This window comes from Corvus moneduloides, chromosome 2 (genome assembly GCF_009650955.1).
Source record: "Corvus moneduloides isolate bCorMon1 chromosome 2, bCorMon1.pri, whole genome shotgun sequence".
NCBI lineage: Eukaryota > Metazoa > Chordata > Aves > Passeriformes > Corvidae > Corvus > Corvus moneduloides.
This window is the reverse complement of record NC_045477.1, coordinates 48,237,646-48,381,824: the sequence shown is the minus strand read 5'-3', so window position 1 is coordinate 48,381,824 and position 144,179 is coordinate 48,237,646. Positions and strand designations below refer to the sequence as shown.

Genomic DNA, 144,179 nt, shown 5'->3' with positions numbered 1-144,179 from the left:
ACCAACATGTAAATCGAAGCCAATTCTGAGCCACAAGGCATACACCATGTGATGGATTCTCCAAAGAATGTGCTTACATTGGACAAACACACCCAGGAGCAAGCCTGTGAGATACCTGTGAATCCCTTCAATTAACTTGATCACTGAATGAGTCTCAGTTTAAGTAACCAGAAATAGGTTTTTTTTAAAAATCACTGCCTTATCAGCAAGATTGATTTTTGTAGCTGCTGGACTTTTCTCAGTGATCTCTTGCTCCATTGTACAGGACTAACTGCATGAACAGATACACAAACTATGTTATTTCTGGTTCCTTACTGAATGTTTCCTCATGGGTTTATCTTGTGCATCGACACCACAGGGCCTGCGTGACCATCTGTTTTGGCAGTGTTTATTTCCACAGCATTTCAGAGGAGAGGTGGAGCAAGATCTGTTCTGCTGATGGATCACAAAGGTGAAGTGATGAGGGGCTGGCAACTATTTGGGATCAGCAGATGATGCTTGTGGAGTGTTTGTGTCACTCTATGTTCACACGAAGCTCAGTGTTTGAAAACTGCAGTGTGCATTTGTATGTTTTGTGCACTGACTTTGGTCAAATGCTGGAAGCGTTTGTCACCCTCAAAGCCAGACCTCAGGGAAGGCGAGCAGTCACTGAGAAGAGCACAAGGACTGATTATCTTCAGAAAAACCAAACCGAAACATTTTATCATGATCTCAGTAATTTACTTTGCACTGTCTGTGACGTACCATGAGAAACACGAATAAAAGCCAGTCTGAAAACAGGACACATCACATCAGACCAGAAGCCCATCTATGACCATCTCTGCAGCAGCGTCTGTAGTGGAAATCTTAGGAAGTCTATGGGAAAATGAGAAGTGTAAAGTGAGTCTTCCATGGTTTCCTTCTGGCCTCCAGTGATCCACAATATAAGGAATTCCAGAAACATAAACTATGTGTTTCATTGCTGTTTTTCCAAAGTAAAGTCTAAACCAAAGGGGGTTTTGTTGTGCAAGTTTTCCTTTAGCTCTTGTCTGTTCAATTAACTCCTCTGAAATTTATAATTGTATAAATTTTGTAGCCTATCAGCAATGGTTTTAGAGTGGGCTTAAAAAAAAGGAGAGACTATTTATAAGGACAAATAGTGATAGCACAAAGGGGAATGGGTTAAAACTGCAAGTGGAAAGATTTAGATTATTTGTTAGGGAGAAATTCACAGGGCAGTGAGACAGTGGAACAGGCTGTCCAGAGAAGTTGTGGATGCCCCATCCCTGGAAGTGCTCAAGGCCAGGCTGGATGGGGCCCTGAGAACCTGGTCTGGTGAGTGACATCACTACCCATGGTGAGGGGGGTTTGAATTGGATGATCTTTAAGGTCCCTTTGACCTTAAATCATTCTATATTTCTGTGATCCAGCCCTGCCACATTTCCATGTGGTTCATCCAGTTTCATCTGTTTTCCATCACAAGCTATTAAGACAATAGCTTATCTTGCCAGTAAAACCTGTGCCACAGGAGGACCAAATCAAAGCTGCTTGTTTCTGTGACCTTTATTTTCTTTTCCTTTGACCGTTTTCCGCAGCAGATATCTAGGGTAGAGATTTGTCATTTAGATCTCCAGTCTCATTGGTTCTTAAGAGTGTTGGTTTATAAGGCACTTGTACTCATCTTCTAAGAAGACAATTTGTTGCTCTGCTTCTCCTCCTTCATTTGACCTTTCACTGAGGAGGAGGTTTCAAAGAAGTATCTGGACATAAATAACAAAAAAGTAACAAGAAAAGTAGGACTATGTAAAACCAAAAAATTTAAAATAACCTTTTGCTTTTACAGTGAGACCACATTTCAAATGCTGGTGACCTTGTAGAACAAAAGTACACGAAGGATGGAGAAGTTCTTGAGAGTTATGAAGACAAGGAATTGCAAAAGAGGAGTTGGATATTAGTTCTGTAGATGTTGTTAAAATACCAAATTGTTAGAAATACCATCCTCCAACCTCAGAATCCATGCTATTTCCCAGCCTTTTTTTATTGATGTCTTCTCCTTTCTCCAAACTTCTCACCTTCATGTATTTCAAGTCCTCTAAAAACTGAAAGTTTTAGTGGTTTTCAGACTGCCCTTTGAGAACATCCAAGGGGAAATTCTGTTATCTCGTACGGTAAGAAACTATATCATATCTGTATATTCATATGAAGCATTTGAACAGTTTCCTGTAGCTGATGCACTTCTTTTTGGGCTCTAGTCACATGAAGATGGATGCTATCATCAAACCATATTGATCTGCAGCATGGGTACTTGAGGTTGTGGGTACACTGGTTTCAGTGCTGGCTTCTGGTCCCCTTCCTGGCAGATTTGGAGGGTCTTGCAGTGGTGGTAGTTATTGCTGAATGGACATCTGGTTAATGCGTCTGTGACGGAAGAGAGAGAAATAAAGGTCTATTAAATCACTGATAAAGATCTTTCTTCGACTTCTAAGTCAAGTTCTACAGGAAGCCAACAGAAAAAAAGGAGTTTCCCCCTATCATTTAAAAGAGAATACCAGAGACCTGAAGATATTAGAGCCAATAAAGCCACTGAAGAACAAGCTCCCAGGTGGAGCTCCCCAACACACAGAAGGCATTTCCTACAGCCACATGCAGAAACACATGGCAAGTGTTGCCAAAGGAGGAGCATGTCAAATGGGGCAGGGTGTTCTGCTCTGGATCAAGGGCTGGTAGGTTGCACATGGTGAGTGGCAAGGGTTGTGAGTAAAGAGGGAGGTTTTCTTACCTGCACCAGGGTTTCCTGGCCACTGCTGGTGATATGGTGGCAGAGCCTGAAAGTTGCAGAACTCTGCAGCTTGGTTCCTTCTTTGATGCTGACTAATACATGTTCCTCAAGTGTTTATCACAGATGGATGTGAAACGATTATCTTAAATGCTTATTCAGCTTGTGTAAAGCAGATCTCACCAAGGTGTGCTAATTCCTTTAATTTGCCAGTCCTGGCAGTAGACTGAGAAAAGGAACACTCTGAACTGACAAAATAATTTTCTTATTTTCATTACATTTTTGAGGACTTAAACACCTCTTTTGAACACAGTAGAGTATCCAGAACATATTAGGTTACATGTGCTTGTGTCTGCATGCCTGGACACGAACTGGTATATTTTATATATATTTATAGAGACATATCAAGTCTGTATGATGGGTGTTTACAGCCATACACAACCATATTGTGGCAACTATATAGAAATAATTTCCTGGAAACTGAGCCATTTGTTGACCTCCTTATATTTGCACATAAATCTTCTGGTTTACAGTAGTTCATTTTTTAGAGACAGGAAACAACCACTGGCTAACAAAAACAGCATCAAGGGTATCCAAGGCAGTACATGACAAATATATGTGATGGCACTGCATTTTTTTGTATTTTAAATGCAAGTAAAGCCTGTGAACTTCTTTTTTTCAGCTTGTTTGTTTCAGTAAATATCGTGATCTAACACTCAACAAAGTTTGGATTTGTAGTTGTTATAGGCTGTCCTGGATTAGTAACAGACCTGGGAAGTTTCCTACTCAAAATGTGAACGTCACAAATCTGACTTCACACCCTTTTGCTGTCAGATCTTCATCTTCCACCTTTGGAGAGTGGTGTCAAAGACTCTCCTGTCCTATGCCCCTGTGTACCCGGTGCATAGAATCACAGCTGAGCTACGGCTGGGAATGTGCATGAGCAAAGAGGCTCAAGGTTTCTCTTAAAAGAGCTCAATTTTTGGCTTTACCTTCATGTTCCAGTCCCTCTCATCATGGGCTATGGTGGTTCCTTCCATTGTGCTTCAGCAGTACTGTCCACATCATCCCAAGCAGAGCAGTCTTATATTTTGGGAAGATAGCCCCAAGCTGGGTGCTTTGATATGAAAAAGATGATCCCCAAATAGGGGCCTTAGACCTGTGAAGTTCAATAGGAAGGCAGCATACTCCAAAATACTAGTGAGATTTCCTGGATTTCTGGAATCCCACAGGTTTGTCAGACCCTTGAACTTAACTCTTGCAGTTCGTGAGAAATACTTGATCATGAAAGGATAAATTGATGGCTGTATAAATGCATTTCATCAGCCACTCAAAATATTCTTTCTCCCCTATAAGGAACAAAAGAATCTTAGCCAAATTTTATTCTCAGTGTGGTTGTATACATAAACTCTCCTCAATGTGTTACCTTCCACTGCACCTCTTACACACAATACAGGGAATGCACTGTTTTAAGAGGAGAGTCTACATAAGAGCTGGTCATTGCTGACTCCCTCTGTAGTCAGTGGGAAGAAACATGTACGTGCACAGAGGGATTCATTTGATTTGTTGCAGAAATCCTTAAAGTTAAAAAAATTAAAATATACCACCAGAAATACTTACCCGGTGCTCTAAAGGGTCCCTAAATGCCTAACCCAAGTGCATGTGCCCAGGTGAAGCCCATGGGTGCTCTGTCTCTGTAAGGCTCTGCCTCAGCTCTTGCCTTTTCTCATGGATGTAGGCTGCAACTCTCTGGAGCATGAACTCTCCAGAAGCCATGGAGCTGCACAGCGTGAGCTGTGTGGAGCCCTCTACTCCCACTTTTGAATCACTAAATCTGACAATGAATCATTGTTTTTCTGACACCTCTTGCAGCTTGTATAGATGAGGTCAGAGCCTTTTAACTCTACTTCTGTCCCAGAGTATGGAAACTAATTAGAACCCTCTGTGGGTTTGGTGTCCCTGTCCTGGAAGACCAGATTGATCCATTAGATTTTAGGCAGCCCTTCCCATTTACTCTGTATCTCCAAAAGTTTCCCTCTAGTTTTTCAACTTCACTCCTTCTTTGGATGCTGCCCTTACTTTTCCTCCTCTTCTTCAGTGTCCGTAATTTTTTTCCATCAGCATCTTCCCTTGTCGCCTCTCTTCTCTTCAGCCAGATCACCATCTCAGTATATAGAACAAGTCTTCTTGTTCTAGAGTTCTTCTTGTTCAAGTTCTTCTTGTTCAAGAGTTTCATCCAGAATTGTGAGAGAAAAGGTTTGAGGCTGAAGTCTTCCAATTATCTCCTCCAAAAGATAAAACTAGGACGGTTGATAGAGTCTCCTCCAAATTTTTGACACTGCCCTGATGCAGGGCTAGAAAAAAACAAACAAACAAAACCAAACCAACAAAACTCCCAAACGTATGAGGAGACTCTGCTGTCTTGGTCACTGGCATATAAAAAGAAGCAGTAGGTTAAAGTGGCCACAGAGACAGGCTGGGGGAAAAAGAACTTGGCAATCAAGAAAGAGGAGGAGATAAATTCAGAAATTTCAACCGATGTCAGGAGAATGATTGTTCTCAGTGGTGAATAAACATTTAGATCTAATCTTCAGCACCAACTGAAAAAGCTCAGTAATTCCACAAATTGTCCCTGCTTCTTGAGAGATTTTAACCAAACTTCCACTTGTTCTCTTTTGAGAGATGAGATGTTCTACACCAAGAAAAAACAGACTGAAGTGTGCCTGCCATGATTTTCCACCTCACTTGTCCTGTGGACACTCTCTGTCTTTTATTTTATCAGATCCCTTCCTTTCCAACAGTATAATCAACCTCACATCGGGGAAACTCCTTCTCCCTTCAGAAGGGAAGTTTTTTCCTATCACTGGTGGTCTTGAAAAACACCATCCTTTTTGGAGCTGAGGCAGTGAAGGAAGGCTCATGCTCTTGCTGCATGTATCAGCAAGGCTTCTCTGCTTCTTCATAGAGCAACAAGACTTAGATCAATAGTAAAAATCTCTCTTCGAAGCAAAGAGACCTTCTTGAGGGAATTACTGTAGTGGTTGCATGTGATAGGCAAAAATAGCACGAGAGTAACGTGTGCCTGTCTATTCAGGACCTGTCTGTAGATGAGATGCTCCTTTCAGACATGTGTTTGCAATCTAAATTAGATGCTAAAAATAATTTGTAGACATGACAAAAAATCCCATGTAAAACTTGCCCAGAAGTGAGCTGAACACCTAGCGAAGGGTGCTAATACTTCTCACTTGTCAGAAGTCTTGACAAGTGTTTTCCACTCTGAAAACCAAAGAAATAACAAAGATGCCAGTAAAACTTTAAAAAAAAAATATCCAAACCACAAACACACACAGAGAGATACAAGCCTGAGTCTGAAAATCACCATTGTGGCCTCCATGAGCCTACCAGCATGCAGAATTCAATTCAGCTGGTTGTTAGCTCAGGTTATTTGTCAGGGATCAAAATAACACTCTAATGCTCTTCTGAGACCAGTTCATTCTGACGCCTCTGGTCGCTCCAGAAGCTATTGCCAGGGGGCTCTTTGCCTGGAAAGCATCACAGGTCCTGTCCCATCTCTGCCTCAGCTTGGAAACTTTGTTTGGAAAAGAATATTTTCTTTTATGTTTGGGTTAATTTCAGCTGGTCATATGGGCGTGTTCAACCCAGGCAATGTGGGCAAAGCAATACAAGCTCAACACCACTCACACATGTGCCTTTGGTGGCCCCTTCAGTTATGCTTGGAAGTGAGAAATGGGGGAAGTAATCTCTGCTGCAGCTCCCATGAGACAGGGGAAGGCAGCCAAGATGTGAGTGTGTGGGAGGAGAAGAGCTCTACCACCTCCAGTTTCAACAAATATCATTCTTACTGTTTGAAATGTTATGGTAAAAATGAGGGAATAATCAAGAATTAAATAATAATATTTAAAATTTTGTGGTAAAAATGAGGGAATAATCAAGAGAAATTCTCCTTTAGTCATGGAAAAATGCCCCCAGCAGAGTTTCACAGAATAGCTCAGGAGAGAGTGGCACATATTTCATTAGATTTAAAAACTAACAAAGGACAACAACCAAAAACCAGCCCATTCATTTAACTTTTTTTTTTAATGGCAAATTTAGACAATGGTGCCACTTATGGTGCATATCCCATTTTTTTTTTATTTCTTGGATCAACATACCATACCTGCTCTGTCACTGTTCCCCTCTGTTGCTTCACATCCTCTCCTGGGCAGTTGGGCATGGTGGATGGCTCTGGGCATTCGTCCACCTCTCAGCCTCCAAACAGGACCAGTGCTGAGAGACTGTGGGCCCTTACAAGGGACAAACTACTGCATCTATGCTTCCTTGCCTCAAATTAAACTTTATTTCTTAAATGCTATCACATCTTCAGGTTCCTGGTCAGATGTGTTTTGAAGTCAGTGGAAGAACTGCCATTGCTTCCAATGGCTTTTGAATACCTATTCCTTGCAATACTTTCCAGGGGTTTGTTGTTGTCCCCTCCTCAAGGAATTTGTTTTGTGCTGTTCTTCACATCAACACGAGGAAAAATGTTCAGCAGTCGCCAATCCTCCTTCCACTTCATGGTTTACCTTCACAACCCTCTATTTCCCATTCTGAATCAGGAAGCACAGGCCAGCCACCCTCTTCACATCCCAAAAGTGCTAACAGTGGCAGCAGAAGCTGCTGAGCTGTGCTCAAACTTTAGAGGGCCTTCAAGAGTAGATACATCCTGTGTGATTAAGCCCAACGTAGGAGCTAAAGTCAGGCGATACATCTTGCTTGTTTTCATGTTTATATTCGTGTTTTTGAAGGGAGCAATATTTCAATTACCTTGTAACAACTCCCTGGCCATGTCCTCATATCATACTCAGGCTTGGTCGAGAGAATGGTTTAAGGACGTGTGGGTCGGGTGCCTTCTTGGAAAAACAAAAAGGGAAGCTCTGCCCCAAGAGACACGTGAAGTGGGTACAACCCGTAGATGTGGCCATGAGGACCTGAACCAGCTACTGGGCTCTCAAGAAGCAGCAAAGCAGAAACACAGCAGACACATTGGCTCCAAATCTTGTTCAGAAGATGCCCCCTCATCTGAAAATGAACGTAGGAGACGGTATTGCAGAGGCTTCAGGCTACACACCCACCCCTACTGTGCTGCATTGCTGCTGGGGTGGGTGCAGCCCCAGAAGACAAAGGTCACCCATCCATGGGGACAAGCACATGGTCTCCATAGCCAGGCCTTCCAAATTCACCATGCTGAGCCTGTGACTTTTTTTCTAAATTACTGAGTGGATGGAAAGCTGAGCTGCAACAGAAAAATGATACATCTAAAACCTAAATCCTGTTTATTCTGCTCCTAATAATTGTCCTTGTTTTGACCACTTTGCTGAAAAGAAAACAAGGATCTGGGTCTCTAAGCCCATATTTCTCTGCTAGGGCATCACTAACAGCCATGAATGTGACTTGCACAATGCTCGTATCAGTCCTGGAATAGAGGAAGCCACAATCAAATGTATGGCCTGTCCCCATCTACCCACCCGGTTGTGGTTATCTCCTGGAAGGCCACTTTTGTGAAGATTCACCTCCAAAAGAAGAGTGTAAAGCAAAGTACATGCTCACTGTTACATGTCTTGGCTTCTCCTGGAGGACAATTGCCCTGCAAGCTGTGCACAATGCAGCATTTCTGTCAGCACAGGAGGCTAAATCCCAAAGAGAGGATAATACGATGCCTGAGTCATGTTTGTTAACTCCTCACGCATTAGAGAGCTGCGTACCCAGAAGTAGGAAAGCACTAAAGAACAACAGTGTTAGAGCCCAGAAACAACCAAAGTCCCATTTTCATCTTATGTAGTGCAATACACCCACCTCACAACACAGACTTGATGAAAACAATGGTATTGTTAACCTTTTGAAGGCACTAGGAATAGGACAAGGCTCTGAATTTATAGGTTTTACATTGGCTGATATTTTACAGGCTTTTTTATTAGTATCATTAGAATAAAACTTGTGAGTGATAAGGATATAAGTGCAATGCAAGTGATTAATATAAATAAAAAAAAGATAATTATCTTTCTATGGCAGAAGATAAAACCAGACACAACCATATTCTTGAACTTCTTTTCTGCGTATGTCTCAAAGGTCCCTTTGTCCACTTTCTAGATTGCTCATAGAAATGCCTTTCTCAAGCAGTGATTATTCATGGTTTCACAATGGACATGGAGGTCACTATTGGAATCAAAAAATTAAAACCTCCAAATTTTTCTTTTGCCATTAACTTCTAATATGGAACAAAAAAAGGCTTTATTTCCTTCAATAATAGATAAGGGTCAAAGGCTACACATTAAAATCCCCTCCATTAGGCACAGTCAATTGAATTTTGAAGTTGGAGTTTTTATTCTTGGGAGTCTTGGTTGGGAACTAAATATAAGCAGAAGTCACATTTCCCGGAAAAAAAAAAGCCTGAGGACAAAGGGACCTGCTGATGAGTGTTCACACGACTCTGGGCTATGGCAGCACTGCAGATCAGGTTCTGACTCTCAGCTCTAAGGAGGCAGTGATGGATGATGCCCCAGTGTGAAGGCTAAGCAGTGATAAATGAGGCAGCCACGCTGAGCACACTCAGGGTAGCATGGTAGTTTTACAACACATCATAAAACAACACTGGCTGCTGCTTTGATGGACAAAACTCGTGGAGACTGGAGAGGAAATATCAGCTGTCTGTGACAAGCCACCGGGAAGGCAAGCAAATGCAAACTAGAGCACCTTTGCTGGTGCCTCTGCTGGGAGAGCAAGAACAGCCATTCTGCAGGAAAAGACAGCTCATGCCTTTTCTCTATGGATTGCCATCCACAGAGGGGCTGTAGGTCAAGAACGGTGGGCAACACAGGAGACAAAACCCCTGAGGTATTTTGAGCCTTGGTCTCAGACACATAGGTATGGTGGGACATTTTTCCTGGACTTTGGAAAGAGAGAGATGCCAAAACTTGGTGGTAAAATTTCAAAGAGATTAACTGTGTGAGTTCATGGTTTCACCAGTCCTTTGAGTGGGCTTTCCTCATTGAAGATAGATGGCCTCAATCCTGGGAAAGAAGAGAGTGGCCAGCTGACACATTTACAGTCATAAGGGACCTGTCCCTGTGACCTGCAGCTCTGCAAGAGCTCCAGCCAACCTCATTCCCCTAGGACCCCATCCCAAAACCCAGACACCTGTCAGAGTGGCACTCTGCCCCTGAGCAGTGGCTGTAACCACACTGCAGTTACATTACCCAGGGCTGAACGCTCTCCTGCACGCGCCTGACTTTCCACACGTGAGTACCTGGTGTTAAGAACATGCATCAGTCATTGCTTTATCGAAGACTAAGTTATTCATCCTGATTTATTAGTACAGATCCTACATAAAAGCTATGAAAAGAATTATATTCATGCAGTACTGAGGTCATATGTTCAGCACTATGATGACTTTGACCTGATTAATTTCCATGTTGACACAAATATTTTGTTACTTTTGTTACATGTGACAATTTGCACACATTGAACAATGCAGCAGGTAGGCCATAAAGCATTTTCACTTTGTGATTGAAGGTGGGAATCAGTGAAACCAGCAAAGTGAGCCAAGTTTGGAGGAAGAGAGAAAAATGTTGATTTGTTTTATATTTTTTTGTTGTTTTATTTGATACAGAATTGCCAATCCAGCAGCAGTTCTCAGAGGCAATACCGAAGATAGAGAGCCTTTAAGACAACTTGCAGTTCCTTTTGCCCTCCACAAAGTCAGTGTGTCTTAAAAAGGGTTCATCCTTTATTCAATTGAATGATTCAATTTATATTATTTGATTAAATTTATCCTGTGTAATGGGCTAGATAGATGACCTTGTGTATCCCTAGAATACTGGCCTTTTAAAAAATCCCTAACTTCCTTGATTCTGTAAATGTATATGTTTTGGGGGTCCAGGTCCAGCCTGAAAACAACATACAGCTCAACTGAAAAAAAAAGAAATCTTCACCAGAAGAAAAATGGAGATTGGAAGCAAGGCAGCAGTGGACAGTGATCCAAGAAGAATAAATGGAAGTGTTGACATCAGGAAAGAGAGGCTTGTCCTGCAGGCTCCAGGGTACTGAGTACATCTCCCCTCGCACCGAGCCCAGAACTATTTGAGGATGGTGACCTGGCACAGGAGATAGCCTGGGCACCTCACGAGTCTGGATGAGAGAGCGGGCCTGCGGAGAAGCCTGCGACAGCAACATTGTCACTGGCCTGTGAGGATGGCTGACAAGAGGCTTGAAAAGAGAAAAAAATGGGGAGAAAATGGCTGAGCTAGGAACTGGGGTGCTAAGGCGATAATGGGATGAGGATGTCAGATGAGGGCAGAAGAATATTAACATCATACCACAAAATGGAATTTCTGCTCCTTCATTGTGCCTAGCGATGTGCCTACATGGATGGGTAAAGATGCCATAAGCTTTGAGCTTGGCTTCATACCCTGGGCTCTCATGCACATCCTGCAGAGCACTCTCTGTGCAAAGCAAGGGAGAAAGAAGCACTTCAGACCCATGAGCTGCTAAATTGCAATTCAGTGCAAATGGTGCCCTACGGCTGCCAAAGCTGAATGCAGAGGAATAAGAAACCTGGATTCAGTCCCAGGCAGGGCATGTTTGGTCTGATGCAAACAAACATGTTTGTATTGATGTGGACCTCAAAACACAGCAGGAAACAAAACCAGTCCCCAAGCACAAGGACATTAGCCCGCATGGTTCAGACCAAGACTTAAGAAACGTCAATGGGGCATTTACAGTGAAAGCTTTGCAAGGCAATGGAACTTCAGAGCTGCAGCTGCTGGCCATTGCCTGCACCCTGCTCTGCATCCATCCTGCTGCGGCCTCTTGACCTGCTCCTCTGTTTAACTCTGCAGTGTCCCCCATCAAGCTGGACATTTTTCCCCAGAATCCTCAGAGACTGGCTTTGAGGTTTTCCTTTCTTTTTAAGTTGTATTTGGAGAGGCATTAAGGTCTTTTGTTGTATGACTCCTTTTGGCCTGTGCTACTGCGGTGAAGGCTGTACCTGCAAACTCCTTTCTTTACATTCTGGGGAGTTCAGTTTTCCTAATAAGACAGTGTCTTTGCAGGTTCAGGATCCTCTTCAAGTTCAGAATAAGGGTAGACATCACTTCTGCATCTCATCTCAAAGATAAGCGATAGAGAGAGCTCCAGATCTCAGAGAGTAATATGTTTGTAATAATAAAACTCAACTTGTCTTCTTTGTTTCTGGTGTTTTCTACCCAAAGGCAGCCACCTTTTCAAACTCTCCTCTGCAGTTTGGACAACAGGCAATATGGTGTTATGGCTGTTTCTTAGCCCAAGCTGAAAACTTCATATAACTCAGAACTGTACAACCAGGACTGAGAAAAACTAGAAATCAAGAGGCATTCACTGCATCTGACAAACCTGGTCAATGATAAAGCTCACTGTTTTTTTGCTGCTGTCCCATTTGCTGCGCTGATCTGGCAAAAAGTAACCCAAGTGAGGACTTCCTGTCCCATTACAGACTCCCCACACAGGGCTCTTTTCCTGGCTCTGTGTCCTCAAGTCTTTTCCCTGTCTGCACCTTTTCATGTGGTCCCTCCTTTCTGTTACCTTGGACACGATGTGTGTGCTTGTAGCTGCTCTGTTTTTCATCTCCAGGACAAGTCCAATCTCCAGCTATCATTCAGCCTCTGAATTAAGTTTACGTTTTTCTCCACTCCTCTTTCTTTACTCTACTCTCTTTTCCCTGCTGTGGTCTAAAAAACCAAGTTGTATTTACCTTTTGTTTCATAAACAAATAAATGACGCAGAAAAGAAAAAAGCACAACTATCACTACTTTCACCTTCCCAAGTGAAGCAACCCCCAACTCCTATATTCTATTGAATGGTAATTGAACCTGGATGAAAACCCCTGAAGACAATTTTCTATCATATAGTCATCTCTGTCAAAACCAAGGAAGATATTAAGCATGAAAAATTTTCATTTAGAAGAACTTGCAGTGGTTTATCCTGTCTATATTATTCCTCAGTATGGAATAATGGATATTGTAAAATATTCCATATTGATAAGGTCAAAATATAATGGTTTGACATTTTTATTCCAGTTTTGATGCTACAGTAGCACATATGTTTTATCATTACCTAACATTTTATTATAATGCTTTCTCTTTACTAAAGTTAAATAAATTGTTAATTTAAAAGGTACTGAATTACCAAAGCAAAATCCTTCAAGGATCTTAAGCCATGCTTTCTTATTTTTAATTCAAATGTGTATTTAGAAGGAATTCTAAAGTGTTGGCTCTGCATTTGGATACAGTTCAATATGAAATGCCAGCCAGTATACACAGCATTTCCCTCCCTTCCTCCAGCCTCTTTGGAATGGAACCATCGTCTCCTTGCTGTTCTGAGTGCACTCCCATCTGTCATGGGACTCCTTTTACAGGTAGCAGTCACCATAACTTGCTATTATTTAAAAACCCTCTTCATGAGCTGCCAGAAACATTTTAGGCTGACTTTCAAGTTGATGTGTCCGATAACAAACTTCAAGCACAAACCATGTCATAGCTACTGATGGGAAAGTCACTGGCTTGTGCTCAGGAGATACGAAACCAACAATGAACTGTGTTAGTTCAAATGAAAACACAGAAGCAAATAAAGTTTGCATCAGTGCAGAGTAGATAAAAAGGCAGTTCTCTGCCTCATTTCCAATTATTTTTATTTCTGAATAGCAGAATTTAATGAAACTTCCTTAATAAAACACCAAAATGTTTTAACTCATCTACTTTCACCAAGGCTGCGTGCACTGCTGACACGCTCACTACAGCTTAAGGCTTTGGTTTCAATTTAATGATATTAATTCCTCATTAAATTTTGTTGAAATGGGATGTGCCTTTAAAGCAAACAAGGGTGTTCATGAGGTCTTTTCACTGGTTTGACTAAACGTGTTTAAACTTCTGATTTCAGGCAAGCCTTAGCTGTGTCCTGTCACTGATGAGGCTGAACTGATACGTAGAAAGGAGATGTTTCCAGGATCCTGCAAAGCTGAAACATGAGTGGCTGAAACACATCATTCTCGCACTGCTCTGCCACGTGTTCCTCCTCTTGGCTTTCAAGTAGAAGACTGCATGGTAAAATCCTTGTTTACACGTGCCTAGACAAAGAACCTGCTTGTACAACACATCTGAGTGAGAATACATTTGAGTGTTTTTCAGCTATCCTGCAAACACTTACCTGGACCAACAGGAAAGCCAAGCACTGACATGTTTGTTCAGTTGGTGTCTACCACCTCACCTGTAGTGGTGGAATAGTGGCAACAATTAACTAAGCCAAACTATCAAAGGGTAGAATCAAAACCCTGTGGAAAATAATAGAACATTTCTGACTTCAGTAGGATCGTGAGAAAAGATCCAAAATGTTATTTTGATGGCTCAGTGGGAAGACATCAATGTACTCTGAACTTAAAAAAATTAATTTTCCTACCCAAGCATTGGGCGTTACTTCTCAGATCAAGACAACATTAGTACAGGTCTGACTGCATGAAGCAAAATGAACTCATTAGCTGATGAGATAGAAAGTCTAGGGAGGAGCCATAGGCAAATTATTATTGAATTTCTTCTTCATGGGATAATCAAACAGAGATCACCCTTCAATATTCTCTGCTCCATGTGGCTTTTGAATGGAGTAGAGATGATGTAAGATTTTTCCTTTTTTTTTCCTTACAGCCTGTGATGCCAGTCTGCCTTATACACTGACTTCACCTTTTGGCCCTGAACAGGTATAAATCACTTGATGAGATGCTCGCAGACCTGTAACCTCTTCTTCCGACTTCATCCAAAGTGTTGACCTCTGACTGACTCTCCTACATTTGTTCACCTGTATCTGCCTTACCACAGAGGAAGCAGAAAAAGCTGGTTTTCATAACCAAAAGGAGCATATCCTCTCCTTTCCACACCAATCATAAATTAACTCATGAGAGACTTGGCAGTTGTCTAGTGAAAATTCCACTGTTCACTTTTTCCAGTTCAGCTACTACAAGTAGAAATTTCTCAAACTGAGACTTTGACTCTAGAGGTGCACTGGGGTCAGGGCTGGACCCTCCCCGACTCCTGCTCATACTCTGGGAGCCCAGTAAGAGTGCTTTTAGTCTTTACTGTGCATTCCTGTAGACTCAAATTGTAGGCAGAGCATGAATATTTGGCTATTCCTTTCCAAAAACCTGTAGTAGTTTATATTCTTTTCCATCCCTTTTAGAAACAGTCCATCTATCTTAGTTACAACCTGGCCCTCAAACTTTACAGCAGAGAAGATGCACTGCCCACCAGAGCTGTCCACCCTGGAGCTTTAGCAGCAGTGTCTGGGCTCTGTGCTGTCCTTCAGCAGGGATGCTAGTTATGGCACTAAAGGGAAAGGTGAAAGGATCATAGTCATTACTATGCTCATTTCCACCAGACTTTGGCTCCACTTTCTTTAATGTAGAGTTGTGACAAGACATGAAATACTGGAGAGATGGAAGGTGTATTTCTCTCTGTTGTCCAGCTGTGACTCTCAGAGCACTATAAATTGCTGAAGATGCTGCCTTCATGAATCTTGCATCCTTCTCCTTGCTGATGGATGTGAGGATATGTATAATATCCCATTGTCTGCAGTCCTACATGATACAGGCACTTGCTCTTTACTGTACTTTGGCCGGTTTGTCTCCTCCTGTGTGAGTTTATTATACACACTGTCACCACCAGAATGAGACTTGTCTATACTCTCTACATTTTTAACTACAGAATTGTTAAAATGTTTGGAGCTCCTTTTCTTGTTGTTTTTTTTTTTTTTTATTGGAACTTAAACTTGTGAATCTAACATTTTTGGAGAAAGCTCAGATTGTTAAGGAATCAGCAGGACACATCACCAAGCTACAATAGGTTCACTTTCATGTGGATGCTGTAGCAGGCAAGCCTTCATGGAAAAACTCTGAATGTGAATTTAGCTAGTTTTGGATAAAGACGCCTTTCAGCGTCAATAAACACCATGAATGCAGCCACGGTAGAGTTACAACTTAATGAGATGAGGGGAAGTGCACAGGGTCAGGCCTCATCTCCCGGCCTCTGTCATGCTAATCAGCTGGGCAGCCTGCAGCTGAAAAACTGCTGGAATTTTTATTTGCATTTCATTTAGTTGGAAGGAAATTGACCCAGATGGTCCACAAAGGCAATAGAAGGCTGGCAAGCAGTCTAGTGCTGCACACTTTTCCAAGGGGCTGCACTTGTCCACCCGTCCCTCTTGGAGCCCAAAACATAAAAGATTAAAACAGCGTAAGGGAATTGATTTCATGATTTTTAGATAATTTCCCTAAGATTTCAGAAAAGACCTAAATAACCTAATTTAATCAGCCAGGAGCTCAATAGTAATTAAAGGGAAGAAAAGCTGAGATAATGAAAGAGGTGGTGGGGATTTTTGCTGTTGCTGGTGGGAACCTTTCTTAATTAGAAAAAGTCTAAAATCTAAATGATGTTAATGACGACAGGCATGGACATTTATTCCAAAGACACTGTATTCTTGGTCAGTTTAGATGATTGATTGCCAACTCTGATAAACTTCCTTAGGAAAAGCTAAAATAATTTGCTACGCATTTGTCCAAGCTGACTATTTCCATGTGTTTGCTCAAATGAACCATATTGGTGCCGCTGTTACTCCTTTGGCCAAAGCTTAGATATTTGCACAAGTGTTGTTTGATTCCACGCCATCTGCTCATGGTTTCACCTATTTTGCTTTGAAAACTTAGTTAAAACTCTGATAAGAATAAGGACACTTCAGATTCCACACACTTTTTTCACTGTATTGTTAGAGATTGTAACATTTCAGAGCAAGCGCAGCAATCTCATGGAGGGCCAGCTGAGGGCATATCCACTTAAGCAGAAGATATAAAGCACAACTGTAATCATTTGACATAAAGTATTTCCTAAGGGCAAACTTTCAGACAGAAATTGTCGTGGCACCCCAGGAGTGCATGAAGCTGGAAGAAATGGCTGGGGATCCTTCATCTTCTAGTGAAGGCACCACTGTACCAGTGAAGGTTCTGCCCTTTACCTCCACCTTTCCCTGGAAGGGGGAAACTGACCGGTCTCCCATTTCCACCAGCATTACTCCAGTCCAGGTGAAGCTTCTGTCTTTGTAGGCAGTTAGGCGGCCTCGGTCCGCAGCATGCGACCCCCTCTTGTCTGGATTGTTATTGAACATGAGCAAACAAGTCATCCCAGTGCAAGCCCCGGGGTACACCACCAAGGTGACCCAAACATACCACCTGGGCCCTGCTACAGTCGTGAGAGAGAGTCTTTGTCTTCCAAGGAATTAGCGACTCAACGATGAGTTATCTCAAGGATTGTTCCTTCCCATCTTTATGACAATCACACTTCAGTTTTGATTTTATAAAGCTTACACAGAGAGCTTGTCCTCAGTCCTCTATGCAAAGCAGATTGGGATAATTTCAATTTCAAACACAGTCAGAAATCCCAAACTGCTCCTAATGTCCCTGTTAACATTTCAGTAGCTAAGAAACAATGGAAGAATGATAGGAGGTCATTAGCTCTTTTTCTTGATCTGGTAGTGGTCTCTCTAGTAACCTAGGGCAATTTATAGGACAAATATTTACAAGGCAGACAAGATTTATGTGGTTCTAAAGACCAAATACTCAGGATGGAACACCTTAAAATCATACCTAGGAACTATAAGGCACCATGCACAGCTACTGTCCACATTGAAGGTGGCTGAAAGAGTTTCTGGCACTGCAAAACCTTGAATTATCATCTCTGAAGAGATCAGTACTTTCCATGTGGCTTCCAACATCCCTGCTTGTCCTCCACTGTAGAAGGGAAGGATGCTGACTGTTGGGAATATCTGTCTCTCAGAGACTGAGCACACTGTATAGGGGTGGTCTTGACTTGCTTGGAAGAACAAGCTGGTTAACACTTTTATTTGCACACATCCTCCTATCCACTTAGGAGCTGCGAGGTAATAGGACTTGATAGCAAATGTGGAGGCCTGAAGTATTCAGATGATCCACATTAAACCTTGAAGCTCATAAGAAGCTTCTTAAAAATGTTTAAAACAGCTCTTCCCAGTGAGACTTTACCACAGGATGCTCCCCTAGAAGCACCCTCAGTAATGTCTCAGAGTGAAAGACTTAGAAAGTTCAGGTCAGACATTCAACATCACTTGGACAAACTCATGGATATTGTTGCTTCTGTCTCTTCAGGAGCATTCTCAGTGCAGATACAATCCAACTTTGCAACTGAATGGGGAGTCAGTGCTAGAACTGAATGGGGCAGGTCCTGGTGTGCAAGCTATGTTTTGACTGGTGCCTGAAATCCAGATGTAAGACCAAAATTACCTTCTCTTCATACTGGCAAGGCAGAAGAAGAAACATTCTGAAGCAAAGGCAGAGCTTTTAAATTGTAGCTATACCGCTGCTGACCCAGAGCTGTCTCATCTGCGATGTGTGTGACATGCTCCCCACCAAGCTGCCCATTCCACATTCCAGCGTTGCATGAAATCCACACTCGCTGCCCGGGGTAGCTGTGGTGTGCAGGTGGATTGAGTTCACCGCACCACACATGAGGGCAGCAGCAGGCTGGGCCTCATGAGCCACACTCATAAGCCCTGGAGGATGCCCACAGGGCAGATGATTGACTGAGCTGTTCTCTGGCCCATCTTGCTCATGAAGCTCATGCTGACGGTTTGGATGAGCACAGTAGAAATGGAAGCTAAAATATGGGAAAAAAAACCAAAAAAACCACCAAAAAAAACCAAACCAAAAACCATCTGCAAAAACAAGCAATTTCTTTAGAAATCATTAATTGTGGTTAAAGAGCCTTATTATCACCTCGGCACATGTTTCAGCAGCTATCACTAAAAAGGGTTACCAGAACAGAAGCCATAGCTGCTGGAGGAAATTGAAAGATTCATTTCAATCAAGCTGAAATGAACTAAAAACTGTCAGATAAACTAAACACACTTCTGGGATTGATGGGTCCAGTTGCCTCTCACTGCAAGACCCTGAACCCTGCTGGTTTCTAAGTATGTTTCAAAGCATTTCAGTATCCTTACCATATTTTCCTTAAAGACTGCAAAAGCAAATTTGTTGCTTATGCTGGAATCCTGAGAAGGTCTCTGGCAAAATAGGGAATGTTTATATAAGTACCTAGCAAGGAGAGCTACAGAGTGAGCTGGACTCTGACTAACTCTCCCTCCCTGCTCAGCAGTGATCCATGCTGCACCAGGGCTCAGCCTGGGACGTGCACACCTGTGAAGGTGCAGGCAAAACAGAGAGCCCAGTGAGGACAATAAGAACGACAGTAAGTCCAGAAGTGAGATGTACAATGAAAGAACTGGAGTTGCTCTAGTGCATGCCAGGGATTTTCTGATAATTTTTTCAAATCTATCAAGACCTGCAGCAAAGAAGGAGGAAAATGCCCTTGGTGCCCATATAGGACAAGAAATAACATACTTAGGTGCAGTGCAGAGGTTCCCATAAGACACTTGGAACACTTGTGAACAGCATGAACAGTGAGGGAGTGGAGCTGTGCTGGAGAGGTGTGTGCTTGCAGAATACTCCACCTGACAGGTAAGGGTGATCGTGTCTTATGGTGATGGTTTGTACTAAAAGACTCCTTGAAAATCCCTCCAGCCTTATTTTTGTAACCTTTCAGAGTGAATCTACTTTGATGACTTCGGCTCTCTGGATACCTTTGGTTAGATTCTGTCAAGTCACCTTACACCCTATGTAAGGGTGTCTGCAAGGATTAATCCCTCTAAAAAAAGATAATGTCAAGTATAGGTCTCTAGTACATGGATACAACTCAGCTAAATGTATTAGGTTTGCAAATTCTTGTCCTGAGTCTGAATTTGATCTTTGTGAACCCGATAGAAAAAGTGCTATAGAATTAATAAAGGGAAATAATTTCACAAAAGCTAAATTATTTTAACAGAAGAAAAATCACGCTACACAGCTCTGCAGTTTAACTTAAAATTCACCAGAAAGTTAATTCATTAGTAAAGTCACTCAACCTTGAATAATAACAGTCTGAGCCAGAAAATCTAGCGATTTAAAGTAAACCCTTAGCTGCGTGCATAACTTGATGCATATGATGCCAGCTGCAGAAATTGCCATTTCAAACCTCACTCTGGGTTGGCACAATGGGAACAAATAGCTCTCAGCTGCAGGTGAAGCCTATCAGACCTTTCTCCTCAATCTTTGTATAGTGTCAGTTCTTCTTAAAAACAGCCATTAAATTATCGCCATTGTCTTGGGGGAATGGTGATTGATGCCTCTTCTTTTATGCTAACTCAGCTTGTCTCTCTGTTCTAAATGGCCTTGTCTTTGGCATGGGTGTTGGTAGTACATCATTAGGTTTTGGTATGCTCGCTCACAGCTCGGCAAACAAGGCTGTCAGATGACGTGGCCGTGCAGAGGATTAACACAACTCTCCTCAACCCTTTAATGCAGAAAGCCATGGGCTCCCACCTGTTGGGGCTCGAGCAGGGTGCTTTGCAAGGAGTGCCCTCCCCTCGTGAACGTTAAGGTGACAAGGTGAAATAATAGGGCTTTGTGCTCCTTTTGCATCGATTGGGTGTCATCCCAGCTGCCACAGGTGACCTGGGAGGATGCACATGAGAGAGTGGGAGCTACAGGAACTCCCACGGTGGCAGTGGAGACAAACTCAACCATTTCAGGTGTTTATGTTGGCATTCAAGTGCTGTTGCTTTGCAGTTGTGCTGAAAATGGGAGCTCCTCCTGTGTGTGTTGGAACAAGGAGAAAGAGAAAGCTCTAGAGGTCTGCAAGGACAAAAAGCCTGATCTGCGAACACCAGTACAAGCCCCCACCTAATCCAGAGATACTGGTGGCTATCCCTGTGACCATGGCCACTATGGTCCTGAGTGCTTTGTGCCAAGCTGGGTTCCCTGGGAGGCATGGAGTGGTTTCAGAGGTGACCCTTGCATTCCTGCAGGCAGAGCAGAGGACTGGCCGCCGTGGTCAAGAGCAACCTCCCTCCTGCACCACTGTGCTGGCCTGTGCTGGGATTGGGACTGAGCCAGGAATCAGACCTGACAGCACTGCACTTTTGGATGAAGAGAGTTTTCAGTCTGAGCTATGATTTCAGCTCAAGTAAGTTGTTTAACCGTGTCTTCCCACAGAGCAGGAGTAACTGTTGTTGACTCAGCAGGTGACTTCTGAGAGCAAATTTCTAAGGAGCTGTGGGATGTCTCGACAAGGAGATTGGGGAGGGCAGGGAGGACAAAGGTAGGAGTGTTTGAAGATACTTTTCTTGTGTGAAAAATCTTTCTTCTAAGGCTATAAATCTTGCAATAAAAGAGCCAGGCTTTACATTTCTCTGGTCCCACGTGTAGCATCACCCTTCACTTAACTGGACCTGTTCCCCCTTTTTCTCCCTTGCCCATTTTGATTGCAAGTTCTTCAAGCAGGTAAAGTTTCTTGCAACATGTCTGAATCAGCATAACATGCCTCTAGTGCTGACTGCAGTTTATTAGAACAAAACGAGCCTTAAATGCTTTATTTTTTCCTTTCTGCTCCTCACACAGTCATCATTTGAATTAGCTGTAATCTTCACAGTCCATAGGCTTCAAACTTCCAAGACAGCAAGTACTAAAATAAATAGGACACATCAAAATTGTTACTTAAATGGATAAAAGAACCTTGGCCTATCAGTTACACATCCTACCTGGGGAGCGTGTGAGGCTTAGCCATGTTTCTGTACTTCAGAGATGCACGGCCTGGGCTCAGGGGATGTTACTTGGGCTCATATTTTTAAGCAGCCTCTGACTCAGGAGGCAGCCTATGTGTGCTGCAGCCACCAGAGCACCTAGCAGATGTAACATGGACAAAACCTCTCCCACTGTGAACCTTGTTTGAACCTAGGCTACCCACAGGACACTGCTAGTAAGATTACAATGGTGTTCATGGTATAATATGACTCTCTATATAGTGCATGATGTTGCTTCCATTTGCTTCATTTTGTATTCTTTTTCACTTTCTTTTTATGAAGAAGAGAGATTGAAAATCGTATTTCTCTCATACCTTGACTATTGGGTGCAGCTCAGGTCTCTGCATCTCAAGAAGGATGTAGTAAAGTCAGAAGAAACAGAAGAAGGCAATGAAAATGACTCTGGGGTGAAGCAGCCAATTTACGTGCAGAGACCAAAGAGGCTCCTTAGTTTAGAGGCGAGAAGGCTGAGGGCTTACGTACAAAGTTCACCAAATCACAAACGTGATGGGTCAAGCAAACTTGGAACTTCTGTTCAGTAAATCCCTTAATGCAATGCCAGAGAGTGCTCAGGGAACCTCGTGGAGATCTGTTTAAAACAGAGATCAGCGCCTGGCTGGTCGCAAATATCTGGAAGTCACATCCATGGGAGGCTGCAAGCAAAGCTGGATGGTATCAGCAGGTTCCCAGTAGGATTAGACACATCTGCGAACAGCAGGCTCTTTAGATGGTATTCAGGATCTGAGCAGGTACCTCCCACTAACATCCCATCACCTCTGGGGCTGGAGGCTCTCACAGCAAGTGACAAAAATCCTGTGCTCTCCCTCATAGCAGCTCCTACTGCCCACAACAGAGGATGAGTAGGGGACCTCTGCCCTGGCCCACTAGGGCATGTCTCAAGTTCACCTTCTGCAGTTTTTCTCCCCAACAGCTTCTTGCTCTCCCCAGAGCCCAAAGAAGGCCCTCACTGCAAAGGGACCGCCTTGGACTGGCAGGAAAGGGGCACATGCCATGGACTAGAAGGTTCTCACATCTCTCAATGTGGTCCTGGAGTTACTTTTATTCTGCTCTGGTGGTCAGAAACAATACTCCTTTAATAGAAACACTGTTTTAGAATGGCCCTGTTTACAGCCAACTCCAAACAGCTTTTTGCAAATGTTTTCCTAAACACAAAATAATCAGTCTTCTTTGGTGGCATTCAACTCCTTCTTCATCTCATTCCTTTCCGGAGATGTGAGGGCAGTACGGTTTGTCAGGATGTTCAGGGACACAGAGTCTGGCAAACATGTTCCTCCATGAAGAGTCACAGTAGGAGGGATCATCTGGTAAATCTTCAAAGCTCCAGGAATTGCCCAATTGGACATTAGAAAAAAGTGTCTCTAAGTTACCAGTTATGACCCAGTCACAAAACATAAAAAACCATCTTGGAAATGTACAAAGCAATAGACTAGGAATCTGCAGACAATCCAGAGACTGCCCAGTGCTGATCAGAATGCTATAGGGGAATAATTAAGGCAAACAAAATCCTTCTACAGATAATTTTGCAAACAAGAAAACGTCAAAAAAACCAGCTCTGGTCAGGAGTCATGATCGAGATTTTGGAATCTCGATTTTGTATAAAATTGGAATAATAGAAAATAATGGCCCCAAAGGGCTGTTTTAGATCTGGTTTGGTGGGTTTTTTCCTTAAGTTTGAAATTGTTTCTTTTGAATGAACACCATGCCCTTGGAAGATTTCTGGGAACTACAGAATTCAATCAAAAGCTAAAGAAACCTTCCTTTATACCTCCATTTTTCTAGCCAGCCTTTCTGGAAGATGATGTCCTGCCATTAGCCAGCACCAAAGGCTTTCTATGTGTTGTTTCTGCTTCTTCCTTTCATCTTTGAGGTGGTGAGATATACAAAATCATAATTCCGTGAACCTAGAAATAGAAGCAGAGCCTACTCTTTTATAGACCTACTGCTAGATGAAGGGGATTTAACCTGCTCCTGGACTTTCTTTTGAACACTTAAACTCATCAGTGATCCCCATATCAGCTGCTGTGTTTACTGAGGTCATTCATTTTATGGATTAGAGCACTGGGTTTGTCCTGGTTCTGCATCAGCTCAGAGCTGGAAGCATTCTGCTGGCAGCTGCTGAGAAAGTATTTGAACTTCTTCAAAGCTCCTGAGAGCATTTCTGCTCCAAGGGGACCATGAAGAGATAGCTGTGTTCAGAGGGGAAGAGGAGAAAGGGTGGGATGGCCAAACTCTGGCTGAGTAGGAATCCAAACACAGCACAGTCTAACACCTCTTGGCTCATTCCTTTTGCTGTCTTCTCCCTCTTCTCATGCTCAGTCCCCCATCCCCACAGGCACCAACCCTCTCAGCCTTTGAGGTGAGCAGGGACCCTCTCGGTTAGGAGCTGTTATCCCCAGTCCATGGGCCTGGTGCCTGCTCTGTCATCACTGTTCCTCTCTTCTGCTTCGTGTTCACAGGGATGAGCCTTCAGTCACATAACCTAATACCTCTAGGCAGCTGAATCTCACTCCTAATGCCACTCACAAAAATAATTGTTTCTGGACTGTTGTGCCAAATACTTGGATCTTGCATGATAACTTTTATTGACATTATAAAACTGCAGATCTTCTCAAGACAAGTTGTTTTTGAAGATCTGTGTGGCCTGTCATTTGGCTGAAGTTTACTCTCATGTTTGTAATTTATTTTTATTTCACTGCACTCTTCCCATTGTAAATAAGCCATGAACCTCTGCCAGGCAAGCAAGGTGACCAGTCCAATCCAGACTTGCACAATGGCATCCCAGGGGCAAGACAGGGCCCTTGGCGTCTGCTCTTGACCCCATCCCCACAGGGCAGGACCTGCCTCTCTGGCCAACTTGGGCTGCCCCTGCCAGTTTACAGTCAGTCTCCCCCTTCTCAGACCCACAACATTAGCTGGGTCAGCCACATGTAGAAACATCTCTGGGTTCATCTTACTAGGGCTGAATGAAACCCCCAGATTTCCGGCTGTTTGATGTCTGAGTCCATGTTGAGGACTAAACTGAGACTTAAAACATATGCTTATTCTCTAAAGGCCTTAAGTTTTATGCTGTGTTTCCAGGCAGACTAAACACTAGTTGTAAAATTTGATCTCCAAATGCGGAAGAAAGTTTGTTTCTTGATATGGTAAAAACTGATCCCTTCTTTTTCCCCAATAGTGTGGTTGACTCTGAGCATGTCAAGAGTCTAATGTGAAGCAACAAAACTCATCCCCGCCTGTCTGTGTGCTAAAGAGATTTTAATATTATTTGTCTACCCCTGAACTTTGCTATGCCCTGTTGAACAGATGACTTGGGGCAAGAAAAAATGGCCAGTGGGACTGTCTGCAAGCTTCAACTTTTTTTGTCCTCATTTGAGAGAGGGAAAGCTCTGATGAATTCCTTCAAAGCTCTTGAAAAAACTGGACAAAACTGCCACTCCAGCTATAGCCCACACTTCAAATGGCCGTGAGATGGCCTTTTCTGTATGTTACATAGTTCAAGGAGGCAGTGAAGTGCTCAGTGGAAGATTTTGTATGGGAACTTTAACTTCCCATTCCATTTGACTTTTGGTCTTTAAAATACAGGTCAAATCAATGAATTTAATGAAGGCCGTGGAACACAAAGGCTTTGCCTTGCATTTTGACCTAGATAAAGGAGAGTCAGTCCAGGTCAAAAGGCTTTAGCAGCACTTTAAGTGGTTAGTACACAAATGTGACAGAGTGTTTAGACTCTCAGAGACTTGCAAGACCCAGTGACAAGCCGTTAAAAGTATTTGAAATAGCTGCTTGAATGAACTTTGATAAGGTACCTCTATTGTCTTCCATTGTCTCTTTCTTTTCATACCAAAACACCCCCAAAAGAACAAGAGTCAATGAATGTATAATGCAGTCCCACTTTTACTGGATTTGGGGCTTCTTTTGGCCCTTTGGACTTTTTTTGTGAACAGTTTATGCCATTTTCATTCATTTCCTCACATTAGGCCTTTCTCAGAAGCCAGTGATTAATGTGAGTTGTCAGTAAGAGCTTTTAAAGTGCAATGATACTTTCAGAAGCTATAACATGTCAATCGAACCTAAGATTAAGAACAAATTAAGAATAAATTTACTCTCAGTGAACCTTCTTGAGAGATGGAGCTCCCGTACGTGGAGGTGGTGGTGGCACTTTCCAGCTCCTACCTCACAGATCCAAACATCTGAGGCAAAGCTAGCTCAGAGCAGCAGACCTGTACATTAAATTCTGGATCCATACCTTTCCCCTCACTGGGATTAAACAGCTTGGAGAGACCACCAGGCACTTAACACACATTCACATACTCTATGCAGGCATCTAAATTAGGTTTTGGAATCAGCTTATTGGTAAAGGTAAGTTTCTATCATCAAAAATAAGTATACTTTAATGGTGGAAAGCGTACTGCCAGAAAGCACAGGATCTGCCAGATCTGCCAGAAAGCAAATCTCCATTTAAATACATAATTATTCGTCATTACCAGAGAGCATTTGTCCAAGGAAAACTGGTAAAATGTGTAACAGTTCATTATGCAGGACCAAATTTGTCTAGAAAGACCAAAATCCTAGTTAATTTGTGCAAGGCAGAAAGGTTCAGTTTTGTTTTGCTTTTCAATTTTGTTGTAAAAAGTCTGCTTCTTGAAAGCTTTCCAGGCCAGAGATCAGGTTCCCCCTTTATAAAGGGAGCTATTAATGCCTGAAATGGGCCACTCTAAAGAACCACATGTCCGTTTCACATGGTTTGATAGCTCCAAGATTTTGCTCACTGTGCTTTTGGGACTTTTCTCAGTATTCTCTATAGTGAGATTTTTATTGTATTTTACTCTTTTGTCTGGTTTTTGTGTTAGAAATTTTTCCCTTATTCATTGACCAGCAACTTTCTGTCACCCATCTTTGACTTTTCTTCTTACATCTGCATTAAAGCTGTCATTTACTTCTGCTTTTTCCCCTCTCTCCATATTTGACAGCAAAAGCCTTCATCAGCTTTTATCCCTTTTTGTTCACATTATGACATAACCTGCGCAAAGTGGCACAGCTCCCCAATTCTTGTATATAAAATTTGCAACATTTTTTGAGACGGGTCAATGCCCATTTTTGGGATCCTTTTCTTTATCTGAGTACCGTGTTAAAACTTTTTGCAGATGTGAGCTATTCAGGAGCAGCCTGCGGCTGCATGCAGAGATGGGGAAAAGAAGAAAAGGCCTTCCTATTTTGTGATTGCCATAGTAACTCAAACATTGCCAGGGCGTTTGTCGGTTTGGTAGGGCACAGCCAGGGAATTTTATTTCCTGTGCAATCAAGCCCTCTACTGGAGATCGTGGCTTGTATGACACAGGGTTACACAGAGGACAGTGGGCTTGTTAGGCCTCGGATTAAGCATTTCACTTTAAAATAATACCCGTTTGTATCCATTTTGTTCAACATAACAACAGCTGCTGGCCTTGGGATGACAGGCTTGCCTTTTTAACCGAAGTCTCATATGACATTTATGAATGAGACAGACTCCATTTTCACTTTGAATTCACACTCGTTATTTTTGGTTGTTTGATTTTTTCTTTTTTTCAACCATGTGGTCATAGTCAACATTGTTCCTGCAATTACATTCGAGGTTTATGAGAGGGCAAAATCTAGCCTTATTTGGGGTGTCAAATTAACACTTTCATTTGAGGGGAAACAGGTTAAAAAAGAAAGGAGAAAGAAATGAAGAAAGCATTTTATGTCAGTATAGTGGAAGCTTTTTACTAAACCAATGATAGAGATGGAGAAAGAAATCTCAGGTGTAGGAGGTTTTCTTCAGATCTGTACAGGAACTGCAGACTTCAGGCAGAAAAGGTTTCTGTCTCTTTTCTGGGTCAGCAGAAGGACTTGTTGCTCCAAGAACTTCACGTGTTTCCAGACTGTGACAGACACCACTACTCCCTGCATACTGTGCTTTGCATGCACCCGCCCAGGCCGCTCTTTATCCGCAGCTGCTGCTACTCCAAAGCATCCCAGCTTTCACCTCACCCTGGCTTAACTGAGAGGCAACAGCTCCACCAACCTTGTCTCCTGAGGTCCCAACAGAGGACTGGAGAGAGATGCACTGGGGCAGACATGGAGAGAAAAATAGCAGCTTTTGGAGAGGCTCCTTCAATGTATTCATTTCAAAGGGAGTTCAATTTTCTGCTGCTTCAGGGTCATGCTTTCTGCTGACCTCAGGGCTGTAGGGAAAGGACTGACCCACCCGAGCAATTCTGATGAGGCTGAGAGACACCCTTTGTCCCTCATTCCCCCAAAAGAGCTTGTTGTATTGGTTTGCATTCGTAACCTGAAGCAAGTTAAAAAGTGAGGACCTCATTGATCCTGGCAGCAAGTTTTCCACCCAGAGAATGCAGGGGAGCTCTGCAGCTGCAGGTCTCATGGTCTTTGGCTCTGGCGAGCCTTCACGCTGCTATCAGGTAAACACAGGACAGTCCCATTCCAGTCAGGCAGCAGTGGCACCCCTGCTGAGGTAATGCCAAGGAGCAAGGCCAGGGCAAATCAGGGCTGCCCAGAAATCTTCAAGGAACTTGGGACAGAGACACAAGTTTCATGTTTCCACCAGCTACTCTCCTGACTTACCTGCTCCTGCAGCAGAGCTTTGATAGCCTCACAAAATTATCTTGACACATCTCTCCAACCTAGGACTCTGCATTCACTGAAGAATTCCAGCTCCATTTAGATATCAGCCAAAGTACTTCTAATCTGGCACAGTGGGAAAGCTATAAGGGAAGCTTCCCTTCTATAAAGCCAGAGGTGAAATTCGGCTTTCCTTTTCCTTGACGTATTTCCTAGAGGAGACAGTCACCCTGACCTTTCTCCCCCACCGATGCTCATATTTATGAGCTTCCCTGATCCAGGACAGCAGCAGGAAGCAGTTTGGTGCAGGTGACCTTTGGCAGTGCCTTGCACCTGCCTGCAGAAGAAACAAGATGGGGTGGGAGAAGAGAGAGTGCTCTTGGTGACACCAGCACAGTGAGCTCAGCATCAGATCCTGCCTGAAGAAGAGAAGCTGCCTTACACCATATCAGATAAAAAAATGAAAAAAAAGCTCCCACCCTCCTCCCCTCTTCCCTTCCTTCCCTCTTACTCTCCTCCTTTCCCTCCCTCTCTCCCCTTTTCCCTCTCTCCCCTCTCCTTCCCTCCCCCATAGTGAGGTTCAAATTTTTCATTCCTGCATCATAAGAGAGGCTCCAAACTAGGTAAAACCTCAAAGCTTCCTTTAGTGCTGGTGACTGAGGGAACAAAGAGGAAAACCACTTTGATGGCACCAGAGGGGCTACAGTCTGACTTAGAGAGATGAAGTACTGGGAAACTGTTCATTCATTGTACACTCCACCTTGTGAACCTGGCATTTGTGTACACTAGACCTTCCTCAACCCTGTGTCCTAGGATCCACTGCTTCCCAGTGAGAAAAAGAGGAAAAGCCAATGAAGAATGCAGTTATCTTTCTACCTACTTTAGAAATGAAATAAAGTAACTTGCTCTCACACAGACACTGAAGCTACAACATAATACTCAAAAACATCATTAACCAAAGGTGGTGGTTCAAGGAGGGATTTCTCCTGCAAGTGCCCTGTCGTTAATTGATTTGGAATTTGGCTTGTTTTGCTTTTCCATTCCAGGCTGGCTTCACAGCTGTGAGATTGGTGGGCGTGTCACGTACTGCCACATGGATCCACCTTAACCAGGCTGGAGTGCAACCACAGCCATGACCTATCTGAGCTGTTTGACCATGGAAATGCCTGGTGTTGCCCACTACTAACAGTCTCGGCCAGTACTTACCCAGCCAAGCCCTAGGAAAGGCAGTGCCCTGTGCCACCTCACACGCAGTTCCAAGTCACACCACTAAGAACCAGAATGGGGATTAGGATCACTGGCCACTGGGAAAAATCTCTCTGGCCACATTTATTGCAGAATCAGCCTTTTGTCTCCTCTCAGAAATAAACAAATTGACCTGATGGAGAATGAAGAACAAAGAAGATAATGTACATTAGGATAATGGAGTGGCTGATCTTCTTAAGACTCTATTTTTCATGAACTACTTGCTTTCAGACTGAAAAGGTTAAGATTAATATTCATCTATTCCCCTGAAGAAAACAGGATTGTAGCCCATTGCTACTTCTTTAAGTATGCCCAAGGACCTGGATCCATGTCACTCAGTCCACAGAATCTTAGAAGCCTGAACATGCTGCACATGACCCATTATCCCATGGAAGCTCTTTCTCAAGGCCAGCCTTCCTCTGTACCACACCCCCACGCCCCCACTTTCTGCACTGAGGTGGAAAAGCTAATGTGGGACTCCTGAAGAGGCTGCCCAACATGTGCACCTCTCCTGATGTGCAACCCACCTGGTGGGTGGGCTGGATGGGGCTGCAGTCCATGACCTGTCCTCTTAGCGCCCATGGCTGCACAGACCAGAGCTGTAACCACCGAAAACGCAGGACGTCTGGAAATACCACCACTTTGACAGCAAGATCCATCTATACTAAAACCCCAATTCTGCCCTGAGATCAATCCAGTGATCTCAAAAAGGCTCATATGCATATCTTCCTTCCCAGAGGAAGACTTTCTTCATTAACACAGAGCTGTCTACATTCTGTGCTCTTGCGGCCTCTCTATTTTGCCAATTAATGGGAAATTTCCCATTTCATCTCTTTCTTCCCCTGAGCCAAAGAAACAATCCCATTGGGAGAGCCACCATTAGTCAAATAAACTTCTTTATGCTAGCACAGTTGATGATCATAATATTCTTAAAATATTTTCCCATTTCCATTACCAGGAATTCTTCCTCTCCCATTGCAGCAGGTAAAAAACATAAGGGAGTTGGCATGCTTTTATGGTGTCCATTATCTACATACAGTGAAATCAGTCACACTGTTACCAACAGCAGTTGAACCAACAACAAATCATCACATTGTGATGCTTGGAGATACTCCTAACTCCTTGGAGATATTCAGAAGTCTTCTGGACGTGGTCCTGGTCAACAAGCTTTATGTGGCCCTGCTTGAGCAGGTGGTTTGGACCAGGTGACCTCCAAGAAAACCAGCTCTTCTGTGATGCTAGGTTGAATGCTGAATATTATAATACTGCTAAATACTCTTTATGATATTGATAAACTACTGTAAACAGCCTTCAGAAAGGAAAGGTAGCAAAAATCAGCAAAGGATGTTGAACTTCAGTGATAAAAGAGACTACGAAACAGCTTCACTTCAAACTTGCACCAACATAAATTCACAGTAACTCTTTGGTTTATGGATTTGCAGAGATTTAAAAAAGGAATCCAGTCCAAGTCCCAGAGTTCTGAAATAAAGTGTCTTAAAGGTCAGTTAAATACGGTAATGCATGAAAAACCATCATTGTGGAAAACTTCACTTGGAAGCCATTTCACACCTTCCCTACTTACATTATTTGCAGAAGAATTTAACTGCTTTTTTTCTCCACAAGGTGCTTCATTTATAAGCTTTACAAACCCAAGCAATTCAAAAGATTGTATCTGTATGCAGCAGTTTCCATCATGGTCAGACCTATAAACACAGCTCTGATTTGGTGCGATCATGGTCCATCCTGCAAGTGAGTTGTGATTCACTGGGCAGCAACTTTGCCCTTCTTACAGCATACAAATTAGGATGGTAGAGGTACACATTTGCCTTTAGGTAAGAAATATTAAAATTCAGGGAGTGGTGACCTCTGAAATAGAGAGGTAATATGCCTTTTATATAAATTCCCAAATTTACTCGCCCAAATTTACATATATAAAATACCTACTCAATTACAGAACCAAATGATAGGAAAAACTTTGTGCAATAACACAACACATGGTGTAATCTGGTTCTAAGGAGAGCACTGATGTGTCTCAGAGCTTGTTTTCAAGGTGTGCATGTCTTGTCACTACAGTTGTCACATTAAGGTTGTTATGTAACAGCTAAAATACACCTCTGAACAGGGGAAATCAGTAGACTGCTATTGTAGCTCAGATACTTTGAATGTAGCAGAGCTTAGAAGCTACTTCCATGTTTTTATCCTTTGCAAAGAAAAGGATTTAACCAAACCTCAGTACAATTCTTCATTGTGCTATTACCTCACCAGGTACTTTACCATGATATAAGCACAAAGAAAGCCAAATAAAACCCGCAGCCAACTCCTCCTCAGTAAGTACGTAGTGTACAGCTCCTTTGCTGCTGCTGCTGCTGAAAAAGGATGCAGAGACCAGATGCCTAATGGCACAGGAGAGGGGAAAAGAGCCTGTGCTACCCATGGCACGGCTGAAGTTGGCTCTGGCCCTGGAAGTGTTAAATGCTTTGTGGTGAGGTAGGACAAACTTCACTTAAACTCAATTCTGCGGCCAGCCCCGATTGTTTTGACACCTGCACTATGTGAGGGATGGCATGGTCTCCTTTGTGGTGCATAATGACACATCTTCATTATTGTTCTAATACTCTGAAAAAAAAAAATCCCTAATCTTTCTGTGGTGCCAGTGACTGTAACAATGCCGGGACGTTTTATTTTCCTCCTTGCTCTCTCTTTCCCTTAACCCGCTATTGTTGCCATAGCCACGATGGTGCAGTACTGCTGGTTCAGGAAAGTTTCTGTACTGTACCGCCCTGAGCTTATTGTTTAAATCTGTATTATTCAACTGTTCTGAAGATTTACATTTTTAATGGCTCATTTATGTAATCCCATAAATAAAGTAGCAGAAAAGCATCCCACACAAATGAGTGAATTGGGGTTTGAAAAAAGCTGCTGAAGCAGGTCACTCAGGGTCTCAGCTGCGGGGCCTTGATTGGTATCAGCGATATAACCACTGTGGCAATGGACTTAAGACCACCCAGTCAGCCCCAAAATGGTGCATTACCAGGGAATAGTGGAATGGTGCTATAGTTCAATCTCCCCTATTTAACAGGGAGCAGAGTTCTGCTGCAAAAACCATTTCAGCCTCAGACTCATTTACCTTATTGCTTTGACAGCTGCACCTCTCCTGCCTTAAAGTTTAGATGATTAGCTTTTCCCTCCTTGCAGCTGATGGCGATAGGCTTTTTTTTCTTAACCAGTATATTCCTGAAGGCTGATAAATTCCCTCTGAAGAGTCGGTGAATTCAAGCACCTGTCTGAAGAATTTGTTTTACAAACTGAGCACTGAGATGGAGATACATTCTAACAATTCTAAGCTTCTGCCCAATGCTCCCCTTGCTGGCTCCCTCCCTGCACACAAATCCTTCATGAACTGTAAAACCTTTGAGCAGGGCAAGTCTATTCTACTAGTCGTGCTAATGAAAGATGGGGAAGATACTTTGTTTTCAGACAGTTCTCACCCTTCAAAGTTGATTTTTGGTTGTTACCTCATAGACCAGCCTCACAGCTGCTGCACATTTGGGGTACTCTGCCTTGGGGCATCCACTGCAGCTCCTGAAGCATCCTGCTCTCCAGGACAGGTACCAGCAACAGTGGCTGACACTTCACACCCTTACGCTACTCGGCTGAGTCAGTAGGAGAAACCCACCTAATCTCAGGCTTGTGACCCTGGCACAGCTTTGGATCCACCAGCAAGCCCCACCGCAGAGGGTGCCAGGCTCTGCGTGGGCAGCTTGCCTGGGGTGTCCCTGTTTAAGGTACTGCAGGCAGGCAGATGTGAGGCAGCATTCCTGGGGCTGAAGGATGACACTGATGTAACTGCGGAGAGCTGGTCCTCAGAACCTCAGCTGTGCCCTCATCACCTGGACAGCCTGGGCTTCAGGGGAGCTCAGGTCACAGCAAGATGGGGTTGCTGGGGCAGGGGGATGAGCCTGACAAATGGATATAGGACTGGCACTCCTTGTCACTCCAAGAGTTCTTCTGGGGATCCCAGTTGGCAAAGCACATTTGGAGAACAGTTTGCTCTCCTATCCCCTCCAGGTGGACACCCCTGCAGCTGCAGCAGGGAAGCCTGGCAGAGGCACAAGCCGAGACCCTGCCAAGGTGAGCACCTACCCCGAAGGCCTGCCATCACCCACCTCCCAAATGGTACTGACGGGTAACAGCGGGGACCATCCTTCCCCTGGCAGCCAGGCCAGGCCCTCGCCGTGCTGCTCCCACACATTCCCTCCTCCAGGAGAGCTGTGGGAGGGCATGGCTGTGAAGACAATGCCATCCCTCCTCCCTGGCTCTTCCCAAGGCTGTCAGGACAAGTGCCAGCCAAGGCATCGGCTGGAGGACAGACAAGCACCACACAGTCAGAGCTGGAGCCACGTGCCCTTGTGTCCAGCACCGCACTGCAATACCTGGTGTGCTGTTACTGAGACACAGCGACGCTTCCATCCCTGTGCACGAGTGTTTCTGATGCCAAGAACAAGGCGTTTTCCCCTAATTCCAAAGCAAAGCAGCTCCTCACAGAGGTGTATGCCTGCGGAAAGCTCTGCTGGCAGATAAACCGCAGCGATCCACAGGGGAGGGGCAGCTGGACAATAGCCCTTCCTCAGTTTACCTGCTGGATCTTGTTCTGCCTGGCTGCATGGAGTGGAGTCAAAGAAGCTGCTCAGAGGCAGGGAGCAGGCAGCGAAACAAAGGCGGGGAGAATACCAGCCAGCCCAAAGGAACAGTGGGGAAGCTGGTAATTGGGCCGTGTGTGTTTGGCTTTCGCCAGGCTAGCAGGTTTGTTTTTCCCAGGCTGGAGCCCAGACTGAAAGAGACACGAAATTATTAAAGACCTCAACCCAGAAAGGAGAAAAAAAAAGGAAAAAATGTTAGCAGGGAAGGCTGGAGGTGAATCTCAAGTAATAGTGGTGTGGTGGGGGCTCTCTTGTTCCTTTCCAAGGGCATAGATGCCTGGGAAATCATTTTCAATGGCAAAGAAAAATGAAGTTTAGATAAAATTCATTCCAGTTGACTTTTATTGCTAGTTTAACTCATTTCTTCGACAGCTGGGAGCTTACTGGGCAGGATGCAACAGGTCCTGCTACAGAAAGGTAGAGCTGTGCCTTCCTGGTCCCTTTCTTGTTGCAAGAAGTTTCCCGCAGAGATCCAAGTCTAAATGAGACCTGTTGATGAGGCAGACTCAGAGCCACCCTCAGGGATTCCCCCACAGTGGGGCTGATCCCCAGTCCTTTTGCCAGACAGATGTTGCAAGGAGCTGTAAATCTACCTGCAGGTCTGTAGACTTCTAGCAGGCAGGATGTGTGCAGGAGCTCAGCGCAGCAGAACTTCCCTGATTCACACCAGATATGGGTTTACTCACTGACACAGTACTAGCCACTTCCCTAGGAGCCTATGCTTTCTCATAGACATTTATTTAACCAGACTGACTCAGGTGCTTGACACGAAGGAGGTCTTTCAAGTAGCCATGCTCCACACAGCATCTTGCTGGAGTCCTCTGGAAGGGAGGTAGAGAGCCAGGGCACGGGAAACTTCACCTGCCTCTCCTTGGGGCATCCCCCAACTTAGTAAATGGACACTAGGAGAGAGAAGGGGCTAACACTCAAACTTTTCTAGACAAAACACACTCTGTTCTCCAGGGACTTAGCAAGTGCCTTCTCAGTATGGAAGGGTTCAGAGAGGTACTGACCACACAGCACTGCCTCGAGGAGCAGTGTCTGCTAATATGGTAGGTAGAGAAAACTGTATTTGAATATAATATACAGAATTAAGACAAGGTAACAGCTCATGCAGGGCCTTGGTTTTCCTTCATGTGTTATACTCCTTTCTTAATAATCTTATTATTGAACTTAAACAACAGTTCATTGCCAGCAACTGTCAGTTGTTGCTGGTCCTGATGGATTAAGCTGCTTGCTGGCATTTTTCTTTGAGAAATTTTAAATGACTAGCATTAGGCAACTTTCATCCCTCGTGTGGTGCTTTAAAAGACACAGGCAATTCCTTTCCAGGAAAAGCTAGAGAATTCAGAAGACAGAGTCTCAAGCAGATCAGAATGCCCACTCATGTTTCCCAAAACCAGACTTTGGTTGTACTTACACAATTGATATTGAGATACCACTCAGTTGATATTGAGATATCACTCAATTGATGTTGAGTGTCATATTGCTGCTGTAAGCACTTTCTGCAGGCAAAATTTTTAAGGCTTTCTTTTAATCAGAGATATGCGCTCTTTAACATTTACTCTTGATTATTTCCTATTGACAGTCACTAAAACGAAGTGTATATTAATGCAGACAGGAGTTTCATTCATCGATGGTGAGCTACAACAGGATTATTTGCAAGTGCAAAGATCACTCACATGAATAAAGATTTGGTGGATCAGTGATTCCACTGGTAAAATGACTAAAATCCTTCTCCAAACACAATCCAGATAGTTTTCTTGCTACTTATCCAAGCAAGTCTGCTTTTGTGTTGTTCCAGCTTAATTAACTGAAAGCACGTAATTATTAGTGAGAGCTTCGATGGGACAGGAGAGGAAACATGCTTCTTGGTGATTGACTTGCAGCTACAACAAAAAAACCCCCAAACCAGTTCTGTGCAGGAAAAGCAACCCCCTCCTGCTACATTATTCCATTGATCTACAAACATTTACATCTCCTTTGTTAACTAGTTTTCTGTAGAAATTTTGTGATCACTAAGGAACACTCTTTCAACTGCACCTCAAGAAACTTCTCGTTTAGACCGATCCAGTCTAAAAAAGAGGGTGGGTTTTTGCCTTTAAGACGTGTTATACATGAAATCTGTTGGCTTTTCTTGGATGTTCATGATTCATTGTAAATAATTCAAATTGGATTTACAAAAGAGAAGAGGCTGTACAATGAATGCAAGAACTGCATGTTACTATCTCTCTGACCATCAAAACTAACAAAAGGATTTCGTGAAGGCTACATAAAATGTTTCCTCCTCCTTCACACTGTTTTGTGATCTACATTCAGTACCAGATTGATGAAAATGAACATTTGGAGGATTTCTATCCAAAATAATGATGAAGTCTAATGAGAAAATTGTTCTGGCTGTGGCCAGAGAATAGTCTCACCTGAATAAACTTTATCTACATAATGTGCACTGAAACTAAACATAGACAACACCAGTAGCTCACAGATTAACAAGAAACACCTCTGAAGTACCACTGCAGCAACACTAAGGCAAGGTGCATTCCCTTCCCACGAGAGTAACTACGGAAGCTGAGACCAAGAACATACTATTTATTTACGTATTTATTTAAGGACTAGGCACTTTTACAAGTAACAAGTGTACAGCAGTTAGTAACACATTGGGAAAAGTCATGTCCAAGTCTGAATTTTCAGGGTTAAATCCTATCTTTAAGATGCCTTATAAACATGATGCTAGTGTTGCACAATATGAGCAACTGCAGACAAAATACAAACCTGGCTTTGTGCACCCAAGTTCTTATTAGAAAAGTAATCACTGTGCCCCCTTCCAAGTTTACTGTGATTCTATAGAGTTGCCTTTAGAACAGTTAATGAGCAGCAGAGGATTTTGTTTTTATTAAGTACACTTACGAAAGACAACATTAAAAGATGGAATTAACCAATGCAAGATTGATAATTCGTGTATATTCTGTAAGTCAGAAAAATGTGGAATTAAATCTGAACCTACCACCAGCACCACCACCACTCAAAAAAACAAGCTTTCTCCAGTTATCTGTGCAGGTCATGTCAGATCCTTTAGCTGAGTATTTCCAGTATGCAAGCATTATCAGCAATCCAGACTAATTTTGAGAGCATGCTCTAATCAGTTTCCCTACCTGAAAGCCTGGCATAAATTAATATAGCATCAGCAACAGCCCTTACCCAAAGTGGTATTTGAAGGCCTGAGAGTTGAAAGATCTCAGGACAGCATATACCAGCATGAGCCAGACCAGCAAGAATTCACAAAAATTTGTTCTGTGGAACATCTCCAGTCCAAATCCTGACCAATGGTGAGATGAATTCTCTGCTTCAAAGTCACATCCATCCAGCACTGTCATTGCAGCAGAACGCAGCCAGTATTATAGCTGCTGTCCTTCCAAAAAGGATTATTAAGGAGTACACAATGGGCAATCAGCAAAATAAGGACTGCAAACATCATCTGTTTATTTAAAACAAAGACAGTCCTTACATTCTCCAAAGATACTCCTTTTTCACTGATCCAACTTAAATAATTGTAAATTTTCCGAAAGACTGAGAGTTCTATTTTAGTGCTGTGGGTCTTGCAGGGAAATAGAGGACTTGTGCATAACTCCTCTGGGGAAATGTCAAAGTATCCCACTTCACTGGATATGCTGACCCTGGCAGTCTCCAGAAGGCTCAACACCAGTATAACTACCTTCCCACTACTCAGAAGAGCAATTCCCAGCTCATGCACCAAAATCCAGCCAGAGCAGACCTCCACTTTGGCCGTCCCATGTCGCAGCTGACACGAGCTCTCCGAAGAGTCAGGTAAGCGCAGAGAGGAGAGGTGCTCACATGCCTATAGGTGGCGCTCTTGCTCTGACTCAACACGGAAGGGCCACGGAGCCCCGCTCCTCCTGTCCCTTGGAGGAGAGAGGCACATCTCACTTAAGAAACCCATCAAAAGCATTAATTCCACAGGGCACTTTCAATTAACATTTTCGATTTTATTGTCACACACTCAAAAACAAAACTATGTTGAAAACAATTATTTCTGAGAACAGTAAAATACAAAGTATTTCACACAGAAGTTTGTTGTTGTAACACAAACAGAAGTGAGACAGAATATGCCAACGTGTATTATTTGTGCTCACAGTCACAAGTTTAAAAACTGTACCACTATAGAATTGTCACATAGGCTTGGAAAGTGAGCATTTGAATGTTTAAGCATCACCTCTGCATTTCTAGTATTACATATTTACTTCGAAACTTTCTAGCAGTAGACAGAGAACATGAAAATTTTGTCTTCAGGGTTTGTTTTGAAAGCACCGTTACAACAGACTGTTAAAACTACTTCCTTACAGAGGGAAGTCTAAACAGAGACAATTATTGCAGTTGCAGCTTTTTAGGGGTAATGTTTATTGTTATCTATGATAGGTTTGTGAATATACATTAACAAGCAAAGTCACTATTTCCCAGCAGTCCCTCCTGGAAAGCAAAACCAGCATCGCCCATTTAAAATTTGGGGTTTTTATACTAAAGAAAGCAATCTCTTCTATTCTATACAAAATGCATATGCTTGGCCAGGCACTGACCAGCTTTCTCTTCTTCTACATTCTAAACCAAATAAGCAAAACTTCTTTATTGGCTAGCAGCAAAGAAGTTCTGCAAACTTCATGCAATAAATAGAATTCTGCTTAATTTAAATTTATTTCCAGAAGAGTGACATGACTAAATGATTTGTATTAGACAGTGACACACATATCACGCTCCATCACCAAGACCCTAAGCTTAGTCAGAAGGGGAGAGAGGAATGGAGTAAAGGGAATGTCTTTTCTAAAACAACTGAAAGTTTTATGCTGTACTTCGCTTTTCTCTTAAGTCCCAAAGGAAAGTTTCTAAAGCTACCTCAAGGTTACCTCTCACACAGGCAACTTGGTTCAACACGCAAGTTTGAACATCATCTCTTCCTGAAAAACTGAGACACCCCTGCTTTCCTATACTTAATGACATTCCTGACTTGTAACAACACGTACTTGTCACTCTCCTCATCGCTTGCTTGATCGCTTTTCATGTTTATCTTTTGTGTGCTGGTTCCTGCTTTGGTGCCTTGGAGGAGAGTAGCTGACTCTCCTTCTGGACTGAAAGCTGGGTGTGTATGGGTGAATTCTGCGTTTCTTTGGTTTTTCTTCTTTCCTGCTTTTGTTTGGTTCAGACTCCTTATTGTCTTCCTTTTGCTCACGCTCTTGGTCTTGTTCTTTTTGAGATGGCAACGTGTTTTTGATGGTATTAATAAGAAATCTTTTATTTGTACCAGCAAGAGGACATTTCAACCTGTAAAGACATTTAAAAGTGATCAAAAGAGAAGGTAAAAATATCCCAAAACAAGTCTGAGATTTTAACTTCAGTGATTTTAAGACAGGTTTGTGATTTTGGCTTTCCTTGCATGCCACCTAGTGTAAACTCTCAGTACAGAAAGAGAAGTTCCAGATTATCTCCATTCTCCTTTTGTTTTACTCTTTATGGGAAGAAAACTATTTTACTTCAACACAGTGAAAATCCAAATGATTTTCACAAGGTAGTGTGTGCAGGGGGAAGCAAAGGATAATACATTTTAAGGTTGACGGTGCCTAACTTAGGTATTCAGAAATCAAACATTTAGTAACATATTCTAAGTCAAATTGGAATGGTTTACAGAGATCGTGATCTTCTAAAGGCAGCATTATCTAGTGAACTGTGATATTCAGAAAGTAAGATACATGGGAATGAAGAACCCAAATAGCTGTACCATAAACATATACATGAGACATACCAATTTAAACATACTTAGCAACCACCAAAGTGTTTAATTTCTTTTTCTTAAACAGTAAAGATACTTATCCAACTATTTTCCATTTTTTTTTACTTTCTCCTCTCACATCTTAACAATTTTGCACATAATTTATCAGCTAGTTTTAGTAAACAAGTACCGTAAATTTCATTAATCTTGTTGGTATCAGCCGTATTCTACTTATTTCCAATTTATCATCTCTTAAGGAACAGAATAAGAAAAAACAAGTTTGAATATGTTCCTACAGAAAGCAGAAATCACTCTGCAGGCTTTGTTTATATTTGGAGTCACTGTGGTGTTTGTCTTCAAAATATTTTTGAGACAAGTTATGGGACTACTTTTAAAAAAATCAGAGCTCTTAGAGATCACAGCCACTTACTGAATCAACCACAAAGCCATGGAATCCTAACACCACAATGTTAAGATCATCTATTCTACTTGAATAATTTGTGTAAGTGTAGAAACTATACCCTAACTACTCAAAAACCTCTGACACCTCTGAACAATCAGAGCTATCAGAACAACAAGCAAACTGCAACAAAGATCACATATGGTTATTTAGCACACTTCATGACTTAACTGGACATGGAATTTATCATGATGTTTTGCTTCAGGTCTGCCTACTAAGCATTCCTGATAATTGTTCTTTTCCTAAATCCTTTAAGAACTTGGGAGAGCAATTTTAGAAGTACACAGCCATGCTGTTTTATTTCCACTAGGTATTTTCTGGCGCTTTTATTGCATAGAATCTTAGAATTTTCTAAACTTTCTTCATCTAAATCTACATTATTTTTCTCAAATCCTGGTTTTAAATAAATAAGATCTTTAACCTAGTATAACTCTTTTGTAAATTAGGGAAACTATTTATCCATTAATTGTATTACTGAGTAAAAACAAGAGGCTAATAAATGTCAGTAGAACAGGGTTTCTACTTCAAGCTACACCACCTATGAACACGGTGCTGAACGTGTCATGGCACAGGTTTCACTCAAGACATAACACAAACCAGCTAACATTTAAGTCCTCTGTATATCTTATGTGAGCATTAAACTAAACATTTCCTACCAAGGAGGGCAACTCTCTGTAGGCTGCATCCAGGCAAAAACTACTTCACATTTGTTCTTCGTCTTGCTTTTTCTTAGGAGCTAATGCACTGATTGATTTAAGCACTCATATATATAATGCTAGAATGAGACAGTCAAAGTGCCAAAAATAAATTTGTCTGCTTGAAGCATTTACTTCTTTTTGACACTATGAGTGCTGCCTGAGCTATACTAAGAACGAAAACTGATGAGAAATGCAGGACTTGAGAGTCAGCTAAGAGATGCCATTAGTTTACCATCATACTGCGATTAAAGTGAGCCACCAGGCTTTCATGGAGCAGCAGTAAGTCATGGCACTGAAGCAAAACATTAGTTCTTAGTTTTATTGACCTCAGACTTCAACAAAGCAAATTCTACCTTTAAATCTTAAAGCAAACAAGATGTATGGCATGTGCTACATTACATACACACACGCGCGCGCATGTTTACATATAGCCATGGTATACATGGAACTGTGAAGATTAAAGTGAACTGTATTAATCCACTGATATCTTTGAGAGCATCTCTAATGGTGAGAAAATTGACATCTCCAAAGATCAGCCTTGGGTTTGCTGTATGGTCTGATCCTGCAGTGCTCAGTTCACAAATAGGTTTGCCCTCAGTGTGAGTTCTGAAGGGCTGGGAGGCAATCTCAGCCTGGGCACGGTGGAACACAATGCTGCTGTGACCAGTAAACAGTGCCACAGAACTGATTTGACAAGTTTTGCTTTAAAACAAACAAACCAACCAACAAACAAAAAGAACAACAACAAAGACATGTTAAAAGAACATTAAAGTTCTGAACTGAAATGTGCCCCAAGCAGGGCTGCAAGGCGTGAGTGAGTGAGACAAGCACACAAACTGCAATGCTAGAGCCATCCTGTCTACTAGAGCCCTGTTCTGTAGCCATGTATTCAGCCATTGTAAGGTTCACTTTTTGCTTTGCGTGCTCCAAAAGCTAAACCAAGCTATTTTTGCCAACAGAATCTTGCCTCCCTCCACAAATAAATCTCACACCCTCCAAAACCTCTCCACGATGCAATAACCAAGACAATGCAACGCATTGCATTTTGACAATGATAGTGCCTTTTGAGAAAAAAAATTAAATCCATCATTGTGAACATAGGTTACATCTCAACCTATTGACCCTTTAAGCCAACTTCTGTGCAGGAACACAGAATTTCTAATCAGTGCCTGTCATCCAGTGCAGTTCAGCACAGAAATGTACTACACAAGTTCTTAACAGTAAAAACACGCTGACACCATTTAAGACACAAGAGCACAGTGCCATGTGCCACAGTCTTGTCTCTGCTGAGTAACTGGACGTACTAAACAGGATTGGCACAGTCAGCCTCATCACACAGAGTAAAGCCATCTTTCCAAGAAAAAAGTTCACTATGAATGAACTGACAAGTACATTTCTACCATTTCCAAACTGCCATAGAAAATATCATATTTCAATAGAAGAGTGACTGAAGGGGGGGGGAAGCAGCGACAAATAGCTTTGGCAAACCAACTAATCTATGCTGTTACCCTGTCACAGGGGACCTTACAAAAGAGGATGCCTCAGAGGACACTTAAAGCTTTGAAATACAGTCTTGGCAGCCAGGTGCAGCTGGCAGGACTTTGTAGGATCATAGACTCACCTGGTTTGGAAGGGACCTTAAAGATCATCAAGTTCCAACCCTGCAGATAGTAACACCTTCCACTAGACCAGGTTGCTCAGAGCTCCATCCTACCTGGCCTTAAACACTTCCAGAGATGGGGCATCCACAGCTTCTCTGGGCAATCTGTTCCAGCGACAACTTGACTTGGGATGTGCCCTGATTACAAGATTTTAACATATTTACTTTGCAATCTCTATCTGTACCCTGTTTCTCCTCCTCCTCCTATTCAAATGAACGATGAGGGGAATCACATTGCAGTGTTTCTGCACAGTCACACAACACCCATTCGAAGACAAAATGCAACACAGCACTTCACAGTTCCGGTACCCTCATCATCATCATTCTGCATTCTGCTGTACTTCTAACAGATTCGGTATTGAACAGAAAGCTATCCATAGGAATGAAAGTGGTTTTAGGATTGCTTTACAAAAAAGAGAGTTGAAAAGAATTTAATGCTTCCAAAATTTTTTTGTTGTGATTTCAGCTGCTCTTACAATGCAGAGCTGAACAAACCTTCCAAAAATGCCCTGTTTTCCAGCTCTTAATTTACATAAGCTTTTCAAGTAAGATGATAAGCTACATTTGATTTAGCTTTAGCTCACATTATCAGCATCTTTGAAGATCAGACCTATACACAAAAAAAGGCCTCTAGAACTTTTTTCACAAAGTAACTTTTGTGGCATTTTAACTGCCTTTCTTGGTTAAAGTAAGAACAACTGCTTAAAATGGGACCTAACTTCATTGCTATAAAGAAGCTTATGGATTATCTACATAGAACCAAGTGAAACAATTAAAGGAAGCTGAACTTTTGCCTTCATTTTAACCAGACACAATGGAAACCCCCCAAATATCCTATTCCATCTATGTCAAATAGCCTCTGATGAAACAAAGAAATTTATCTAACCATTTCAAATGTTCTTACACTATTTTTCCACAACTTCTCACCCTGGATCCAACTGATCCCTTCAAATGTTAGCTTCCACACAGCTGCTCTGATGTCTTTTCTCATCTCAGAAGTTCCAGCATATCAGCATCATCACTAGTATTCAACCACAGATTCTGCTCTCTTCTGATCAACTATTCCAGGATTAAGACACCTTCAGAAGCAGGTTCTTCCTTACCCTTCTCTCACACATTTCCTTTCATTTGTGATTAGCTGTACTAATGCTTGAGCCAGATACATCAGCAGCAGGATCTACATCATGTGTTATCATAAGGATGCAGGAGACCCCCCAACAAGAATGACCAAGGCCACAGAGTACATACAAAAGGAACACTGCAGGAACTAGAAATACTGCCTTGCTGAATGAAATCTATAAATAAGAATATCGAGTATTTCTTAGATTCATTTACCATGGACCTACACACTGCCTATCTGAGCATACTGCGAGTATGGAGGCCAATGAGCTGAGACTCTTAACCAACTAAGAGATCATGCAGCCCACCGGCAATACTGACAGCTGCTCCATGTCCAGAGAGTCTCAGAGAATTACCCTTCCTGCACAAACTCTCGGCCAATATCACTGCCAACCTCCAAACAGGGACAAGCCTTTCTTCCACCAGCCTCTAACCCACACAGGTTGCAGCACCTGCCCATGTCATCCACATTAAACTTGTAAGACAATGTAACACCAGCAAAACATTCCCAAACTGGAAGAAATACTAACAACACTGTCCTGTGTTTCAAGGCTCAGTCTTTATATGAGAGACTGGGCTACAGGTTGACTGCTTCGTACATTTTTTCTGTACCTGTCAGCTAAACTGACAGGTTTATTTTAGTGTAGTATTTAGTTTATTTAGTGTAGTATAGTGTATTTTAGGCTCCAGCAACAGCTGACTATCCATCTCAAACGATGAGACAGCAAAAGGTTAGGCAGGGGTGCTTGGGGAACTTTTTTGAAAGTTTTTGTGGAGAACTAATCACACTGGACAGTAACAGAGCAATAGCTTGAACCTGAAAGCAGTTCCAAAACAGCGTTCAGAGGCTTGCTGGCTAAGGTTTTGCTGCCATCAACATCCACCAGGAGACACTACTCCTTTGTACTGGTATGCACAGTATAGTCACCCCACCCAGGAATGCCACTTCTCCATACACCTCCCTTTGACCAACTTCTGTCAAATGCCACTGACTCCAGAAATGTATTTCCCAGTATTCAACAGCTGCTGGAAAGCAACATAAACTGGAATCAGTGAAGTATGAGCAGTAGTAGCCTCTGCTTCTCCTTACCCAAAGACAGATGGCAGAACAAATCTTTTCTTCATAGGCCGAGCTGCTTCAACTTTCCAGTGCCAATGCAGGACTGATGGCCTTACACTAGATGTCTCCAGGGTTTGTGCATCTCTTCTCCAGGACTCCTCTGACAAAGGGCTGAGGAATCCCAGAAGTCCTCATGAAACACACCTGTAAGTATTTTGAGTTTGGCAAGGAAGGAAGGTTTTGCGTTTTACCTGTTAACACTGTGCTTTTAGACAAGTTGATGATGACCTTGTCTTTGCTTCTACCAGTTACGATTTCGTGGATCTGGTCTACTAATACACATTTTCATGAACTAACTTTTCTGCTCATTTCATTTGCTATCCACAGAGCTCTGAGCAGCAGTTACCTTCTTCTCAGTAGTTTACACCTTGCAAGGTAACATATCAGTCCTGGATATAATTTCTGAAGGCCTTCAGGATTTACTTTTTTCCAGGATCAGTTACACTTGATAGCATTTTGCTGGAGTATGATACTCAACTGAGCACAGTTAAGTTTTCTTAACTTTTTCTTTCATTTTATCCCCCACATCTATATGCAATACCCAGCTGTTGGGCCAGTTCAGAAGCACCAGAACAGTGTAACAGGGCATAAAAATATTAAAGAGGTGAGAGTAGTGGCAGCTTGCAGCTGCTGTTCAGTCCGTTGTGCCTGCAGAACTGAACAGCAAAGACTTACTGGGAGTTTGCCTTTGGGGGGCTTTATACTTTCCTTACAGCCACACACACCAGCCGTACACTAGCCTATGCCAAACCCTACAGCAGCAGATTTGTGACAAATGGGACTACTACCAGTCTAGGGATAAATTCAGTGACATAAAAGCCCCTGGCGATACATTACATACAAAGAAATCATCCCTGAGAGCACGATATCCTGAGCTGCAGAAGAAGTACCTTGAAGAAGGTACGACAGAGCGTATTCAGAAACAAAGATATTCAGCAAAGCACTTCTTAGGCACCGGGCATGGGCCACTGATGGAGACAGGGCACTACACTTTGACCTAGTACAGGTGTTCTCAGGTACCACTGCAGTCTTCAGAAAGTACTTCAACAGCCTCAGTTCAGGATATCACCATGCCAATCCCTACATCCCTGTGTCCCTCTGCCTAAAGCCTTCTTGACAATCCTTTCCTCCTACAGCTTTAACAGAACCCTGGCCTAGCCAGACGCCATTAATCTGCAACTGCACTGAAGAACAGGCCACCCTTGGCTATCCCATCTCCTGGCAGGTCTCGGGCATCAGGCTTTAGCAAACTGCATCCCGAGCTGATCATCACAGCCAGCTGAACAGGACCACTACCCTTTTACAAACAAGGAATAAGAAGGAGCCACACTCAGGAGCAGATGCCCATACACTCTCCCGGCAGGTATTCCAGACTGAACAAGTGGCAGCAAAATTGTACAGGGACACCTGATTATCTCCCTGAAGAAATCTTCAGTTGCCATATCTGGAATCAACTTGGAAATTCTCAGTATCTGGATGCATGCAACACTTCATGGTGCTAACTATGTGCATTGGCCACACGGCTAGGCTGACAGGGTCAAAGCACGGTGGATCAGTACAGCTATAGCCAATCTGGGGAATTAAACCAATTAAGCTACTTTAACAGAAAGGGTACAAACTGCATCCCTAGAAGAAATACTGAGTAAAACATACAGAAAACCCCAACCTGTTTGGAAACATAAAGGAGTAACTTTTTTATCAGCAAGGCACTATTTTAATCTCTTCAGAGCTACTAAAACAAACAGATAACTGAGCTGAGAACTTCATGAACAGTGCAAGCTTATCTCTTACTACTGCTGATGGAGGAAGCCAAACCTTATCTACAAGTGTGTTTAGTGCAGTCAACTGGTGCACTACTTGCGTGAACATCCCTAGATCCAACAGCTTCTTATCAAAGTCATATACACTATGTCATGATGAATGACTCTCCTCAGCATGTTATTACTTCTCTAATTACAATTACATGCATTGCATTCCATGACAATCTAGCTGCAAAATCTGGAATACTGCATTGAAGAATCAATGCTGTATTTAAGATTTAAATACTGTGATTCTTTTCCCAGTTACTATACAAATCAGCCCCTGAGTTTTAGGGTTTTTTTTAGTATTAAAAAGTAACCCTCTCCCAAAACTGGATTATACATTTGAGTTCAATGAGTTCATTTTTGGCTACAATTTACAGATGAATTGTCTACTAAAGGATAGTTTGTTATTTTACTAGTACAAAGCTTTAGGTTTCCTTGTCAGGTTATGAATTCTTTTCACTTAAAACAGAGTCCAACCCAGGAACATGTAGCTAGTATGTAAGTACATGCACAATGAAGACAACTGGCATTTTAAAGACTCATGAGGTTCCAACCCAAACTTTGCAATTCCATCTATTATAAGAACATATTCCCAATTTTCCAATTGCTTTGTCTTCAACACATTCAGACAAGCAATTTCACGCAGACAGAATTTACCTGCACTTCTTTCTTATTTAGACTGGAATTTTTGCCCAAATTAACATGTGGATGAAGATGAATTATTTAAACATGAAACACATAAAAAGGTAGAGACTTCTCTCACACAATAAATATAAGATTTATTTTGGCATCAGCTGTAGCATTCATTTCCTTTCGGCACAACTTACCAACCCATAGCTCCCATTGTTTCAGCTCTAGTTCTCCCACGTTTTGCCTCTTTAAGTAACTCTTCCACAGCCTTCCTAAGAAAGAGAAAAAGAAAAAGGTCACCACTTGTGGAACACAGGAAGATGCCACTTTATGCACTTAGGCAAATAAAGCAGATAGCTTTATTCACTGTAGTGAATTAAGCAATAAAGAAGCTACCAAAATCACCTTGACTTTAAGATAATTCAGATTCCTATGCACGAAGATTAAGAGACACATTCTGAAATACTGAAACTAACAAAAGTTGTTGCAAATACAAAAACTGTAATACTGAATGAAGAACAGGACTTGGCACACTTCAAATCCTTTTTAAGCACACTTCTGACTGTGAGGACAAGTTGCATGTCCCGTCATACCACAGGCACTCATGGAAACAGAGTATCTCCCAGGTAAGCTATCATCTCTGGGAGATACCTGCTCCAAGATGCCAAGCACAGCATCAGCAACCTCACCAGCTACTACTGCCTTCCCACGTAAGAGAAGGAATGTGTGTGGGACGGCTACTTGCAAGAACACCAAAAAAAAGGGTGAAAAACACAGGCTGTACCACTGGAACATGAGAGATGTTGCATTCACAGATCTTCATGAAATTACAGCAAAATTTATTTTTTTCTCCAGACCCAGAACTTGCTATCTGAGCATCCTGAGCTAGGTTATAGTGATAACAACAGGAACACATGGCATTTATAGAAGCTTGTCCTGAGCCTTCAAATAGCAATGTCAGACAAAGGTGAGGAAAAAGGAGAAGAAAGTGTCTGACTTTTAATTACCAGCTACCAAACTTGGTGATTCTCTTTCTGAGAAAAGCCTGTCATTATTATTGTACTATAAAATCTGTCACAATTTATAATTGAAATAATAAACCAAAGAATCTGAGCTACAAAGCACTAATAAAACACACACATAGGTATTTAAAACAGCTATGATTCAGTCTTAGGGAAAAGATCATCATAAATTAATATGGTGACACCAATTCTATTAACTTAGGTAGGAATTACACACCTTTAAGTATTTGAGACTTTTTTTGTTATATCAAAGCTCAGACTGACCTGGCATCCATCTTAGTAGCCTTCTAGGTCCACACCTTCATTATCAACATTGTTTCCTAATATTGTTCTTTCAACATCACCCTTTTTCACTGCACCTTTACAAAGCCCTTTCAGCTTGCATGGACAAATGAAATGCAATGCTCAGATCCTCTTTGAAATCGTATGTTTCCACTCACTGAACTTATATCCTCTACACAAGTAAGCCAAAAGCTACGCAAACAAGTTTTTAAAATTTGCTTTTAGAGGCCTCGCAGGACTCCACATTCCTCACTCTCTTCATTTTTACAGCTTGGTTACAATACAAACAGTTCCGCGGCTGCCAGCTTCAATTCTAAGGGCAGCAGCATGAGCAAAGGGAATACAGCATGCAACTTTCACATGAGAACCATCCAAACACTGGCGGACTGACGGGAGGGAAAATTAGGGACAGGGGCACATTTAAGAATTCTGACACCTTTTATAGCAAGCACCACTTAAAACTTGCTGTGGCAATTATTTTTGGGCAATCAAGCTACAGAATTACAGCAACATGAAGGTACAAGCAGTGATATTTTTATCTTCAAGAGTATGGTACAAGACCTATTTACGTTTCTGAGGGATTAGACTTTTTCCTCTTTCTATATTCCAAGGTTACAGGCAAAGCTCCCATTGCATATACCCTAATAACCAGTATCATTAATGCATGTGTCAAAAGAATAGAGTAATGTTAAAGGCTCCTAGTCAGGCAAAATGAGAAGTACTTTCTATTCCTCACTCAGGGGAAGAGCTTCATCATTTTTTTCCAAAAGGTCAAATGAATAGACTGAAAAAATGAATAAATAGTAATAAAGAGGCATGTCTGATAGTTACAGGCAATGAAAACACCATGTTATTACAGAGACCACCCAATGTCTGTGATTACAGATGACTGTCAGAAGAAGACGCATCATGCTGGATCCGACAGCCGAGAGGCCAGACAGTCACAGCCCCACGTCCAGGTCCAACCAGTAGCAAGGCTGAAAAATCTGCTCCTAAGAGGCAGATACACACACCATGCACTTACACTGCTGGCCACATCAATCACAGACAGACACACAGAGTGCTCACACCGACAGCTTCATCCTGCTCTTCTCTCCAGCTGGGTGTGGGAGCCCAAGACATCAGCCCAACTGCACTGCTGGTACAGACCACCACGCAAGGCTGACTGGGACACCCTGGTCCCCCAATATCCAACCCCACTGCGGTCTTGCCTGTGAAGACACACAGGCATACATACACATCTCACCCCCGACCCTACAGTCTCTCCAGCAGCTGACCAGGACTCCCTGGTGGCCCCAACAGCTAGCTCCTCCTGGCTCTTGGAGATACAAGCTTACACACCAGCTCTCTCCTTATTCACCCACTTACCAGCTACTCCAGCTTGATCTTCACCAGCAGCCACTTGGTCCCATACTTGCTCCAGTACTACAACACAGATAAACAAGTCCCCAATTCCACTTCAGGGACTAACATTTGGTTTTACTCCCTCCATGAAATGTCCCCAGTTGGTCTGGAGACCAGGAGTGCCCCAGGCCTCCAGCCCAGAGTCTAAGCCCAACTACTGGCATCCAAACCTTCACATGTTCCAGTTGCTGGCACCATGGACACATGGTCCCTCTGACCCACAGTCTGACTGTAGCTGCTAGCGCTGAGATGTACACCTTCTCCCCTCAGAGGCCCTCACCCAAGAGAGAATTAGAAAGGAATTTAACCGGCAGACAGGACAGGCTGTGATGATTAGGCATAGGGCATGGCCAGACAGGAGTACCAACCAGCAGCCTATACACATATGACCAGACCTTTTTATCCCCTTATTCCTCTATTTTCCCACTCTTACTTCTCCCCAAATCACTTGAACTTCCCGCTTTCCCTGTCTTTGGTTCCTCCCCTACACATCCCATAATAATCCATGAGTTAATCAACACATACAGGTAACCAGGGCGTGGATTTCTTTCCTTACCTCACTAACAAGGCCGGGTGGCATGGATGTGTGGGGATACAGGCTCTGTTAGGCTCAGTACATCCTGGTGGCCAGGGGAGCCCACTGCCCGTCCCAGTTTACCAGAGGGCCTCGCACACGTGCAGTTCATCACCTTGCTGTACTTTATGTCATCTCTCGGCTTTTGATCTCTCTCTCCCAGCAGGAGGCTCAAGCCTGTCTGTGAAAATGTCTCTTAAGTCTCTGGTAACATTTATGTTATCTCTACAGCTCTGTCAAACCAGACAGAGTATAACCAGCAGTAGGCATAATATGTGAAGTTTTCCCACACTGATATTCTTCGCATTCCCAGCTGCAACATCACTTGAGCAAACTATTCCCTCCCCTTGCCAAATCTTCCATTTTTGACCCTTTCCTCCCAACGTGCCATATGTGATCACAAACTGCTTTTCTTCTGCATCCCACAACCCCTCCCACAACCCTATGCAGCAATGCCCTTGAGTCCCAAAGATGCTCCAGCACTGACTCCTCTTGATGGGTATCATGCCTGGAGGCCCAGGCTATCTTTCGGGATCAGCCCTGGAGTGCGAGGGGGGCCCAAAGAAGACATCCATTTCTCTCTGACCTTACTGTGGGTTCCTACCCACCAGCTCCTCTGGGCTCATGGAGATGGAACTCTGATGGGCTGGTAATTCTTGGCATGGGCCTGGGAGAAGCCAGGACTGGGTGCTATTTGGGCTCCCCCCATCCATCATGGTCTCTCTGTAGTCCTCACTGGGAGCTTTTGGCACATAACCTAAAAAACCCTGCCATCTCCGCCCATGCCATCGTCTCATTAAAGATCCTGATGAGAACTCTAACGAAAATGTATCTACTGGACTTGCTTCACAGCACAGTCAGCTACAGAAGTGCACAGACCTGAAGTAGGAGGGCAGTGTTCATATTCAGCATCTCCCAGTCAGAGAAAGGACATCTTTAACAAACACATCTTCGTGAAAGCATTAATAACTGTTTGCAGTCTATTCCACTACTATTCAAGCTCAAAGACCAAGCTTCTCTACTGTAATCGACAAAAATCACACTTAAGCCTACTTCCTGAGGCACTCTAGGTCCTGACAGCAAGATGCAAGCTCAGGAAAAACAATTAGCAATTTTTAAAATCAATTTTCTCAAAGCACTTTTATGCTAACTATACAACTTATTTTTAACTGTGCATGGGGCTAGAAATAGAAGTGAATGTTGGTATTCCAATTACAGCTGAATAATTAATATCAAGATCTTCAGTCAAACAAATGACTGAAGACACTGACAGTGTTATTTAAAATTAACTCCGGTGAGCTGGTCCTATCTGCTCACCCTTACTAAGAAAACTGATGAAAATGGAAGTCAGGAATAAAACCTAGGCCACAACTGTAAGAGCAAGAATGAAAAGAGGCACAAATACACCAGAAGCTTTCTAACATTTGTTCAAAGGCAAAGGCATTCCACACCAGGCACATGAATGCTCTCAGTCTTTGTTGATCAGGTTTTGTACTTATTTAAACATTCTACTTGTCAATCTTGTGCTATTTGCAGTACATTTCTGTGCTGATATTCTCACCAGCCCAAACATACCACTCCATTTCAAACACCAATCTTAGCTTACAGACCACTTTTTTTTTTTTTTTGCCAGGAGTATGGAATACTGAATCCTGACACTTGACACTGTTAAAATCAACAGTAAGAACCATCAGTTTTCTCCAAGGCACAAAGCTTGCTTGCTAAAAAGCATAGCTGGGCTGTCTGTGCAGCAAAAATATTAATTATTGATTCTCAACTCAACTACAGGCCTCTTGTTACAGAATTATAGCCTTCTTTGTGATTCAGAGCAGCATCTCCTTAGGAAACACTTAATCCCAAGTAAATGATGCTCTAAACAAGCTTGGCAGGCACTTCTAATAAAGTATGATATCCAAAGTTGAGACATATTTGTAGCTATTGAAAGACAGAATGGATTATGGAAGGGTTTGGACACATAGTCTAACCAAGCCACTTCATCTGTACTTGAAGAGAAATGATGCATCTTCTGTGCTTCAAACACACAGAACTACCATGACAATCATTTAGGAAGAAGGGAATTAATTTTTTTTTTTTTTAGATAGGAATGAAAATGGTGAGCTCTGTAGTATCCCAATGGATGTTTAGCTGAAATAAACTAGGAAAAGCACATACAGGCACTTGCAGAGGAAACAAACTGAACAGCTCCTTCTGGCTGGTTTGCAACTTCTTTCACCTCCTTCTTGGGTCATAACTTCACAAGTTATCATTATATGTTAACAGAACTTAGAATTTTCTTAAGAATCAATGGAATCTCAAGGCTCAAGTGTCTTCACTGACGTACCAGCAAGTTCACAGGAGCAAGCCTCAGTTCATACCTCCATCAAAGGTTTTGGGTGAGATGGAGCAGAGGATGTAATTCAGCAGAATGTAGCAAATATTACTATTTTACACACCTGTGGTATTTACAGCTTTCAGAGTTTTAAAATCCACAGAATGCAACAGTCACACAGGGATTTATAAGTTAGTACTCAGCTTTCTAGGAAAACTTCATATTAAAGTGAGGAAAACATCAAAAGTATGATCAAGTGAGAGTCAGACATGGTAAAATTGAAAAACAATATCAGGAAATGAAGCAGTAAGGATCAAATAGAAGAAACTAGATGAAGAGACTTCTCCTTAGATAGTCAATATAAAAAAAATAGGACAACTGACTTAACAGATCACTTTTTGGAATACTGGGACACAAAATTAATTTCTGACCTGAAAAAGCATGCACAAAACCAGTTACACTTCCTTCTCCCTCACGGTAAATTAAATAAAAACCACATGTACAAAACCCTTAAGTTTTTCTTTAAGATTTGTGCATTGCAAGACAAGCCTGAATTCAGAGACAAACTACTCAAAATATTCCACATAAACCTGCTTTTAAAGACTCAAAATCCACCCAAAGTAGTTAACACTGTGGCTACAGAACAGAAATGCCATTAATTGTATGCTAAAGCCATATTACAAACCCCCTAAAAATTATAAGCCTAAACTACCATTGCTACACTATTCACAGGAGAATATGAGCTACAGGTTATTGAATAGGAATCTAAGGCATAATGTCTGTAACCCAAAGGACAAAGAAAGGTCTGTATTAGACTGGAAGGGGTCTGTATTGAAGATTGTACATGGAAGCATATCTAGAGTGAGTAACACCCAAGTACGACATCTAAATGCACACAGCACAAGCTCATTTCAGGGTGCTACTACCAAACTGAGCTGTTATGAAAACTTAAGGTATGAAAAAGTAACCAATGATAGACGGATCCAGGACAGAAAAGAGTTAATTGTCAAGTGCACTACGTTGTAGTTACAATGTGTTTGGAGCCGACTGAACACACTCTGAGGTGAACAGTGGCATGGATTGGTGACACCAGACAGCTAAACCCTCCTGCGTACCCTTTGGTAAGTGTCACTGAGCTTCATCCTCATCTACCACGCGGCCACAGAAAAGGAATAGCAAATCCCAGCTTGGACCGAACCATTAAGGCAGGGTAAAACTTTAGCTCCTGGGAAGAAGAGCATTAATATCAGGAGGAGACTGTGGAGCAGTTGGCCTTAGCTGGTGAGTGAGCAGCTATGTCCTGAACTGCCCAGAGAACCCCAGGTCCCTGGCATGGCAATAGCAACCAGAAGTCAGTGTGGAAGAACAGTGACATAGTTTCAATTTGCCATGAACGAAAATGTTTAAGTTTGGAATGGCACTAGTAAAAAAAACATTCATGCATACACAGAAAGAAGCTTTAATTATTAAACTGATGATCTGAGAGCAGAAGTAGCTTAGCAACTATTAAAAGCCTCTTAGAAAGCATTATGCTCTCTAGCCCGTCCACTGTCCCAGTGCTATTGCTTTTGGCACATTTCATATACATGCCAGATATAAAGAGAATAAAGTTATTTTCTACAAGCATACTCAGACACAGTTTCTTAAAAGTTAAAGGTGAGAACCATGAGGAGAACAGTTCAGAAAGCTTCTGGTCATCATGTCACTGTAACAGTTGTTTTAAACAGCCATAAGGAAAGTGAACAACCCAGAACTACGCTTGCAAAAAGAAAAAAATTCCAATCACACAAATAGGGCTATTTTGCAAAAAAATTTGTGATATAAACACCAAAAGTCTATTCCTAAAACACAATTAAGAGAAGCCTACTTTGAGTATCCAAATATAGAAATCTATGTTTTATAACTCAGTGTTTGCTCGGGAGGACTGCAACTCAAAACGTGCAGCAAGACAAATCCACTGGTCCCAACGAAATGCCACGTAGAAAACAATTTTATTTTGTGACAAAATAACTGCCAAGCATTTTATATTTTCTTGATACCGGGACAGGGAAAATGCAACAACTGGTCAACAAGCACATCTCCAGCACTGAAAATTGAAATTTGGGATTTGAAAAATTTATTTTACCTAGTACACAATTCATCAAATTGTAACTGATGAGGGGTGAACCACCCACGACTTTCCAGTCTTGTCTCTAAGCGATACCAGCACGCACCCAAAGTTCTGTGCGGAAGACACGGCAGAAGCAGCTCCAGGCCGCGCTCCCCTCGAGGCGCACCCGCACCGCACAGCCCACAGGAGGGGCAGTCTGGGGACAGCGGGCAGAGCCCGGCGGAGCTCGGGGCCCGTTCTGCACCGCGGACCACTCGGGCCGGGAGGAGCCGCCCCACGGCCGCCGCCAGCCCGCACCGGCCCCAGCCCAGCGCTGCCCGGGCCTCGCGGGGCGGGAGGCGGTGCTGGGCCCAGGACGACGCAGCAGCCCCGCAGAGGCCGCTCGCCCTCGGGGCCGGTTCTCCCACTATCGCTCGTCCCTCACCTCTCCAGCTCCGGGTCCTCCTCCATGGCTCCCCCACCGTCCCCCACTGCGACTCCTCAGGCGCAGGCCGGCGCCATCACCCGCTGTCGGCCGTGCGGGGCGGGGCAGCGGGGCGGGCGTAGGCAACGGCGAGGACCCCGGCAGGAGGAGCCGGGGCGGGGCGAGCCGGGCCCAGCCACACCCCGCCGGGCACCTGCAGCACCGGTGGTCGCGCCCCCCGCCAAAAGGAGAGCGGGGGCGGTGGGCTCCCTATGCGGGCAGGACTCCCATGCATCTCCGACAGGGCGGGGGAAGAGGGCGCGGGGCGGTGACTGAGTGTGCGGAGGGCGGGAGCGCCCGGAGGCGGGAGCGCCGCTGGAGCTGTTACTCACGGACCCCCCCGGGGTTTGCTCCCCGGGCACGGCCGCAGGGCTCGGGCAGGCAGGGACAGGTCCGCGGGCAGCCCTGGGCGGGCACCGCCCCACCCGTCCCCTCCTCCGTGCCAGCCCCGCCCGCGCCCCCCACCGCTCCGGGCTCCGCATAGCCGATCAGGCGAGCGGCGGGGCCACCCCGGCCCGGGGCTCCGCCGCGTCCCGCCCCGGCCCCGCTGCCATAGGCTGCGGCACGCCCGGCCCCGCTCCCGGGGCCGCCGCCGGAGTGGCGGAGCGCCGCTGTCACTTGGGCCGCGCCGCTGCCCGCGGCGGGGGGCGGAGGCGGGAGCACCGGCCCGGCCCGGCGAGGCACGTTCCCGAAGTGCTGCTGCCCGGAGTTTGCTTCCCCGAAGGCGGGGCGGGCGCAGCCGGCGCTGCTGAGGAGGAGAGCGCGGCGCGGAGCCGGCGCAGTGAGTAACTTCCATGCCCCGCCGCGGTGCCGGGCGGCTCAGCCCCGCTCAGCCTTTCTCAGTGGCAGCCGCGCCGTGGGTCCCCGCGGGGGCTGCGGAGCCAGGTTGAGCCTCTCTGCGCGGGCAACAAGTACGGGAGAGGGACCGGGGCCAGGAGCCGCCGTGCGGGGCTGAGGTGGGAGCTTGGGAGTAGGGTCCCCGCCCTGGAGCCCCCGGCTCGGCGGCGGGGCTGAGCTCGGCGGCGCCTGCCCCTGCGGCGCGTCTCTGCGAGGCTGAGCTGTGGGCTCCGGGGCTGGAGAACCACTCGGAAAGCGCCTGGTTCTGGATCCCCCGATGCACCTTTGCTGCTCTCGTGTGGCTTCATTAAAGAAGCTCCTTCCTGGAAAGGAGTCAGATTACTGCGTGCGGGGGAGGCAGAGGAACAGCTGCGAGCGAACCCCTGCTGCAGGAGCGGGTTTCAGGTTGTGGGTTTTACAGCTGCGCCAGAGGAACTCGGGGCTGGCTGCGAAATGCCGCTGGAGTCCGTATGGTTGGCAGCTATTTCCAAACGTTCACTCTAGCCCTCGGTGCTCTGACCCACACTCCCTGGTTTCCCCACTCATTTGTTAGCTCTTAGCACTGAAAATGTGGTTAGAAAACTTTTTGTCTTTTATAGTTTTAACAAGGCATACTTGTTAAAATTATCATTGCTCTTGACGGAATCATACTATTTGGTCAACTAACTGAGAAAACCGTTCCTGGAGCTCTGGTAGTCCCTGGTGATTTTTCTTACAGTGTTCCTAATGCATAGTGCTGATTGTTTACTTCTCTAGGACTCTGTTAAGTACTTCTGAGCTTCCCTTAATTCCTCTTTTAATTACATGATATTAGAGGTTTGTTTTTTGTCTGTGTGTAAAGTAAAAAATGTCTGTTAGGGATTAGCTTTGGACTGTATTTGATAGTCTCTGGAAATACATTTCCAATCATAAATACTTTCGAATTTCTGTTCAAAAGAGAAACTGGTCTGAGCTGGACTCTCATTAAATAAGCACTTTGAATTACTGAATTTGGTTTTTTATTCTTCTACCCAGTTCTTCTGGCTTCATAATGCTTTATTCTAAGCTGCAATCCAGCAGCAGATCAAGGAGGCTTAGGAAGAAACATAAGATGGTTTTGGTTAGTGTCCCTACCATTTGGAAAATAAACATGTTAGTACCATATGCTGCCCCGACTTTATTGAAGCAAATTTTCTCAAAATGGAAACAAGCTATATCACTGTACTTGCTAGAACCATATGACTTAATAGGAGTATTTGTAATTACTTTATATATAATATATAATTTGTTTTATAATTACTAATTTTTTTCCTAATTATCAGATCACTGAGTAAGGAATCCTCTTTCCTGAACATAGTACAATATAAAATTATTAACTCCAGAGTCAGTAGGCTGCAAAGAACACTATTGTGCCCAAGTAGATTTTTTCAAAATAAAAAAAAAGTTGTAATATTATGTTTTAAAGTGCTTGTACTGTTGCAATTCTAAAATCGATGGATATTTTTAAAAGCTCGTAATTTTGCAATGAGAGTTTTCGGTACTAAATTTCTTCCTGTACTCACCCTTAACTTTGCTTAGTGACTTCAGCAAGAGGGAGCCCAGGGCCTTGGACGCAGGTCTGAGATTTGCAAACATGGTATCTTTTCCTAACACTACCCCCGAATTTTCTATTACCAAAACAACAACAAAAAAAAGCGCAACAATTTAGAGACAAAACTTTGGAAGAGGAATGTATGCTGGTGATTGGGTAGAAAAGGACTGTTCTTCTGAGACAGGTTAAAAAATAAGCTAACTAAAACCTGTCCTGCCAAAAACGGTGGCTTTGACATTGCAATGTTTGGCATTTGTTTGTTGTGCTCTCATGGAAGCGCTGATCACCTCAGTGAAAGTTTCTTTTTTTTTTAAGCCTTTACCCATACTGAGCAGCCTCAATCTTGGTATATAATTATGGGCCTGTATTACTGAAAAAACAGCAGAAGTTTGTTAGGTACTAGTTAAAACTGTATACGTGAAAATATGCTGAAATATCCCCTTCTTCCATCTCATTTTTCTGTACTTCTGAAGAATATTAATGTATTTGAAAGCAGCTGGGAAGAAGTTATACTAACAATATCAAAGTGAAATGTGTAAAGACACGATGTGTACTAGACATTGAATTAATATAAATTATTGCCTCGCATCAGCACAGGGTTGCTTGTTTAAAGAGCTACTAGACATTAAGAGCTGTAACTAATAAGAAAACAACATTAATTTGGTGTTAAAATGCTCCCTGGTATAAAAGGCACCAGAGGAAGCTGGTTGCCTATTTGATACAGCAGTGGCTTGTCTCTGATATTTGAAAATTTTGTTGATTTGGTTTGTAGAAGCATTTTTAATGTGATACCATTGAATTGCATGCTGCTTAATTGCTTTATTAGGTCAGTGGAGTTTGTCCTTTAGAAATTGTAGTGCCTTTTGAATATGAAAATGCTTTTAAATATTAGTATTAAGTTATGTAATTGATAGGTCGAGATTTCTATGGAACAATAAAAATTAATAATACTGTTGAGTGTGCTTTTTGTGGGTATTTTTGGTCCTAATTTTGTAGATGTTTGTGCTTGCATTTGCTTAATTTTAAACATCCAAGTATTTCTTTTGGAATTAGAGGGTCTGTTCCTAGGCTTAATGTTAAGCCTGCATGTAAATGTTTTCAGGGTCAGGATTTATGTTCGCAAAATTCATAGGCTAAACCTGTTGTGTTTTCATACTGACTGCTCTGTATTCTGCATGAGATGATGTAGGTGGCTGGCTGGGGACTGGTCTGCCCCTCGACACATGTGGAGATGCCCCCAGCCCTGCTGTTGTGTTGCAGGGGGTATCAGTGCTGTACCTAAGATGACCTCATCCTTGCAATGTGCTCTGCAATACTACAGATGTCTCTTTTATTTCCAGAGTACTTTGGTGATACCAGAGATGTCAATCCTTTATGTTCTCATAGATGCTTATTTCAACTGATGTCAGTTTCGCAAGTAATTTAGGGGCTGGAACAGGAGAGGAATCTCTTGCAGAGTCTCTCCTGCTGAGCTGTGTGTTAGATGGTGAACACAAAAACCAAAGTATGCAGCTGTTTGATATAAAGGCAGATAACTTGTGAACATGCAAGATTTCAAATTGTTTTGCATTTTTGCAGTTTTTTCCATCCAAATAGTGGGAACTATTTTTGACATGGAAACTTGGGTTAACACAGCTCAGTATTTGTAGTCTCATTTTTGCTTCAAGTAAGCAAATTGATATTGCTCTGGAGTTGTGGCATTTTGTTAAGAAAGTCTAGAATTTTCTTGCTGGCATCACAATGAACTGGACCAAATTGGGTAGGAAAGTAATTCTTAGATTATAAATGAGTCAGATCAGATACCTTATATGGAAGGTAATTTTTACTCAGGAAGAGTTGGTTTACTTTGGAATGGAGTGATAGATGTTTTATTTTGCCTGGCTGTTTTTACTTCCTTCCACAGAGAGGAATCCTTAAGTCATATTAGAATGGTTTGGGTAGAAAGGGACCTTACAGATCATCTGGTTTCAATCCCCCTGGGAAGGGACACCTGCCACTAGACCAGGTTGCTCAAAGCTTCATTTTGGAGGAGGTGATCTTTGAATATTAACCAGCTTTTTTGGGCTCCTCTTCCCTCAAGGGCGTTATCTCATTATGCTAAACCAAGCAGACCCCTGGAGAGGCCAGTCTGCTCCCCTGAAGCCCAGGGTACTGAGCCTGCCATGCTCCCTGCTCGCTGCCCTAAGGTTCTCAAACTCCACCATTCCAAGGTCACTGCAGCCAATGCTCCCCCTAGATTCACATTCCCTACCAGACTCTTTGTTGCTGAGAACAAGGTTCAGCATAGCACTTCTTCTTGTTGGCCCTTCTGTCACTTGGAAGAGGAAGTGTTTTTGTATTTCTTTGGAGAGATTTGACAAACTTAACCACTGTTTGATGGGCTGTACAGAATTTTTCAAAAGAACCCTTGTTTGCAGAACAAAAGGCAATTTACTCAAGTAGGATATCCAATATATGAACTGATCCAGTTTTAAAATGTTGTAAATGGTAGTAATAAGTAGTTCTAAATAATGAAGCAGAAGGAACAATGACTTATTTATCCTTTTTCTAGCATAGAGTACAATGAAAAGTGGTCCATGTTAAAGGAGAACCCATATGTTTCCAGGCAAAGGGAGGCACACAGTAGTTGCAGAAAGGCAAACCAGGACTTTTGGATTGTGTTGCCTGGAATGGTGTAGTGCTGTCAGATACTATTCTGCGCAGTGTGGAAAAATGAGCTACAAGCTTCCTACTTCTGCTTTGTACATTCCTTGCAGTGGGAGCGATTTTGAAGTGTGATACAGGCTGTGTTCCCCAGCCCCCGAGATCACACTACCACTGCATGTTCCCATGACCTTCTCTGAGGAGGTTGCACAAGCCCAGTGGAAGATGTCAGGATGCTGGCATTATGCATTCCCAGGGGCTGGCTCTTCAGAAAACAGTTGGTAATAAGCACAGTTTATTATTGGGTTCAAGTCAGTGTTCTTAAATGCTGGCACTTCTGTTGACTCTTGCAGTTGTACTCATTGTGTAGATTTTTGTTACATTCTTCGCATGCAATTTTTGCTTGAATCTGCGCTGTCTGCCACAGACAACCCTCTCTTAATGCAGTGTCATTGTTAAAAACTGTGACCCCAAAAGACCAAAGAATACTGGTGATGAAGGATTTTAAGCTCTTACCTTCCTGTGGCTTTCTTTGTTCTTCACATTGGTGCTAATCCTTGTTTCTGAATTCATAGATAGGAAGAAGAAAGCTGGTGCAGCAGAGGTTTTTGGCACAACAGAAGAAAATTGAAATTCAAACAAAGCTAATGGAGGCTGACTTGTGTACTGAAACCAGTTCGTGGAAAGCGATTTTCCATGGTTGCTGTCTTGTGCTTGGACAAGCTGTCGTGTTCTGCCACAGGAATGTTGTGTTTACTTTGAAAGGACCAACCCAGGAGGCTTTTCTTGTGATACAAAGCAACGTTTCAGAATCCAGACATGTCGTGATTCTTCTGGCCATCGAGTTTTGGTTGGCTTTCCTGAACGAGGTCTAAATTTTAAAAAAACAAATAAAGCTTGCCTGGTATCAGTGAGCCACCTTTGTTGGTGCATTTTACTTTGTCATGAAGTGAAAGTGCTTTTGTCTGCGTACCTCATAGTCCCCAGATGAAATGAGCTGTATCATAGTGGCAATAGGATAGAGCCTCTAGTGGGGGGTTCTGTGGCTATGGCCATTTCATCCAAATAATTCTTCGAATTGACCAGCAAAACCAAAACAACAAAGAGAAAGCCCATTACCCCTACAAGGCTCTTAAGCTAACCATATTCTGACTTCCAACACAGCTGGTTCAGTAAGAGCCTGTGCAGAGCAGCACCTTCGAAGCCCATCTTACGGCCAAGTAGCCTCCATTTAGAGCAAGTCACATTTTAAGGAGGATGCTGGAGACATTAATATCTGGATGTGCCTCATGGATAGTGCACTGAATATCTACAGTAGATTAAATACTTAAATATGGATCTTATTAAGTTGTCTCTACATGTTTGGAGCTTAAAAGTTACAGAAAAAACCCAAACGAGTTGCTACTATTGCCAGTTCATGTAGAGGAGGATTCCTTACTCTTACTTCCAAGTTCACGCGTTTATGTACCTGTGGCCCACCCTTCTTTGTCTTTTGGTCTCTTCTTACTGGATCTATTGCCCTGCCCCATGTAATTTTCTCTTACATTGGTGTTTTAAATCGAGTTGACATTTGTTTATAACCAGAACGAATTAAGTGTAAATGAAGGCTGATCGATGCATCACAAGACTGCATAGATCCTGATGTGTTGTGTAAGCGTTCTGGTCGTGTTCAAAGAGTTTGCCATAAACCCCATCCCGATCGTGCGTCTCTAAGCACCTTGGCACAGTGCGTGTGCACCACGGCTCTCAGCCAAACCTATGCTGCTCCGTGGGGGCTGCCCCAACTCTGAATTGAAGTAATTGTTTTTTAAATTTCTCAAAATACTTTTTTCAGTCAGGCTTCTTCCGGAGCAGATTGATGAGGGTTTCCTTCTGTCTGGCCTCTTTTTCCTGTTTTTATGTCTTGTTTGCTCTAGTGCAGTTTTCTCAGCCTTTTATTGTTACTGACAGAAGCTAATGAAGGCTCACCCAGTGAATTAGTAAAATAGTTCTTTCCTGCCTTTATGTTAATTAAAAATTAGTACAAGTCAATTCCTGGACTATTTTTACAATTAGTCCATTGCTAAGCTGTCATTTCTGCTTCAAATGAAGATTGAAGGTTTAAAATTCACAGGGTTTCCTGCCTAGTATTAAACCAGTATTGAATGCCTTCAGATTTAGGTTCGCTTCTTAACTATTTTAATTCCTTTTAGATGTTAAAGGTACAGCTAGGTTCATCCAGATTCGATTAGGCTAAAAACACAGATACGTTTGTGTATTTGTGGATCTATCATGCATTTCATGCAAATGTCTTAAAACTGTGTAAGTTAGGTCTGTACATACACATAACAAAACTTCATAAGAATTCCGTGACAGCTGTCAAATGTGTTTCCTTTTGAAACCACTAATAAAAAAGGTACCTTTCTACTTTGTCCGGCAAAGTAACTACTCTTTATTCCTGTTATCTGGGGGGTGGCTCAGCATGTCTGTTCAGCACTAATACTTTTATATTCTATAGCTGGAAGTGGCATGAGCTGAATTGGGCTTTACTACATGTACAGCAGCATATATACCTGTCGTGGTGTATTTATACAGTGTTGGAATGATCCTGCATAAATAATCCTGATGGATTTAGTTGCGTGGAGGGTTTTTTCCCCATTTTGAAATCTCTTTTGACTGTAGCTGCTTACTTATCTATTGAATGTGGCTCCCCTGCTTTTTTGCAGGGAAAATAACTTTGCAGTGAAGCAAAAGTGAAGGTGATTTAGTGGTGGTATAAAGGAGAATCAGCAGCACAGCTTGTCTGAGCACTTGACCTGAGATGTCTTGCCGTGTAAGCAGAAAAAGAGAATCTATGGGAAAATTAACACTAAAGTAAGTGGTAACACAAGATTTTGGGTTACTGGAGTGTGAAATGAAAACTGTTAACAGTCCTTTCTTCTGCAGTAAGGGATGTGTGCTGTTGACCAGAGAAATGTTGTAGAAGTGTAATGCTTTCCTAACTGATATTTCGAAAAGTTTGGAAAGCTGTGAAGCCAGGAAATGTTCCTAAGCATTGTGCTGTTATGAAGTTGAAGATGCTTGACTAGGAACTTTTTGGTACAGCTTGACTTGTTATCTTCTACAAACAATCAGATCTGGATTTCACAACAGGTGAAGCCTTTAAGTAAGCCTCAAGTTCAGTGAAGGCAACTTATTTCACACAGTAATGTTAACATTGTGCTGACATTTTTATTTTTGCCTCAAATTGTCAAAAAGGGAAAGAGTTTTGTTTTAGCTGATACTGACTTTGAGGATAAAGAGGATGTTTTGATCTAAAGTGTTCCTGTAGGTGAGTCTGTCTAAACCTGAAAACCTGCTTAGCAGGTTAAGTTGATATGCAGGAGAGAAGGGACTTCACTACAGTGCACCCAGGTATTAGGAGCAGTTGGTATCCTTTATATACCCTTTTTAAGGTGATGTATCACATGTTGAATCCTATTTAGCCATCCCTGTGGCTTGGCTGTACAGTCGAATCCACACTGGTGTCTCCATAGGGTTCTTTATGGGTATGAGAGTTCTTTTGTCTGCTTCTGCTACCGAGAAAGTCACTGAATTCAGCACAGTTATGATGATATGGTTGCAGAAAAGCAACCCTGATGGGCTTTCTTTGCTAAGGCTCAATAGCTGCTTGTACAGATCTGGTTAACATTCTGCTTGACACTGAGCTTTACGTGTATGTATGTATATATAAAACTAATTTCTGTGTGTAAAGAAATAAAACATCTTAAAAAGGGAAAAAACAAACCCTATAGTTTGTTTTCTTTCTTTCTTTTTTGCTTTTCAGATCTTAGAAATCCTTCCAGATTTAGCTCCAACATTAAGTATTTTTATGGAAGAATGGAGTATAAATATGGAGTGAAAGACATTACAAAATCTGAGCCAGTATGTTTTTACCAATTTAATTATTGTTCAGTTCTGTAGTTTTTACTTTTTAGTAGTAAAATAAATAGTCTTCTGATGCTTTCAGCAGTTATAGCAGTGAGGAGCTTCAATCATGCAGTGTTTAAATAAAGAGGAGTACTGTTAATTGTCAACACTGATTATAGAAAATGTCATGAGTTTATGTGTTCCATTGTGGGGATTTTCACCCCACACCAAGAGTTTGGAACACAGTAAATGGATGATGGAAAAATAGTAACCTTTGTAAGATAAAAGGAGTTATTTTCTTAATTTTCCAGCTGATGAGTAAACAAAAAAAGAAAGACACCAAGTTGCTTTTGCTATCATGATATATTTTTATTAGTCCACAAGTTGTTCTGTCCTTATTTAATAATAAACTTACCCAGTTTTCTGGCATAAAATTATCCTGCTTCTCAAATTTGGAATAAATTTGGAGCAATTAAAAAGTGGAGTAATCAAGCAATCATTTAATCAGGATTAAAACTGTATGTAAATATATTTTAGTATTCATCTATAAAATTACATTTAAATATAGTGATAACAGTCTTTATTAGAAAAAGTGCTTTGATTTAACATGAATTGACAAGGATTAGGATTTAATAATTGATTAATTACTGTTTCCTCTTCGAGGGGGGAAAATATTTTCACCAAAGGTTTTGCTTTTAATACTACCATCTTTTTTCCCAGATGTTCTTGAATACATTCTGCATTGTTTTAAAACAACTCTAATCTTTAATACGATTATCTGTAAATTTCCTTTGTTTACTGAGGGATTTTTTCAGATTATCAAATCATTTTATATACAAATCCTCCTTTCCTTGGTGCGTGCTGTAACTCTTCATTGCATGCCCGAGGCAGTGCCCCAAATGAAACCAAATGACATCAATTATTGATGATTACTCTGCCGCTGGGAAGTGAAATCAAGTCTCAGGTCTTAATTCAGGATTTGTTTCAAACACCGGGTAATGAGAGCAGGTGCAGGGAGACACCGGAGCAGACGCATTGATTTGCAGTGTAAGCATAGACAGGTGCCTTACCGAGTACACAGGATTGAGAAGACAAAATGGTTACAGCTGGAGTTGTCATTGCTTCTGAAGAGCTTGGGTGATGTGTTTTCCTGGTACCAACATACCAAAACGAGAGGAGCAATTTTTTTCTCATCATGGTGATAATATTTCATTACACTGGGGCATGTGATAGCACTTAACAGGAGGGGAGAGCCCCTCTGTCCCAGTTCTTCATCCCACCTAAATGTGGCCTGATTTGATTTGCTGTGACTCCATCAGGCTTCACAAGCTGAAACTGTACTCCTTGTTTCTCATGCACCAGTAACTGTTTTTCAGTGGGATTTCCTAAGTGTGAACTCAAGCAACCCAACAATGGAAATACGCTTATACATCCCTTATGGTACTCCCTTTTGTGTCCATGCTTTGTGTGGGATTGGGTTGTGGGGGAAAAAGCTTCAGAACAGAAACCAGCAACTGGGTTACAACATAGGTTCAGTAGACATGAGGAAAAATTGAAAGGCAGTGGATAAGCTAAAACATGGCATTTCTTAATTTTGTAAATAGCTACATGTAATTGTAGGGATTACTACATGTAATTTTCGACATTGGCTTTTTATTGCAACAATTGCAGCAACTACGTCATTAATAAAATCCTTATTGCTTGTGAGGTTGAGAAGGAGCTGGCAATACTGGCTGAGCTACAAGACAGCTTAGACACAGCCGAAAACTTATTATCCTATAGGGGAAAATAAGTCTGCTTGATTTTTTTTCTGGTGAACAAAGTAATGAGTGAGGATTTGAGTCCAGCCAGATTTCCTCCACTGCAAATTTTTTCCAATGCTGGCAGCCCCTCATTGGCCTGCCTGCCTGGGTTTCCCTGCAAAGCGTTCACTCTTGTGTGTTGTGTTGGTAATCTTTCAGGCTTTCTGAACAACAGACAAAAGAAGGGAAATACACGTTTTATTCAAAACCCAGTGTGGAATTTCTTGGGACAGAGCAAGGTGTGCAGAAACATAAGCATTTTTCATGTTTGAGGTTGTCAGAATCTGTTGTAGGGAAAAAGGTTGGATATGAATACAAGAGTCTGATGTTTCCCCATCAGGACTGCCCCTCCATCCTCCGTCATGGATTCAGAAGTTCCAACACCAAATGTTAGGCAGGAGCAAGAAGTAAGTGAAAGAGGATGCATCTTCGAAGGACAAAGCAACGCAGAGAGAGCTTCGCTTGTTGGCAAAAGCCTGAGTAAGCAGGTGGGGCTGGCAGCGTGCCCTCAAGGTTAATGCAGTCGGTCACCAAGCTGGAGGGGAAGGCAAAGCCCTCCCTTCTGCCAGGCCTCTCAAGAAAGGTGCTCTGAGCAGGCTTCTGGCTGCTGCCTCTCATTTCACCTTGGGTGCTGGGAGAAAGAAATGGTAGCTAGGACTGAGACAATGCAAGGCTAAAAAAAGCCAACCAAAAAATCAATGTTTATAGTATTGATGTCATTTAGAGCCATGTTGGTTTCTTTCTTTGGTGAGCTCCAAGTGGCAGGAGGGCCAGTGTTTCCTTTCTTCTGCAGATGAGCTGCCCTGGTAGGCTCAGAGGCTGCTGTCTGCCCACCCAGCCACCCCAGCTGCCTGCTGTGCTGGCTGGGATTTTATGGTGCCTCTGAGGCTATTCCTGGATGTCAAGTCTATATTAGAGAAATACTGACAAATTTTTTTAGTGCTAATGCAGGAGCGGTCTAGCTGAGCAGAAACAGTGATATTGTTAATTTTCCAGGCTGTTGCTATCTTACTCTCAGCCGTCCCTAGACATCGTCACCATTTTATGTTTCCTCTCTAATGGCATGAGCCAGGATGTCATAATACTCAAAATCAAATGTACCAGAAAATATAATAAATTAGAGTTGGGCTAGCAGAGTAATTGAAGAATAAACTGAATTTAAACTAAACAGGATTATGTTATGAACTGATTGCTATTCACAAAATGCGCCAGAGAAGTGTGACTTCATGTAGATTTACTATTGATGGCAGCATTTCCTAGATGACTATTGGCAATAAAGAAATGAAAATGATGTGAACTTTTGAGTTAGTACCAGAACATAATATTGCAATAAAGGAAAAGTACTGTTCTTGTTACACTGCAAAGTGATTCCGGAAGAAAAATTTTCTTGTGTTTTATTTATTTATTTATTCAAGATGTTTACATGTATTTAGAAATCCTTGAGTTTATAAAAAGGGAATGCAGGCCTTGGCATGGAAAGAACTAAATCTTCCCTCAACTCTTAATGTAATTCTTTTGTAAGAAACTACTTAGGAAATGTAGTGGTATAGTGGGTTCCTGTCAGTTCAGAAAATTGAGTTTAAGGACATTTGATGTCCTTGAGGAATTTTGAAGTTGTTTGCTGGGACAATTTTACAGCAGATACTCTGTGTATTTTTCTTTGAATAGAATTTTCTATTTTTTATTTCATTAAAACCAGGTAATACATAAGACATTTTAAAAATAACCCTCCAGCTATGATGCTAGTAGAGATGTAGGGAGATGGCATAAGATATGGATTTGTGAGCTACAAGTTACCTGAGCTGAGCCCTGTGTTGTTCTGTTCTCTTGAAGTGTGAAATGAGGTAGTGCTAGTGAAAGGCACCCTGAAGGTTGCTCATAACACTAGAAGCCATGGGAAAGCCTGTGGAAATGGAAGCAGTCAGCAGCAGGTACTTGCTAAAAGATAACAAGTGTTGTCTGAGCTGCAGGGTTGAGAAATCTGCGTGGGTTGTACGAGAGTAGGCCCTGTGCTGAAGCTGGCCTGTTGATGTTAAGTAGTCAAATTGCTGGTGTGCAGAGAAACTTAAAAACTGGACAATACTTTATTTTATATTTATTCTAATTTTGAGTATGCAAAAGAAATTTTGTAAGGATGAGATTTTTGGTGGCAGTGATCCAAGCTCAAGGCAAGGCTCTGCCACTTTCAAAATTATGTGCTACAGTGGAATACCAGCAAACAGAATGGCTGTTCAGTGGTAGAAATCAAACAAGCCTTTGGTGGCAGTGGGGACAGAAGGGAAAAGAGCAATATTGCTGCACCAAAAAAAAGAATTTTGTAATAATAAGCAATATGGTTTGTTAATAATTGAATGCTTTTAAGTTTAAAGGTTTGAGTTTCATTTAAACATGAAATGGTATTGTTTATTTTCATTATTCTTATAAAATTTAAGTAAGGTTCTTTACCAGGAATGGTAATGAAATCCATTTGATTTTTAAACTAATACTACAGAATAGTAAAAAAAGGCAGCTCTTGTGAGTTAAGTGCTTGAATATATACAGTAAGGTTTAGCATTATTAAACTAATTCAAAGTGCTGTTAAATCCCTTGATTTAAATTACTTCACTGTGCCATGACCTGATGGAATAAGTAATTAATCTAGAAGATGCAATTAATATACTACTTATATCCCTCATGTAGCACTTAAAATGAATTCTTTTTCTGTGTGTATTTTGATCACTTAATAACTTATCTCCTCATATCCTGTAGAAGTAGACTTGAGGGATCACCCCAGGAGGGAGGATGGCCATCTACTGCCTGTCCTTCTGGGCTGACTGGGGAGATAGTGAGGGCTAGTTTCATAAACAAGCTGCAGACCACCTTGGCTCTCTCTTCAAACTTGTGTAGAAGAGAACTTGGGACAATGCTGTTATAAGGGAAAAAATGATCTTCCTAACAGTAGGGGGGAAATAGGCAGCATTTAACCCACTTAAAAAGAAACAAGCAGTACTGGAATTCCTACAGGAAAGTTTTGAGGAAAGTAGTCTTCAAGATCTGATATTTCTGCTTGCTGCAATGGGAAGTTCTGATATTTTGTTAAAAATTAAGAGCTCTTCTGTGCTAGTGAGGACTCCCTGTTACTTTCCATCTGTCCTGCATCCCAGGTGACTTTTGGTGAATTAAAAAACACTGCTTATCTTTGAAGAGCTTTCCCCAGTGGAGCACAACACTTGTACCAAGTATTGTATGATAAAAGTTTTTTTCTAGCTGTGGTTATCTTTCCTAATGCTTCTTACCTCGTTAACTTAGCACATGGAATCTGTGCTATAGGTGGGCTCTTACTGCGGGTAAGACCACTGGAGAAACTTTGAGTACAGTTGTTAGGGAGAAATACGATGGGTAAGTGGAGTTCTTTCAGAGACTTGTGAAGCATGATTTTCTTTCAAAATACATTTGTGGCATGGAAGAAGGTAACTATTTCTGATAAAGTTCGTTTCAGTAGTAAACATTAGAAACAACTCAGTTTGAGCAGTCCAGATTGTTTTGGAAGCTGCAGGCAGTTGACTGATATTTTAAAGTTTAAGCAGTATAATTTCTTTAACATTTAGAAGCAGAAAATCTAAACCATTTTCACAGGGTGAATGCATCCTGGAAACATGCGGCAGTTACCATGATTAACCATTGGAAAACAATGCTGTGCTCTATCCTGTTGTAATGTGCCTAAAAGTCCTTTGAGGATCAAAGGGAGTAATAACAAAGAACTCAAAGGTTCTGTTGCTGGGGTATGGGGCACAGGCACCTAGGACCTGTCAGTTTCTGATGTGAATGCTTTCAGTTAACACATGAAAGCTGAAAGGACTTTAAAAAGAAAAAAGTTTAGAAAGAAATACTAGAGGATGCTTTATGGTATTTACTCAAGAACTCTTCTTTCCTCATCTGATTGGTAGAGCATGAAACCATGGTGCATAAAAATGATGGGAGTTTTCATAATTTAAAAAAAGTTTATATATCTGGTGGCATCACTGATGGGCAGCTAATCCAGCTAGGTATGCCTGGTAATGCTTTGCTACAGACTGGGTAAATACAGTAAACACCTAATGATGGGAAACCCTCAGGAACAGTAAACGTGACCAGCTAATACCACTGGGTAAAGATTTCACTGTTGGATGCAGAGCTGCAGAAATGTGTATTAAATGTGTATATGTGAACTAATTGCTTCAGGTAGTTACATTGTGCCCTGATGCTGTTGGGATCAGCATTTAATGCTACAATTCCTATTGAGGAATGCTTTTCCTGTATTAAGTGGGCAGGGAGATAATGTTATGTAAAGTCATTGATGTCCTTGCATGGCGGCTGATAAGGGGGAACAGGTGGGATGGGAGATCTGAGGCTGATGTGCAGGGCAGCCACATCCATGCTTGTACACCCTGCTGCTGCAGTGGTGTTAGACTGCTGAGGATCATTGTACGGTATGTTGTTGAATACTGTAAGGAAAGACTTTTAAAAGTCTGGCAATCAGCTTTGCCATGGAGATTTTTATGCCTGAAGAATCTCTTCAGTCTATTATTTTAAATTATGTATGTCCCAGAGCAAGTATAAATCATAGAATCAAAAAATACCAGGGTGGAAGGGACCTCAAGGATCATCTGGTCCAACCTTTTGACAAAAGCACAGCCTAGACAAGATCATGCAGCACCCTCACCAGATGCATCTTGAAAGTGTCCAGCATTTGGGAATCCACCACTTCCTGGGGAGGTTATTCCAATGGCTGCTTGTTCTCATTGTGAAAAATGTTCCTTTTGTGTCCAATCAGAATCTCCCCAGGAGTAACTTGTACCCCTTACACCTGGTATTTTCCTTGCGTCTCCTTGTAAAATAGGAGTCCCCAGCTTCTTTGTAGGCACCCTTTAAATACGGGAACATGTTGATAAAGTCTCCCCTAAGCCTTTTCTCAAGGCTACACAAACCCAGTTCTCTCAGCGTCTCCTCATATGGCAGAATTTCCAGTCCTTTGATCATCTTTCCCCTCTCTGGGCCTTCTCCAATTTCTCCACATCTCTTTTGAACACTTTAGGTGTGTCCATTAGATAGGGACGTGAACAGCTCATAAATTCAGATGTTGCTCTGTTTCATGTTCAGTCAAATAGACTTTGATGGTTTTAATGTAGCAGCACAAAGGCATTTTGAGTTTTGTGAATGCAAAAAGGACTATTAATTCCAGCTTTATCCCTGAAAAGTTCAATGAAAAAACCCTTTCATATGTTTTGGTACGTCCTTTTCCTACCTTAGTAAGAACTGCTTCTCTTTAGCCGTTATAAAGGATGTAGTAGCTGAAAGGATGCTTTTTTCATGTTAAAGAAAAGAAAGAAAGTGAGAAACTGCAAAATGAGTTTAGAAGATTGTCAGCAGAAATATTTCATGGGGCTTACAGAGGATCCCTTTGTGTGAAAGTGGGAGAACTACAGATGTAAACTAAGTCCCTAAATGAGGCAATAGTTTGTTTGAAGTGGCATACCAGTAAAATTGGAATTTTTTTTCCTCTCGGCTCTTCCACCTGTCTGAAGAGGGCATGGAAAAAGCCCATCAGAAAAGTTCATAAAAGTTAAAACCTTTATGACTGTCAGTGATTTAGAGATTATTGGGTAAAGGCATTAAATAAGTGGAGTGTACAGTGACTGTATCATGGGCTGTATGTTGTTCTGTTACACCTTACCTTTAAGGTGTCGTGAGTTGAAAATGTGTTTCTTCATATTTATGCACACCATAGACCAGCACAATTGCTCAGCTAAATAAACAGGACATTTTCAATTATAAAGTGCCATTACCTTTGTGTGTTCTTGTCATTTATGAAATCAGTGGGTGGTTAATTAAATTGCTCCTTTGGACTCTCCTGAAGGCTGTGTATTAATTATGTTTTAGTGGTGGTGTGCACATTTCTCAACTTGTTAATGAGGGTAAAAGTTGTTTACCTCTTCCTTTGGAAATACTTTTTTTTTTTAGATTACTGTAATATGGGGGTTTGTGGTAAATTTTTCTTTATTTCTTTCGTATTAGATCTCATTATTCAGCTGCTCTTTGCAATCATGTGGCATGCTTAGTTTAAATGAAATCTTAAAATGTTAAATTTCATGTTGCAAACTATTACTAAAACTGCAGAGTCTGTGTGTTAAACCCCATGTTGTTGGAGGGAATAGGTTCATCACTCAGGAGAACAGGCTTCCTTCAGCCACTCAGATCTTTTGAAGACATGGCTTCTGAAGGCAATTCTGGAACTCACATCCAGAATTCTTGTTCAGCCTGTTGGCTGAGCAGGCAGATTTCAGCTGTCCTCTTCTGCTTTCATCAGTAGTAGGAGCAGTGCTGATGGTTGCGAGTTTGGAGGGAGGCGTGTGGCAGCAGGGCTGGGCTGGGGAGCAGCTTTTGTGTGGCATGGTGAGGGCTGTGCTTACACCCCCTTCCTCTGCTGTGTGGTGTTTCACCACGCTGTTTCATGCAGCTGAGATCCTCATGGTAAAAATCGTGGTATCTTAGCAAATGCCGTTTCCAGCTATGACTTTATTTTAATTAATGTCACATGTGCTGAAGGAGCCCCACGTAGGTGTAGTATTGGTGTGCTCACAGGGGAATACAGTAGCTGAGATTGGTTTGCGTTGGTTCTTCAGCTGAAATGGTGCATTACAAGTAGATGTAAAAACCCAAAGAAAATGCCCCTAGCCTGACATTGTCATTTTAGTGCTGTTGGAAGTGTCTCTAGCAGAAGTCAAAAGTTTTCTTAGTGCTATGTCTTCGAGATACAATCACTGGTTTTATCTCATGGGAAGGAGCAGAATGGGCCTCACTTCTGACTGGACAATTTATTTAACTGTTCTGATGGTCTCACCAGGAGTGATGTCTCATCTAAGCCATGCAGCTCTTCTGTGAACCAGAACGACATCAGTCCTTTTCATTATGCTGTTTATCCAATCCTGTTTGTTTAAAGCCGTGCCAAACCAAGAAGCAGCAAAAAGACAGTTTTGCTGCTTTTTCATATGGATGATTTACTTTGCAGTCATGTTTTCTCAAGTGGAGAGTATTATAAAGGCCACCCTGAAGTCTTCTGAAGCATCCACTGAGGCCTCAAACTGAACCCTTTGCTGCTGGAGAACACTCTTGTACAGCTCATTTATCATGGTGTTTGTAGATTTGGGGGTTTTTTTCATGCACTTCATGGAGCTAAGAGAAGGAAGAGGATGGTCTTGAGGGATATAGTGGTTATCATATTTAGCTGGTTGTCGGCTCTCCTGTATGTAATTTGTATTATGTCCAGTATAAGGGAAAAATAATACTAAAGTATTCAATTTGCAAGAGGAGTTACTAGACTTTATAAAAGCTGCTGTGGAAGATAGTTTGTGTGTCTGCAAATAAGCACAATTTTGTAGTATTCAAAAAGCCAGGAACTTAATTTGAAAGCAAATCATAACAATTTTTTCCCCTCCTTTTCTAATTGACAAAAGTAAAGCCATTTCAGGATGTAAAATGGACTTTCTGCGTTGAAGACACCTCTAGTATTGAGATACTGAATTATAAAACTATACAGAAGTAGAGACTTTTTCAGGAAGTATGTGCAATTTTGAGAACAGTTTCAATGTCTCACTTCAACTTTCTTCTTCAAAAAAGCGGAATTTTCTTAAACAGAGGAGTGGAAGAAAGAAAAAGGATGTTACATAATCCAATTTGTTGTTTTTCTTGCAAACATTGTGTTGCTTTACATAGTATTTATAGCATATAGCAGGACAGGGACTCAAAATGTCGTGTCTGTGTTGTAAAGCCACCGTACGCACGGAGTTACTGTGAGGATTCCTGCGCGGGTCATCCCCGCACACGCTCACCGGGTGCGCTTACAAAACTCTGATGTGCTGCATGGAGTAGCAACGTCTCATTATGCATTCATGAGAAATTGCTGGGGACATTTTAGCCCGCAGTTAATTTTAATGTTAAGTTTGGGTTTTGAGAAGGACACAGTGTAAGAGAGTGCCTGCAGATCTTTTACACTGACTCCTGCTCCGGTTATTCATTGCTGAGCCATAGCTGTTAGGGCTTCATATTCGTGTGAGGTTAGGTGATTAATTTACTGCTTTAAGGAAATCAAACCCCGAGAGCTGCTTAGTGGCTTTAGGAGGAACTGGTCCTGTTTTAATTACCCATTGGTGATTTAATTTGTGTATACCAGCATGTCGACAACCTTTTTCCTTGGCGTTCTTGTTGTCATGTGATATCCCCTCCTCCAGGAGACCAACAGTATGTTCTTCTTTTCCTGTTGGGCAGGTGTTCTGTGCTCCCTCCTCGCCTCTGCTGGGATGGAAGGCTAAGAAATGTAGACTAGAAAGGTGATGAAGGGAAGGGGCTATCATGCTCTGTGTTGCAGGTTTTGTAACAGATCCTGGGTGCCGGCTGCCAAGGAATCATACCAGGGTGTTTCCAGGGCTCTGCTCGGCATTTTAACGATGCTCCTCTTCAGAGGCTGGGCACTGAGTCCTTAACTGCAGGTTAGACCCTGTGATGAGAATTAAAAACAAGAAATGAGGGGTATGCTTTTGATTCAGCTTGTTTCAAATGCATAGGCTATTCAAACATGAAGTGTAATGTGAGTCTCTTTTAAATTAGCTGGTTTGTGCTTTTTGTTTTTGTTTATTTCTTTTTCCTAAGCTTTTTCCCAAATTATATGGTTCTCTGGTATTTTTTATTTTTTTTAACAGGCTGATGCTTTGCGAAATGTTGTGGTCAGGAATCTAGATTTCACTTGACTAAATACAAAGGCTGTTTCTGGTGATTTGTATGTATGTATGTGAATTTTTAAAGATTAAAAGAAATTTAGCTTTGCACAGTTGTAAAATTCAATTTTAAAAAACATTTCATGAATTACGTGAGATAATCTTACAGAGTATCTTTGTTGTCAGGAGGTGAGAAGAAGTGAAATAAAATGAAACATTTATGCAGATACAAGCAGAGGTCTGTGTACCTTCTGCGTGAAATTAAACCAACGTCCTCCTTTCTCATGGCTATTTGTATTATTTATAATTGCATGAGATGTGTATCAAGAGGGTGGCTGGGGAATAAGCTCTTAAATGTGAAAGCTCTTTGGTCTCCTAGGATACGCGTGTAGTAGTAGTTGTACAGTTATCCATAAGGTTTTCCAATGGGCATCCTAGAAACCCTGGTAAACTTCCAGGTAGCCTTTATTAACCACCTCGCAAAAAAAAAAGGTTGCTCATTTCGCTGGGTGCTGTGCAGAGCATGCAAACTTTAAGTAACACAAGTCCTTTGATTAAGACTTATTTAAAAATTGGGAAGGGGTGATATGCTTCTGAAAAACAGAACAAGAAACTGAAGATCATTCAGGCATTTGTTCCTTCTATTTTTAATAAATCTGTTTGCCTTCAGGATTTGTTGATGTGTAGGAATTTTGAAATAACTGCACTTAATGTTTCCAAGTAGAAATGTTTGTCCCAAAGAATAATTCCCATTTTGCTGTTTTTCCAGGATTTGAGGAGGGGAAGGAAGGGGAGAGAGAAATGGGAGATCAAGTGAGGCATCAGGTCTGGCTGTCAGGAGTTGTTTCTTTTAATTGCAGATTGGAAGTTGTTGGCAAGGTTCAGTGGTTTTTTTGGTATATTTTCTTACCCTAAACATACTGTGTATCAATGCTAACAATAATTATTTGGGATAAGGTTTTATAGCTACTTCATGGCATGCTTTGGCCCCCAGTTTTCCACTAGTTAGGAATCTCTAAGCCAAAGCACCCCCTTGGTTGCATTTGCAAGTTTGAAGGGAGTCAGGAGGCTAGTGGAAAACAGGGGTCTCCAACCACCAAGAACCTCAGCCGATGTGCTGTTCTCCAAATCCATCATCGAGAAAAAAAGCACACCTTTATTATATATGGGAAAGCTGCAGTGATTTATTTTCATGTACTCAGTGGAAAAAAAAGTCTTTGTAAACGCTTTCTGTTTTATATTCCACTTAGTAATAAGGGTTGGCTAAAGCAACAACACAACATGCTTTAACAGCAAAGTATCAGTTCAGAATTTAACTTTATTGAAACTTAATATTCAGTTAAACTGGTCTGTATGGACAAGCAGTAAATCTGAGTTCATATTTTTCTAGTCCTGAAGTTTACAAAGGGAAATGTATGCAAATTACTCCCTTTAGCCAAAGTATGGTATATTATTGCAGTAGCTTTCCAGTGTAACTTATTGGTTCTGTGAATAGTTTTGTCTTTCCTGTCTTAAAATTCTTCAGCTAGGATGGCCTTTTCATGACTCTGTCCTCCCTATATCTTTCATTTACAGTGTCAAGTTGCCTGGGATATTATTTATTGTTTCTGTATTCTCATCCTGTATGACTGATATTAAGAGGCAGTGTTGCTTGTAGCTGAGTCTCCTGCTTTTAAAGTTGTCTCCTTTGAATGAAACTCTCATCATGTTCTTGTCTGGACTTCAGGTTTTCAGATTGCACACAGAAAGGACGGGATAAGGGCTTTTAATTACCGTTTGCCCTTGTCTTGGTTCGTTAAATTGAAATTATTAGCTTTTTAACTCTGAAAATCAGTGAAAATCAAGGCTGTTTTCTTATTGCAGTATTAAACAGTTCTTCACTGAAGTGTGGAAAGTTGGGTTTCTGACCCAAATGTCTGTGTCTAGGTGGAAACTAGTAACTGTAGAGCAGACTATTGTTTGGGGTATTTTGTGGAGGTTCCCTCATGCTTCTCTGTATTAGAAGCTTGATGCAGAAGGGACCCTTCTCAGGATAATGTGCACTTGTTTTCTGGGTATTCCTTAGCTTTTTTTAGTGACTGCCAAATGAAGATGACTTATGGCATTGTCTGTTTGACCCACTTAGACCCCCTTCCTTTGAGTCACTGCACTGCTCTGAACTTGATGGTAAGTTTGAGTTACTTCTTTAAAGATCTGGGTTTTACGAACAGCCAGTTTGCAGGTGAACTTCCGAATAACTCCTTGATTCCCTGTTGCTGCTGATAGGAGAAAAAAAAGCTTGGAAGTATGCTATTTCCAAATAATCCGTTGCCTGAAGCTATCCTGGCCTTATGAACACAGATGCTGCTGCTGTCTCTGTATGAAGGGTAGGCAGGTGTCTACAGCCGCTCTGGTCCTTGTGTTGCATTTCTGCAGTCTTTGTGCACAGCACTGCTCCCTTTTCGTGGAAAAGAAATACATCCCATGGGAATGTGTGTCCTTATCTTGGAGACGCCATAATACTTTGGGGTCATTTTCACAGTTTCCAGTGCAGCAGGAGTGTTGTCTGGGGTGGTTTCTGGCTTTTGGACAATGTAGCAATTTAAAAAAAAAGTTTATAAAGTTAAAAAAAAATGTTTAAGTACCTGGCATAAAACATGTGAAAGTGTTTAGTCTGAGTTGGGAGTTAAAAAAAAGTATGGAAATAAAAGGCAGTTTGAATTTTTTATGTCTGTGAACCTAGCCTAACTAGTTGAGAAGTGCTTGGTTTGGGAAAATGAAGATTGTGGTTAGGGAGTGCAAAGAAGATGGGTACTCCAGAGGGCAAGTCGTCTGCCTCTTAAAGACCTTTTTCCAACAGCACTGCTAATGAAGTAGTATCCTTCAAAGCAAGACTGGTATTTTAAAAGCTATCTCTTAAGGGTTGAATATATAGAATAAATGAGGAAGTGAAAATTGTGTCATCCCCCACAGAATCTCAAATGCAAAATTTCAGCCTGCTGAGAAGAGATTGGACAGGGAGGAGGAGGAGAAGGTTGGCTCCTTCCCGATGTAGCATGTTTCTGTCAGCCTCTGTTGCTGCAATCTTTTCGACCGTGGATACAGAAAAGTGGTGCCTGAAGTTAGGAATCTGAACTGGTAGGACTCTTTAGCACACCACTCCTTTACCACTGTCTTCCCAAAATGTGGTGAATTGGAATTCCCTGGTGATGTGAGTAGATGTCTTATATATATTTTGCAAATTCATTATTAACTATCCTATGAACTGAAATGCATTTTTCTTTCCTAATGTCATGCCTTTGGTTTTTTTAACAATTTGGGTTTTGTTTGCTAGATGAGTGTAGCAGTTGGAGTCCGATGCCTCCTCACCCTAACAAGCTTCTGAGCTTTCACCCATTTTCTTGTAGCCTTCTGTGAGGACTTAGCTCTCTTTTATTGAGCAATTTTATTCTAGTTTATTTATTGATTTATAGTTCTATTAATTTATCTCTTCTGTATAATTTCTGCCTATGGCTGCCAGTTTGATGTTTTACATAGGTGCTTCCACTTACTTGTTTTCAGTGTCGGTTTTTTTTCTTTGATTTTAATTTTTACTACTCACTTAGAAGGTAATGATTTTAAATTTTTGCCTTTGTTTAGGAATGTTACCTTTTCTTAAAGAGAGCGAGACTACTGAGGAAAGTGGACAGAAATGCTGTAACAGCAGTTCTGCTCTTCCACATTATTCATTCTGCAAGAGGGAGTTAGGAGATTGCTGCTTAGTATTTAGCCCCTGTCACTCATGTGACGATACATACCAGGGCCTGTTGGCCTGCTGTGTTTGTGCTACTATGCGTCTTTGTTAACATTTCTCACTTGAATCTTAAAGGACTGTTTTTCAACAGTGTAACCACCGAAGTAGTTTCTTTCAGAGGACACGCTATAGCGGCCAAACTTTGCACCTCAGGCAGGTAAAGAGCTGCACCATAGAAGCTTCCCTATGTAATAGCTAGTGAAATTCTATATTTTAACATACGTGTGTGTGTGTGTGTGTATATATGTATATATATAACGTGCGATCAGGCAAGCTAATACAGAATGTGAAATAATGAGCTGGCAAACATGGTTAGGGGATAGAGAAGTGTTTTTGGAAAAAATGTTCATTCAACGACTGTTGTCTCTACTCTTTCTTCCTGGCCGTGTAATTACAAGGGCTGAAGTGGAGAATATATGATTCCTACAGCAGGACTAAAAACAAATGCAGGCTTTGCTTCCATATTCTTTGTGTCTGTAAAATACGTATAATCAGACTGGATTTTACATAGTCAACTCAATGTCCACTTCCTTTTCTGAATCCTGTCTGGAGGCCTCAGATCAAGCAGTAGTCTACTGTGTATGTAAAGACCTGTTTGCATACAAAGTATTTAAATGGGTTTAATTTAAGATAATATTTGTATATTTTAAGACTACAACTTCTAGATCTAACATGTTCTTATTATGTAAACTTTGCTGATGTGTGGAGCCATTTATTTTCAGTATCTGTACAGAGTACATCTGTTGCAGTATGACAGGTAGCCTAACTGGAAGGTCTCAGTGTAAAGGTTTTAATTTCTGAAAAGCATCCTACAAAATAATATGGAGGTATTTAGTGCAAGTAATGTTCTGCCTTTTTTGTGTGCCCAAAGCTGGGTCAGGCAGCTGGCTCTGAAAATAACCTTTTTACACTTACCAGAAGGAAAGTTCCTCTTGGAAATTAACTGGAAATTAAGTTATGGACAGCAGCAAAGTGAAATGTCTTCAGCAGACTTAATAGGGAGAGGCATAGCCATCATCCTCAAGTGTTAAGAATCAAAGAACTTGCCTTTATTGTGGAGTTAATTCAAATGACGGCTACTGCATGGCATCCTAACATAATTCCCAGGCATGAGTAGAGACTACTCAGGCATGGCAGTGCTTTTTGGAATGAGTCACCTGCTTGCCAAGGGATGGCCAGAGCCAGCCCAGCTTTCTCTGATCCCTGGTTGTGCTGGGCTGCAGACCAAGCGGGGCAGTTGTGGTGGTGAGTCGGTCACTCTGCATGCAATACCACTGCTCATGGGCAAGTTATAATTCGGCCTGCACCTAGGTAACCTGAGCTAAATACTCTTTTGCCTGTGGGCTTAAGGCAGCTCTTATTTTCTTCTTTTTCTTGAGAGTTCTGATGTGGTGATACTTGTTTTATTTTATTAGGGAGAAAATAAGCAGTCTCTAGGCAGGGCAGACCGGTTTAGGGGGTTGCCATAGCTCATCAAGTGATGTTCCTTAGCTGCTGGGATTTGGCAGGTTGAGGCTGAAAATTGAAGCCGCCAGCTTCAGACCAAGTCTAGAGCATCCTCTGCACTCTTTCTGCTGTACTTCCAAGTTTCTTCCTCTGGCCATGGGTTGCCATGGGTTCCTTGCAGGCCATGAGCACTCATTCCTGCAGAGGACTCTGCCTCCTTTCCTGCAGAAGGATGACAGTGTGTGGCTTATAATTTATCTGAGCTGTCTCTAAACCATGTCCTCTTGGCTCTATCTTGCACAGATCTTAGAAATGCTTGTTTTCTAAGAGATTGGAGCTTTTTGTTAGCTTAGGAGGTAGCTTCATTTTTTTCATGCGACGTCTAAGCTAAAAAACTGCTTAGTAACAGCATAGTTAACCTTCGAAAATAGCTTTCATCATCACTCAAGTTGTGATTGATGGGGGAAACCAGCTGTAACAAGTTGTGCAAGGTGGCATACGCCTGAAGGAAGATATGGGATGGTGTTTCTCCCTGAAAATAGTTAAGTCCTACAATTTAACTATTCAGAAAGTTCTTTCATCCTTTCCACCCCTCCACCCCCAGCTTCTCTCTGTCATCAAAGCTATTTCGTGATTAATCCCAGTGCTGTCTCCCTGGATTTCCTCCATGCACACCCGTAGGGATGGGGGCTGGTTATAAAGAAGTGCAGAAAAAGGGAACATAGCTCTCCGATTCCTTTATTTTCTTTGAATCACTACTGCTCCTTAAAATCTGAATTAATCAAATCAAGTTCTCTCTGCACATATCCAGGAATGAGCTGCGTTTAATCTAGTTAAGTGTATTCTGTTCATCCACAGAAGTCCCCGTTTCAGGGCAAAGTGCGTAGGGGAGGGCTTTCCAGAAGGTTTAGCATCTTGATGGACAGCTTTCTGCTGCCTTCATCTCTCCCAGCAGAAAGGGTGGCACATATGGCAAGGGCTGGTGGACAGATTGCACGGCAGAAAATATCCATGGCAGATAAGCAAATGTTTTACTCTTTCTTGCTTTTCTCCTCTGCTCCATCAGCGAGAAGAAAGCCTCACTGATTGTCTCCTTTTCATGGATTTTTGACTGTTGGGGAACTTTTTTCACTTCCACTGGATATAAAAGGCCACCTGTTACAGCAGCAGTAATTAAATACTGCTTTCCTTATTCTTTTGGTGCTAGGAAGGAAATTTGGTTTTGGGTCTCCTGGCGGGTAAGTCTGCATTTCTTCATTTCTATTTAATTTTGTTTCTTTCTATTTACTTTTTCGCTGCTGCAAAAATCCAGAAATGAGTTTAGGAATTTGGAGGTTTCTTGCAGATTTTTTTTAATGCACTTAAACCTAAAAGTTGCAAACCTGCTTGATTGTTGAGAGTCCTTGGAGCATCTTGATTCCCAGGTTCTTGTCCTGTGTTTGGGGGTTCTTGCCATGGGATGATTGCTGACACAGAGCAGGATTAGCTCCCAGAAACAGGCACATCCCTTTCCACTTAACAGAAAATTTAATGTACCTCCAGAAAATTGATCTTCTTGCAAATTGTAAAGGCATCTCCTACCTCTCTTATGAAACATAATGGCAGAGAAAGGCAAATACTTGAGTAACACTTTGATAGGGTGGGCAGCAATGCCTGGAGAAAAGAGGGTGCAAGTTCAGGTTCTTTAGTGGGGTTTGTGCTTCCTGCAGACCAGGACAGCTGACTGGCCATCCAAACCTGGGTGGCTCTCATCTAGCTTGGCTTGTGTGTCCTACTTCCTCCTTTTTCAGCGTTACTCTTGTTCAGTAGGACTGTGCAAAATTTAATCTGTAGATGTGTAGATGTATCGTTGTTAAAGATTCATAATTGCCTCCTTTTCTTCTGTTCTGAGATGATTTATCGGATGTAGCTCTGTATTTGCAATAAAGAATGGATATTTCATTGCAGGGACCTCTGTATAGTCACAGTCCTTATCTTTCCTGTCTCATTCGAGACCAATTTGACGAAAGTAAAGCTATTTTAATCTCCTGGTCTCAAAATAGAAGCCATTCCATTTGTGCCATGAAGATGGCTGCAGCAGGATCTTTGTCTGGTAGAGCAAAACCTTCTGCCTGCTTGTTTTATCTCTGGGCACCAAGTCCCTCTTTCCTGTCATCCCCTCATGTTGAGCATTCCTGGGTTTGAGGTGGTGGTTTTGGGAGGTGGGCATCATTCATCATCTCTCCTAAGGATGGTCAGTCTTGTGCTTCCCCTCGGTTTCCCTTTCCCAAGCATCTCTTCGCTTTCTGGTTGCTCAGATCCCCTCGACCTCTGCAAGCAGCTGTGGGGCAGAGAGGGCAGCGCAGACAGCGCTCCTTGGTCCCCCTGCCTGGCAGCGTCTCACACCCCTGGACAGCAGGGACCCTTAATGTGGCGATGGTAATTAAAGCCCATAGCCCCCAGTTGCCACGGAAACGCAGCACTCCACAAATACGAAACACAACTTACAGTCTTGTTAATTTTCCCAAACGCTCCTTATTTGTCAGCTCTAAGCAGGGTTTCATGTTGCATCCTTGAAAAATGCTGTACTGTGAAAATACCCAGCAAGGGAATGCGTGCGCACTTTTTTTTTTTGAGGAATTTCGTATAAAAACCCTCACCCCTGGGGCAGGGAGGGAAAGTTGTCACCTGTGACCTATTGCCTTTGCAGTGGTGATGCCACATCAACACCTGGTGTAGGGCTGACTCCTTGTCTGTGAGGGCATTCTTTTGATGGAACAAAAAGACTAGCAAAGAGGCAAAAAAAAAAATCTCTGGAGGAATGGTTTTACTGCAAGCCCAGCATTGCCTGATTGTGGTTCAGTGGAACAAAGTCACCATTCAGGCACAATATTATTTAGTTTGAATGTAAAAATTCCAGTCATTCTGCTGAACAACTTAAAAACATGGAAAAGGTTGCTCATCAGCACAAAAAATAGGTGTATTGGATAACTGGCACGCAGTGACAGTGGGGCTGCAGCTTTAGCAGAAAGTGTCCCAGGCTAATTGCTGTGCTCTGTCCATCTCTTGTAGATTTTTGACTTGGAGCTGCCAGGTGCCGTGTTTTGACAAAAATTTCATTTGTTTGCATTTTCAAAAGAGGAGGAGTCTAACAGGATTATTGCCTCATAAACTTGGACAAGGATTGGATCGGGATTTGGTGTTTGAAGGCAGTGCAGCCCTTGGATATCAGTATGATTAACATAGATACGTAAAGTCAATACATGTTGGATCACTTGTTTGCTATATGGCTTTAATATTAAAGCAGAGATTGTATCTAATGAGCTAGGTCACGCTTATTGGGAGATGGGAAATAACATTTTTCCCCTGTGGTGATGTTTGCTAGCTATTTATTCTCATTATGTTTTTTATTAATTTCTTCTGTCTTTTATTCTTCCACTTAAGCTAGGGTCTGCTTTGAGAACAGTTAGAAGTCATCAGCCTGATTCTGTAATTTTGTGAAGAATACTGGACTGGGAACTAAGAACTAATGTTTAATTAATGTTATGATGTGGTTTTAAGCAATGGTTTTAACCACTGTCTAGTTACCCTTTCCTGGGGCTTATGTCGATCCACTCCTGACTGCTCAGAGAGCCTTTTCACAGCTGTGGCATTTGAATGAAGCAGGGGAATTTGGGAATTACGAGACCCTTCCTAGTTACCTTAGGCAGTCAGGGGCCACGGAGAACAGATTTTGGAAATCCTGTGACATTTTAAAATTAAGCCAACCTTTCCTGAAATCCAGGGTGACGGCTGTGCTGTTGTTCAGAGTTATTGATTGCTGTGTGTTATGTATTGCCTTGCAAGGTCAAATCTGCCTGCCCAGGACAGGACTGCCTGAATTCAGGGTCACATGAAACCTTCGCTGTGGCTGTTACAATTTTTTCCATATGCTCCCTTTCCATACTGGAGAGGGATAAGGAAGGGTTATACTAAGGCATTCCTGTGATGCCAGCAGGCAGCAAAATTTTGCGATCTCATCTCCTCTGGGATGAAGAGGAGAACCAATACCCAGTGGCCTTTAATCAAGGGGAAAATACAAGTGGACAGTTTTTCACTTGCAGCTGCTTTAAACTACACAGTAGAAATTAATCATTGATTCAATGGTTAGAGAGATCTCTGTGCAAATACATCCCTTCTGGTTAGAGTTCTCAGGTGCAGAAATGAGATTTGCATCCCAGCTATTTTGGGATACAGGGACAATGGAGTCCTCCAAAGGAACAGGGGTGTCATTCATCTCAGGGTGTTCTTTTGACATTTGCTTTTGGTTGAGAAAATTGTATAGACAGTTGTAAACAAAATAGAAAATTGGGGTATATTAAAGGTAATTTTTAAAGAGATTAGTTAGTAAGATGGATGTTTTGCATAGTTGTTTACTTCTGGGGTATACTTGGGTTTTTTGAACAGTCAGTTAATGGGCTGTAAATCTCTAGGATTTTAATAAGATACTTTAGAAATAGGTTGCTTAAATCTCTGCGACTATTAATTGCAAAATACATGTTTCCATTAACTTCAAACTGGAACTAGTGTTAATTATTTGTGACTTATGTAAAGACAACTACAGTTAAAAGGTTAAATTATTGCTACAATTCCAGTTTGCTTGTGGTTTGCTTTTTTTAATTTTAATAGCGCCCATTCAGACAGAAGGAATAAACATTGTGAAATCTGATGTAGGTATAAAGACTGACATCTTCTGCTTTTGTAAAAATGTGTCGAGCTTCTCCAGAGAATGTTTGTTGAATCAATAAATCAGAACTAGAGGAGGCCTAAGGATAAGGCTGTCTTTTTCACTATAAAATTTCTCTTGCACACACTCCAGTTAAAAAAATAAAATAAAAATTTGCACAGCTGGATGTCCAGTCTTGTCCAGTTCCCAAGTAGATTGTAATTTAAAACTGAAAGCAGGGCACCACCTGCACTATTTGACTGTTTCAATGAAGTCCTGGGAAAATTACTTTCTAGGGAATTGCATGACTTGAATAACAGGCCTGGCTGCCTCTTTTACCCACTTCATATTTTTTATAATTCTGGTTATTTTTCCTGTTTGCAGCTTTCCTGGGCTGTTATCATCCTGTGGAGCTGGTGATCTGCTGTGATAAGAGATACAGAAAATAATATAAGGGATGCAGAAAGAGGGTCGAAGTAGGGTATTTTAAATGGCAGTGCTCTGGTATTGTGGATTTCAGGGATATAGTACTTTACATCAGGGAAGTGTAGTCCTGGCTAGTCATCCCAGCTGTTGCTCAGACCACAAATTCTGTGTTTGTGAACTTTGTAAATAAATTGATATTTTGCGCTGGGAACAGATGGTAAAAAGTCCTTAGATCAATAATGAGTCAGCCACAGCGTATGAACAATAAAACTCCTGGTGACTGTTTCCTCAGTCATGGAATGGGCTTGCCCCAAGTACAGCACAGCAGTGTGAAAGTAAAGAAATTTTGATTTTTTAAATTTTTTTTTTGGGGGGGGGTGGGGGTGTCTTTATTTATTTATTTATTTTTGTTGGTTTGGGGTTTTTTGGGTAGTGCCAGTGGGATTTTTTTTTCTTTTGAATCTTCATGCTGTAATCCACAATTCCTTTCTTCCACAGCACTGCTGGCAGAGAGGTGGTGGCAGGGTGGTCACATCCACTGCAGAAGAGGTGGTGGACTTAGTTTATATGGCATTTATTGATGGTTTAAACTACCGGGGCACTGGCAGCACCGAGGCAATGTCGGCTGCCACCAGGAATAGCCTGTCTCTGGCCCAGGGTAGCATCTCTGCAGCAAAGCACAGCCCAGGGCATTTGTCCCTGCACCAGCAGCATTCAGACACTGGGATGGGTCAGCCCTAGGAACAGGTGTGTCTGCTCACCTCCTGCAGTGGTGGGCAATAAAGTGACAAGCTCTTGTGATTTCAGTAAGTAGAGCCTGTCTCTGGGTGTACCTTCTCTAAGAGAGAAGGCTTGTCATTATAACATGGCAGTGAATGCCTGGTTGCTCAGTGACTTCTCTGCTTTTACCTTTTGTTCAAAATTTATAGAGACTTGCTAAAGTTTTTAACACAGAAAAGGATTTAATTACAACCTCCTAAAAGAGAGGTATCTTTGACCATAGCCAGTCATAGAGGTCAAAATACCTCATGGGTGTATTTACTGTATGACACTGCCTTGTGCTCTGTCACAGACTGCCATGTGAGTTACATTGACTTCAAAGGATAGAAACACTAGAAGCCTTCAAGGAGGTGAATTTGGGATGCTCACTCTCAGGGGTCCTAACTGGATCTCCAGTACAGCAGTGCACAGAATGGTGCTTGGGTTTTTCCATAGCCTCGCTGATGGTCTTCAGCATCCTCATGGGGGAAGGTCAAGGGGCAAGTACTGATATCCGCACTCATCATGACCAGCATGAAGCTGAGGCAGGGGAGGTTTAGGTTGGATATCAAGAAAAAGTTTCTCATCTAGAGGGTGGTTGAGCACTAGAATGGTATCCCCAGGGACGTGGTAACAGCACCAAGCCTGACAGAGTTCAAGAAGAGTTTGGACAATGCTCTCAGGCACACAGTGTGATTCTTGGGGTGTTCTGTGCAGGGCCAGGAGTTGGACTCGATGATCCTGATGGGTCCCTTCCAACTCAGAATATTTTATGATTCTGTGTAACAGGACTTGGTCCTTTGTTGGGATTTTGGTTGCTTGGAGAAGGAGGGAGATTCCTGGTCATAGTCAGTAGTAGCAACAGGTCTACAGTTTGGACAGCACACTCGTATAGTGGTTTTTGCTGCCTGTTCTGCGTGTCACTTTGCTCTGCAGGGCCTGTTGGTGTTGCAGGTACCCCCGAGCACAATACAACTCATGCCATATATTCCTCCCCTGGTGCCTTGAGTGACAAAATAATTTGGTAAAGTCATAAATCAGTACTGTGTTTTTTCTAGAACATTTATCTGGTTTATTTTGCATTACATAAAGACCAGCCATTAGGTGGGTCTCATCCCTTCTGCATTAATCCAGCAGCATGAATGCAGAGCGAGAGAGCTGTGGTTTGAGCACGAGGGCCCCCTGCGCTGCTTTCCTTATCTGCTCTCCAGTCTTTGAGCTCTTACATAATATGTTTAAGACTGGTTTTTTGACTAATCTCTTTTGGGGTCTCATTTTGCATTCTTAGTCTCCAGCAACAAAGAACTGCTATGTTCTTCCCTTGTGAAATCCTTTCCAGAAGGTGCACATTATCTACTACGAGACAGGGCAATGATGAGCATCAATTTCCATGGCAGAATAGGAGCCTGGATTACAAATTACTATTTAATCCTTTTTGCGTCAAAGGATATAATAATCCTTGTAAAATGTGCTCTAAGTCTTGTGCTTGTCTGTGTGAGGTTAAGGGGCAAAAATCAAAATAGGGAATCTCATAGAATGTAAGACGGGGAAATGTATGTGTTCCACATGAATTTCAGAATATGTTTAGAACTGCATTTCAACAGCCAGAATAAAGATGATGGGCTGATACCTAGACTACTACTCTGCTAGAAAACAGTAGGTCTGTCATGAGTGTTGCTTGCTGAATTGCAATAAAGAATTTAGGCACAAAGTAAGCATTGCTCTGATTTGATTTTTTTTTCCTTCCCTCGCAAGTGAGAACGCTTACCAAAACTAACAAAGATGGAGGTGTCTTAAGACTGTGAGGAAATTTGTTTTATTTTTTAAATCATGAGGCTGTGTGTGTCAGGCAATGTGATTCTGTAAGGGAGAGAAGGGTAAATAAGGCTGGGAGAGATAAGGATTTAGTGTTTGAAATTGCAGACTGATGGCTGCACAACTTCCTGCCCAAGCAGCTATTTTAAGAGGGGCAAAGTTTAATAACATAAAAAGTTTAGAAAATAAATCCCATGGTGACAGACCTACAGTCCTTTCTTGCCATACTGAGTATGCTGTAACTTTGTTAGGTAAAAAGCAAAACAAGGAAGTTGTTTGAAATCCGTAGTTTCATATTACTAGTTTATTCCATATTTTTACTACTGGCCTCTGTACTAAATCAGATGGGGCGTACTGGATAGAATCCTTCTTACTGTGTAGCAATAAGAAGGATTACTTAGTCCTTCTTACTATGTAGCAATCCACAGAGAAAACCTAGAAGTAAGTGATGATATATCTGCAATATTACTAATGGAAGGAACCAGGGTAAGCCGTTTGCTGTTATTTTCAATGCAGTGTATTTAGAACTTTGCTAATAATCTAATATTCTGTATAGTCAAAATCCTAAAAATAGAGTAGAACCAGATTAAAATTGTTATCTCATATTAAAGAACACATTTAATTATTTGGTCATATAACCATCATTCCACGATAAGGTATTTTTCTGCCAGCTGCTAATTGCATGCTTCTAAGTGTGACAATGCATAATGTGGTGTCCTTGCTGTCACAAAATGGTCATCTTGCAGGTGAAGACTGTGCACTGCAGCAGCCCTTATGAAGCCGTAAAATGTTTGTGTTGTAGAAGGATTCGTATTTGTGGACTTTTTGTTGTTCTTTTCTATGACAAATTCACAGAAAACAGGAATATTCCCCGATCTATCTAGCTGTTGTATTTTGGTAAACCCAGAAGTCAAATGTTTTGAAGAGAACTTCCATATTTCCTGTAAAATGAATAATTTCTATTTCTTTATTTGTTGTAGAAAATGACACTTGACTGAAGAGCATATATAGGTCACCCTGGAAGAAGTTGCTTCGCTGTGAGCTTTACATGAGTATCCCCATCCTATGAGAAGGAAGAGGAGAAGGATCCGTCAGCCTTCTTAGCTGTAAAATGGGGACTACAGGTGATGACATGGCTGCAGTGGAGCAGAATGCCTCCTTGAACCCTCTGTGCTTTGAGTGTGGCCAGCAGCACTGGACAAGGGAGAACCATCTCTACAACTACCAGAATGAAGTGGATGATGACTTGGTCTGCCACATTTGCCTTCAGCCCTTGTTGCAGCCATTGGACACTCCCTGTGGACACACTTTCTGCTACAAGTGCCTAAGGAACTTTCTGCAGGAGAAGGATTTCTGCCCATTGGATCGAAAAAGACTCCATTTTAAACTCTGCAAAAAATCCAGCATCCTCGTTCATAAACTGTTAGACAAGCTCTTTGTTTTGTGCCCCTTCTCTTCTGTGTGTCAGGAAGTGATGCAGCGATGTGACCTAGCGGCACATCTTAAAAACAGGTGAGCGCTGCAGGTGCTTGCATTGCATTTTCCCTACACCCTTGTTTGTGGCCAGTTTGTGTACCAGTAGAAATTGGGGGCAGGAGAGGGGGAGAGAGTTGGTGGTGGCTTTTAAATTCACGGCAAAAGACCGTAGGAAATGGTCAGTCTGTAACTGTGCACAGGCAATGCACTGGATTACCCTTTTTTTGTACATCACACCAGAAAATAGTGAAGAATGCTTGGTGATAGCCATAGGGAGAATGACGTAGATCATTAGAGGTCTGAAGAAAATGATTTATCAAGAAAAATAAAATACAATGGCAGTTGATTAGGGGGAAGAAAGCTGGGGGGGGGGGGGAATTAAGAGATGTGCAGACTCTGTCTGCAAAGAGGAGAGAAATGGTGCAATAGGAGCAAGAATATTAAGTTCAGATTTTAGGAAAAAAAGCTTTACAATGGTTGGGCACCAGCATAGATTGGTTAGGTGATAGTTGTCCATTCCCCATTTTTAGAAGTGTTTATGAACACGTTAAACAAATTTTCATCAGGAATAGTTACATCAGAATTGGTTCTGAGGTAGGCAGATGGACATGGTATCTCTCAGGACTGGTGGGCCTTCTCTGCCTGCCTTTAGTCCAGTCCAGTGACACTGGTGACCACTCAGACAGAAGGGTTCATTTGAGAGGTGCACAGACCTTCTCCATGGACTCCTTTCCAGGTCTTGGTCTTTGTCCATTTGGATACTCTTGGAGACCATCTTCAGGTGAACAGTGATGTTGCAGAGGACATTGGGAGCATGTGCGTGGTGTGGGTGTGCGTGCAGGCAAGTGCTCTGCAGAGAAGGGGAAAAGGACAGATACCATCTGCCTTGGAAACTGTTCGTTTGCATTCATACTTCCAGTGTGCCCTCTTCCTTTTTCCACACATCCTGAGCATTCTGGGGATTCAGAGCTTGGGAGGACTCTGGGCGTGCAGAACATGCAGCAGCCCTGTGGACTGTGGTGAGCCTGGATCTGCCTGGGTATTTTTCATTGTTGTAGTATGGTGTCCATGTCAGGGAGGTACAGGGACTAATGAGGAGCCTTTCTCTCTAGATTTTTATCTTCTTTAAATTCTCCATGTGGTTTCCGTGTTAGCTTAAGCACTTGCTTGTTTCCTTGTGGCAAGTTTCTGATCTAAATGATGACTTGGGGGTCATGAGGAGGCCTAACTATTTCATGATTTATAATCCTGGTATTAAACGGATTCAATTTTAATAAAAAGCAAAATGCTAGCAAGACTGCTGCTAAATATTTGATTCGTCTTCTGGTTTCTCACGGTCATATCCTTCACCTCTTCAGTCCTTTTTCCTTGGCTGACATCTTCTTGAATGATATTAGGGCTGTTTACAACAGGATCATGTAGTTTATTTGTACATAGAACACTATGTATGCCCTCTTTAAGTATATGTGAAATATCCATTTACTTAATGCACAAGGTTATTATGGAATCCAAGTGAGCTGAGTCACAGGCTTTTCCTGTTTGTCAACTGGAAAAAAGCTTTCCGTTGCAGAAGGCTGCTCATTTTCAATTCCTTCTGTTGTCTTGGTTATCTTGGCTGATACACGTTTTGAGTATATGGTGATTTACAGTTTCCAATTAAGTTTATTTGCAAACATCTGAACACCTCTAAATTGTCATTGCTGACATAAATGATGGCAGTAACTGCGTAGTTTGAATTTAATTCTATATGGATTAGTGAATCCAGTAAAATTCTACTGCTGATCATTACATTTAGGAAAGAAATACAAAATTCAGTATTATTGTAATTGTCAGCATTGATTAATATAAACCAGTCTCAACACGCCTTTACGTGAGCTGGTTTCTGTTTCTGAGAAAAGCAGTATGGCTGGTTAATTTTCACTGTCTAAAAACCTTCACACTGGGGTTTTCCAGTGTTTTTTTAATTGCCTCCATTTGAACATAAAAGATGGAAGAAAATGTCATTGTATCCACCAGGTGCCTCAGACTGTAAGGTTACCTCAAGATGCTCCCACAAGGAGATGAGAGGCATCAGACACAAACCTGATTACTTCATAGTCACTAATTGCACTCCATGATACCTTGTTGCACAAAGAAAATACTCTTGATTTCTTAAACTCTTGAGTTTCGTTACATTCACTTGCAAATTTGGTTTTTAAAGTTAAACACAATGCATGTAATACAATTTAAAGGAAAGAACCATATGAGTAATGTACTGTTTTTCAGTCACTTGGTATAGAAAATGTGTTAATGTTTGGTAAAGTAAGTGCCAGTTTCATTCCCTGTAATCGTTCAAGGCAAGACTGGGTGTGGATCTCAGTGCCATGATCTAGTTCACATGGTGGTGGTGTTCAGTCATGGGTTGGACTCAATGGTCTCAAAGGTTTTTTCCAACCTAGTTAATGCTGTGATTCTGTGATTTCTAAATATCAAAGGTAAATTTATGAGAAGAAAATCCAACAAAATGTTACTGAGATTTTCTGTGTACAATTTCAATTTGGTTAAATTCTTACGGGTTTTTCAGAACTGAAAAAAGTCCATTGTACAAAAACATATTGTGGAATTCATACAACTTTATAATGAGAGGGTCAGGTATTGTGTTCATGGCTTTTGAGTTGGGCTTTAGCTTTCACCTCCTGTATTTCCCTATGGTAGCTTAAGTTATCATTTTGGATGGAGACATTTTTCTGACTGGGAAACATTGCAGATAATTTTATGTCAAGTTAAGTTTGAACTTTATATAGGATTGCCTTTTTTGGAATTGAAGAAACAATTGGGCTATTCATTGTGTGTCAGCATGCTTAATATATGGATTTAGAGTAACAAAAGCCATGGGAAAACAAGTTGTAAAGGTACACAATTTTATCATATAAAATCATGGCAATCCCAGTTATTTTGGTGTTTATGACAGTGTTGGTGAGTCCTGTTCTTCCCACCCTCTCCTGTGTTAGCTGCAAGCACTGTCCCTGCCTGGCACTTCAAACACCAGAAGTGAAGAGGATCTATGGGATTTAACCCTCTTTTGAGTAAGTGGATAGGCAACAGATTGATAGTTTTTCCATGCCCTATGGGTTCTATCCATTGCTTGAAAGGTAAACAATCTGTGGTTGTTCTCTGCTCTGAAGCTTGTTGACAACGTTGTAAGCTGCTCTTGGGTGGGAGAGAGAAGTATGCACCAAAACCACTCTTTCTTTATTTTTCCTTAGTCTTCTCTGACTCCTAAACCTAGGTAACTCCTGGTGCCTCATTTCCCCCATTTTCTTCTCTTTTTCCCTTCTTTTTTTTCCTGTCAAAAAAAACCCCCCAGACACTTAACTTTCCAAAGCAGCATCAGGTTTTACTTAGAATTGCAGCTGTAAATCTTGCCAGAATTACTGCTTAAGGTCGTTTTGCTGGCAAAGTTTTATGAGCAATAGCAAAGGCACTTGGGTTGCTTCTTTGCAGTCTTTGCTTAAATACAGCTCCTGCTTGGAAAATGATTTAGTGCAACTGGTCTGAGGTTATTTAGTGTGTTTGCTTTTATCAAACCACTAGACTGGGCAGAAGCTGATGGCTTAGGTTACAATGAATTCTTTCTTTTCAGTAGTCAGTGAGCAAATGTGTTTTTCAAGCTCCTACTGTTATTCCACAGAAATACCCTGTAAACTACATCTTAATTTTGTATGAAAGCTCTTTTTATCAGCAAAGAGGGATTGCTGCTAGTGTTCCAAGAAGTCAGCTTTTAAATGAGAAATCCAGCAGACTTGGCAGTAAAAAAAACCCAACAAAAACCCACCAAACAAAAAGAGCCATTTTTCTTCTCTGTCTGATATGAATTAAGAAAAATTGAAGGTAAAAGCTATACTTTGTCACCATCCAGAACTGAGCAGAAGCTGGTGCTAAAGAGGGTAGAGGAAGAAGTGGAATATAAGCTGAAGCTAATTTTACATCCGTAGAATAACTGCCCTTCAATCTTCCCATTAAATAATATCACTCAGTTGCTTTAGCATAGAATAGTTTGAGTTGGAATCTTTCTCTTGAGCGTCTTGTTTCATGAAAGAAATTAAGGAATTTCTAAATATTCTTAAAACAGTCCTGCCTTTGTTCTTGCTCCTAGACAAGGTATTCTGGCCTTGTAGGTAGATTCAAGATGCCATTTCTATAAGTTTGAATTCAACCCTTATTTATGTAATTTGTTTTATGAGAATGTTTTCATGAGTAAAGGAATCCAACCTTCAAAGCTTGTTTTCATCATGAGATGCCCATCTGTGTACATAACTTGTTACAAGATTAGTCCAAAATGCTTTTTATCCCAGATATTTGGTATTAGTGACAGTGTGCACCTCTGGAGATTTATTGGCACTTTGTAACTGTTAGAACTGCTGTATGGTTTTGCTGTTTGTGAATAATACATTCTTACTGCCAGTAAAAATCTTTTTATGTTGCAAGTGAAAAGGAAAAATCTCCGTTTAGATCTGCTTGAATACCAGTACAGGGCTTGGCTGCTTGGTAGGCAGCATGCTGTGTTTAAAGACCTAGAAACTGGCATCCCATGAATTAATGTCTCCACTAGACAATTACTTTTTTGGCAATGCAGTTGCACTATACTAGACTGAAATTCAGAGTCTATTGCAATTACTGGTTAATTTGGTGTAGAATCTGTGGGGTTTTCCCCTTTTTTGCCTCATACAGTGCTGCGCAAAAGCGATTCCGCTGAACTGAGTAGGTGTGCTCAGGAGGCTGTTTACATTTCTTGACGCTAGCTTTTGAAATGATAATTAAACATCATTGGCAAAAATAAACCTCAAATCTATTTATATTTTGTGTGATGACTTTCATCAGCTGGCAGGTAATGATGGGAGAATGTGCTCTGTGAAGGAGGGTGGATGAGGACCTGGCTGTGGTTTAGGAGGCTTTGACAGAAATAGGACACTTCCAGGGATGAGTTTCATGCTGTCCTGGTTTGACACAGCTTAAAAAACCCCAAAACTCCAAGGTGTGCTTTGCCACCTCGAGCAGGTCTTTTGAGCTCCTCAGGCCTTGTGAGATGGCTGAGTCAGAGTCAACAACAGCACAGTGGTTTGGTAGGTGGTACCTAAGGAAGTATCTTGCTCTCGGAAGTAGTCCAGTAAGGCTGGACTCTGATGTCAGGCTCAGTGGGATTGAAGCGTGGTTCTCTGACAGTGTTGGTTTCTGTTCATTTGCCTCCTTGCTGAAGGAGCACCACTTTTATAGCACAGCAGTTCAGGGACAGCAAGGACACACGGCTTGGGGTGGTTTTGTCCTAAATTCTTGTGAATCAGTGTGTGAGAGCATGTCTGTCAGAGCTCCCAGCAGACAAAAGGTTTTCTCTGCAAGAGCATTTACCCCTTGCTGTGTTGCTGCCGAAGTGAGTGATGTTGGAGACTGTTCCTTTATTTTATTTTCTTTCCCCGTTGACCGTGTTAAGATTTGAGGGAGCATGTGGCTAACCCGTCAAGTTAAAGTATGTTAGAAATACTGAGGGAAGTGATAGCATCCTTATTTTTCTTGGTCTTTTGGGACTTTTATGTTGAGGTTTGCATTGTGAAATGGTCAGTGATAGAAATTTCCTGGTGATTTTCACCTGTAATTGTGTGTCTCTATCACCAGACAGATATATTGGCCAATCAGTCCCACTGTGCCAGTGGTTTTCTGTAGTAAATACTGTCTGGGCAGAGCCAAAAGATAGGGTTGTGTTCCATCATTAAAATAATAGAAACATTTTCACAAAGCAAAACCTGTCAAATAATTTTCATCTTTCATGCTTACACTTTCTTAGCTTTGAAGAACAAAATGACCAGCAGTTGCTTTGGGAAAAGCCCCAAGGAATTATTTCTGAAATGCATCATGTCATAATGTGAACTGTCTCTAATGTATGTTTTTTTGCGTATTTCAGAGCATATTTGATTACCTTTTTTCTTTTCTTCTAAACATGGAGAGGGCAAAGCTCCAGGGAGGCCTTATAGCACCTTTCAGTATCTAAAACGGATGTAAGAGGGCTGGAGAGGGATTTTTTGTAAGGGCATGTAGTGATAGGTCAAGGGGAATGGCTTTAAACTGAAAAAGGGTAGATTTAGGTTAAATAATAGGATGAAATTCTGTTCTGTGAGGGTGGTGAGGCACTGGAAGAAGTTTCCCAGAAATCTGCGGCTGCCCCATTGCTGAAAGTGTTCAAGGACAGGCAGGATGGGGCCCAACCACAACCATTTCTATCGTTCTATGTATATCGAAAAAAAAAAAAATAGGTATCATGTATTTACAACATGGCTGGGGGTCACAAAAGCTTTATCAACATTCTTTGGATCTGAAAACTTTGTTAGCAGGTTATCTTCAAAATCCCTGCTGAAACAGTCTAACCATATAATTACCAAATCCCTTTTACAGAATGTCAGAACAGAGTCATGATTCTCAAAACATTCTGGTTTAACAAGTTAGGATGTCATTAGGCTTCTGCTGTCTTTTACTCTGTTGACACATTTCTTCTCTTGCAAAAATAAATAATTTCTTCTTTTGTTATAACAATCTGCCAAATTCTCAAACACTGAGTCCTTTCAAGAATGTGATTCCTTTTTTTCTGGCACTGCTACAGTATGAGTGTTTTTTAGGTGGTCAGCACCTTCAGAAGCAGGAACTTTAAGGACATCGAATACTGTAAGACGTGATTTATCAGACACTGGCAGAACTGTCACAGAGGCATATGTAAGATTGATGTCCACATCTAATTATGTACCTGTAAGTGCAAAATGATTCGATAAATGAAGACTTTCCATGAATTTGCAACATTGTGGCCCTTTTATGCAATAAACTATTGTAGGCTTTTAAACATAACCCAAAAAAAAAAAAAATACTGCATTAAGAGTAATGGAAACTCAAAAAACTGAGTTTGTAGTGAGAAGCATCAAATGCTGAGGGAGCATTGCTGCATGAGGGAAACAAAAAATTGCACCTCCTATGTGAAGTCAGAAATTAAAAACAGGAGACAGGAGGGAGATGTAAACGCCTTCTACTGGTCCAAGAGGAGATGATGAACAGAGCTGTTACTTTTGCTAAACCTTTCATACAGATTCCTAGACAAGCATAATTTTCTTTCAGTATTTCAACGCTTAGATTGCAATATAGGTAAAATTTTCATCTCTTTAATCCCTTGAATGAGCCCAGGAAAATATGATGCTTACTTCTTCTGGCTTACTAAGGTGAAAGGAGATGGCTTCAGTGGGTCTCCAGTTGTGTCTTGGAACAGGGCTTCTCTTCTGTGGATTTTTTTTGACCATCCTGTTTAATCTTTTCAGCAAGGTTATCTTCCAGAAATTGAAATGTACAGAATCCACCTTCTAGTGGAAGGTGTCCCTGTCCATGGCAGAGGGCTTGAACTAGATGATCTTGAAGGCCCTTTCCAACCCAAACCGTTCTATGATAACAGAGTAAGTCCACATTCAGAAGGTGTTATAGCACATTGAGTTCATGGCCAAAAGACTACCTAGTAGAAGTTTTGTGAGGAAAGCAGTAATGGGGTTTTGTCCACTAAAACATATTTTGGCCTTAAAATTCAGTGTGTTTAATATTTTTTTAAGGCTGTGTTTAAAGCTGTGGCTTTGAAGAAGACTAATTTAATTTGATGAAGTACTTGGGCATTTTTTGCTACAAATAGGGCTGCAGACTTGAACCATGATACAAATGTTGTCTTCACAGGTGTCCTGGGGCTTCCCATCGGAGGGTTGCTCTGGAGAGAAGGAAAACGAGCAAGCTGCAAGCAGAAGCAGAGGGCGAGAGTGGTCTCGGCGGGCTGGAGCAGCCCAGCAGTTTATCTCCGGACGCTGATCAGGGAATAGTGCCAGCTGAGCAGAGCTTTACCTCACCCGCCCTTCCCGTGTGGACAGATGAGCCCGGCATCGACAATCCGCCTTTTGAAGAGAACACAGTAGCAGACAGTATGTCATCACTTATCTTTTCAAGTCTCTTTTATCAGATGTGGAAACATTTGTAGTGTCAGAGCTTGTCTCTTACCAACTGTGAATGTGCACCTTCGGCTCTTTTCTTTTGCAATTTCTGGAGAAATATTAGTGGGTTTCGATTATGTGCAAGTTTACAACTGAGATAAAGTCACAGGAAGGAAAGAAGTATCTGAGTGTGTGCCAGCTACTGTGGTGCTATATCATTTATTGTGTCACGATGCAGTAGTTCTTGTTAATCTGCTAGTGGAACTGGCTTCACAAGTGAGATAGAAGGAGTGTAACCTTTGTAAAATTACAAAAGTTGTTTCCTAAGATGAGATTTGTTTTTCCCTCTTCACCCTTTCCCCCCAACTGGATCAACAGCCTTCCCACAGATGGAGCGCTGTCCTGCTCGAGAAAATAGGCAGCTGAGTTACTCCTGCATCCAGCTGCACCAAATGAGCAGTAACACCTTTAGCATCTGGGATTTTCGAGAGGAAGTGCTGAGCCTTACCACAGAGGAAAATGGTCCTGTCCCCTTTCCTCTATATTTGCCATCCTTTAGCATTCTCCTTTTCCCTTTTTAGTCGTATCCATGTTTGCTTCAGAAATGGGCTCCTTCAGTTAACCCAGTAACTCAACAGCAGCTCCTAATGCAATTGCAAGACAAAGAGGTTATCGTGGAGTAACCCCTAAAATACATTTTTATCCTCATCACCAAATGCAAATCCCCAGGTGACCCAATGAAGTATATGAAATTTATTATAAAGGATGGGATCCAAAGGGTTCAGAATATCCTATTCCAATCCAAATGACCCCATTTCAGGAAGCATGGATGCTGCTAAGTCATTAGAGAGCTGTTTCTAACAAGCATGGGGTTTCAACAAGTAGTGGAACGGACTCATTTGCACTGGTTTAGCTTTTTGTTAAACTGCTGCTTTGTGACCTGTCTACATTATCTTTTGGTGATTTATTTTATTGAAAGCGAATGAGGTAGAAAAGATATTAATTGTCTTTCTTTTTAAAAATAATTGGCAGCAAATCAACAGCCACCTACCTTGCCTGAAGGAGAGATCACTACTATTGAAATTCATCGGTCCAATCCTTATATTGAATTAGGAATTAGCATAGTGGGTGGCAATGAAACACCTTTGATCAACATTGTCATTCAAGAGGTTTATCGAGATGGGATCATTGCCAGAGATGGAAGACTTCTTGCTGGAGACCAAATACTTCAAGTATGGAACCTAATTACGTATTCTGTCTGCTTGCTTTCTATTCACTCCTTGCAGAATTGTTGTTAAAATGAGATGGAAGATTTTCCTTGTCAGACTATGTTGTGTCAATGTTAGCTTTGCAATTATCAGTTGGAAAGCAAATTAATATTCAGAGCAGAGCCTGTTGTTCTAGCACTTTTGGCTATCATGCTTTATGTTGTTTGTCGGACCAGTCTCTGGCATTATCTTTCCTCCCTAACATCTGTTGTCAACGTTTAAAATACAAGTTTATTTTTCTGTTTTTAAATGTTGTGGGACTTGGTCCTTATTTCAACTTTATGCATGCATTCCGAAGGAGCCCAAGGTTATTTCTGGCTAGCAAGTTGGCGTAACTTGTCCTATGTAAAAAGCAATTTGTGGATTGTAAGGCTGGCTTCATCTAAACTGTTATTTTAATCTGGCTTCACTCTTGCCTTCCAAAAGCCGAGGCAGTTGACCGGCATCTTTCAGTATGTATAAAAGACTCAGTGATAGCCTTCAATGGAATGATTTAAAGCCAGGTGCTGTAAGTGTTTAAAGAAAAAAAATAAACAAAATGTAAGTTGGTTTTGATTGATTGTGTATTTTTGTTTTGGTTTTAAGTAATTAGCCACAGGCAGTAGAAAAAGATAAAATTCTATTAATTTTGAAGTTTAAATTTTTATATTTGGGGAAGGGGTTGTTTATAGGACACTTCAGAATGACAGTAACTGCGTGCTGCATAAACAGAACAGTCATCCAGCTTCTATTTTTAATCATTCCACCTGAAACAAATATATTATTGTCAATTCAAAATTACTTCAGTAAGAATGTTTGCTTTTGATCTGGCAGCCTAAGATCAGTCCAAATGTAGTTGTAAGCCTTCTTCATTTCACTGTTTTGAAATCAAGCCGATAGAAGTAGCTTAAATACAGTAGTTATCCTTGGAAGGAAATCAGTTTGCACTTCAGAAAATAAAGTCTCTTTTGAGAAATGTGCCTTTTTCCTCTCTTGGAGTGTAAGCATAGTGGCTGGCCAAGAAAACAACCCAAGAGGTTTCCAAGATGTTGCCTTTTCAACAAGTAATTGCAGACACTGATTGAATGCTGCCTCATTTATTTTTATACTAAGGGCTCTACTTGTTTGACAGAATAGGGAGCTTGAGTTCCAGTGAAGCTTTGGAAATTCCTGCTGTTTGGGCAGGTGTCAGTTACAGTTTCCAAAGCCATAAATGGCAGTGAATTGACTGTAAATAGGAATTTACGAACTGCAGTGAGTCTTCCCTATCAACATCCTGGCAGTGGGGCTGTCAGATGCTAAGTGGGTGTCCACGAGAGTCGTCCTCTCATGCCAAGGGAGAGGTACAGAGGGCAAAACCTAAATTTTTAGGGGAGCTAGAATAGCTTTATTTCTTTGAATTTACCTGTGCAGGTGCTGAGCTGTTGTATTAAAATGATCAGGTTCAATCTCTGCCATCTGTAATTAGGTGCACTTAGGTGCAGCTCAGCATGCACACTTTGGTTGGATATTTCTGAAAATGTTTTCCAGGGCTTTTATGAGCTGTAAAGGTCTAAAAGAAAGAGCCAGAAAGGACTGTGAGATGAAACTCAGCATTTTCTTGCCCGATCAGACAAGAAGTATTACCCTTTTAAGAGCTGTGGGAACAGCATTTAGTAACAGCTACATAAAAGCTTGTGTTGTCTGCAAGGTACAGATAGGTGCCTAACATTTTCCAAGTGCTCTACAAATTGTCGCTTTTTTGTGCTGGACTGTGACTGTAATTCATGTGAAGCATGTCCTAATGAGAATCTCTTTCCCCAAGAAGTGATAAGGCTGTTGTATTCTGAAATTTTAAACTGCCTTTTAGAAAGAAGAATTACATTTTATTGCATATATTCTTCTTTGCCCTTTGAGTGCTCCTATATTTTATGTATTTACTTCAGCTAACTACAGTTAAAAATAAAAATGGATTTAATTTAAGGGTTTTGCTGGATGAGCCCTAGTGGTTTTTGCAGGAGGCAGCTCTAAATGTTATTTCTCCTAGCTATGCCTCTTTTCCCTCTGCCCAGGGCAGTAGCAGAGCAGGACACCACCGTGGTTCTGTCTGAGCTCATGGTGCTGCCAGCAGCTATGGCTTTGTGCTGGGTTTTGGGCTGGAGGTGGCTCAGGGAGGGGGCAGTACCCCTTTACCATTTGGAAACCACCACAGCCAAATGGTTTGGCACAGACTTCTGGGAGCCCCTGAGCTCAGATGTGTGATGTAAATGTGGCAGCTGTTGTACATTACTTCATATATTTAAAAAATTTTAATATTGCTATTAGATGGTGAGAAGCTGCATGCTTGTTTTTACTTAGGTTGCAATGGGGAGTATTGAAAGGCTTAGGTAAGGCACATCAATCAGTATAGACCATTTGGTGTTAGTTTCTATCTGCTGAAATTGGGGGGCAGGGGTTCCTCCACCAAGGCTCAATAATACGTGCTAAGGATGAAATTCTAGTGTTGACTTTAAACCGTTTTTTACAAAACAAGGCAAACACAGCTTTTGTGCTGAATTTTTTTCATGTTCGTCTTTTCTGCCAAATCTCATTGCACTGTCAGTTCTTATTTTTACAGTGCAGGACATGACTGAAGGTTACTGATCTTTGTATCAGTGGGCCATACAACAAACACAATTCTTAGTTGTAGGTAGAGAAAGTTAAATCTGTTTCTCATTTACAACTGGATTTTGTGTGATACAGGTTATAAGTCTGAAACTCTGACCTAGTTGAAGTCTGTGGAAAATCTAAGTTCATGTTAAGACTTGAGAATTAGTACAACTGCCTTTTTTCTACTGTCTTAATGAAGCAATTTCATTATTCTGGATTTCCGTTTTTTTAAATGTTTTTTTCACAAAATGCAAGTATGGCGTATTGTAACACACAAGCTTTCTTCAGAGATTTGGATGCATTCTTTTTATAGCTATTATGTTGCAGTTTTAAGTGATGCTGGGCTTGGCACTGAAAGTACATGCCATGTTCTTCTCCTGGGGAGCAAACAGTGTAAAGATCTAAGGAAGACAAGTATAGGAGACCAAGAGGACAGATGGCAGAGGGTGTTAACTTTTGAGGACATGTTGTCACCTTTGTGGGAAAAGGCCTAAAACAGTGCTAGGGGAAGCTTAGGTTGGATATTAGGAAAAATTTCTTCGCAAAAGGGTTGTTAAGCACTGGAACTGGCTGCCCAGGGAAGTGGTGGAGTCACCATCCCTGGAGCTGTTTAGACATGTAGGTGTGGAACTTGGAGACATGGTTTAGTGGTGGAGTTGGCAGTGCTGGGTTAACATGTGGACTTGATGATGTTGAGGATCTTTTCCAACCTAAAAATAAAAATGTGTAGATTGAGCATCCAATGTGAGTTTGCAGGAGAGAATGGAAGGACAAGAGAGGAAGCCTAGTAGGGTCAGACATGTAGGTTGCTCCAAGGCTGGTTTTGCAGTGAGTGCATTTACTTTGGAAAGGGCTTATTTCCATAACCAGGAACAACTAAACATACGAAAACATCACTGTGACCTTTTTTTGCTGCTGTTGTTTGCAGGTCAATAGCTTTGACATAAGCAACGTGTCCCACAACCACGCTCGAGCCGTGCTGTCGCAGCCGTGCTCGGTGCTGCACCTGACGGTGCTGCGGGAGCGGCGGTTCGGCAGCCGCACGCACACCCACGCGGACGCGCCGGGCTCCGGGCGGGACGACAGCTTCCAGGTGACCCTGCACAAGCGCGACTCGAGCGAGCAGCTCGGCATCAAGCTGGTGCGCAGAACAGATGAGCCAGGAGTTTTCATCCTCGACCTTTTGGAAGGGGGCTTGGCTGCTCAGGACGGCAGGCTCTGCAGTAATGACCGCGTGCTGGCCATTAATGGACACGACTTGAAGCACGGCACACCGGAGCTTGCTGCTCAGGTTATACAGGTAATTTGCTTTCCCTGCCTGAGCCCTTAGCTCAGCTGTATTTCTTGGGCAAAGCCTGGGCTGGAGTCTGTTCCCAGGCAGAGCAGCTTGTGTGAGGCCTAAAAGCCTGTGTCAGTGTAATTTACAGTGATTTATGTTCTGAAAATAATAGTGAAGAACAGGATCTGCTTTGGCACCTACCAGATGAACTTCACCCCCTCAGAAGTGAAAAATGCATTAGTCTTCCCTGGAATGCAGCCTGAAGATTAGAAGACAGCTCATGTGAGCAAGGAGAGTAGCCTATTGTAGCCTATTGCTTAGCAGGGAAGAAAAAAAAAACCAGGATTATTATTATTCTGTTTATGTATGTATTGTATTTTAGTCTCTCAGTAAGCTCTATAGAAGTGGGCTTTGGTTTTTATTGATTTGCCTGTGCATGGGATTGAGTTAAAACAAGAAAGTAATTTGTCAGACCTTAGAGTCAATAGGTAGCAGCTGATAAGTCAAATATAGGTTTTCCATGAGTTCTGCATGTTACAGCTCATTTTCTGAGTGTTCAAAAAAGGGCTGTTTCCAATGTCTGGCTGTGTTCCGGACACGAATATTACCCAAAGCTTGATGCAGTGTGACATATGACCCTTCTGTGTCCCCACAGGAAAACCTTTACTCCATGCCTTTCTTCCAGTCTGTAAGGAAACAGATGCAGCATTGCTACTTCCTGCTGATGGGATGTTGGTGAAAATGGCTCTGTTTTTAGGAAAGTTGGAATATACCAGTAGTACGTTCCTGCAGTCTGGTCATCCTTGCTTAAAGCACCACATAGAGAACTCTGATACAAATGAGTAGTAAATACTTGTTCCAGGAGTCATTTCAAGAGTTTTCCTTGCAGTGAAATTAAAATAACAACGATCTTGGGAATTGTAATTTTAGTTTCCCAATTTTTGTAAACAGTGATCAGAATTTAGTATTGCATAACTTTTACCTTTTAAGGTGTGGCTTTGCAGCAATAAAAAGAATTGATGTTTTATTTAACATCTGGTAACTCCAGACTGGAGCCTCCCAGTATTCCCCAAAATCCAGAGTATGATGGTATGCTCATGTGTATCATTGTTCTTGCAAGTGTCTTTGGGAAGTACCAGATGCGGTCAGAGCTTTTGATCAAAATCTGCAGATCTTGAAGCTATCACATAGGCATTTCTTCCATTTATTGCTGTGTGTTGCTGAGGTTCAGAGGCTGCAAATCGAATGGGGTGAATTTTAATATTTGAAGCTTTGTAAGACAAAGTGAGAAATGGTCCTTTTGACAAAGGATTTTCAGCTGATGTAAAGGTGACATCAGAGGAGAAGGAAGAGTGTTAATTTCCCTTCCATTCCAGGGGGAATTGCAAAAAGAAGCAAGTAAGAGACTGTGCAGTCTATAAAGGAACTGGAAAACAAAGTCTTCTGTTGTCTGGTTTTGCATTCTGTCATATGTTTTCCTCCCTTTCTAACAATCAGTATCCTATCAAACTTGATGACGTTTGATGACCTAATGTACTCAACAGGCTAGTGGGGAGAGAGTGAACTTGATCATCTCTAGACCCCTGAAGTCACAGACAGTCAGTATTATCCGAGACACCGGGACTCACAGCAGCAGCTCACACCAACACCAGTCCCAGCAGCTGTTTCACAGCAGACCTAACTCACATAAGGTTGGTGCTTCTCCTTCTGAAAGGAATAAATACTCATTTACTCATGTGGTGGTGTGTGTAGCAGGGCAAAGCTAGAAGAAAGGATTATGTCTTCTTTTTAATCTCATTAATAAAACAATGGTGATGACTTCCAAGTACTCAAGTGCTGCATCATGTCTGGAGTAGGAACAAAAGATACGAAACAGGTTCTCAGTATGTTTTTTTGATTTGCTGACTACAGTGAAAGAAGCAAGTTCTGTGGGCTCATACAGCTGTAGTTAGACCTTGTCTAAGACAGTGGCTGGTGTTACTCCTTCATGGAAGGGCTGTCATTCAAGAATGTTACGGTTTTTGTTGCTGCTGTGCTGGCTGCAACCAGGAAGGAGCCCACCATCCAGCATATGAAGAGCATGTTGGAGGGATGTGTCATCTCCTTCATGAGTCCACCGTCCTGGCTACAAGACTGATGAGTACTGCAGGGTCTCAAGCAGGGAGAGAAAGGCAAAATGAAGAGACTTTCATGAAGCTAGTGTCAAATTATTTGGAAGAGCTGCAGAAATAGAGCCTGTGCCTGAGATGTTCTTGTAATTAGAAAAAATACAACTTCTCACTCTTAAGAAGTTGACTTTGTGAAATAATTGTTATGTTGACCATGTCAACAAATCCACCTTTGCTCCTGTCCACTCTATTTGCTTTACTATTTATTGTCGTACTTCTGTTAGGATAATTTATGTGCATTAGTAGTATTTTCTTTTAAAAGGGGGGATCATTTCAGAAAAGAACGAATGAGGCTCTAGGAAGGTTGTTTTCCTCCTGAGGGACAAAGGTGAGGCTCCTTAAAACCATGGCTGTGGGTACTTGCCACAGTGCTGGGCCATACCTACACAACGATTAGTTCATTGATGTCAGAGTGTGAACCAACTTTGCATGTGCCAGCATGGGTTGTACTCTTACCATGGTTCCAAAGTTGGATGAGTGGATTTCCCTCGTGGATCAATGCTATCTGTGGGCTCTTTGAAAATGGGAAGTCCCATGTAACAGCAAGAGGACGTTTCTCATGTTTTGTATCATTTATCTTTCTCTCATTGACTTGTAGTTGGCTTAGAAGCCTTGTGGCTTAAAATATGTTTATATGATTGTGTGGCAGCAGCCAGTTCTAAAGCCTGAAGCCTTAGGAATGAACTGTTTTTATAAGCTATGGTGTGTTTACATGTAGCTACTTCCATGATTAATGTGTATGTGTGGAGCAGAGCCAGTCCGAAGGAGCACATGGCACTGGAGGTCAAAGAAGACAATGTTGTCATTTTCCAAGAGAAGGCAGGGGAATATATACATAGATACACTTTGAAGAATATCCCAGCTTACTTCTTTCATTATTTTGGATTCCTTGCAAGTATTCTGTTAATTTAAGATGCTACTACAGGTGTATGTGCAGTGGTTTGAATCTTTCGCTTAATAGCCTGAGGGAAAGGCTTCAGCAAATAAAATTTACTTTGATTTAGGTTTAGATCTTTTTCATTTGGCAGAACTAAATACAGACTGAACTTCATTCAGTTGTCGGAAAATTTAATACAGGATCTCTTCTTGTTTCAAGCTTGAGTCTTCATTATAATCATTAGGAAGGCTGCCCAAGGTACCCATTACAAGCCATTAGCATCAATTGGCCTTAGTTTGTGCTCTGGGAGGTTCTACATACCAGCTGCAAAAGAGAACATGATGCATAAGGGCTTTAAAGGGTCTCTTATTGTCATCATGTTTTCATTTCTTAGCAGCTTCTTTGTAGTTCTGGGGCATATTCTACTGACAAATGAAGTAATGCTGATGTTCACCAAGACATCAAAAAGATTTGTTACTGGTTTGTCTGCAGAGTGTTGACCATATGGTTTTGTAGTGCAGTCCTAAAATTTAGCCTGTTCCAGTGTAGGATGTTCAGAAAAACTAGAGTGGGATTTTCAAGATGGGCCTTTACAAACTTTCTATCTGTGTTTAAGTATCTACATCCATGGGGTTTTTGTTGGTGATTTTGGGGTTTTTTTTTTGAGGGGGCAAGGATCTGACCTGGAAGAAATCCAGCCAAAGCTGGTTTCTTCTACTTAGTCCTTTTAAACTGTTCCATTAAAGTGTCAAAGCGTGGGTTTGGTGTGCATTTAGTTGTTGTGTTCTGGTTTTTTGTTTTGGTTTGCTTGGGTTTTTTCCTTAGTTTTAAAAATGCTTTTTATCCCTATTAAACAGGATCTCTCCCAGTGTGTTACATGCCAAGAAAAGCACATTACTGTGAAAAAAGAACCACATGAATCTCTGGGAATGACAGTGGCAGGAGGCAGAGGCAGCAAAAGTGGCGAACTGCCCATCTTTGTGACAAGTGTGCAGCCTCACGGGTGTTTGGCAAGAGACGGCAGGATTAAACGAGGTGGGGTTTGGCTTCCCTGGTGGCATGGCTACTTCTGATGGCTTTTTGATCACTGCATTCTCTGGAGTCAGGTGGTGTCAAAAAGTCTTCTCGCAGATGTAGGGAAATGCTTATGGATGTTTTTCTCCACGATTCAGTAATGGAAATACAGTATTTAGTGTTGCACTTTCACCTTTCATAGGAAGGGGATGTTTACAGCATGATAGCAGGGGAAGTGGATAAGATCAGGAAATGTATGGTTAAATTCTTTAAAGCTGATGGTAGTCCCCTGAGCTGGGGGTCTGGTGTGATGCACACACACCCTGGTTTTGTGTTTAATTTAGTGGATTGGACCACATCTCTGTCCAAGGAATTTCTCCTCCTCAGTGTAGTATCTGAACAGCAGAGAAGCTCTGATGATAGGCCACAGCTCACCCACACAGAGTTTACCCTAAGAGCTACATCAGTGTTGATCCCGGTTCCCAAAAGCTTTCTTGTCCTCTGGGATAGCATGAGCTTGCTGGTCTTCAGGGGTGCTGCAACACCTGCCCTTGTTCCTTGGCTTTGTAAAAGGGAACGGGGAGGTGGAGGTTAGGCTCAGCATAGGTGAAGGCAGTCCTGCATAATTGATAGCAAAGGATTTGATCGTTAAAATATATTATGTCATATGTGAATCAAAGACTGCCTGTGGGATCTCTGAGATCCTCTGAGACAGTTCGCAGAATTAGAGAATGTTTCAGGAAAGAAATTTAGGAAAAAAACTTCACAGATTGTACATTTAAAAGAACAGTGTGGGAGCATCCTTCTTTGCTTCTGAGAAAGGGAGATTTACACCCACACACCAGCAGGTATGCTTTCTTTTTCTGTACTACTATGAAAAACACACTTGGTAGAAGAATCACTATTGTTCTTCCATTGTGTAACATTAAAGTAGCCACAGAAGCTACTGGGAGGAAAATCTTCTAAAAACTGAGTCTCATTCCAAATGTGACCTGGGTGTTTGCACTTTTGCTTTGGTTTTTCTGGCTTTCATTGGTGAGACATTGTGTGGAAAAGGAGTCTGCCACTGGATAGTTAATAACATTTTTGGTTTTATCCTGAGGCTTTTAAAAAACATAAAGCTAAAATTGTGGAAATTTTTTTCCTGGCTTTGACTCTTTCCAAATTATCTTTGTAGAGAGGTTCCATTTCTGTCTTTGAATTAACTGGGTTTTGTACTAAACTTTCCAGTAGATTTTGAATTCCATTTTCTTCTCCCAAGTAACAAGTTGTTAAAACCAGATGAATTAAAGTGCACTGTGGAACCTTACCTGTACAATAATTGGTTACTTTGATGTGCCTGCATTGTTCCTGCCATCATTCTTCCTTCACTTTTAAAGTTAGAATGAACCCAAGATCCATGTCTGGAGACAGCTGTGTCATGGCATCTGCAGTATTAGTTGCAGCCGAACTGGTGAGGTCCTTAGTTAATTTCTGTTCCAGATTTTCAGGGCAGTATACATAGGAGTCACAGTATTTGGTGTGTTATGTGGAAATAAACACTGATCCAGCTTGATAAAAGCTCAGTACGTTAAAGTTTCAAACTGACAATATAAGGCTTCAGAGCTATTCGCATTCCCAGTCTGTTAGTTAAGACTGTCTTAGGTCCCAAGACTCCAGTTTGGAATGAAACCCTGGTGTGGGAGGTGCTGTGGGTGGGCAGGACTGTCAGACTGATGTGCTCTCCCTCGCATCTTTGCACAGGTGATGTGCTGCTGAACATCAACGGCATTGATCTGACCAGCCTGAGTCATAGCGAGGCGGTGGCCATGCTGAAGGCTAGTGCTGCCTCTTCAGTAGTTGCCCTGAAAGCCCTGGAAGTCCAGATTGTAGAAGAACAGCCCCAGGCTACTGAAGAACAGTTGAGTACCATCAGTGAAAATGAATACGATGCCAGCTGGTCACCGTCGTGGGTCATGTGGCTGGGACTTCCGAGGTACGGAATTAATCAATAAAGTACTTACTTAGCTGTTGTAAGCTAAGTCCTGTGAGAGACATAAAGAAGCAGAGACCTTCTTAGTTGCAGCACATCTGCCCTTATTTCTGCTTGACCATCTCAGCTATATGCAGTTGGCAGTGTGCTTAGGAAGCAGGCTGTGAACAGGAGCGGTGTTTCCTTAGGAAACTCAAAGATTAATAGACTGGATTTATCCCTTCACAAACCATAGTAACTACCCATGTGGAATGTTCTGTTCAGGCACAATTAATCTTTTTTTTGTTTTATTGTACTGTAACTTTCTGTAGAATATCTAAAACCAGAGCAATTACTAATAAAACCACAAAGTGTATATCCATCTGTCTCTTTGCTAATCTGCTACCTAAGTTTATGAGGCCAAATAGTTCACTTCAGAATATTGCATCAGATTTTGGCCATTCTGACAGATTCTTGACATGTCCTGTGCCAAGACTGTTGCCATGTAACTATAGGCTCACATTGTTTTTTCTCAAGAACCCACTACCATCTCTGCCAAGCACAGAAACTCTTAGACGTTTGCAGCAAGCTCCCTCCCCTTAACTACTCTGCAATCTGCTGGACATCATTTGTACTCCTCACTCTCTTGAGGCTGCAGCTATAATCTCATTCTGGCATCACTTGCTATCAAGAAGAGTTCCTACTACAGCTAGTAGAGTTGTTAACTTCAGTCAGGGCATACAGGTTAATTCCTTTCCCTCTGATGAATTTGCCAGGTCTGTACTTAAAGTGTAAAACCACAACAAGAACCAGTCAGACTGGGAGCAGAATGCAACTGAAGATAACACAACCATGCATTGGCCCTCCAGAGGTTTCTCTTTTTCTGAGTTTAACTGTCAATTAATTTATCTTCTATTAAAGTATTAATGAGTAATCTCAGTAAATGGCTCTCAGTTTTGGTAAATATACTTCCTTTTCATGCTTTAGCAGCGGTTTATTTCTTATCTGGTGGTTTATTTCTTCTATGCTACAGATGCCCGTGTATGGCTCCTCACGTTATGCTCTGCATGGGGCTTTAAAGCAGTGTTGAACAACAGTAAAGAACTTGGTGTCTTTTTGACAAAAAGTTAATTTCTATGTAGATTTGTTTGGTTTTTTTTAAATTACAGTCATTGCCAACTTCATTGGCGAGAGTTAATTTTCACTAGGGCTGATAACATAGCAGTACAGTTAGTGAAGTGTGATCTGAATTACTTACATTCTGTGTAATAAAATGGTTAGTCATTTATATTGTCATTACTGGTGGTGAATCAGTTCAGAGGTAATGAAGATTGTGCATGGATTTTTAATTTTTACTTAAAGTAGAAAAAGCTTAAACTGAATGGGGGTGGAAGACAAATGCTCTGCATTTTTGACTTGCAAGCTGAACACATCAGGTATGGATTTTTCACCCACATTGTTGCCACCTGTGAAATTCCTAAAATGCAGTTCTATTACTGTCAGTTTGCAGAGTTAACTGTGTTTAAGTAATTATTCTAGCACTGTGTTATTTCTTTTAAGACACTTTCCCGTCTCAAGATTGTGAGGCTTTTTCGGTAATTGGTTTGATTATTGCAAAATTACTCTGGGAACAGAGGTCTAATCACCATCCCTCCCTTTCTCTTCCACTCTTGGTGCAGTGGTAATGATGAGACAGCTGATGTTGTGCCTACTGTAAGACTATACATGGCTTTTTCTCTTGTTATCCTGTGCTTCCATTCCACAGCTGCCTGCATAGCTGCCATGACGTGGTGCTGCGGCGGAGCAATTTAGGGAGCTGGGGCTTCAGCATCGTCGGTGGCTATGAGGAGAACCACACAAACCAGCCTTTCTTCATTAAAACAATTGTTCTTGGAACTCCTGCCTACTTTGATGGAAGATTAAAGTAAGCCAAAGTAACAATGGTAGAAATAATAAAAATAGTAATAACAGCAACAATAATAAAGCACTTTTAAACAGTTATGTGCAACTAATTGCTTAAGGAAGTACGCTGTAGCATCTTGTGCTGCTGGATGGTGCAGCCCTGTAGTGCTTTGCCTCCTTGATGAGTGGGATGCAGGGAAGTAACAGGGTGTTTCTGCTGGGGAAGGGGCATCTCTCAGAGGTGATGGCATCTCCTGTGCTCCTCCCCAGCTGTGCTGGTGATGTCACCTGCTGTCTCCTGTCGAACTCTTCTTTCAGCCAAGAGACAATGTGCAGTGTATATGTGCAGAGCTAGCTAGCTTTTGTCTTCCTATAGAACAGCTAAAAGTTAGAACTTAACTTCTGCAAAGTGGGCAAAACTGCTTTGTCCTTTCACATAGCCTTCTGAAGCCACTGCTGGAAACTGGTACTGAAGATGAGTGCTGCTGCTTTAATAGAAGGGCAAGAAAGCAAGTGATAAAGATTTCTGAAAATATTGTTAAGGAACCAAGTCCCCATGGCATTACCCTGTCATTAGTTGGCAGGAAGTTCACTGATAAATGAAGCAAGTTCAGCAGAAGCCCCTGAGATGGTGGAGCTGGAGCACTTGCCCTGCAAGGAGAAGGCTTCAGGGGCAGCCAAAACCCGTTCCAGTACTTACCTGGAGATTATCAAGGAGACAGAGCCCAGGCTTTTCAGTGGTGCAGGGTGAGAGGATGCGTGACAATGGGCACAAATTGCACAAAAGAGCTTTGAGACTGGCTATAAGAAGAAAGTATTTCCCCATGAGGATGGTCAGGCAGTAACATAAATTGCATGGTCTCTGCCCTTGGAGGTTTCTGAGCCCCTACTAGGTAAACCCCTGAGAGTCCTGGTCAGATCTTACAACTGACCTTGCTTGCAGCGCAAGGTTGGGCTATAGACCTCCTGAGGTCCCTTGTGACATTAAAGATTATATGATTTTACTTACACATTACATTTGGATGCAGCCTCCAGGTCCAGTATCCAGATATATGTCTTAGCCTCATGTAGGATTAGTTCAGAACTAGGACTTAAAATTCCCATTAAAGGTTCTCTTGTTCATAAACTTGATTTTTTGTGAAGGTGGCAGTCAAGAATATGCAACTTGAAGTTTTGTGGCATGAATTTTACATGCAGATTTTCTTACAAAGTGACTTAAGAAAAGAATGTACTTAGGCCTAGAGCCTTGACAGTAATTGATTTTTCAGTTCAGTGACTAAATAAATAAATGAAAAAAATAACTTGGCTGAACACAAAGTTACGATTTTTTTTCCAACTGTGGAACAGTTCGGATTAAATTAAAGATCTTAGTTCAACCCAAATTAAATAATTTCACGTTGGGGGCTTAATAACTAGAGGTCTTCACACAAAAGGAAGTTCAAGCATCATTCCTAAGAAGAGTGGAAGAATCATTGTGATCACATTTGTCCCCTTGTAACATATGGAAAAGATGCTCTTGTGTGATAATGTGATATAATACTGTCTTTTCAAATGTACTGTTCCACTGAAAATGTGGACTCAAAAATGGGCCATCAACAAGGGAGAGCCCCTTAGAACCCTCACCGTGAGTTATTGTGGGGCAGGTCTCTTCTAAAGCTGTTCTGTTTTGTTTTAATTATCTAAATGTTAGGCTGGAGAGGAAGGGAGTAAATAGCTTCACAGTTCAATCGTTTAGACAGTTTTCTGCTTACATGATCTGTCTGGTGTGATTTTATAGAAGGCAAAATGACTTCATCGGAAAGGCTGTGGGATGTACTGAAGTGAACGGTAGCACTGCAGTTTGGGTGATGGGGTCCCTTGGTTCAGGCAGAAGAGGACTTTGGAGTGCACATTTGACTGGTGTTGGTAACTCTGCTTCCTCTTCCTCGGCTCTGCCGTAGGGAAAGCTCAGGAGAGCATCTTCTTGCCATCCATTTTGGTGCTTTCAATACTTGAGTGGATCAGTTTCAGGAAAAGTCCTGTTTGATCTCCAAGTCACATTTGACTACTCTGGGGAATGTCACACACTCAAGTTGCAAAGCAGAGGTGTCTAGAGATGGGACATGGTCAGTACAGAAAGAAATTGGGTCCATATTTGAAATTTCTCTGAGGTTTTAAAAACCAGAACTTAACCCTTCAAGGTCAGTTTTCTCAGGGCCAGCAAATGGCACCCTCAAAATTTCTGTTACCCATTTCAAAATGCAGAGATGCTGCAATTCTCAGTTGAACCATCTGCTGAGAGAGATTTCAAGCCAAATGGTTATATTTGACAAAATCATAAACCACTGAAAACAAGGTTCGTAGTTGGAATGTGGTTGGTTGGTAACCATAAGTATCTTTACTTACACCTCCTACAGTAAAGGCATGTTTGGTGTAAATGTGTCATAATCCACACAAACAAACAGAAATGCTTCTGTCATGCACATGCTATCTCATCTTCTCTTGACTCTATTAGGTCTTTCCAAATCTCTTTTCTCATGTTTCTATACAGGTCAGCTCTTAACGCAGAATTATCTTGGTATTAGAATTGAAATAGAGTGATTTGGGAATTTCCCGGATGAGTTTCAGAGAACCCTAGAATAGCTGGAAGTTGGAAGGGACCTTTTAGAAGTTACCTAGTCTAACACTCCTGCAATGAGCAGGAGCATCTTTCAGTAGTAGGACAGACTTCAAATTGAACTGCTTTGGGATTTTTAGCTACACTCTCCAGCCTCATGCAAACCTACCACCCCAGCAGTGAAGTGCTGTTTGTTGGTGTGTGCTACTTACTGCAGAGCGGGACTCATAATGTGTTTTTTTTTCTTCTTGTGTTTTTTAGGTGTGGTGATATGATTGTTGCTGTAAATGGACTATCCACGGTTGGAATGAGTCATTCTGCACTCGTTCCCATGCTGAAGGAGCAGAGGAACAAAGTGACTTTAACTGTGATTTGCTGGCCTGGAAGCCTCATATAGAGTTGTGAATCACTTCGGTTCAAGCAGCGTCTTTTTCTAGATAGCTGGCACAAAAATCTCTATCTTTTTTTCCCTCTTGATACAGCTGGTTAAAAGCAGGGCCAAAACTGCTGTATTTTCCTTTTTTTCAGGCCTCTCAGACTTACTCTACCTATTTTGCCATCCTGAAATAGCTATTTCTGTTCGCTATATCTATTGCTGACACAAATGCAAATATATTTGAGCTCACAGAGAAACCCCCACTCCAGTATGGCTGTCATTGAGCTTTTCCCATCAGGCTTGTAGGGTCAGCAGAAGAATTTAGCGGCTCTTTGGGTTTCTCTGCGAAGTCCTCAAGTTGAATCATGATATATAAACGTAACATTCATGTGCCCGCTCTTCGTGGCAAAGAGGACCTGTGTCAGTACCAGAATGACACATGCCTGCTGCTATGAACCAAAACCTGTTTCCAAAGGTTGCATCTCTTCATTTCGTAAGCCTTCCCATTCTTGATTCCATATTTCGGACTGATTCAAGTATTCCATCTTACTCATCAAAAATTACTTGGTCCCCCAAATTTTTCTTGCAGGGCATCAATGTTCATAGAAAAGTAGGACAAAAGCCTGATATTACTAGAATTTTTATAAAGTGCAATAATTGGACTCTTTGTTAGGAAACTTTAATATATTACAGAGTTTGTACCCTATAATGACAAGAAATACGGAAGCAATTCCCGTTGCAATGCTGGCAAGGATACATGTGCCCAAGGTCGCCTTTGAGTGAATGGCTTGCAGTATTAGACTTTACTTTACAAATGAATGTTTTGCTATGTCACAGAATTTTGATGAACGTTTTTATGAAGATCATTTTTACCGTTTCTATTGTAGTTGTCAGCTCTCTTTATTCAAGTGTGGAAACAATACTTTGACTTGTACTTTCTAAATGAGAGAATTATTTCCAGGGAAAAAAGCAAGCTATTAAGAAACCATACGTCATGGTTTACAGGTGAGCAGGCTAGATGGAAAGCTCTTTGATTTCAAGTCCAACTGCAAAGTAAGCTGCAAAGTTCACTCTTACTGTCTGTCATCTCCTGACAAATGTGCAAATGCCTTGATATCAAATGCTGAAAAGATCTCTTTTGCATTTCAGGATATTTTTTTTCCTTTAGAGAGCACCTGCTATTAAGTTGTCAGTAATACTGTTTGTCTTCGATTGTATTTAGTATTTTTACAAACCAACCTGTAACTTCTAGACTTTGCCTTTCCATGATATTTGCAGGCTAAGCACCCACTTGTTTAAGAAAAGAGGGGTGGAGCACAGCAAGGAATGTGCTGACCTGGAGCTAACCCTGTGTGTTGTCAGTGTTCTCAATATTTGAAAAGAGCTTCATTTATAAACCAGGTTCCCAACCTGAACTGATTTTATGAATGACCTCTGTATTGTATTATTAATTACCAGAGAATGTATTTGAGAGTCACAGCATATTTCAATTGTGAAGCATGAACTTTATTTTCAAACTTAGCTGGTATAATATCGGGGCATATTATCGCATGTCATTAATTCCAGTAGCTTTGTTTTCAAAAGAAATAAAGTTACTCTTTTGCAAGAAAAAAAAAAAAGTTAAAAATCTCATATGAATGGTTTGATTCCTCTCTGTAATGTATACTGTTGGTTTAATTTCATAATGTTAAAATACAAAAGAATGTCCTCTCCAGTATATTACCGTAGTGAGAATCCTTGTTTCTGAAGCAAACACCAAATTTATTTGATACTCTTAACTGATTTAAGAACCAGTTTTCTCCCATCCCCAGATGGTGTTTAACTGTATGCTTTGCCCTTAATGCAAACTTTTTTGTGAAGTACATCTTAGTGTGTAGGCTTTTGTAGGGAAGTTTTTGACATATGTACTAGATTTAGTGTTTTTTATTTTAAAAATTACACTTTTCATTCAAAATCCTGCAAAAAATATTTTTAGACTTTTTTTCCTTTTATACGTTAAATGTAACAAAAGCATGGGTTAGCTTAAACTGTGCAGTTTTGTTTCTGTGTGCTGTAGCTTTTGATCAGAATATCTAGCGATAAAACTTTTCAGAATAAATTCACTTCTCAAATCATTTTTCCCCTTTCTCTTGTAGCAGAATAGTTGGGTTTGGTTTTCTGTGCCTTCTGTTTTAAATTATTTCAAGATTATTTTTTTCCAAATATTGCTATATAATTGTATGGTATTAATGAAGGATGAATGAAAATAAAAGTTCATTCTACACATTGTAATAACTCAGAAGTATCGTCTCATTCTTTGCTAAAGACATGGGGAGCTCAGTGCAGATTCGGTTTAATCACAGGTTTCTCCTGTGATTTATCATAAATTACAGTTAGTGAATGTACCATAGGGGTCTGAGGGTATGCTCATCCTGCCAGGGTCCCATTAATCCCAGCACTGAGAAGTGTTTCTAAAGTGGAGGTAAGATCTGTGCCGTATGGTACTTTGCCACAAGTAGTGTTTCCTCTTTCCCCTTCCGTGCCAGCTGGTACTGATCAGCTGGAGGATGTTTTCACAGCAGAGATTTGATGCAAGGAGACAGTCTTGCTGGAAACATCAGTTTTACAACTGAAACTTGACCCTCCTGGTTATCAATTCCCATCTCCTGCAGGCAAGTATGCTCTATCGTTAGATGTCTGCAATGTTACAATGAGTCTAAAAGCAATTTCTTAATGATTTGCAGTAAAGTTGCCCAGACTCTCTTACTGCTCCTTGCAGTAGTTGCAAGTAGTTGAGTTCCTTTAAAAGAGAACCATGCCTGTGTACAGAAGTGCAGAAGAAACCTGCCATGTCTGCCAGTAGGTTATGAGGTCTTGTACTTCTTGTAAGGTAGGAGCCAGATCATCAGAGTTTTGGTTTACAGGCAGATGAATGAGTTCATTGCTGCGGGGGGAGGTTCACAGAGCTTTGTGTAAGGTGGTGGACTTGGTCATCTGTGTGCTGGAGCTTCATGGGAGGAACACCTTTTCCAAATAACCCTAGGGATCTCCAGTTAAGAATGTAAAAGTTTATGCCACATCACAGCATGCCAGTAAAGTGAAATGTAGAGAGTTCGTTTGCCACTCTAAACTTTCTCTTTACAGTCATGAGCAACTGAGGAGAAAAATCAATGTCACGGAATAATTAAGAATATGTATTAAGAATATATTTCCAAATTCTGTAATAGATCTGGGGTGGCTATAATGAAAATATAAGCCTGGTTCTCAGAATGTCACGCAGACAACATCAGAAGCAAGGCAAGTTCCTTTTTTTAAAGAAACTTGACCATGTACTACTGAGGCAATTTTAATGGATCATAAACATTTATTAACAAACTAAGGTAGGAGATCCTGATGACATAAAAGTGTGTGTATGCCAGGCAGGACAGCAGTGATGGCAAACATGGAATTAAGGCAATACATGCCACATGGCCTGAGAAAGAAGGTGGTGTAATGCCAAGGCAGGTCAGTGAACCTCCTCATCCCATTTGTCTCAGGCAACTTCTAGGTGAGTTTACTTATCTAAAAAGTGGTTCTTTGTAGACACATAGAGAAAGGAGAGACCTTGTCACACCTGAAATAAGTCTGTCTAGCTAGTGAAGAACAATTCTTAAATTACTTGTTGCTCAAAGGATGAGAAGGCTTTCGATTTTATACTTCTGGGACAATTCAAATAACATTGTATGGATAAGAAAGCTTACTCTTAAGTAAATGCTGATGTTGTCCTGTTCATTGCCGTACCACACATGGATAAGTCTCCTGAATATCAGCAGGGCAGTGTGGATGCAACACCCATGTCAGTGATGCATTGCAGCAGGTACAGTGGCAATGAACTCCCTTCCGGAGAGTCTCACAGAACTCAGAAATCAAGTTGGCCCAAGAGTCTGGTTACAGGCAGCCTGCTCAGCTGTGGCATCCACTGGGCCTGAAGCTGGTTTAGAAGGAGAAGGAATGTGTTTGGGTTTGGGGGTTTTTGTTGTTGAACTATGCTGGTAAAGGCTGGCTGGAGGAATCTGTGGGTTGCAAGCACAGCCAAACAAGCAGCATGCTCCTCAGTGGGGAAAGCCAAGTTTGCACAAGGAGGGATGAGGGCCAAGTGCTCTCATCACAGGCTGGGAAGGAATTGGGCACGAAATAGAAGGGCAGAGCCTGTTCTATGACTCTAAAGGGCAAATACCACATCCAGGAGGGGCTGTCCCTCTTTGTTCTCCTTCACAAGTAGTAGCTTCGACTTCCCTCCCAGACCTTTCCTACCCTGGCTTAGCCACAGCAACCAGGAGTAGAGACCCTGTAGAGACCATGGCTCAGGTTTAGAGAGGAGAGGGAATAGCTTTGAGGCCACTTTACATCCCACAGCACCCTGCTGTCGTGGCAGATACCGGCTTCAGCCGCATGGGAGCTGGTGGTCCCACTGGTGACTCAGTCTTGGGGGGTCGTGCAGGGAGGTGGTCTGCAGGGCAACCACCCCCTACTTTTAAGATGGAGGTGCAGGAGTTGATGTAAACACATCAGGAGCATTCTCTAACTGGTGTCAGAGCTCAACTTGCTAATGCTAGGGATCCATAGCACAGAGAATAACCTCTGCTGGGTACGGGGTTCATCTGCCAACGCTGTTTTACCCCCAAAGCAGTGTATGGTGGTGCAAAACCACCAGGCAGCAAGACCCAAAATGCCTTTTTTCTGCCCCTGAAGAGGCAGCTATTGAGCCTTAAGCAGCCTCAGGGCAAGCCTGGGCATCTGACTGGTTCCAGTGAACAGATCCACTAAAGCCACACAAGCTGGGTTTGCAGTTTGGGTGCAGCTTTGTAGGGTAAGGAATGAAGTACACTATTAAGGAATCAATTTGGTGTTTTGTTTGATCTGGGACAAACCAAAGTGCTGGTTGCTTTGCTCCCAGGTTTTGATGTAAAGTGATTGTGGAAAGCTACAGAAGAGAAGCCTTTTAATCAGATTAGAATAGATAAAGAGTATAACCCCTTGGTTATACAATTGAGCTTTCTAATCATATTAAACTTTAATACCAGCATCAGTGCCATACTGGAACAACAATAGCAAAAAGCTGTAAGCATGAAATATTACAGATCCTTAAACATATTACAAAATGTCATCCACTTAAGTTAAAAAATGTTATCGTGTTTGGGGAAATGTGCCAGAGGAAAAAAAAAACAACACCCGCGAGGCTGAAGTCCTGTGTACATGTGCAGATTAAATGCAACACAGCAGAGGCAAGACTTGACCTTTCTATTTCTTACATTTTTATTAATTAAATTGCTTCCCAAGCAGCTACTTCTGCTATGGCTATTACCCACCTTAGCCCTCATCTGCCAAGGTGCTAAGTACACTTAACTCTTTTTGCAATCAGTTAAAGTGTCCCTTGTTGTAGGATGCAGCAAGAGGTGGCTCCTCTTCACTGGTGAAACCCCTGGAAAGAAACAGCTTCGGCTCTCTTGCCCCTCCACTGCTGCAGCCAGTGCTCAGCATCCAGCAGTGCTTAAAGCCAGAGAGGACTGAAGCCAAGAGACAAAGGGAAGGGATGTTAATGCATTTCAAACGCCTGATTTAAGTGGGTTGATTTTCTGGCGTCTCTGTTCCTACAGATCTGAGTTTCCTCTGCGAGTCAGGTTTGCGAGTACAAAGGACCCTGCTTGGAGTCAGTGGTCTTGCACCGAACCTCTGCCCGCGGCTGTGAGTCCTGCCAGGACGCCTCTGGGCTGCAGCCGCCTTGAATCGGAGCAGACGATTGTGGCTGCACCTCCTTGAGCAAAACAGCCAAGCAATAATTCAAAACTGAAGCTTTTCCTTTCTTCTTCCCTCCAACTGGAGTTGCCTCTTCCCCCAGACGTGCCGGAGGTGCTTTGCGGTTTGTTTTGACTGAGCAGAGTCAGGGTACCAAAGACCTTAAATTTCAACCACGCGGTCCCTTCTGGCTGCAGTGTGAGCGTGGCTGGCAGCTTGGCACAGGATGATGGCTGAGAGGGCAGTCAGGACCGGCCAAGAGGCACCATGCCACGGCAGCCCTCATGCCATCCTGGGGAGCTGGCCCAGGGATCCTGGGTCAGCTGTCCAGATGCAGTAGGTTCTTTCCTGTTTTCACCCCAGGGTGAAAACCACACCAACCTGTCTGTGGTTTTCATCTTGGGGTGAAATTTTATTTAGCTGAATATTTTGCACCTCACAGAGTCTTTCCCATCCTTAGCTAAATAGCGTTTACCTTCAGATATTTCTTCCCAAACTTTCCACCATTTTTCTGACCCTCTGCAGTCCCTACAACTGCCCTTGGTTGCTTCCCTACAACTGCCTTAATTGCTGGCTTTTCCAAGGCATCTTCCAGCCCACCAATGCCTCCTTCAGGCTCACAGGGTCTCTCTGCATCATCCTCTGACATGTAGCACACAGGGTGGTGTAAAGGCTATTTTGGGCCAGCAGTAATGGTGCTGGGGGTTCAGGGTGGCACCAGGACAACTGCTGGATTTTCTGCTCCCCAGCCAGGGGAAGACTGGGACCCATCATGGCTGGGTCTTGGAGAGGTCCCCCCACTTCTGGTTCCCACCCCAGCACCCCACACACCAGTGGCCCCAGGTTGGTGGGCTGGGACCGCTCTCTAACAGCCCGGGAAGTTTGGTTCTTTGTGTTTCTTTGTGATTGGCGCTCTGGTAATTACGCACCTTATGAAGATATCCGATGTAATCATACCCTTCTAAAAATGCCTCGGATTAAAAGCTTTTCCTGGGTCTTCAGGTGATGGGCCTGCAATTACAGAAAATGAACTGCATTTTAGCTTTCCATTGAAATTAATAACAGTGGTTCTCCAGTTGACTCTGGGAGTAGTTAATGGAACAAACTGGATGCTCCACTACAATGAGGGTTTTAAAGCTATTTGAGAGAGATTTTGTGTTTCAAATACAACAATAATTCGCACGATGCAAAATCATTTTGTCTTTGCATCTTTGAGAAATAATGGCTCTGTGTAGCTTCAAGATGCAACTATTTATCAATAATTGTTTCAATGTGCTCTTCCATCCTTTGCTGCACTGGAAAAGAATGATCCGCAGAGAACTCTGGAAAAAGAAAAACAAGTCAAGGAATTAATGATGCAGAAAGAAGCTCCAGCCTTGTCTGAGCTCCATGAGGGGGTTTTACCATGAACCTTGAAAAATAGATTTGTGTGAGTTCATGCAGGGCAGAACAACAAATATTCTGAGACTTGTTGAATTTCAGTTATTCCATCTCCAACTCAGCTCAGTTAAACTCAGCCTCTGAGAATTGGCAAATTTTGGAGTGCTGCTGGTGAGTTGCAGCCGGTATCAGGGAGAGAGGAGCCAGCCCCTCTCCTGCATCCTGGTTAACCTGCCCCATAGGCAGGGGCAAAATAGCTCACAAACCTTCTGCTGCATCAGCTTCCTTTCATAAATTCTTGCCCACGGAGTAGAGGCGCGTTTAGTGCATCACTCTCCAGGGGAGTGGAAGAGCAAGTGGTCTCTCTGTCCCCAGTGCCTTTTTCATATGAACTGGGCAGAGGACGGACCAGGATCCAGCTCTGCACCTCTCACAGTGAAACCAGTCCCACTTCTCCTCTGCCCTGGGGATACTGGAGATGCAGAGCAGGTTCAGACCATGGAGCAGATGTACTGCAGGGCCACCCTATCTTTACAGACGCTATTTCAGTGTCCCCAGATTTATCTCACATCCATTGAACACCTTTTTGCACCATGATACTGCAGCAGAAAGGGCACTGAGGGCCCTGAGCAGCTCCCTGGGATTGACACCGGGACTGGCTCCCTGATCCTGGTTCCCTTAGCAAGGCAAGAAGAGCTCTGAGCATTCCCACCTCCTGCCCAAGTAGTCCTTCCCATGGGCTGTCCTCCCACCCTGCAGGGTTGGTCCTTGCTCCCACGTGCTATATCCTGCCAGGAGCTGCTCATCTGTCAGTAGTGCCAGTTTTACTGCCTTTTCCCTGGGTGATAGCATCACCTATCCAAGTTTTACTACCTTCCCTGACATCAAAAATAGTTGTGTTTTCAGGGCAAATCTCTCAGCTGTCCAAAGCAACTTGAACTGCAATCTAAAGAAACTGTGTTTTGCATGGAGTTTCTTGAATGAAACATTTGCTCTTTTCTTTCCTCTCTCTCCAAAAGTATCTGTCAGAAATCCAGTGAGACCATCAATCAGAGGAATCCTTTTCATCAGCTGAGTCTCCTGGGACCCAAAATCACAGGAAAATACTCCCTCAGTCAGTGGCCATGTGTGCAAACCTGTAATTCACCTGCATCCTCAGGTACCCTTGGGAAGGGTGAGAGGCACCAGTTTCCAGCAACAACCCAAAATCTCTGGCCTGGGCCCAGAACCACTTGTAACAGCAGTTCTTGCACAAGGACAGGTTTCGGCAACGTCCTGCTTCCCAGGCAGGTTGATCAAGAATGAGGGTGTGCCACCAACCAAAACCTCAGCACATGAGGCTGTAGGCTGTTTTCTAGCATGTTTATAGATATTTTCATGACCCATATGTTATGTATTACCCATATATTATAATTACCTGTATAACTAACTAAAACTACCTATATGATATAGGTTACAAATTGTAGATAATTACCTAAAGGTTTGCAGCTTTTGGGTGGCCTGGTGGGCAAGACAGAACTTTGCTTGCTTGTTCTCCTTCCAGACTTGCAGCTCCTCAAGGCACAGCTCTGCTTCCTTACACAGCTGTAAATCAGCCTCAGCTAGGTTAAAAAAACTACCCACACTCAGCTTTCCTTTTTTTTCTTCTCTCCTAATTCACCTTTCCCTCACTATTTGTACAGCCTACCTTTTCCAAAGGACCAAGACCCAGGAAGGTCTGACCCCACCAGTCTGGACCAGAACTGCTGCTGCGAATACAGCTGGGACAGGTGGTTCAACCCCAGGACAGGCTTTGAAGGCATCCAGCAGCAATGCTTCTGTCTACACTTATTTGATTTTTTGTCTGTGTCTCATTATTTTTGTTGGCAAGGAAGGCACAGGGAGGGGTTTTTCATCAGGAGTGGAGTCAATTGAAAAGCAGCACAGAAATATCTTTTGGCAGCTGCTGCTGCTGCAATCCCATCTTCTGTGAGGCAGAGGAAATCTTGCCTAATCTAATGAGGTCTGACGTGTTTGTCTGCTTTTAGAAAATCCTTCCTTTATTGCTATGATTGGTTAATTCTGTTAGCAAACAGATCAGCTACATCCATGTCTTTGTGTGTACGTGTTGATGCCATGATGATTTTTTGCCTTTTCTTTTATACCCCTGTTATACCTTTTTACAACTTCTGTATTCTTAGTGCTTTTTGCCTACACTCTTGGACTTGTTTGTTCTGCTAGGAGACTAAACATTTTAGAAGCTTCGTAGGTAGGAGTTAGTATGCCCCAGATCCCAAGGTCCTCTCCAGAACACATTCTGTAAACTAAGATAGAACCATCCAGAGGAAGGTTCCTTGGAGAGGGGGGCTCATTTGAGCCTCCCATTGGGGAATCTTTGATAGACATGCTAATTAGTAAAACCTATAATGTTATACCAGATCTTTTGGGGGTGTGCATTGTGGTGTGCATTGTGATGTGCATTGAGGTGCATTCGACCTGGATGTGTGCACCCAAGGACCCTTAAAATAAACACCAAGGTAAAATCCCTTTTTCCCTTCTAACCGTGTTTGACTCTTGATTTTCAAGACCAGGAAAAGGCATCATGTTATGGTCTCATGTGCCACACAACTACTCTGCACCTGGATTATCAACAGGAGGTCTCTGTGATGACTGTGCCTTAATTCGTGCTCTGCCAGCACAAGAAGCCACACCTCCTCAGCTATTGCTGGTGCTCATGGCTGGGGCACTCAAATGCCTGTTCTTGGAGATACAATTACACGAAAAACTCACTCCCCAAACAAACTCCCCTGTACAGAGCTCCAAAGCAAATCAACATTTACACACGTGTTCTAAAGTCCTGAAAGAGGAGGTTTTAGTGGCAATGCTGCCAGTCCCCTGCTCAGAGCCACTCTGATGACTGGCCTCACAGTCATGACACTGCCCAGTGCTGGTGGCATTGTGGTGGCCATCGGCTGCCCCAGGCTGGCAGGGTCTTCCTGAGCACCAGCCACAGCTCCCTCTCAGAGACTCCAGGTAAAGTCAGTCAGAGTGAATGAGAGGTGAGGCTTGGGCTCATCCTTCAGTTGTTATTTTCCAAATGAGCAGGTAGATGGATATTTTCCTCGGTTCAGGGTAAATGCCTTGTCAGCCGTACCCTTCAGATGCTGCGTTGTTCTCTCCCTGTCTCCCAATCGCAGGAGATGCTCACCTGGGCTTGAGAGTGTTTGATTACCAATCCTATGGGTTTTGATGCCGAAATGGGAAACGTATCTACTTTATCTCGAGATGGAAGGCTGAGCGCAGGGATGCATCTTTGTGATGCAAATTTCCCCTTTGTTTGGCGTGATTTTTCATTGTCGAACACATAAAAGCTAAGCAGGGAGCAAGGAGCAAACCTGGCACGTTGTGACAGGCACTTGCAAACAACAGACAAAATGTGCCGATTCCAGCTTCAGCCAGGTGTGTCTGACTGTCACTCGGTGAGTCTTCGAAAGATTCGAGTAGCAGATATTTTAATTATAAATGCTCAGTCAAGTCAATACATTTCTCAGTACAGAAGCAGTGACAGACAAAAAAAAAAAAGGATTTGCTTAAAATTCAGCATGCACGGCAACATCCCCAAAATTTAAAAATAAGATAAGCACATCTTTAAAAATATATAAATTTAAACTCATATATACAAAACAGAAAGAGCAAAATAGACCTATAGGGAAACTGCACGTAAGCTTCAGCCTAAACTTGGAAAGATACATAAGCCTTGGAAGTCTGGAAAACCTTGCCATTGTGTAATAATGTTGCACTTCCATAGCTCGGTGTAAAACACAGCTGTGCAGTCTTTGGGCTACCCGGGACCTTCATGATGGAGAAGAATTGCACCAGATGAGCACTTCTCCCACCCACAGTCTGGGAGTGAGGCACAAGGATAGAGATGCTTTGCCCAGGCACAGGTATCTGTCATGTTGACACCTGAAGTTTATACCTGGGAGCCTGAGCTCCCTTTCTCCTTAATGGAGAGAAATTGGCACTTTCAGGTGCTCTTTGCCTCATCCTAGTGTAGTTGTCTAAAACAAATCACAGGATTCACACTGTGGGCATAGCTTTTCTTCTCCCCTCTCCTGAAAGGGAGTGGGGATGAGCAGAGCAGCCAATGTACCAACTTTTACACAATAGTGTCTAAATCTCGGTGAGAGGAATCCTACCACAGACAGGAGGAGTTGTCCAAGTTAGTCCGAATTAAAACCTCTGAGAAGGGCTGCTTTGAGAGCAGCCAGGCAAGCTTGCCCTCTGACCGATGAGGGGGTTAGCTGAGCCCTAAACCCAGGTAAGGGGGGCCCATCATGACACCGTCACAACCAAGCAGCAGTGCTGTGATGTTGGTTTAGAGGGCAGACATTTACATCAGGCATAAGCAGTGGCTGATCTTAAACACAAAAATAATGCATTGGTTTGACTCTCATGGTAATTCGTGGTTTCTCAGAGCCACATGCTGCCTGCTACACCTAAACTGAAGAAATGTCAACTCCCACCTTGAAGATATTCAGAAGCTGGCTGGATATGGTCCTAGAGAACTGGCTTAGGGTGCTGGACTAAATGACCTTCAGAGGTCCTTTCCGACCTCAAACCCTCTGTGATCCGATGAAATCCAAAAATAATACAGAAATTAAGAATGTTCCCAATCAAGCTTTTCCTGAAAGACAACTGAGCTTTTCAAAAATACTTCCATCACTCAGGAGCACTTTGTGTTTGAAATGTCATGAAAATACGCTTTTATGGAAGCCTGCCAAGATCCACAGATCACTGAGCACTTTCCAGCAGAAAGGATCATCCTCCTCCGACCTGGCTGGACAGGGGGTCATCACCACCAGTGCTCAGCAGGGAGGCAGCACCGGGGCATCATCCTCTCCCCAGAGCACTCCCTCCCCTCCTGGCCTGCCCCTGCTCCCTGCCACATGATGGGGAGGTGGCCATGGTGCCAGGCATCCCTCCATAGCCACCCCGTGGCAGCCAGCCTCATGTCTCACTCCTTCTGTTTGGATTTTCATATACACTGTGGACGCACCGGTGAGATACGGACAGCAAAACCTCATCCCTTCCTCCCCTTCCATGGCTCTGCACCTGGAGGGGAAGAGGATACTGATGTTGTTTAGAGACAAAGGTAAAAAGAAAGAAAAGGAGCAGGAGGCAAAATTATTCTTCCCCGATGGAAAGCTCTTATGTTTGTTCAGATCATTATCATATCAGCAAGCCTACATAAAAGTACCATTAATTTTAATACTTTCCCAAGACTAATTAGGTTTAAATTGGGTAGAAAATATTGTGCAAATAACTAGCTATGCATAAAATCCTCGGTGAAGTTTAATCAGGAGGGGTAGAAAACCGGGAAAATAGTTTTTATTAATGCATTTACACCATCTTAGAATTTCCCTGAATTGTGTTTTACCTTGGCTATAAAAATGAAAACATTTAAATTTCTTTAAAATTACATTTGACTTAATTACAGCCAATCCCTAATACCAGCAAACAACCCATTTTGCCTACTTTTCAGCATAAATAGCCACCAGCCTCATCATTTCATAAAGAGTTGTTTTCCTACATGATGTTCTCTATGTGCAGAATGTTAATAGCTACTATAGCTGAATATGAATAGGCTTTGTAGCTCCACTTGAAATATAGAAAAATGGCCCAGACATTAAAAAAGATAAAAGGGAAAAGGGCAGTAATGAATTTAGAGGAAAATGAACATTAATGGTACTAGCATTACCTCATGTTCCACATAACAAATTATTGGAAATCTGTCAAGCACACCAAATTATCTACTCATCTGCTGTTGTGGGGCCCTTTGGAGCCATCCAAAACCAGCAAAAGCAAGACAATTTAAGCTAATTTTACTATTTATAACAATAGAACAGACCATTAAGATAAATTAATGTCATTATCAAGTTTCTATGAAAATGACAAATACCGCTATTTCAAGCAGCTTTAGAAGCTGTTGACTATAATGAAATCTGCTGTACAGGTACTAAAAAGAAACACTCCAAGTAATTATTTTCTAGTAGCTTGTTTGTTTCCTTCACATTCATTTACTTTCACCACAATTAGTTCTGTACACAATATATGGTAACTAAACAGTCAACACTACGCAGCATTAGGACTAATTGGACAATTACGATGCAGTTTTCAGCCTTTTAGGTCCTAAAGAGAGCCAGGAGTAAACATTTTAGAGGCAACAATAGTGGCACCACATCGATTTGCGGGGTTGGAGTTTGAAGAAATACAAAGCAATGCGAGAAATAAAGCCAGGTAAAATGCTTTACACAAACCAGCTCAAATTGAGATGGTTATTAAATGATCTAATTGCTGAGGCTCCAAGCATGAGGCTGGACACTGCCAACAGAAACCAGCCGGGGTTAGGATGCTGGAGCAGGCTGGCTCCCGGGTCAGCTGTGAAGCTCAGGGTGAGGGCAATGCCAGGCCAGTGCTGGCAGCCCTGAGGTGGGACCAAAGTAGCCAGCTGACCAACAGCCAGTGTGACACCAGCCAGGGTGGAGAAAATGAATGCCCTGGGAAGATTTACGTGTATTCTTTCAACACTTCCTCGATGTTGTAACTCCAGGTGTTTCACATGCACCGCCCCATCCCTTCAAACCTCCAGCACCCCTTTGCCCACTGCGCTGGACAAAGAATTCTGCAAAAAGAACATATTTTCTTAGTGCCAGTCTTGACTTTCTGCTTTGGAGGATAAGGAAAACACTCTACCACTTAGGATTTCCTGGACAAGGCGAGGAAGGATGCATATGTACTGCAAACACAGCACAGATGCCACTTGGCACATGAACACATTCCAGCCAAAGTATCCATGTTCAGCTGCATTAACCAAGCACAGTGGAGGTAGCCATGGAATGCTAGGTGGAGATGTCGTGCTTTCCCTGGCCAGCCATGAGTCTTTTTCCTCACCTCATTTGCTCACACAGAGGGCAAAAATAGGATGAGGAAGCTTAGCATCCCTCTTTGAACTCCTTTTCACTTTTCCCATTTCTGTAGCTGCCAAGCTTTTATCTGCTCCGTGTGTGCCATTTCATGCCAGCAACATAATGAAATAATTTGCATATTTTCACATAATTTCCAGTGAACCATCTCCAACTTTGAAGCCCCCGTACAGCTGGGTTGTGGGGCCAGTGCGAGTTGCAGGGATTGCTCTCTGGTGTGATACCTGCTGGGGAACAGCAAAGCAAAGCTCTGCCTTCCTCCCTACTTGGGGACGTTCAAGTTGGGCCAGGAGCCTCCTTCTTGCTTCAAACACAGCAAGGGGTTGAGCTGGGCCATTCCCTGTCCTGCATCTGGCAACACCGCTGTGACACCAAGATTTTTTTGGGTGATTATCAGTTCTGTGCTAATGATAATGAAAGGTAATTAGTCTATAAAAGCATTATCACAACATTCATTGTTATTTATGACATTTTATTAGTACTATCAGTCAGGGATTTTATGAAGCAGAGGTTTTCTTTTTCCTTAATTAGACGTTTATGAGAGAATATCAAACCTGACAGTCCATTTAGGAATTTATTACAGAATAAAGGGACTCCAGCTGAAATCCAGCTTTGGTTTATATGACCAGTTTTGCACTGGATTTAACAGAAGCTGCATCTATTTGCAAATTTGGCTCTATGTCCCTGTGATGGACTATGCATCCATTGATTTAGGGAAGGCTGAACCATCCACCCTGCTCACAGCTGCTTCCAAAGGCTGGACATGCTCAGGTTGTGTGGGCATGCAAAAAGGTCCTGGGAGCTCCTGCAACAGGATATTTCCTAATGTTTTTTTTTACAGTAACTGCCTAAGTGAGTGCTTCAAAAAAGTGCTTAAAACCTTCCTAAAGCTCTCCCAGGAGCAGCAGCTGGAGCCTGGCAGCCATCATACAGCAGGGGCTCAGTGAGTTCAGTCACTCAGATGGATGCCTGAGCCCCTGGGACCTTCACTTCGGTTTCTGTCTTGTTACAGTCTTTGGCCCTTGTGCTTTGTCCTGCATTTTTCGCTACCTGGACAGATACTTGCATTGTTCCCCCTCAAAAAGATGCTAAAAGGAATTAAAATTCAACACCTGAAAGGGGTGATGACCCGGCTGCTGGTTCCTCATCCAATAGCTGTCAGCAGCACCAGAACACTCAGCGGTCGTGTGCAGGATGGGGTGGCTTCGACAGGAGACAGCAGGGACTGGCCGTCTCCTTGGTGACCAGGAGAGCAGCACCTTCCCAAGTGGCTCAGGAGTAGCTGGAAGGCACATGACAGCCATGCTGGACTTCTCAGTCTGCCAAGCCCTACAAGGAAAAGTCTTCTGAAGTCTGGAACCAGATGCAGAGCAGTAGGGAAGGGAGCAGGACAGCAAGACTATGTCCAAGGAGGGATGAGGAGTCCAGGGAAAAAGCAGGAAAACGTCCCTTGGGTGCCTAAATGGTCTCTGCATACACAAAGGAACTGAAAGGGGTATTTTAACTGTGCATATTGATCACCTTAGCACTTTATCCACTCCTGGCCTCTGCAATTCTGGAAGCTGTTCAATATTTAAGAAGTTACAGTAAAAAAACATCCTGAACATTTCAAGACTTGGAGAAAACCTGAAGTGCTTATAAAGGATAGTGAGAGCTGACCTTGCTACAATTTGTATGAACTTTTGCTCAGGGGGAAAATAGGGGTCGCAAAGGAACAGATATAGAGGAGGAAATCATAGTAAAAACTGAGGAATGAAGCTGCAGCCACACAAATTCAGCCTGGAAGTGGAGTGCAAACCTCCACCAGCCAGGGTGCTTAACCATTAACTCTCAGTGCCAAAGGCAATACCTCTTGCCAGCTCAAGGTTGGATGCCTGTATTCTCACGCAAGTAACTGAGCTCCAGACAGAGGTGAGCAAATGAAATGTAATAGCCTGTGATAGACAGGCAGTCTGCCCAAGCGATTTGAGGCTCCGTTCTGCCCTTAAACACTGCGGGTTTATGAGAAGGATCTGCAGGCTGAAGAGCTGGGTCAGCAAGGAGCTCACCTGGGCACCCACTGAAAATACACACCAGAAAGGACTGGGATGGAAATACCACAGCATTAGCACATTTGCTGATTTTTCCAGAATTTAAGCTCTGTAAATAAAATACACCCTGGGAAGTTTCTGAGAAAGCAGAATTTTTTCGTGTGTGTGGTCCTCTGCAAGCACAGGATTGTGGACAGGCAGGAAGGGAGAGATTTACCACAGGAGCCAGTTACATGCTTAAACACCAACTCCCCTACAACTCCACTACAAACCGATGCAACCCCACAGACACCCTCTCTCGTCTCTTTATCTCCGATAAAGGCAGCTGGAGGTCGGCTCGGCTTTGGCAGCCGCGGACGCTGCGCCTGCCGTCGGCGCAGAGCCGCAGACCCAGCCAGAAAGCGTCAGATGCCCGACAGGCGACCAGCGCCGTCTCGCACCTCAGCTGCGCTGCCAGGCGCCTGGGGCTGCTCTCTCCCCGTGGAGGCTGCTCAGCATTTTCTTTATGCAATAGGAATAAAAATTAACACTTTGTCTGCAGCAACAGACCCAAGTAGGGAAGCGAATATTCTTTTCCGAGCCTTCATCCTGCCTCTTGCCAAAACTGCTTTTATCTGTGTATGTGTGTTAAGGAAAGGGACACAGACGGACAATGGGAAAAGCTGCAGGAGCACCGGTGAGGATACATAGAAAGATAGAACAGAGCTTTTCTCATTTTTCCATGCTTTAGCAGGAGACACAGGACAGCAGTATCACCATGGATGGCTCTTCCCTCGTGCCCCTGCACTTGCTTGTGCAATATCCAGAAAGTCCCAGTTCACCTGGCAAGTCCCTCTGCCATGACATACAGTGCAGAAAATTACCAGCAGATTTCCTACCCACCAAGCTGATGCTTTGCAATAGATCCAGCCTGAATAACCCAGAAAACCATGTGGTCACTGGTTTATGTTTTTCTGGACTTTTCTGAGTTTGCATTTAATCTTTCCCTCTACACCCCAGAAGCACAACCTGGGTAGTCAGGAAGAAATCTCCTCCTCCCACTACCCCAAGTATTTTTTCTTTCCCTCTACTTATAGCTGACACAAGCAAGCCAAGATCAAGGCAATGAGATGGTGGTCAAAGTCTGCAGGCAGCCTGGCACAAGCCACTCCAAGGCATGGGCTTGCACGGTAATTTAAGCAGCAGTGAAGTAAAATCCAAAGTCATCAAAGTGCAGCTGACTGAAAATGGAAGTTTGTGAGCACAGAGACAATACAGGAGTGTACTAGCAAACCAAACAGCATCAAACTGATCCTACTGCATAGTTACTGTCAGGTGAATTTCACCAGAGCTCTCCATTTTAAGAAACAGATGGATTTTCAAGGGCTTTTCCATTCAAAGAGTGCAACCAGCAGGAACCTGGTGCAGAGCTGACAACCAGCTCACTGCGGTGCTCAGCAACCTGCAGACATGATGCTAATAGCTGCTTATTACATCCTTCTCCAGGCTGGATGCAGAGACTCAGCCTCTTTTGCAGGAAAATGTTCCATAGTACAGGGTGTGCCAGGCTGTATTAGAGGAAAAGCTGTAGTCTCCTTAATTGTCTTTAAGCATCTCTCCTTCCCCCAGGAAAAATTAATCACCATTCCATTCTGAAGATGGACGAAAGTGTGGTCCCTTCCATAGAACCAACTACAAATTACAGCTAGTGAACACGGTTTCCCCCTAGATGAATGGATCACCTGGCAGTAATTACTGTCCCTCCACTGATGGAGCTTTTTAATCCCAGCAATGCTTCCTGCTCCCTCCAGAGAAGCCTCCTGAGAAGGCTGTAGAGGTGGGTCCAGAGGCTGCAGCCCACATTTGCTGCCCCTGTGAGTAGGTGACCTTGGAGAGGCTTTGCCATGGAGTGTATTTCATGGCCAGAGGATGACAGCGGATAGCCTCTTCCTTTTCACCCTCTGTGTACAGGCAGTGACGGGCTGTCCAAGCCTCTCTCCAGTGCCCTGTTACCATCAGGAGCTTCTGTGCCTTTGATGGCCAAGCTGTGCCTGGGATGTCCCAGCACTTCACCCACATTAGATGCCACTGGGGTCTGCTGCCCTCAGGGCTGGGAATGCTCTCAGAAGGACCCACCTGGGTGTTCTTGGCCTGAGAGGGATTTGGGGGACAACACACTCAGTCTGTGTGATTTTATAGCCAGCTTGGAACAAACTACTTTAAACTGAAAAATTATTTGGTCCAAGAGAGTTTCAGAGCAGTGTTGGGTGACATGAGGATTATATGACTTGCTTCATCAAGTTAAGGAAAGGAACTGGCACCAAAGTTGTCTAGAGAAACAGGTTTCTGGTGTACCTGCCTGTGGGCAGACGAGCAGATCCTGCCATGGCTGAGGGGACCCTGACCTGCCTGCTTCAGGGCTGCAGGAGGGACCTGCTGTCCCTATCCCTGCAGAGCTCTGCTGGCACACAGGGTACAGACACCTTGCCAAGACAGAGGGCTCAGGAGCACCCACAGGCTGTCAACTTCCACAGCTTATCTGTGTGTGTGCCTGAGCTCATGGGGAGGGCTGGAGCACCAACCTATTCTGGCCACACTGAGGAGAGGAAAGGTGCACACACACAGAAAGCTGACATGGAAACCTGCTAAGAGCAGAGGGAAAGGCATTAGCATGAGCACATCAGTGTGCCACTGTGGTGTTTGAACAAAGCACTTTATCACACAGCAGCTGTGGGACACAAGTACCTGTGCACAAAGATTCTCAGGTGTCAGGAGCAGCCGCTGACACTCTGCCTGTGTGTTTGGTCTCCAGAGCAGGGATGGGGCCATAGGGATACCTGACAGTATCAAAAGCCCAAACATTCCTGATACCAGCACTGCGTGGGGGATCCTGGTGTCTCCATGTGAGACATGGTAGGACCTTGGAAACATGGAAAGCACAGAATATGTTTCCTGGGCTGTACACATTTCAAATGTACCTGTATTGTGTACATTTCTACATTGCCACTAACAAGACAGTCAATCCGTATTTCCCCCTAAATCCATCTTCAGCATTTGCTTCTGCTTCTAGGCTGCCCACCAACTGTGCCAGCACGGTCACTTGTGCAACACAGGGTGAACAGGATCCCTGTACTTACTTGGATGACAACTAACCCACCTTTTTGCAAAGTCATTTCTCAGCTGTTTGGCTCAGCAGTCATGAAGCTGCTTGTGCCAGTACAGCACAGGTGGTAGCATGGTGGGTGGGCATGAAAGGGCAGGGCAAGGAGAGGAGAGCAGTGGCTGATGGAGAGCTGTCTCCACATGAGGCTACAGCTTTGTGCAGAACAGCAAAGCATCTCTGCCCCCTTGCTCCTGCAGCACATTCCTTTGCCCACCTGGTACCCTGGTACATCGGGGCTCTGGAGCAACCATTTTGCAGTCACATTGTGAATTGAGTTGGTGCTTTTGGCCTCATCTCTAAAAAAACCCCGCAAAATGTTTCTTTTTAAGCGGGATCAGTTTTTCAGTCACGATTCCCAGCACAGACGTAAGTTTCCCACTCAATTCAATGGGTGGTGTGACATAGCATGGGCTGGAACTGGGGAAATGCAATTTACAGCAGCTGCTGAGACTGCTTCATAGAGTAACACCATTGAGCACTCCAAGTCAGGACCAAAGTGGGATGTGTGGGTCCACAAAAGACTTCACAACAATAATCACAACATTCTTCAACACCCCCACACCCCTTTAAGCTTAGCAAGTGCAATCTGCTGAATGGCTAATGATGTAAGGCTTCTTAAAGGAGTCCGTGTTTCTTTTAAGACTGGTGTGATAAAAACAAAGGAAGCAGGGGATGTACATTGTCACACTTCATGACAGGGACTGAAGAGATAAACATGGAATATAAATTGTTTTGTGATATTGTGCTCCATGAACTTTATCTCAAAAATCAAGCCCTATAAATAATAAGGCTTAATAAAGAAATTAATATAATAAATAGGGCTTAATAAATAAATCTTGCCAGCTCCAAGATGGACCTGCTGCTTACCAGGGCTGAGCCCATCAAACACAGTAGTAATGCCTCTGTGATAACGTATTTAAGAAGGAAATAAGTTATTTTGCAGAAGCAATTGCAGCCAGAGGAGAGAGGAGTGAGAATATATGAAAGAAACAGCTCTGCTGACACCAAGGTCAGTGAAGAAAGAGGGAGAGGAGGTGCTCCAGGTGCGGGCACTGAGGTTCCTCTGCAGCCTGTGGTGCAGACCATGGTGAGGCAGCTGTGCCCTTGCAGTCCATGGAGAATGAGAGAAGAGCTGATGCTCTTTCCTCAGTGGGCCTATCTGCTCACACTGCTGTGTCCTTTCAGTTAAGAAATAAATCCCTTTCTCCACTACCAGGTGTACCAGGGTGATGAACTGCACCCCAGAGCCTCAGTCCCACCTGGGGAACTCACTGCAGTCTCCAGACAGAGCATTTTGCACAGCACCTTTACCACTGGCCTGAAGGACACAAGCAAGTCATGACTAAATCATGAAATGGCAGCTTGAATTAAACAGCAATTCACTTTTTTACAGCCCATTAATAGCAAGCCATCCCTAATTGCAATAATTTGTGGTAATAAATGACAATTAATATCAGATTTGACTGGGAGAAAGATAATTTTCTATCTAAAATGAGGGACATGTAATGAATTATTATGTAGGTGCTGCTCAAAGATATGATTTGGGTTGCTCATGGGGACCATCACAGGTTAAGCCAATGCTATCTTGGGTCAGGACAGTTACAGGAGAACCTGACAAATGAAACATTCAGAGTTGCAACTGCTGTGGAGGGAGCCTGTGGACTTTGCACTGACTGCTGAAAAGTAGGATTTAAAACGTATATCTTGGGGCTTTCTTCAGCCAGAGTCTGAAGCTCTGCAAGGACTGAGACTTTCTGGCTGCCTGGGAGAACATCCTGCCTCCATGGAGAATCTTTTCATCCAAAGAGTTGCTGTAGATATTTCATTTCCCACTTGCTTTCATCTTACCTCAGGTACAACAAGGCCAGTAGGAGCTTTATTTCACCCACCTTCATAAGTACTTTTCCCTCTGGGCACAAGGAACTTTGTGCTGTTACTTTTTTTTTCTTATTTTCTCCAAAAAGCTCCCACTCAGGTCCCTCATGGAGAATCTTACAGAAGTGGGGCTGTCATGAAAGATCCTCCTATGAGGATTAATGACTAATCTAAAGTGGTTAAAAGATGTGAAACAAAAGGTGAAAAAGATGAGACAGTTTTTTACAATGAAGGAGATAGCCACCAGGGAGCTGTGCTGGCCAAGATTTTCGTAAGTGATTTGGACAAGGGGTAAATAGTGAGGTGACAAAGTTCGCTGATGTTGCAAAATTGCCTGGGAGTAACAATGACAACTGGGTATGAAGAGCTGCAGATGGATTTTATGCTGTGCAGTGACTTTGAGGATAAAACAGAAGATGAAATCCAACACTGAAAAACGCCAAGTAATGTGCATGAGGGAAAACAATCCTAACTATGGATGCTCCATGATGGGCTCTAAATTAGGTACTATCAGTGGGGAAAAGATCTTTGAACAGCTCTCTGAAATAACAGCTTATTACTCAGTGGTGGTCAAGAAGGTAAATATGATGTCAGGAGTTATTAGGAAGCAAAAAGAGAGCAAAACAGAAAACACCATTATGCCCTGGTATGGATGTACTCAGACCCTGGATATTGTATCAGTTCTGTCTCACTACCCTAAAAGCATATGCTAGAGCTGACAAATGATGAGATAAGGACATTAAAGCTATGGAATTACTTTTATGGGAAGTGACTACAAATATGAGGACTCTGAAATTTACTAAAAGAATGAAGACTGATATTAATAATTACTATCAATAAATTATTAATAATATATTATTAATAACATTGAGAAAACAAAAGAGAATGGCTATTTGCTGCTTCTCAAAGAACAGGTTTTCAAAGGAGCAGAAAAGCACTTACATTTGGCAATTGCCACAAGATATGAGATAAAGGCACAGATAAGTTGTAAAAGGGATAAAATATAAATAACATTAAAAAAACCCCAAATTCTATTAAAAAAAAAAAAAGGAATGCAATGTTTAGTTCAAGAAAATAGAAATACACGTTGCCACAAACAGGAATGGATGTGTAAGTACAAACATGAATATGAATGCTCACAAACACAACTATTCCAAAGCCAAAAGGGTACACCAAGGAAAAAACACCACGTACTCTGTCAGTACGTCCCTCTGTAAGCATCCACCCTGACCACTCTCAGGGGCCTCTCTCTCCCAAGACTCATTCCTGTGTCCCTCCCCTTCCTTTCAGGGTCACTGTCACAGATGTCAAGCACTGTTCTCTGCCCTCAGGTCTCTCACTGGAATTGATTCTTCACATACAACTGCTTCCTGGGACACTGGCAGCTGTCATGAGCATTCAGCAAGAGAAGGTGCTTTTGTGTGTGACCATCTTTGTTCACAGAACTGCATCTGTGCGTAAATAAGAAGGGCGTGGTAAAAAAAGAAAAAAAACCCACAATTTATTCATTTGCTGATTAATCCTGCCAGAAGGAAACTGAATGGCAAAATCCTGAATTCTGCTGGGATCTGACAGGTAAGAACATTGCTTTTCTGTCCTCATGTGGAGATTTGGAATCTTGTATGACAAAATTAAGTCAATAAATACCATGTTTACAGGGGAGCTTGGAACATAAGAGCTAGCAAACATCAGGAGGAGGGTCCAAATCTCCTTGGACCTGCAAGGGCAGGATTGATGCTTGCAAACAAATGTTTTAGTGTATGTCACACTCTCAGCTTCTGTTATAGCCAAACTGAGCATCCTTTTATGACACAAAATAAACCTTGTGACTGGGAGGTGCAAGCTGGCAGGAAAAACATGTGAGACTGCTCTAATGACACTGCACATTCATTCCTTTCTCATGATTCAATGGACAGGGCTGGAAAAGGTGAACATAAAAAAGGACATTGCATTTCCATACTATCGAGAAATGAATAATGCATTGGAAAGCAAGTATAAGCATCATTTCTCTTCTAATCAGTATCTGGTGGTTTGACCCTGGCTGAATGCCAGGTGTCCACCAAAGCTGCTCTGTCATCACCCTTCTCAGCTGGGAAGGGGGAGAGAAAATATAAAAAAAGACTTATGGGTCGAGATAAGGGCAGGCAGAGATCACTCACTAGTTACTGTCACGGGCAAAACAGGCTCAGCTGGGGCGGGGGGAAATAGACTCCAACCAAGTCAGAGTAGGAAAATAGGAAATAAACACAAATCTTCAAACACCTTCCCCTGACGCCTCTCTTCTTCCTGGGCCTAACCTTACTCCTGATGTTCTCTACCTCCTCCCTGCAAGTGGGTCAGGGAGCTGGGGAATGGGGGCTGCAGTCAATTCTTGGTGTCTCTGCTGCTGACTCCTCCTCAGGGGGAGCACTCCTCTGACTCTTCCCCTGCTCCAGTGTGAGGTCCTTCCTACAGGAGACAGTTTTCCATGAACTCCTCCAATGTGAGTCCTTCCCACAAGCTGCAGTTCTTCACAAACTGCTCCAGCATAGGTCCTTCCACGGGGTACAATCCTTCGGGAACAGGCTGCTCCAGTGTGGGTCCCCAGTGGGGTCACAGCTCCTGCCAAAAAACTTGCTCCAGTACAGGCTTCCCACAGGTCACAGCCTTCTCTGGGGTACCCACTTGCTCTGGCGAGGGGTCCTCCATGGGCTGCAGGTGGATCTCAGCTCCACAATGATCTTCACCACAGGCTGAAGGGAAATCTTTGGTGCCTGGAGCACCTTCTACCCTTCCTTCTTCACTGGCCTTGGTGTCTGCAGAGCTGCTCCTCTTCTCCGGCTGCCATTTACTTCTGCCCAACATCTTTTTTCCCTGTTCTTAACTGTGTTATCCCAGAGGTGCTGCCACCATCATTGATGGGCATCAGCCTTGGCCAGTGGCATGTCTGCCTTGGAGCTGGCTGGCATTGGCTCTCATGGACATTGGAGAAGCTTCTGGCAGCTTCTCATAGACCACTCCTGTAGGCCCTCACTACCAAAACCTCGCCATGCAAACCCAACACAGTATCCTGAAGCGTATTACAAATTAACCACTTTCCCCAGACACTTGGTGTATTAAGTAGCTCTAGGCTGGGCCCTTGTTAGGGTGGACCATGCCATCTGCATTTAGAAAATTGCCCATACATTTACTAAAGTGAAATTCACCCATTAATTACTCCTGTCAGCATTTTCCCTGGAAACTGTCATTAGCACATTGAGCTAATTACTACAACTAACAGCACTAGTGGGTGTGTGTGTGCAGGGTGGGGAGGAGGAAAGGTTATTCTAACTAAATAATGGAAAGGACACCTCATTCTTATATTTACATTAATATTTAAATTCAGAATAACATTGGAATGAGATAAACCTGTCATTTTATTTTCCTTCCATACTGGAATCTTTGCTGTAGGTGGAAAAATATATTCAAAGCATGGCAGAAATCTTCTGAAGCTGATAAACGAGAAGGAACAAGACCATCTTCTAGCTACCCATTCCTATGTAACTCTGTGTATATGTTAAGTGTATTTTGACCTAGGAAAAGGAAACTGAATTTGTGTAATACTAATTTGTGTTCGATACCACAGCAGTGCTACTCAGGTCTTTTTCTACAGATACCCTTGCTCAGGATATTTTCCTGCTTGCTTGTGTGAAGAACCTGGCTGGATGGGAGGACTTGAACATCCCACAGAGCTATCTTGATCTGCCCAGCTCTTCCTGTGATGTGAGCCAGGGGTGAATGTAGTAAGATCTTGGCATGACAGAACCATCAGCAATGCTGACTTGAACCTTTTTCATTGAGGTTTGTGTTAAAAGATTTTCCTTGTGTGTCCCACGGGTCAGGAGCAGCTGTCCAGTCAGGGAAACGTGCTTCAGTTGACAGACAGTCTTTTTTGATGCCATGGCAGCTGTGTATCTCTATGATGAAGGTCACTGTATGAACATCAAGTGAAACACAGTGAAAACTCTTTGGGGAGCCTGCTGGCTAACCCAACAAGGTAACAGGTGAGGGGGAAATGGCAGTGTAGAGAAATGAAATTACTTTTAAAGGTCTTCGGGTAAGAGGAGGCAAATACTAAATCCAGGAATCTTAACTTCTCATTGAGTCAGTGTCATGGTTTAGTCTGGGATAGAGTTCATTTTCTTAGCAGCTGGTACAACACTGTGTTTCGGATTCAGTGCAAGAATAATGTTGATAACAAGGTCATGTTTTGGTTGTTGCTAAGTAGTGCTTACCCTAAGTCAAGGACTTCTCAGTGTCTCATGCTGTGCCAGGGAGGAGCTGCACAAGAAGTCAGGAGACAGCACAGCCAGGACGGCTGACCGGAACAGGCCAAAGGGCTATTCCATACCATGGAGCATCATACCCAGTATATTAACTGGGGAGTGTTGGCTGGGAGTGGGGTTGACTGCAGCTCAGGGACAGGCTGGGCATCAGCCAGAGGGTGGTGAGCAATTGTGTTGTGCATCACTTGCGTTTCTTGGGTTTTATCACCCTCTCTCCCTCTCCTTTCTATTATTAATAGAATTAGCATTATCATTATATTTTATTTTGTTTCAATTATTACGCTGTTCTTATCTCAGCCCACGAGTTCTATTTTCTTTTCTTTCCTCATTCCTCTCCCCATCCCACAGGGAAGAGCGTGTGTGTATGTGGGAGGGGGAGAGGGTGTGTGTGAAGTGAGCGAGCAGGTGTGTGGTACTTAGCTGTCAGCTGGGGTTAAATCACAGCAGCCACCTTGCCAGCAGACACAGTTGCCCACCCTAAGCATCTCACAATTTTTTCCTTTTTTTAGAAATTCACCTTATGCTGCACATGGATACAAAGGGAAAAGAATTTTAACAATTCCTCTCCATCACACTCTTGTGGTGTAAGTGCAAATACATCTGTAACTGCCAGCATTGCCCGCAACTTTTCCACATGGACAGCCCTCCACCTGCAAAGTGGGAGCAGTTGGGAGGGGAATGGCAACAATCAGATCATTCACAGCAAAATACAGCTGGCAGATGGGCACATTATCCAGCTGACAGGCCCGGGACACAGCTGGTGTGAACACCACAGCAATACCCTCACATGTGGGCTTTCCAGAGTCACATAACAAAAGAGGGTGGGATCAGAATGCATTTGGTAAAAGTGAATGTTTAGAGGCCCAAATGTCAGAAATGGTGTATGTGCTGGGAACTAGGTCAAGCTCTGCAGGCCTGCATCCTCAAGAGAGAGGAATTAACTGCTGGTCATACTATCCATAGATTACACAAGGATCAGAATTGAGGATCCTCTCTTCTCCAGACACTGCAGAGCACAGCACACATTTGTAAGCAAGAGACTATATGAGGTCACTGTAAAAAACATTCCTCAATTAAACATCATTTGCTTTTACTAATTTCACTGTAGTACAATCCTTGTAACTATGACTATCCAAAGCTCTAAGCAAAGATTTCTGCAGGTACATGACAATGAGCCCCTCAGCAGTCCCAGCTCTTCAGCAATCTCAAGCCTTTTATGCCTTCAAAGTCAGTAGGACAGTCCCTATGTGTAAAGCAGTTCTAACACACAGAATCAGACCTTAAGTAATGCTTTGTTAACCCAAAAGCATTTTCTATTTAATAAAGACTAGCAAAAAGTGTTTCCATTTCAATGAGACAAAAATACTTTCAATGAAATCAGGTCTCTGACTTCAAAGAGGGAATTGGATTACTTAAACTTGCTAGGATTTTCACTGGCACTTCCTTGCCTTCTAATACTGACAGATTTCAGCTGTATTCCTCTAGCAACAAATGGATTCCCCTGTGGCTAAAATAATTGTATAAATAGGGTTGCTAATGTACTCCTTTCAGCTGATTAATATCAAGTTGTAGAGACAGTAAGTTCAGCTTGTACTTGTGTAATAATTTCTATTAACTTCTGCCCCCAATCTCTATGTGGAGATACTCCAGCAGAGAAGTAACACGAAATAAGCACAAGGTGCAAAACAATTCTGGTGTTGAAAAATGAAAAGAAGAAAAATTTAAGGAAGAACTTAATCTGTGTCATTCATGCCAGATGGCTGCTTACTTAACTAACCAAGTTAAGCAAGATGTATTTAGGACTATCTTGTTTAATTTGATTATTTAAGTGAATAAACTGCCTGTAAGGCAGTGGGGTTTTGCACATATAATCAGGTCACATTCAACTCTGGTTCATATTTGCTGATTTTGATATGGTTAGTTCATAATTTCTCTGTGTAGCCAAACTGTTTTGCTTACATGAGGAATGTTTTAGATCAGATGAGAATTACTCCCATGCACCAAGTGATATTATGTTAATGCCTAGCAGATTAATGCTCCAGCAAATTTGCATATAATGAACACAGATCATAACCCTTTGCTGAAGTGCACATCCCTATGTGCCTGCCCCAGATAATGGGCCCTTTTCCTATCAACTGGGAACCGAGAAGGGAGGAGAAGCAGGTTCTTTAATTCCTCTTTTATGCATTCAACAAAACTACCACCATAACTGCAGAGGCATTGAGTAGTTACTGCTACAGGAGTGATTATGCAAATGACATTATGCAATTCCAGTGACTGAACTAACACCACCCTAGGACTCTACATTTGTTCAATCTACAGCAGATATTTCCAACCCATACAGTCTTCAACAAAGACAAGTGCTTATATGGTCAATAAACAATGATGTTCTGCCCTTTTTCCTGGCAAACTTTGTGAGCAGTTATTATCTAGGGCTTGTCCAAAGATCTTCCACTGAAACTGTTTTCATGGAAAACTTCAAGTTAAAACTGAACAGCTTTTCTTTTTCTAATTGAAAGGATGTCTCCTGTCTGTGGAATATTGTCCCCCTTCTGTCCCAGTGAACTGTGTCCCAAACAAAGCACATCTCCATGGGGATATGCTATTCAGAATATTCAGAGGAACTCAGAGTGGGCATCCTTTGAGCTGAGTGGGTTGATTCACCGTAGGGTGGTCAAACACCGGAACAGGTTTTCTAGGGAGGTGGCTGATGCCCCAAGCTTGTCAGTGATCAAGAGGCATTTGGATAATGCCCCTAATAACATTCTTTAACTTTTGGTCAGCCCTGAAGAGCTCAGGCAGCTGGACTGGATGGTTGCTGTAGGTCCCTTCCAACTGAAATTATTCTATTTCTATTTCTATTTCTATTCCTATTTCTATTCTTTCCAGAGCTCAGCTTAATTACTGAGGCACAATTTACTAAAATTAGTACTTGGTGTACTTAATGAAATTTAGTTCAGCTAGAAAACCCAGCCTGCAGAGGGCAATGAAGGTATGAAGAACCTCAGGGCATTTCCATATAAAATCATCCGGCTCTACACTTGGACAAAATCTGTTTGAGACAAAAAGATCAGTAGCTTTGTCCACTGTACAAAAATATACTGATTGCCAATCAAAAGCTAATTATTTAATCTCATTGAATACATCCAAATTTGGAAAATCTGTATGCTTTTTCTGTTTCTCCTGCAGCCAGTTTGTGAACATCTGGGGAAGACTGCATGTGAACGTGGAAAACTAGGTTCACATACCTAGCCTGGAGCAATGAGAGATCAAAAATTTTGATAGGAAGCTGATAGAGTGAAAACTTGAACCTGCCTTTTGCTCCTCTTGAGCAAAGCCTTTGGCTCCAATGAACTGCTACATTATATACAATATTTAATTTTATCAGAAATACACCAAAGGATCTACAATTAATACAATTAAAACAAAATAAAAAACAGTGGGATAGCCTCTATATATTTATTCAGACATTTGATACATTTACTTTATATAAATCACTTTGCTTGGCTCGTGACTGGGTTTTTTTGAACATAATTAGAAGAAACTCTTTACCTTCTAGGGCATCAGTTAATTATAATTCGAGCTCACAAATTACAGTTGTTTTTCATTATCCGCATACAGAACTGTAAAAGCAAAGCAAATGCTACTGTTATAACACAGCATTCCTGTCCAAAGTTTACAAAAGTAGGGTGAGCTAATGGAAAAAGAACCACTAAATAAAGCACCAACTGGCCCGGTTTCTAGGCTTGCTTTTAACTTTTTCCCTTTTTTGGCCATTTCAGAAAAGATACTGTGATTTCTACCACTTTATTTTTAACCAGACATGAAATAGCTAACAAGAACTCTTATCTTTTTCAGAGACATGTTGAAACATGTTGTTTCAGATTAACGAGATTTGCATCTTGAAAATATGATTCCAGCTCTGTTGCTCTATTTCCTTGTAAGTAAGCAGACAAACAAGAAACTTCAGTTTCCCTATATATGCTCAGGCCCTTACTTGTTAGGGCCAGACACTAAATTTATACTACACTGAACATAGGGGAACACTATATAGCTGCAGATTAATAAATTTTTTTCAGATATTTTTTCAGATAGTGTTGTGGTCAATACTACTTACAGAACTTTTTATAAGCATATTTTGCAGAATGATTTCCCTTCTACAAATTTAAACAGAATAAATGTATATGAGCCTTTACAGCATGAATAAATTCTGCTCAGTCCTTCTAATGCCATCTGTGTTGGATGGTTACTTGATCTTAGCAGAATATGGGAATAATCTGTTTGATTTCTGAGTACAATTATATGTTCTGATGCAGAGCTGGTTTCTGAATTCCTTATGAAAACAATTACCTCCTGCTGTTCTTTAAAGAAAAAGTTATGACTCATTTCTGTGGCTCCATCATCCATGTTTAATTTATGTAAATAACTTATGGTCTGATACCATGTAAGCATCACTAGCATATGAATCCAAATAAATTCATAAACTGCTGGGAATGCAAAGATGTCCCAGCACAACTAAAGTGCTTTAAAATGATTAAAAAGTTTTCAATGTTCTATTCAAATACAGATTATTTTCTTATATTCAAGTGTACTGAACTTGTAGGACTGTAACTGCTTCTAAGAAAATGTATACATAAGGGTCTCCACCCTTCATTAGAATGTAAAAGGGAAGAACCACTCAGGTCCTGCTAATTCCTTAACTGATTCACAGATAAGTAAGGGGGGTTTTTTCACCCAAGTTGAGGTCATACTCCAAAATTCTTAGTATACCACTGGAGCAGATGACCCCCCCTGAGGTCCCTTCCAACCCAAATTATTCTCCAATTCTGCACTTCTATCACAAAGTACTAAATTATCTTTGACAGCCATTTCTCCTGAAGCCATAAACTTGTTCTTACAATCCTATATCATGTGGAGGGAGGGAAGAAGGGAAGGGGGAGGGACACTATCAAAGTCAAGCATGAGGTAATGCACTGTGGGATCTGAAATCACAACTGCACAAACTCTGGGATCAGACAATTTATGCAGGACACTGAAAGCTGTGAGAGGTTTGTTATAGATGCTGTCTGAGAGCACACCTGATATAAAGAAAAAAGACACAACATTGTAGGAAAACATGAAACACAAAACTCTGGATGATGAGTTTCCTTACAGATCTCATGGAAAAATCCAGTCTGAATTCTGGTTGGAACAGAAAGAGATGCAAGGGCAGATATGGATTATTGGTATGCATGCTTTGTTGCTGAAGGATGCAAATTTTTTTTCCCAAGAGCACAGTAGGGTTTATTTATATGATGTTGACATTGTGGACCAGGTAGAGA

At 42.3% G+C, this 144,179-nt stretch overlaps 2 protein-coding genes across 6 annotated transcripts; one reads left to right on the top strand and one right to left on the bottom strand.

The window, feature by feature from the left end:
• Positions 1–38,081: 38,081 nt before the first annotated feature.
• Positions 38,082–55,633, bottom strand: POLR1D (RNA polymerase I and III subunit D). 2 transcript variants are annotated; one of them, XM_032099498.1, is made up of 3 exons: positions 55,509–55,633; positions 47,561–47,635; positions 38,082–39,426 (listed from the first exon to the last, which is right to left on the bottom strand). In XM_032099498.1, the coding sequence occupies exons 1-3, from the start codon at positions 55,532–55,534 to the stop codon at positions 39,141–39,143; spliced, it is 387 nt and encodes a 128-aa protein (XP_031955389.1). In that variant the 5' UTR covers positions 55,535–55,633; the 3' UTR covers positions 38,082–39,140. The 2 variants fall into 2 exon arrangements, with proteins under 2 accessions (XP_031955389.1, XP_031955390.1); XM_032099499.1 differs by having other exon boundaries at positions 47,561–47,631; positions 55,509–55,601.
• Positions 55,634–56,152: 519 nt separating this feature from the next.
• On the top strand, positions 56,153–115,682 carry LNX2 (ligand of numb-protein X 2). 4 transcript variants are annotated; one of them, XM_032099496.1, is made up of 11 exons: positions 56,153–56,328; positions 85,843–85,893; positions 88,899–89,430; positions 97,123–97,361; positions 98,403–98,602; positions 102,174–102,545; positions 104,069–104,215; positions 106,427–106,604; positions 108,327–108,558; positions 110,300–110,458; positions 113,294–115,682. In XM_032099496.1, the coding sequence occupies exons 3-11, from the start codon at positions 89,030–89,032 to the stop codon at positions 113,427–113,429; spliced, it is 2,064 nt and encodes a 687-aa protein (XP_031955387.1). In that variant the 5' UTR covers positions 56,153–56,328; positions 85,843–85,893; positions 88,899–89,029; the 3' UTR covers positions 113,430–115,682. The 4 variants fall into 4 exon arrangements, with proteins under 4 accessions (XP_031955387.1, XP_031955384.1, XP_031955388.1 ...); XM_032099493.1 differs by lacking the exon at positions 85,843–85,893; XM_032099497.1 differs by lacking the exons at positions 56,153–56,328; positions 85,843–85,893 and adding an exon at positions 77,975–78,206.
• Positions 115,683–144,179: the final 28,497 nt, after the last annotated feature.

Excerpts from the sequence above, each read along its gene's own strand:
- POLR1D (XM_032099498.1), bottom strand. The coding sequence starts at position 55,534 with ATGGAGGAGGACCCGGAGCTGGAGAG. Across the intron at positions 47,636-55,508 it reads GAGGACCCGGAGCTGGAGAG|GAAGGCTGTGGAAGAGTTAC; the intron begins GTGAGGGACGAG and ends TCTCTTTCTTAG. Across the intron at positions 39,427-47,560 it reads ACAATGGGAGCTATGGGTTG|GTTGAAATGTCCTCTTGCTG; the intron begins GTAAGTTGTGCC and ends ATGTCTTTACAG.
- LNX2 (XM_032099493.1), top strand. The coding sequence starts at position 89,030 with ATGGGGACTACAGGTGATGACATGGCTGCAGTGGAGCAGAATGCCTCC. Across the intron at positions 97,362-98,402 it reads AGAGAACACAGTAGCAGACA|CAAATCAACAGCCACCTACC; the intron begins GTATGTCATCAC and ends AATAATTGGCAG. Across the intron at positions 98,603-102,173 it reads CTGGAGACCAAATACTTCAA|GTCAATAGCTTTGACATAAG; the intron begins GTATGGAACCTA and ends TGTTGTTTGCAG.